Source organism: Myotis myotis, unplaced genomic scaffold (assembly GCF_014108235.1).
Source record: "Myotis myotis isolate mMyoMyo1 unplaced genomic scaffold, mMyoMyo1.p scaffold_m19_p_28, whole genome shotgun sequence".
Taxonomy (NCBI): domain Eukaryota; kingdom Metazoa; phylum Chordata; class Mammalia; order Chiroptera; family Vespertilionidae; genus Myotis; species Myotis myotis.
In genome coordinates, this window is record NW_023416333.1 from 2628340 (window position 1) to 2742767 (window position 114428).

At 50.7% G+C, this 114428-nt stretch overlaps 7 protein-coding genes and 2 long non-coding RNA genes across 13 annotated transcripts; 7 read left to right on the forward strand and 2 right to left on the reverse strand.

Moving 5' to 3' along the window:
* The first annotated feature begins 5241 nt into the window (after positions 1-5241).
* Positions 5242-51167, forward strand: LOC118649276 (sialic acid-binding Ig-like lectin 5). 5 transcript variants are annotated; one of them, XM_036296172.1, is made up of 10 exons: positions 5242-5287; positions 5369-5746; positions 5958-6236; positions 6488-6535; positions 6753-7007; positions 7092-7376; positions 7810-7909; positions 8932-9013; positions 9719-9931; positions 10140-10254. In XM_036296172.1, exons 1-9 carry the CDS (start codon positions 5245-5247, stop codon positions 9911-9913), a joined length of 1665 nt encoding a protein of 554 aa, XP_036152065.1. In that variant the 5' UTR covers positions 5242-5244; the 3' UTR covers positions 9914-9931; positions 10140-10254. The 5 variants fall into 5 exon arrangements, with proteins under 5 accessions (XP_036152065.1, XP_036152070.1, XP_036152068.1 ...); XM_036296177.1 differs by having other exon boundaries at positions 7810-7882; XM_036296175.1 differs by lacking the exons at positions 9719-9931; positions 10140-10254 and adding an exon at positions 50779-51167.
* LOC118649290 (sialic acid-binding Ig-like lectin 5) lies at positions 18755-24409 on the reverse strand. Its single transcript, XM_036296194.1, has 9 exons — positions 23636-24409; positions 23179-23556; positions 22688-22966; positions 22329-22436; positions 21668-21922; positions 21298-21582; positions 20982-21081; positions 19906-19972; positions 18755-19350 (listed from the first exon to the last, which is right to left on the reverse strand). The coding sequence occupies exons 1-9, from the start codon at positions 23814-23816 to the stop codon at positions 19168-19170; spliced, it is 1836 nt and encodes a 611-aa protein (XP_036152087.1). The 5' UTR covers positions 23817-24409; the 3' UTR covers positions 18755-19167.
* On the forward strand, positions 22758-23704 carry LOC118649293. Its single transcript, XR_004965588.1, has 3 exons — positions 22758-22857; positions 23086-23209; positions 23412-23704. It is a non-coding gene; the product is annotated as an uncharacterized LOC118649293 (long non-coding RNA).
* Positions 37307-41319, forward strand: LOC118649137 (sialic acid-binding Ig-like lectin 14). The gene is made up of 7 exons (XM_036295938.1): positions 37307-37343; positions 37421-37840; positions 38067-38336; positions 38595-38642; positions 38870-39124; positions 39996-40131; positions 40268-41319. The coding sequence occupies exons 1-7, from the start codon at positions 37307-37309 to the stop codon at positions 40302-40304; spliced, it is 1203 nt and encodes a 400-aa protein (XP_036151831.1). The 3' UTR covers positions 40305-41319.
* A 264-nt stretch (positions 51168-51431) lies between the features above and the next one.
* Positions 51432-56562, forward strand: LOC118649292. The gene is made up of 2 exons (XR_004965587.1): positions 51432-52960; positions 56370-56562. It is a non-coding gene; the product is annotated as an uncharacterized LOC118649292 (long non-coding RNA).
* A 356-nt stretch (positions 56563-56918) lies between these two features.
* On the reverse strand, positions 56919-62705 carry LOC118649281 (cytoplasmic tRNA 2-thiolation protein 1). The gene is made up of 3 exons (XM_036296182.1): positions 62571-62705; positions 60412-60960; positions 56919-58784 (listed from the first exon to the last, which is right to left on the reverse strand). The coding sequence occupies exons 2-3, from the start codon at positions 60917-60919 to the stop codon at positions 58228-58230; spliced, it is 1065 nt and encodes a 354-aa protein (XP_036152075.1). The 5' UTR covers positions 60920-60960; positions 62571-62705; the 3' UTR covers positions 56919-58227.
* A 2376-nt stretch (positions 62706-65081) lies between these two features.
* On the forward strand, positions 65082-71056 carry LOC118649278 (beta-1,4-galactosyltransferase 3-like). Its single transcript, XM_036296180.1, has 6 exons — positions 65082-65829; positions 66767-67002; positions 68349-68536; positions 69039-69161; positions 69342-69446; positions 69526-71056. Exons 1-6 carry the CDS (start codon positions 65517-65519, stop codon positions 69677-69679), a joined length of 1119 nt encoding a protein of 372 aa, XP_036152073.1. The 5' UTR covers positions 65082-65516; the 3' UTR covers positions 69680-71056.
* A 10465-nt stretch (positions 71057-81521) lies between these two features.
* LOC118649148 (sialic acid-binding Ig-like lectin 5) lies at positions 81522-89031 on the forward strand. Its single transcript, XM_036295945.1, has 10 exons — positions 81522-81564; positions 81643-81933; positions 82053-82460; positions 82549-82683; positions 83133-83387; positions 83473-83757; positions 85540-85824; positions 87603-87702; positions 88018-88110; positions 88869-89031. The coding sequence occupies exons 1-10, from the start codon at positions 81522-81524 to the stop codon at positions 89029-89031; spliced, it is 2058 nt and encodes a 685-aa protein (XP_036151838.1).
* A 10402-nt stretch (positions 89032-99433) lies between these two features.
* On the forward strand, positions 99434-107233 carry SIGLEC10 (sialic acid binding Ig like lectin 10). The gene is made up of 10 exons (XM_036296171.1): positions 99434-100019; positions 100139-100423; positions 100696-100743; positions 101321-101584; positions 103516-103563; positions 103683-103940; positions 104028-104327; positions 104593-104698; positions 104782-104938; positions 106730-107233. Exons 1-10 carry the CDS (start codon positions 99569-99571, stop codon positions 106943-106945), a joined length of 2133 nt encoding a protein of 710 aa, XP_036152064.1. The 5' UTR covers positions 99434-99568; the 3' UTR covers positions 106946-107233.
* The last annotated feature ends 7195 nt before the right edge of the window (positions 107234-114428 follow it).

Consider the following 114428-nt stretch of genomic DNA (forward strand, 5'->3'; position numbering starts at 1 on the left):
TAGCATAAATGCTTCTTTTTTTATTATTTTTTTAAAATGAAATCTTTATTGTTCAGATTACTACATTGGTTCCTCTTTTTTCCCACCATAACTCCCCTCCACCCAGTTCCCACCCCACCCTCTGCCCTCACTCCCCACTCACTGTCCTCATCCATAGGTGCAGGATTATTGTCCAATCTCTTCCCCCCCACCCCCCAAGAATAGTCAGTCCATTCCCTTTCTATGTCCCTGATTCTATTACAGTCACCAGTTCATACTGTTCATCAGATTATTTATTCACTTGATTTTTAGATTCACTTGTTGATAGATGTGTATTTGTTGTTCATAATTTGTATCTTTACCTTTTTCTTCTTCCTCTTCTTAAAGGATACCTTTCAGCATTTCATATAATACTGGTTTGGTGGTGATGAACTCCTTTAGCTTTTTCTTATCTGTGAAGCTCTTTATCTGACCTTCACTTCTGAATGATAGCTTTGCTGGATAAAGTATCCTTGGTTGTAGGTTCTTGGTATTCATCACTTTGAATATTTCTTGCCACTCCCTTCTGGCCTGGAATGTTTCTGTTGAGAAATCAGCTGACATTCGTATGGGTACTCCCTTGTAGGTAACTGATTTTCTTTCTCTTGCTTCTTTTAGGATTCTCTCTTTGTCTTTTGCTCTTGGCATTTTAATTATGATGTGTCTTGGTGTGGTCCTCTTTGGATTCCTTTTGTTTTGGGTTCTATGCGTTTCCTGGACTTGTAAGTCTATTTCTTTCACCAGGTAGGGGAAGTTTTCTGTCATTATTTCTTCAAATAGGTTTTCAATATCTTGCTCTCTCTCTTCTTCTGGCACTCCTATAATTTGGATGTTGGTACACTTGAAGCTGTTGCAGAGGCTCCTTACGCTATCTTCTTATTTTTGGATTCTTTTTTCATTTTGTTTTTCCAGTTGGGTGTTTTTTGCTTCTTCGTATTTAAAATCTTTGACTTGATTCTTGCGATCCTCTGGTCTGCTGTTGGGAGTTGTATAATATTCTTTATTTCAGTCAGTGTATGCTTAATTTCTAGTTGGTTCTTTATCACAACATCGAGGGTCTCACTAGATTTCTTGAAGATCTCACTACATTTATCGGCGGTCTCACCAGTCTTTTCGAGGGCCTTACTAAATTTATCGGCAGCTTCTAGACAGTTCTTTAAAGACCTCAAAAGTGTGGTTTTGAACTCTATATCCAGCAGTTTGCTTTCCTCCATTTCTGTCATTTATGTCCTGTTTCTTTGTCTCGGCATTCCTTATGCTTTGCTGTGTCGATAGAGTGCCTTTCTGTGCTAAGTGTCCCAATTACCTGAGGTAGACACTCTTGGTGCACCCCCTTGTGGGCTTTGTGCACAGTCTTGTTGTAATTAAGCCTTGATTGTTGTAGTTATCACTGGGAGGAATTGACCTCCAGGCCAATTGGCTGTGAGAGTCAGCTGTGCCTGCAGTGGGAGAACTTCTGTGCTGGAGACACCCCTCTGGGGCAAGACTTGCTTCAATGGGGTTTTGGTGCTCACTGAGTCTCCCCCCTGAGTGTGTCTTTTATGGTTCCACAGAGCTGCAAACTGGATGGTCCCACTCTGACGTCTGGGCTTCCTGGCTCCTGGATCTCTAGGGAGGTGCTAATCTAGCCTTTGCCTGCGGCTATCTAGCAAAAGCCTCCCTGCAGGGCTTGGGTGGGGCAGGTCCCACAGGATCAACAGGGTGGGCCTAGCAGTTATGGCTGCTCTCAGACTTGCCCTCGGAGGCTTTGCTTCTCAGTGTCCGGGTAATCGCTGCAAGCCCCTCAGAGAGAAAGCTGCCCTCGGGTTCTGACCGATGCCAGACAGTCCCGCTTCTCCCGTATGAGTCTGGGTCCCTAGAGACTCACCTGGAACTGGAGCTCAGAGCCTGAGACTCCCTCCCGATTGAAAACGACAACCTCGCCCTCAGCCGCCAGCCCACTCCGCATGCACTCCGCACCTTAGTATTTTACTTCAGCACTGCGCCTCCTCTGAGTCTCGGTATGCTTTTCTCTTTCCTTCTAGTTGTAGAATTTCCACTCAGCCAGCCTTCCTGTGGTTCTGGATGATGTCCTTTCCATCTTTTAGTTGTATCTTTGAAGTGATTGTTCGAGGCAGCAAACTCCGGTGTTTACCTATGCCACCATCTTGGTTCTCCCAGCATAATGCTTCTGAGATTCATCCATGCTGTTGAATTTATCAGGAATTCACCCCTTCTTACCGATGAACAGATGTTATTTCTGAATGTACCACAATTTTATAGTCCACTTATTACTTGATGAGTATTTGAGTTGTTGTTGTTTTTTTTTTTTTTAGTATAAACAACAAATGGACATCCACATTCACATAGAGGGTTTTTTTTTTTTTTGTATGAAAATGTATTACTCTTGAGCAAATGCCATAGCAGTAATATTGTTGGGTCACATGATAAGTACATGTTTAACTTTTAAGAACCTGCCAGAAACTTGTCCAAAGCACGCCCTTCACTTTGCATTCTCACTGGCAATGCATGAGATCTACAAGGGCTCTTCTCTGCATCCTTTCCAGTACTTGATATCTTACTTTGTCTTGGAATCCTCTGCAGGCACTCGAATTTTGGCTTCGTCTATTAACCTAAGTCAATTACCATTCTTCCATACACTTTTAATCTTTCAAAAATGTATTCAGACTTCTTCTAGAAAGATGGAGAGTATGTATTTTTCCTTATCACATACACTAAGTACAGCTAAAACCTACCAACATTATATATAAAACAAACATAAGAAGACCCCAAAACATAGAGCAAGAAGGCAGACTGTCGAGGCCCAAGTTGCAGCACAGTATGATTTTTGTCTCCTGCACAGTGGAGCTGAAGAAGACATATAGCTGGAAACCCCCACAGGCACAGACAAAAAAAAAAAAAAAAAAAAAAAAAAAAAAAAAAAGAGAAAGAAAAGAGAAGAGAGAGACATTACAAACTCATACAAGACAACATAAGAAACCCAAATAACACAATTGAAGAATGGGCTAAACCTCGACTAGACATTTCTCCTAAGATGATGTACAAATGGCCAAGAAAGTCATTAAAAGAGACTCAGCATCAGTAATCCTAAAGAGACATGAAAGAACTCCTTAGGCCTGTAGGAGTTTTGCTTGGTGCATCAGGGCATTAATATTCAAAACCCCAAATCAGATTCCACACGGACAAGGAAGGTATGGGGAAGGAGCATAGTAGGCCCGCAGTACAGAGAGTGATGGGGGAAGTGTAGTGATAGGCAGCTCCAAAGGTCACACACTCAAAGCTAGCATTAGAAATTTTATGTCATGTGAGTCTCACCTCCACAAAAGTTTCTCATTAGTTTATTTGTAAATCTCTCTCTCTCTCTCTCTCTCTCTCTCTCTCTCTCTCTCTCTCACTCTCTCTCTCTCTCTCACACACACACACACACACACACACACACACACACGCAGAGTCCTTGCTCTGCGATGAATTCTGTGGCCCTTCTTGAATGTGAAAATGGTTGCTTCCTTCCCCCAGTTCTTTCCTGTGCGTTGCTTTAGGATGGGAGTTGTACTCTGAGGTGAGTCAGCTTGGCCTCTTCACTGTCCCTGAGGCCCATCTTGCCTGGCAAAGGTTATGGGGAAATTTCCTCTTCTGCATTTCAGTCTATACCTTGTGGCTTGGAGGGTGAGAGAGAAAGAGAGGCAGAGAGAGGGAGGGAGAGAGAGAGAGAGAGAAACCTAAATAGGTTGCCTCCCATACTTGCCCTGAGCTGGTATGGAAACCTAGGGATGTGCCCTGACCTGGAATTGAACTTGCCACCAATTTGCTGTAGGGACGATGCTTCCACCAACAGAGTCATCGGGCCAGGGCTATCTATTTACACCTGTAATGTCCTCCCAAAAAGGTGTATCATTTCCTCCCCTGAGGAAGTGCATAGTATATATTTGTGATGTGCATCTCTGAATATTCCAGGAACATTGTAAGTTTTGATGTGTCCATGACATCTATTATACCATCCTGTGTTTCATTGGTCACTGTACTATCTGGATGCATTTGACTTTTGCAATTTGATTTTGTCTCTAGAAACCTTGCTGACTCTCTTCTCAAGCCTGTACATGTATCTGTATGTACGTGTGGATTTTCCTATGAAGACACAATCCTTGATGGAGAAAGTCAGCTTCATTTTCTTTTGAATTTCCATAGCTTTTACTTATTGTTCTTGGCTTGCTAGACTCCGACCTGGTGCTGCTGTGTTAGGTGTGGAGCTTGCTGAGCTCACCCCCTATCCCGCCAGGGAGCCTCCTGCATCCCTGCTGACTGTGATGTTATCCTGAAGGCCTTTGACATCACCCGCGCTCACTGGTGCCTCTCTTGAGATTCCATCAGTCAAGGGCCAGCGAGGCACACAGAAGCCCCACTATGTGCTCCAGCAGCGGGAATGTACTGTCAGGGTTTGTGATGCCCGGGTTGGGACACAGATGGAGCAGAAAGGGAACACTTCCCCTCAGCCTGGGTGGGGCTCTGAAAAGGGACCCATCAGTGAAGGGCCAGGAAGGTGGATTTTCATGAGCTTTCAGGTGGCAACGTTGCTGGTGTGCTGGGGCCTCGCCAAATGGGGCGTTCGTTTCTGATTGGCCCTGTGCACCCTCCTTGTTCCTTAGACACTCAGACCCTTGAGCCAGCACAGGGGCATCCCACGTCCCCAAGAAGCCCTCAGAGCAAAGGCCTTTACCACTCAGCATTGCCCCTGGGTTCCACCCTCCACTGGACTTGGGTCTAAATTCCTCTCTCTTTTGCTCCCACTTGGTCTAAAAAAATATTAAAATTTTCCTTTCCAGAATGTTCAACAGTTCCAGCTGGAGGGCGGGTCCCCCCTGAGTCCCCAGGACCAGCTCTGAGTGTGCTGGCTCCTGGGCGACCTCCTCCTCCACTTACACATCCTCTGCAAGCTGGTTACTTTCAGATTCACATCTGGACAAGCCACTCAACCTCCCCAGGGCCTCAGTACATTTACTTGCAGGGCTGGGGGTGTAAAGGGGTGTAGGGGGTGGGGGAGGGGAGACAGAAAGATTTCTCAGCCACCACACCCCCCTAACTCCAGTGGAGGCCAAGTTCCCCTTCCAGCCTGGCCACAGTCTCTCCCCCAGGATTTCCTGTTGGGGTGTCTTAGGCCCCACCCCAGAGCTGGGCACTTCCCTCCCTGACACAGGGACCTGGAACCACTCTGCCCTGCCAGAGGCAGACATGGTGCCCCTGCTGCTGCTGCTGCTGCCCCTGCTGTGGGGGGGTGAGTGGCTGAGGGAGGGGGGCAGGGCAGGTGGGGGAGGGGCGAGAGCTGCATCTGAGCTTCTGTGTCCCCCTCCCCCAGGGTCCCTGCAGCAGCATCCAGGCTATGAGCTCCGAGTGCAGGAATCGGTGACGGTGCAGGAGGGTCTGTGTGTCCACGTGCCCTGCTCCTTCTACCCGTGGAATTCGTGGTATTCCTCTAGTGAACTCTACACCTACTGGTACCGGAACGGGGACAAAACAAACCATGATGATCCTGTGGCCTCGAGCAACCCAGATAAAGAAGTGAAGACAGAGACCCAAGGCCGCTTCCTCCTCGCAGACCCCACGACCAACAACTGTTCCCTGGACATCAGAGACGCCAAGAGGAGTGACTCAGGACGTTACTTCTTCCGAGTGGAGAGAGGAAAGTCTGTGAGATTTAATTACCAAAAGAAGATGCTGGATTTGCAGGTGACAGGTAAGGTATTGGCCCCGGAGAGTATCAGGGATATGGGACCCTGTCTTAGAGCAGGAACAGGACACTGGACACTCCCTTCCAGGCCTTGGGGCCTGGGTGGTGAGAAGAGACACAGGGCCTGGGTGAGCTCAGCCCGAGGCAGGGCCTCTCTCAGGGTCCCACTCTGAGTCCCCACCCCTGGAGCCCAGGCACCTGCCTTTCTCCCCTGCAGCCCTGACAGAGAAACCCCACATCCAGATAAGGGAGCCTCTGGAGTCTGGCCACCCCACAGAGCTGGCCTGCAGCCTGCCAGGGGCATGTGAAGGGGGACTACCTCTCACCTTCTCCTGGGAGGGAGCTACTGTGGACTTGCTGGACCCCCAGACCCTCAGCTCCTCGGTGCTCACCTTCACCCCGAGTCCCCGGGACCATGGCACCAATGTCACCTGTCAGGTGAAATGGGAAGGGTCTTGGTGGACCACACAGAGAACCATCCAGCTCAATGTGTCCTGTGAGTGTTGGAGGGGGAGCTTGGTCCATGGGGGCATTGGTGTGGCCTGTGTGTGTGTGTGTGTGTGTGTGTGTGTGTGTGTGTGTGTGTGTGCTGGAGGCTGAGCTAACCTAAGAACACTTAGGCATGGATCTGCATGTAGGTGGGGAGGGGGCCAGAAGAACAGCTCTCCCCCCTTCCTGGTTCCCACTGCCCCTCTGTGGGGTTGGGGTGACTTCCTTCTGAAGGGGGGCCCTGTCTTTCTCTCCCAGATGCCCCAGGGAACCTCACCATAGGTGTCTCCTTCAGAAACGACACAGGTAGGAAAGAACCCCTCCTCTCTGGGCTGGGACCTGCCATGGGCCCCTGGTGGGGCAGAGGGGGGAGCAGGAGTTTGAATGGGATGAGACATGGGAAGGGCAGGGATGAAAGGCATCACCCGAGTCCCTCACCTCTGGTGGGTGGGTGCCTGACCTGTGTTCCACACACATCCCTCTCTCTCTCTCTTTCTCTTTCTCAAAACCGTTCTCCCCGAAGCCTTTAAGAATCTGCAAAACACATCCCTTTCCATCCTGGAGGGAGAGGCCCTGAGGCTGCTCTGTGAGGCTGACAGCAACCCCCCTGCAAAGCTGAGCTGGTTCCGGAGGTCCCCAGGCCTGAACGCCACCCTCCTCTCCAGCACCGCGATCCTGGAGCTGCCTCGCGTGGGGCCTGCACAGGAAGGAGAGTTCACCTGCCAAGCTCGGCACCCGCTGGGCTTCCAAAGGGTCTCTCTCAGCCTCTCCGTGGTCTGTGAGTGGGGAGACCCCGGGGGCAGGACAGCTGGGTTCTGGGGAGATTAGAGGCACCGCTGACCCTTCTCCTCGCTCCCTACAGACCCCCCGCAACTGCTGGGACCCTCCTGCTCCTGGGAGGACCAGGGTCTGCACTGCAGCTGCTCCTCCAGGGCCCAACCGGCCCCCTCCCTGCGCTGGCGGCTGGGGGCGGGGCTGCTGGAGGGGAACCATAGCAACGCCTCCCAGGTGGTCACCTCCATCTCAGAGGGGCCCTGGACCAACAGCTCCCTGAGCCTCCATGAGGGGCTCAGCCGTGACCTCAGACTCAGCTGCGAGGCCCGGAATGTGCACGGGGCCCAGAGCGCCTCTGTCCTGCTGCTGCCAGGTCAGGGCCTGCTGGGGGCAGAGGCCACGGAGAAAGGAGTGGGCCAGAGAGAGGGTGGGGCTGGGGGTGGGGGCCTGTGGCTTGGACAGGAGTGATTGCTAGGACAGGGCTCTCCTTCTCTTGTTCCCCCCCTCCCCAAATATTTTTATTGATTTCAAAAAGGGAGAGGGAGAGAGAGATAGAAACATCAATGATGAGATAGAATCATTGATCGGCTGCCTCCTGCATGCCCCCTACAGGGGATCGAGCCCGCAACCTGGGCATGTGCCCTTGATCAGGGATCGAACCGGGATCTCCTGGTTCATAGGTGGATGCTCATCCACTGAGCCAAGTTGGGTTCTGGTTGAACAGAACCGACAGCGGGTTCTGGGAGGAGGGGCAAGAGGAGAGCCCGAGCCCTGGGGTTGTGTGTCTCACCCCCTGTCCTCTGCAGGGAAGGCCATGCCCCAGGCGGGAGCGGTTCCTGCGGCTCTCGGAGGTGCTGGTGCCATGGCCCTGCTGTCCCTGTGTTTCTGTCTCATCTTCTTTTGCATGTAAGCTTCCGTGGCAGGGAGCCATGTCCTAAGGGTTTGGAAGAGGTCACTGAATTTCACCAACACAAAGCTTAGTACATCCACATCCAGGGGGGAGGCAGGGACGGCGGGGGTAATAGCTTTATTGAGGTAAAACTCCGCTGTATTTATTTTTATTTTTAAATATATTTTATTGATTTTTTACAGAGAGGAAGGGAGAGGGATAGAGAATTAGAAACATCGATGAGAGAGAAACATCGATCAGCTGCCTCCTGCACACCCCTACTGGGGATGTGCCCGTAACCAAGGTACATGCCCTTGACCGGAATCGAACCTGGAACCCTTGAGTCCACTGGCGGATGCTCTATCCACTGAGCCAAACCGGTTAGGGCAAAACTCCGATGCATTTAAACGGTACAATTCAATGGCTTTTACTTCAGTCATACAGCTGTGCACCCATCACCACAGTCAAGTTTGAAAACTTTTTATTAGTCTGAAAAAAAAAAGAGAGAGAGAGAAACTCCACTTCCCTGTATTGTCATCCCGCCTCCATCCTCCCCCAGCCCCAGGCAACCAGTATGTCCTGTTTCTCTAGATTTGCCCATTTTGACATTTCATAGAAATGCCATGATATAATATATGTTTACTGTGACTGACTTCTTTCATGTAGCCTGAGATTTTCAAGGTTCATGTGTCAGCACTGCATTTCTTTTTATTTACCAATATATTCCATGGTTTGGATGAGGCACATTTGATTTGTCCGTTCCTTCATTGACGGACATTGGGTTGCTTGGACGTTTTGGCTGCCATGAATCACACTGATGATGGCTCGTGCACACGTCTCTGCGTGTGAGAGGGGCCTCGGTGATGAACATTCAGTCCTGGCCAAACCCCTGGGCATCCAGGGGGACGGGACCCTCACCTGCATGTCAGGAGGGTCTGAGTCTGGCCTCAGGGCCTGGAAGCCTCCGTTGTCCATCAGGGAGTGGGGGCAGCTGCCCACCTGTGCCTGAGCCATTCTGGCTGCTGACTTCTCCCCTTAGAGTGAAAGCCCGCAGGAGGCAAGCAGCCGGGAGACCAAAGGTCACGAATGATGAAGAGCCTGTGATGGGCACAGTCACCTGGGTGAGTGACGGGGTGTCTTCTCATGCCGTGTGGGGGGCTGGGCATGTCCATTAAGGAGTCCACACTGAGCTCCCCTGTGGTCAGCTGGACAGGCAGCTGGGAGTTGAATTCCCTTTCAATTCCTGGAACCCATGGCCAGCCTCCTGCCCCAGCCACACGGACCTCTCTGATAGGCACAGGCCTCACCTCTCTGATAGGCTCAGGCCGCCAGAACCAGCTCCCCAAAACTATTACTTCCTTCCCACTGTGGGCCTGTGACTTCACCTCCCTTCACCGCAGCTTCTCTGTCTGTAAATGGGGATAATGAGAGCATCATGCTCACTGGGCTTCTGAGGGAATGGAATGTGATCAGTAGGCCCTTGATATGTCTAGTCAACATCTGCAATAGTCTCAAAAAATAAAAAAAATTAAAAAGAAAAGAACAGCAGGCTTGAGCAGGAAGGAGGATGGTCTTCGAGATGAAAGTCCACCATTCTCCTAGGCCCCAGCACCTGAACAAATCTCCTTCATTTTGCACCAAAATAACAAAACCCCAAAAAACAAACAAAAATTTTTAAAATGCACAAGCGAATAGTCGAGTCTGTGAGAAGTGTCTGTGCAATCAGAAGATGAAGGAAAAAGCTGTCCCATCCCCTCAGCCCCACTTTTCTCTGGGACCATGTCTGCCTCATGCCTCTCCGTCGCCCCTCTCTCCCCTTCACTCAGGGCTCCCAGAAAAACCTCCCGCCGGACGCGCCCCCAGACCAAGCGCCACCTGCGGAGAAGGGCCCTCTGTCGGGGGAGCCGCAGGAGGTCTACTACGCCAACCTCACCTTTGAGGGGCTGAAGCCACGGGAGCCTCGGGACCAGGAGGCCACCAGCACCCACGAGTACTCGGAGATCAAACATGCAGGCCAATGAGGCCTCGCTCAGAGCTCGGTACTGGCCAAGGCTTCACAGCCCCTGTCGGGTAGGAGGGGGGTGGGGAGAGAAGTCCGGGACTCATTGCTGAAGCGTGAGGAGACCTTGCGGCCGATTAACATTAAGGCTGGATGAGCAGCCCCAGGCAGAGCAGGAAGAAGACAGGCGATGGGGTTTGAGAGACGGGATGGGCCGGCTCTCACGTCCACCTGCACCTGTGCTTCAGGTGAGCTGCTCCGCGACGCCGTCTCTCACCCTCCCGCGCCCTCCAGAACAGCACTTCCTGGCTCCTGGCACATGGTCTAAGGTCTGGGTTTTCTAATAAATCCCGTCTTCTCATAGTTCTCTGGGTGGCTGTCTCCCGGATCGCACCCCGTCTGAAGCGCAATGACAAATTATTCAGACTACAGTGTAGACCCTGGGTGGGACTCTCCTCCTCCAGGCATCGTTACTGTGGCCTGTAGCAGGTGGGTCACTACCATCCCATCAAGGACTGAGGGAATTCACAACCCAGTTTCTGGCCCTATTGCATCTCATCTATTTTCAGTCCTAACCACAAGATGGCGATGTTTACGGGGCCTCTCCTCCTTGGCAAGACCTCGTTTCTGGCCCCATGAGATTCTTCCTCTTCTTCTTCTTCCACATTTTTATTGATTTCAGAGAGGAAGGGAGAGGGAGAGAGAGAGATAGAAACATCAATCATGAGAGCGAATCATTGATCAGCTGCCTCCTGCACGCCCCCTACCGGGGACTGAAACCGCAACCCGGGCATATGCCCTTGATGGGAATCAAACCCAGGACCCTTCAGTCTGCAATCCGACGCTCTATCCACTGAGCCAAACTGGCTAGATCCCCATGAGATTCTTGAATGTTCTACTTAGCTTCTCTGTAACTGCTCAGAGTCAGCAGTCTATTTGGATAAAAAAGTGGCTCCAAATACTTGTCTCATCGCTGTTGACTTCCTGCTTCTTCCCTCTTCACTGTGCAAATTTTCTTTTTGTTGACTCCAAACATTAAAAAAAATTTTTTTTTATCCAGCTTTCCTAGTTTTCTCTTTTTTTTTCTCCTTGGCCTGGCTTGCTCTGCTCTTAAGGACAATTGTCTCCATGCTGTGGTCCACTAAGAGCACAGGATCCTTCCCCCAACCTCAATAGTTAACCTTTATGTAGAATAAATTAAAACTTAGAATTTATTTGTGTGACCTACCAGCTCCAAATACAGTATCTCAACCCAACTTCTGATACTTCATTTGAGCTGAAGAAGTGGACTCGGCACAGTGCCAGGCACAGAAAAGGCTCACCGATTCTGTTTGAGTTGTCCAGAGCTCCGTGACAGTACAAGGAAGGGTTTAAAAGCAAAATGATGGGGAGGAAGTAGGGGAAGGGCAGGAGTCGGACAGGTTTTCTGGAGGGGGTGAGGGTAGAGTCAGCCTGAGGGGCAAGGGGCCCAGTGACCTCTCAGAAATGCACTGTGTCTCTGAGGCCGTCTCCTCTTCCCCAGGATGAGGGCGGTTCCAGGGGGAGGCTGAGAAGGAGTTTGGCTGGAGCTCTGTCCTGTGGAAGAGAATGTCACCAGCCTCATTCCCCAGCCTTACCTCCACATGAGACAGGGCAAGGCTCGGCCTCCAGGGGGCGATCCATCCAGCTGGGGAGCTCCTGGCCAGAGGGTTGGTGCTGTCCGTGGTTCTGGAGCACACCTGGGCTCAGCTCTGCCAAGGAATCCAACTCACCAGCCCCAGGTCCCCAGCCTTAGGCCAGCAGGACACCTAAGTCTAAAGGGCTTTGGAAAGACTGGGTTCCTCTTGGGAAGGAAAAGTCAGGAGAAGGGGTGGGAGTGGGCTGGGCTCATCTCTGTGCTTTTCCTCTCACCCCTCTGGTTGTCTTATTCTTTTGAACTTGTGCCAGCAAAATGCTGAGATCCCACTTAGCATTTCCCACTGAAATGTCCCCAAAAGAGGAAGTTCTCCAGTGAATTGCTACATGTCTTAGGGGATCTACCAAGCTTGTCAGGCCACCACTAGGAATTAAAATCTCAGGGTGACCTACAGAGAGGGTAGTTTTGGGGGAAGGTTAGGCCAGTTAAGGAGAAGCAGGGGCCTGGGGAGGAAGCCGGGCATGAAGAGGAAGAATTGGCCCTAGCTGGGTTGGCTCAGTGGATAGAGAATTGGCCTGCGGACCGAAGGGTCCCAGGTTCCATTCCAGTCAAGAGCATGTGCCCGGGGTGCAGGCTCGATCCCCAGTGGGGGGCGTGCAGGAGGCAGCCAATCGATGCTCCTCTCTCATCATTGATGTTTCTATCTCTCTCCCTCTCCCTTCCTCTCTGAAATCAATAAAATAATAATATTTTTTTAAAAGAGGAAGAATGTGCAGTCACCGGTAATCACAAGAAGAAATATTGATCATATGCATTTATTGCTCAGAGGCTGGAAAGACTGTTAGCTGTTTGAATGTTTTCTCACGGGCACCAGCAATATAGGAATTCATCTTTCATAATAAACTCTATTTGTGGGGAGGCAAAGCTTTTGAAACATTCATAAATACATTTGAGCATTTGCCTGCGCTGTGCTAGGAGCAGGAGATTAAAAATGAACTGAGCAGCCCTGGTCCGGCTAAGTTGGTTGGAACATCATCCCCTGTACCAAGAGGTTGTGGGTTCAATCCCCAATTAGTGGACATATCTAGGTTTGGGTTTTATAACCCAGTTGGGTCATGTACGGGAGGTAACCAATTGATGTTTCTCAGATCAATGTTTCTCTATCTCCCTCTCTCCCTCCTTTCTCTCTAAAAATCAATGTAGAATCTAAAGAACAAAATAACTGATGAACAAAATAGGACCAGAGGAATGGATAAATGGAACAAAAGGACGGATCTCAGAGGGTAGGAGGGGAGAGAGGATGTGAAGAGATCAGCCAAAGAATATATATGTACATATATGCCCAGCCCATGGACACAGAAAATAATGTGGTGAAGGCCTAGGGGGATGGGTGGAGGGTGGAGGGAGGCAAAGCGGGGCGATGGGGCACATCTGGAACAGAGTCAACAATAAAAAAATAAAAAGCATATCCTCGGGTGAAGATTTAAAAAAATGAATGAAGCAGATTTGACTTGAAACTTCCTTCAGGGTTAACCAGGACATGCATTTAACATAATGTAATGTTACAAATGACTAGACCATATTGAGGGCTTACTAATCACCCAGCAGGAGGGACACTCATTATCCCCATTTACAGATGGGGAAACGGAGGTGAAGAGAGGTGAAGTAATATGTTCACAATGGGTAGATAGTAATAGTTTGGGGAGATGGTTCTGGAAGCCAGTGTCTATCACCACAACCAGTTTGGACTTAGGTGTTATTATTGTCATGAATTTAAAAATTGTAGTTTTACTCTATAGGCAATGACTTTCCCCATTTATTTGTTTTAAAGATCTGTGTTACTTCCTCATCTTTGAATGCTCTCTACTAAGTATAGATTATAAAGTAATACTTAAAGGTAGTATTTGCTTTCTTCTGCTTTCCCTCATTGCTATGGATAATTCAATTAAATTGAGCTTCTTTTGAATGTAATCTGTCTTTTCCTCTCTGGCTGCTGTCCAGATTTTTCCCTTGTCTTTGGTTTTCTTTGACTCACCCTTACCCTTATTCAACCTCAATGTGGGAGTGGCCTCCTTTGAAACTGCCCGCCTTCGACAGGGCCTGTCTTGGCTCTCATTTCCAGGCCACAGAGGCCACAAACCAAAGCTCACATGATCTGTATGGGCAAATGCCTGTGGGTAGTTATTTTTGACTTAGATATTCTACCTAATTTTCTGCATCCAAGCTTGTTCAAAATTCCATCCTAATAAGGTCCCATTTACTTTTCCATTCAGTTATTCTATGCTTTTAAAATGAGGGATTTCATTTTTTTCTATTCACTTTTTTTTTTACCCCCAAAGGATTTTGTTATTTTTCAACACAAGTCTTAAGCAGAATGGTTTAACTTGGTGTTAAACAAGAGTCACAAGTCAACTTATTACCACACTGGCAGTGGGGTTTGTGTAGTGGGTGTGGGGGGCCAATGCCCTCCTAGTTCCACCGTGTAAATGTCCACTTCTTTCCTTGGGGCCACTCTCTAAAGTTTAGGGCATAACTTACCTGGGTTTGGTGCTTGTTTTGTTCACTGGGGCAGTCACCTGGGCCCATACGACTGTGGTCACCAGAGCCAGTGTTGTGGCTGGACCAGCCCTGGTGGTTCTTACTATGATTTTAAGCCACACTTAAGCCACACTATAAGGGAACGTTGAAAACACAAGTTTGTTACAGTGGTTCTCTTCCTACTTTCCCCCAGTTGTGCTTTTCATGGTTTCTGCTACCTGTGGTCAACCATGGTCTGAAAATACTAAATAACAAATTGCAGAAATAAACAATTCATAAGTTTTGAAATGTTCTGAATTATATGATGACTCTCATACTTACGGTCTGTCCTGCCAAGAGGTGAACCGTGCCTCTGTCCAGTGTCTCCACACTGTGTACACCAGTGATGGCGAACCTTTTGAGCTCGGCGTGTCAGCATTTTGAAAAACCCTAACTTAACTCTGGTGCCGTGTCACATATAGAAATTTTTTGATATTTGCAACCACAGTAAAACCAAGATTTATATTTTTGATATTTATCTTATATATTTAAATGCTATTTAACAAAGAAAAATCAACCAAAAAAATGAGTTCGCGTGTCAGAGGTGTCATAGGTTCACCATCACTGGTCTACACTATCCACTTGTTAGTCACTTAGTAATCGTCTAGGACCTAGACTCTAGGTCATCAGATCAACTGTCCTGGTGTCACGGTGCTTGTGTTGAAGTCACCCTTATAGTAGCCTAAGGCCTACGTCATTCACCGCTCTTCAGTCCATCAGGGAGGCATTGTGTGTCATCTCCCGTCAGCGCAGGCAGGAGGGTGAGTATGGTACCAGGAGATATTTTGAGAGAGGGAGAGACCACATTCACATAACCTTCAGTACAGTATATATGTTATAATTCTTCTATTATAATATTCATTATTATTGTTATCTCTAATTTACACATCAAAATTTATCCTTGATGTGTATAGGGGAAAAAAATCATACTATATATAAGGTTTGGTACTATCTGCGGTTTAAAGCATCCATTGGGGGGCTTGAGGCATAGCTCCCAGGGAGAAGGGGGACAATTGTACTTACAAGTCCTGGAGGACACACAACACGCCAAGGGCCACTCAGCAGGTAGAGAGACAGAGAGGACCTAGTGTCCAGCCTCTATTGGGGTGGAGGTGGTGGTGCCTAGGGTTTTGCAGATTCTCTGTTGGTGAACTTCAAACATAGGAGCAGGAATTAAAGTTCAGGAAGGGAAAAGCAGGGTCACTCAAGTGATCAGTTATCTAGGCCACCCAGAGCTTACTAAAAGGTAACTTCATGCCTTAGTCACTTCGGCCCGAGGACTGAAGAATCTTGGGCTCACTTCTGGTCAAGGGCATGTACCTTGGTTGCAGTTCCCTGTCCCCAGTAGAGGTGTGTGCGGGAGGCAATCAATCGGTGTGTCTCTCACATCGATGTTTCTCTCTGTCTTTCCTTCCCCCTTCCACTCTCTCTAAAAATCAATGGAAAATATCTTCAGGTGAGGATTAACAACAAAAAAAAGGGAACTTCATTAGAGGGGCAACCTGGCTGTTTATCTAGTTGGCAACATGGTTGCCTTTGAAATGGATGCCTTGTAAATCAATAGCTTAATGTCAGGCACTTACAATCAAAATAATTTATTGTGCCTTGGCCAGTGTGGCTCAGTTGGTTGGGGCATTGTCTCTAGTACACCGGAAGGTTGGGGGTTCAATTCCCGGTCAAGGCACATACCTACGTTTCAGCTTAGATTCTCAGTCGGGACACATATGGGAGACAACCAACTGATGTTTCTCTCTCACATCAATGTTTCTCTCTCTCTCTCTCTCTCTCTCTCTCTCTCTCTCTCTCTCTCTCCCCTTCTTTCTAAAAAATCAGGAACAATCTCCTCGGATGAGGATTAAAAAAAAGTTTATTGTTAGGCACTTACACTAGCCACAGTACTGCTGGTGAATTTTTGGCTGCATTCATTCTAGAACTTTCTTTAAAAAAAATTAGTTCAACTTTAGAGGAGAAAGGATATGCACTATTTCTTCAGTCCACCCCCTCTCAATTCAAGCCTGTCCAAGCACTCAGGTTTGAAGACATGAACGTGTGCACCAGATGAAAGCAAGCAAGGAGGTGTGGCCTCCAGGAGAGGGGTCTCAAATAGCAATGATTTTTGTACGAACCCGGCATGGAGGATTTAAGGAAAAAGGCCATGGGGAGAGGGTGAGTGAGTAGATCAATGGCGGGGGGAAAGTGCCTGTGACGTATTGTCTACAGCCCGGGAATCAGGAAGCGGGGTGTGTGTCGGAGAGAGTCAGGATCATCCCTCTTGTTTGTCCAAATGTGCCACCGAGACAGGAATCGGGAGGGCCTGTGGGAGGCGCTCTCGTACCCCCTGCAGTGCTGAGAGCCCTGCAGGAAACACTCTATGGTTACAGCAGAGCTCTATGGTCCTTTCAGCCCCGCCCTTAACTTCCGCTTCCCCTTCGGTAAACCGGGCTTCCTTCCTGCTTCTTCCCTGCTCTGTGGGTGCACATGGCTCACTGTAACTGTGTGGGCGGTGTCGCAACCTTTTCTTCTTCCCCGAATAAGTCCTTTTTGGTGATGAAATACCTGGTCAGCTTTGGTTATGACCCACGGGCTGTTGGGAAGATTCCCGTGGGGCCCTTCAGTGGGACAGAGAAGGGCTGGCGGGCAGGTTTGAAGACAGGAAGGTGTGCACCAGATGAAAGCAAGCGAGGAGGAGTGGCCTCCAGCAGAGGGGGTCTCAAATGGCCACGATTTTTGTACAAACCGTCGTGGAGGATTTAAGGAAAAAGGCCCCGGGGAGAGGGTGGGTGAGCCGATAAATGCCGGGGAAGGTGCCTGTGGTGTACTGTCTAAAGCCCGGGAGTCAGGAAGGGGCGTGTGTAGGAGAGAGTCAGGGTCAGCTCTCTGGCTTCTCCAAATGTGCCACCCAGACAGGAATCGGGATGGCCTGTGGGAGGCGCTGTCTTGCGCCCCCTGCAGTGCTGAGAGCCCTACAGCATACACTCTATGGTTACAGCAGAGCTCTATGGTCCTTTCAGCCCCGCCCCTTAACTTCCGCTTCCCCTCTAAAAAGGGCTTCCTTCCGGTTTCTCCCCCTTGCTCAATGTGTGCACGTGGCTCGCCATAACAAGGCAACGCTTTCTTTTTGCGTGAATACGTCCTTTTTGCCAGAGGCACCAACACCAGAGAGATGTGACTGGGCAACCCCCCGAGTCAGTGGGAGAGGGCTGCTCCTGACCTCCATCCTTGTCTCCTCCTGTAAATGAATTTGTACCAAAGACCTTGGCTGCGCTGTGAAAAGTCAATTTATTAAAGCAATGAAAGCATGCACCTTCATTGAAAAAGCAAAGCATGCAAACCTGTCGTAATTCATCCGGCTCGGAGCACAGATGGGCTTTTCTGGCCAATTTAGAAAAGTGAGCTGGTCTGAGGCTTTGTATACCTTCCTATCTATAGGTTTCAAAATTCCTTTGCTGAATATCTTGGTACAGATTCATTCTCAAGGTCCCTTTTAACGTTGGAGTGGCCTTCCCAGAATTCATGAGAAGCACCTGGCAGCTTTATCTTGCCAGGCCTTGAGACTGCTGGTGAAACACAGTAATCTCTCTTTTGTCAAACTGCTGTTTGAAATTCTCTGCTATTTTAGATGGTCCCTTGTTCTGTGAGTCAACTCTGCTATTCTTAGACATTCCCTTGTTCTGTGAATTAACTCTGCTCATTAGCTTCTGTAAACATATGCTTTTTAGCTTACTTGAATAATAGGGAAGATCAACTTAGCTGTCTGACCTTGTAGGCTAGGGACTGATACTCCCATACTCTCATGCCAGGTGTGTTAGTTATCTGAATAGAACTGTGTCGTACTCAAGGTTACAGGCTTCCTGCAAGATAGCTACTAAGCATACATGGGGCTCTTTGAAAACTTGCAAAGGTCCAGAAACTCTATATTTGGGAGACAAAGGGGCTAGGGGGGATATAAAGGGAGAACTTCCTCCATGTTGCTTTGCTCAGACTTCGGAAGCAGTCTGGGCCTGCTAGCGTAATAAAAGACTCCAAATTAATTGGCTCACTAAGGTGTCTTCTGTTAAGCTCGCTGATTTACAATATAACACTGTCTTCTCTGCTTAGGGAGCAAAACTGTCCTTTTCTTCCTTTCACCCCTTCCCCTCCCTTCCTGCATGCTCTCTTTAGGAAGGTTTTTAACCAATTTCTCTCAAGTGTCTTTGGCTGGAGAAGATATGGCTTGTTAGTTACAAGCTGGCTGCAAATTGCCCACACTGTCTAGCCTCCTTTAACTTTCCCATCTCAGTTTCCCTATTCATCCTGCCCTGGAACCCTGTACCATGTGTGGTGATGCAATACCTGGTCAGCTTTGGGTATAGTCCCCAAACTGTTGGCAAGATCCCCGTGGGGCCCTTAAATGAGACAAGAGAGGGACTGGTGGTCAGGAGGTGCTGGGAGAATGAACAGGTAAAAGTGAGGCCAGATGACCCCAGAGAAGTGGTAAGAAACTATTTCATGAACCAAATTCCAAGTCAGGAGGGTGGCCTATCCTTGGGGAGGCTTTGAAGCATTCTGGGAAGGAAAATGACACCAACAAGCTGTTACCCTGTCCACTGTGCCTGCTCACCCCTGGCTTCAGGAGCACTCGCCAGCAGGACCTTCCTGTTCGAAAAGAGACCAGCCAGTGCTGGGCGCATGTTTGTGACGGAACCAATGTTGGTTGATGTCCATGTGCTGATTTATTTAATCCAACAACCAGCTTTCAGCACAATGCATGCCCTCTGCACAGAATGGGACACTGAGCAATAGAGACATGAAGTCAATCACCACGTGATGACACTGCCTTGACGGCGGTCGCCAACCTTTCGGACCTCATGGACCACCAGTTGGCGACTGCTGCCTTGGGATGTGCTGAAGCCTGCGTTTGAGACCACATCTCTGTAATCCCGTCACCTGTCTTCTTTCTGCGCTGCTCATACAATTGTTAACGTTAATTGTGCCACAAGGCCGCCTCATGCTTCTGCGATGAGTCCCTGATTTCTTCCCCCCTGAGGGGCTGGGATGCCTCTGGCCAGGACCGAGCTCTGAGCGAGTCCTCATGTGCTTGTCTCCTAGATCTCCGAGTACTCGTTGATGCTGCTGGTGGCCTCCGGGTCCTCAGGTTCCTGTGGCTTCATCCCATGGAAGCTGAGATTGCCGTAGTAGACCTCCCAGTGTTCCTCTGACAGAGGGGGATCCTCTGTGGACAACCCTTGGTTTGGGGGCTTGTCTAGCCCAAGTTTTCGCTTGGAACCCTGAGTGAAGGAGAGTAGGGAGTCAGAGAAGAATAAGACAGCATGGTCCCGAGGGGAAGTTGGGCTGATGGAACAGTTTTCCAGTCATCCTCTTATTCCACACGCCTGTCTTATAAACTCAACTATTTGCCCCTTCAGTTAAAATTCTGTAATACTACAACTGATTAGACCATATGGAGGGCCTACTAATCACATTTCATCCTCACAGACACGCAGTAAGGATGATACTCTTATCCCCATTTACAGATGGGGAAACCGAGGTGAGGAGAGGTGAAGTAACATGCCCACAATGGGTAGAAAGTAACAGTTTTGGGGAGATGATTCTGGCAGCCTGGGCCTATCAGAGTGGTGAGGTGGGCTCAGTGATCAGCAGGCCTGAGGCAGGAAGCTGACCATGGGCTTTGGGAGGTGAAGGGGAGAAGTCGACTCCCAGCTGCCTGTCTAGCTGACCACAGAGGAGCGGGTGTGGGGAACTGCTCAGGAGCTCAGTGTGGCCTCCTTGAATGGACATGTCCCGCCCCCCTGACCCGCATGAGGAGACACCCTATCACTCACCCAGGTGACTGTGCCCATGACAGGCTCTTCATCATTTGTGACCTTTGGTCTCCTGGTTGCTTTCCTCCTGTGGGGACAACAAAGGCATCCAGGCCCTGAGGCCAGACTCGGAGACCCTCCTGACATGCAGGTGAGGGTCCCGTCCCCCTGGATGCCCAGGGGTTTGGCCAAGACTGAATGTGCATCACCGAGGCCCCTCTCACACGCAGAGACTTGTGCACGAGCCATCATCAGAGTGATTCATGGCAGCCAAAACATCCAAGCAACCCAAATGTTCAATGAATGAACAGACAAATAAAATGTGCCCCATCCATATCATGGAATATATTTGTAAATAAAAGCAATGCAGTGCTGACACATGAACCTTGGAAATCTCAGGCTACATGAAAGAAGTCAGTCATAAAAAACATGTATTTTATAATTGCATTTATATGGAAGATCAGAATGGGCAAATCTGGAGAAACAAGAAATAGTGGTTGCGTGGGGCTGGGGGAGGATGGAGGCGGATGACAATGAATGGATGTGGAGTTTCTATTTTATTTTATTTTGTTAATCCTCACATGAGTATATTTTTTCCATTGATTTTTTGAGAAAATAGAAGTGAGGGAGGGATGGGAGGGGGTGGAAAAGAGAAATAGAAAGAAACATTGATGTGAGAGAGACATATGAATTGGTTGCCTCCTGCACGTGCCCCAACCACGGCCAGGGACCAAACCTGCAACCCAGGTTCTGCCCTTGATCAGAAATCAACCCAGGATCCTTCGGTCACAGTTTGACTCTTAACCACTGAGCAATGCCTGCCGGGGCTGGCGTTTCTACGTTTTCATTTTGGGCCAATGAAAAAAAATTCTTTAAATTGATTGTGGTGTTGGGTGTACAGCTCTGTGACTGAACTAGGGTCACTGAACTGTGCACTTTAAATACATGGAAATGTCACCGTGAAAAAGCGGCCGCTCCCTCTCCCCACAGAAATGTCCCCTCTGGATGTACTAAGCTCTGTTTTTGTGAAATTCAGCGACATCTCAGGGCGCTCCCTACCACACAGTTCCCTGCGCCTCCCTGCTCCAGAGGCTCACCTGCAAAAGGAGAGGAGACACAAACACAGGGACAGCAGGGCCAGGGCTCCAGCACCTCCGAGAGCCGCAGGGACCACTCCCGCCTGGACCGCCGCCTTCCCTGCAGAGAACAGGGGCGTGAGACACCCACTCGCGGGACTCGGTCTCTCCTCTTTCCCACCTCCTCCCAGAACCCGCTGTCGGTTCAGTTCAGGCAGGAGATGCAGGGCCCTGTCCTAGCAATCCCCCCTGTCCAGGCCACAGCCCCCTCCCCCAGCCCCACCCTCTCTCTGACCCACTCCTTTCTCAGTGGCCTCTGCCCCCAGCATGCCCTGACCTGGCAGCAGCAGGACAGAGGCGCTCTGGGCCCCGTGCACATTCCGGGCCTCGCAGCTGAGTCTGAGGTCACGGCTGAGCCCCTCATGGAGGACCAGGGAGCTGTTGGTCCAGGGCCCCTCTGAGCTGGAGGTGACCACGTGGGAGGCGTTGCCATGGTTCCCCTCCAGCAGCCCCGCCCCCAGCCGCCAGCGCAGGGAGGGGGCCGGCTGGGCCCTGGAGGAGCAGCTGCAGTGCAGACCCTGGTCCTCCCAGGAGCAGGAGGGTCCCAGCAGCTGCGGGGGGTCTGTGGGGAGCGAGGAGAAGGGTCAGCGGTGCCTCCAATCTCCCCAGAACCCAGCTGTCCTGCCCCCTGGGGTCTCCCCACTCACAGGCCACGGAGAGGCTGAGGGAGACACTGTGGGAGCCCAGCGGGTGCCGAGCTTGGCAGGTGAACTCTCCTTCCTGTGCAGGCCCCACGCGAGGCAGCTCCAGGATCGCGGTGCTGGAGAGGGGGGTGGCGTTCAGGCCTGGGGACCCCCGGAACCAGCTCAGCTCGGCAGGGGGGTTGCTGTCAGCCACACAGCGCAGCCTCAGGGCCTCTTCCTCCAGGATGGAAAGGGAAGTGGCCTGCAGAATCTTGAGGTCTTTGGGTAGAGAAATGAAGACAAGGGGAGGGAGAGGAGGAGGGGGAGGGGGAGGGGGAACTCAGGTACAGGCACCCGCCAACAGGATGTAAGCGAGGAAGCATGATAATTTTAGTCCTTGCCCTTCCCCAGTCTGATCCCATTCACACTCAGATTCCCCCCTCTGCTCCACTATGGTCCGGAGGGGCAGGTCCCAGTCCAGAGAGGCGAGGTTCTTTCCTATCTGTGACATTTCTTTTAAAAAATATGTTTTTATTGATTTTTAGAGAGAGAGAAAGAGAGGAAGGGAGAGGGGTAGAGGGATGGAAAGATGGATGAGAAACGTTATCAATAGGCTGCCTCCTGCACACCCCTGACTGGGGATAGAGCCCGCCACCCAGGCATGTGCCCTGACTGAGATTCTAACCTGTGACCTCTTGGTTCCTGGGTTGAAGCTCAACTTCTGAGCCACACTGGCCAGGCCTAGCTGTGGCATTTCTGAAGGTGATGCCTACGGTGAGATTCTGTGGGGCATCTGGGATAGAAAAATATGGCCCCAGTTCAGAGGGGAGGAGTGGGATGGAGGACACCCCTAACGCCAAGGAGGGAACTGGGAAGGGGGGAGGGCTGTCCTTCTGACCCCCTCCCCACCTACAGGCAGATCCATGTCTGGGTGTTCTCAGGTTAGCTCAGCCTCCTGCACACACACACACACACACACACACACACACACACACTCGCCAGTGCCATTACCAACACAGACCCAGCCTCCCTTCCAACACTCACAGGAGACATTGAGCCAGATGGTTCTCTGTGTGGTCCACTGGGACCCTTCCCGTTTCACCTGACAGGTGAGGTTGGTGCCATGGTCCCCGGGCCTCGGGGTGAAGGTGAGCACTGTGGAGCTGAGGTTCTGGGGGTCCAGTGAGTCCACAGCGACTCCCTCCCAGGAGAAGGTGAGAGATCGTCCCCCTTTGCAGGCCCCTGACAGGCTGCAGGCCAGCTGTGTGGGGCGGCCGGACTCTAGGGGCTCCCGTACACGGATGTGGGGTCTCTCTGTCAGGGCTGCGGGGGAGAAAGGCAGGTGCCTGGGCTCCAGGGGTGGGGACTCAGAGTGGGACCCTGAGAGAGGCCCTGCCTTGGGCTGAGCTCACCCAGGCCCTGTGTCCCTTCCGACCATCCAGGGCCCAAGGCCTGGACAGGGAGTGACCCAGTGTCCTGTCTTGTTCCAAGAACAAGTTCCACATCTCAGACTTCTCTCCGGGGCCCTGCCTTACCTGTCACCTGCAAATTCAGCATCTTCTCTTTGTAAGTATATTTCATACTTTCTCTCTCCATTCGGAAGATGTATATTTTTGCGTCACTCCTCCTGGCATCTCTGATGTGCAGGGAACAGTTGTTGTTCCTGGTGTCTGGGAGGAGGAAACGGCCTTTTGTCTCTTCCTTTGCTGGTTTATTTGGGTCGTTTGATGCCACAGGCTTACTGTACTGCATGTTGTCTTCTTTCCAGTACCAATAGGTGTAGAATTTGCTAGAGGAAGACCATGAACTCCAGGGGTAGGAGAAGGAGCAGGGCACGTGGATGCACAGACCCTCCTGCACCGTCATGGATTCCTGCACTTGGAGCTCAAAGCCTGACTGCTGCTGCAGCGACCCTGAGAGAGGGAGACAGAGGCTCAGATGCAGCCCCATCCCTCTCCCACTTCCTCATCCCCCGTCCCTTGGCCCACTCACCCCCCCACAGCAGGGGCAGCAGCAACAGGGGCACCATGTCTGCCTCTCTCATCATAGAGTAGGTCCAGGTCCCTGTGTCAGGGAGGGAAATGTCAGCTCTGGGGTGGAGCTGAGGATTCCCCAACAGGAAGCCCAGGGGGAGAGACTGTGGATAGTCCTGGAAGGGGAACTTGGCCTCCATAGTAGTTGGGGGGTGTGGTGGCTGAGAAATTTTCCTACCTCCCCTCCCCGCTCCTGAGCCTGCAGGTAAATATACTGAGGCCCCAGAGGTTCAGAGGCATGTCCAGATGTGAATCTGAAAGTGACCCCCTTACAGATGAGGTGTAAGTCGAGAAGGTGGTCCCCCAGGGGGCCACCGTGGTCATCACTGGTCCTGGAGACTCAGGGGATCCACCCTCCAGCTGAAACCATTGTGTAAAAGGGTAATTTTAAAATTTCTTCACATCACTCAAATGCCGGAAAGAAGGAATTTAGACTCAACTCTCATGGAGGGTGGAACCCAGGGGAAAAGCTGACGCCTTTCGGGGCACATGGGAAGCACAAATGTGGGTCTCCCAGGGTCTGAGGGACAGCGACAGCGCACAGGCCCCGTCAGAACGGGATGTGTGAAGGCAGATCGCACCCCTTCAGGGGGAGCCTCAGAGGTTGGACCTCCACACGACAGCAAATTTGCCACCTTACAGCTCAGGAAGCTCCACCTTCAGGGCCCCTCACCTGCTCAGTCCCTTTTCAAAGCCCAGCAGGGGCTCGAGTGATGTGTGGACATAACCTGCAATCCTACTGCTCTTTTATGAAAAAAAGAAACTTGACCAATGTTTCCCCAAATATGACAATGATGTGAAACACTTCAGACATTCCCAGTGACAAGTTGTGCAATTGAAATAAGTTCCTCAAACTGTACAGAAGAAAAAAAATTTCTCTCAACCACGCTGAGGACACACAGAAATCTCTTTCTATTCTCTATGCTATATACATATACTATTATAACAATTAATAATGTTTCTTAGTGTGATATTAACACATATTAGTATATGACAGGATTATTGTCCTATAAAGAGTCCATCAAATGTATGTCAAAAAATGTGGGGAGAGTGTTATGCAGGTGTTGTAGAAAGGTATGCCATAATACTAATAAAAAAGGTCTGTAATTTTTCAGAATTGTCTTATTTTTGGTTCTCAGAATTGTAGCTTTTATGACATGATGTGTGTTCTCATTTCAGAAAAATTCATGTGTGCCGCCACATTGTGTATTAGTTTTGAAATAGTGATCTCAACATTTGTACAAATATCAAGCCCCACAAAACCAGGTCTTTCCCTGCCTCAGGTGCAGACAAAAAAGAGGTAACCAGCTCCACCCACCCGTGTATTACAATGACCACCCACCGAGACTCCTCACGGATTACAATGAAGATTGTCCAGTGCAAACAGCGGACTAAAGAAAGCACGATTTCCATGGCTGTGCCCACAATTCCTATCACTGAACCATGTAGCAAATCTCAAGCTGGGATACAAAAAAGACAAGAAGTAAGTGTTGGCAAGAATGTTCAGAAAGAGAACCCCCTTGCACTGTGGGAATGTAAATTGGGGCAGCCACTGTGTACTAGTACATCAGTATGGCAGTTCCTCAAAAATTATAAATAGAGCTGCCACAGGACCCAGCAACACCCCTTCTGGGTAATTGTTTGGGAGAAATGAATACACGAACTTGAAGAGATGCATGTCCGCCCATGTTCACTTTGGCATCTTCTGCAATAGCCAAGATGCGGAAGCATCTTCAGTGCCCATCTATAAATGAGTGGGTGAAGAAATGGTACATGTACAATGGAATATTATTCTGTCATAAAAAAGGAAAACCTGTCATTTGCAACAACATGGATGACCATGAAGGCATTATAAGTGAAGTAAATCAGACAGAGAAAGACAAATACCGTATGATCTCACTTAGGTGTGGAAAGTTTGAAAAAATCAAACTCATAGATACAGAGAATACTCTGATGGCTGCCAGAGGCAGAGGGGGTTGGGGTAGGAAAAGGTCAACATTTTTAGTTATAAGATAATTAATTCATGAGGACATAGTATGTGGGGAGCTGAAATAGGGTTAAGCCTCGGACTGACCTGTTGGCAAAGTCACAAACAGGTCTTCCGAGTCTTAAACAACCCAATCTGAGAGGTGGCTGCTGATTTACATGCACTGTCATTTAAAAAATAAAAAAGGGGGAATTTGATGGAAGCCGGTACATCCTTGCTGCTTGACACAGTCGCTGCAGGGAAGAAACATCTGCACAGCATATGTTTCAAGGGACCTGGGTATATGGCATACTGTTCTTAATATGTTTGCTCCCCTTCTTAGTGCTATGTGTTTTAACCAAGGTCACCTCTCCGAGAAAGGTGGTTTCCCCAGGTGGGTATTTTTCCCTATTGTTAGGGATTAACAGGACTAAGGAAGGGAATCAGTTAAACCCCTTAACTAAGTGCCAGGCGGGTAATTAATCACTTTAACTATGAACAATCACACTTAAGCTACATAATCTTTACTTAGGATAATCTCCTTCAGTTACTTCCTTGTAGCTTAACAGAACAATAGAGTAGTGACCTTGGAATGGAGATAACAAATGCCCTAACCTTTGGAATAGAATGGATAGGATTAAAATCAACTGGTATAAATACAGATGTAACAGGAAAATAAAGGCTGAACCTGGCTAGAACCTGGTTAGAGAACCTGGCTAGGCTGCTGATCAACTGAACGCTTTCTCCATGTCATTCCTTCTTCACCGACTCCGTCCACACCTTTGGGAATCCCTGGACCTGCTGGGGCTGGACCCCAACAATATTATGCAGCATGGTGACTGTAGCTAATAATAGTATGTGTTGATATTATGAACTATAGTAATATAGTTAATAATACTGTGTTGAATATCTGAAAATTGCTAAGAGAAAAATTGTTACAAGTTCTCATCATAAGTTTTCCCATAAGGGGAAAAAAATGTGTAACACTATGTGGTGGTGGAAATTAACAAGAATTTTAACAGCTTGTGGTGGGCCATTCACAATTTGGAACTAGCAAAAAGTTATAGGTCAATTATATCTCAATTATCTTATATAATAAATGTCCAGCGACTGAACAGTGGAATGACCAGAATGACTGTGGATCCTTGCCCTGGCTGACCCAGCCCCTCAGTGGTTCCCCCAGAACTGATCTGGGGGTGGAGCCAGCTGGAAAATGGCCTGCAGCTCCTCACCTTGGCTGGCCCCACCACCAGTCGGCCCCCATCAGGGCTGGCCAGATGGCCCCCACCAGTGCACGAATTCGTGCACCGGACCTCTAGTATACCTATAAACTCAGGCTGGGTACTTTGATTAGAGTTAGGACATCCAAACTGTGTTCCCTTTCTGCTCCATTTGTGTTCCAACACGGGCACAACAAATTCCTTACATTAAATTCCCGCTGCTGAAATACATAGTGGTGCTTCTGTAGTTTCTCGCTGGCCCTTGACTGATTAAATCTCAACAAGTAAAACAATGAGGACTGGGTGATTTCAAATGCCTTCATGATAAAACTCACAGTCCACTACACAGAATTTCTCTAACGAGACAGAGGGTGTCTCCAGCAAATACCACACCTAATGCAGTAGTAGCATTGGGTCATAGAAAGGCAATAAGAATAAAGCTTTGAAAATTGAAAACAAAGTGTTTTTTTTCATAAATGATTTCATATATAGAAAAATCCCCAAGTATATAATGGATATATTTGGGAAGTTAATAAGAGAGTTAGCAAGGTTGCTAGAGACAAAATCAAATTAGAAAAAAATCAAATGCATGCCTATGTCACAGCAGTAAACAAAAATTAGGATGTTGTAAAAGATGCCATTGACAATAGTATGGACAATTATTAGATACCTGGAATATATCTATTCAGGCATGGACTCTGTCATCAACGTATTTAAGAAAATAGATGCTAAAATAGGGACTGTCATGTGTCAAAATGTAACACAAAAAAAGAACCAGGCAGAATGGAATGACTAACCCTCCTGCTGTGAACAGCTATCAAACCAGATACAACATGGTTGACAATTGTCTCCGCCTTGCTCCAGGTGTAGCTCTTCCTCCCAATCGCCTTCCGTGATGACCAACACCAAGCCCCCCACCAGCCACCGGCTGTGTGCCCACCGAGGCAACAGCTTCCCCCAGGACTTTCTGTGAGCTTCCCCTTTCGACTCCCACGTTGGGGGCTGGACATCTTGGCTTTTCACATTTTCACAAATAAAATGCTGGCTTCAGCACATCCGAAGGCACTGTCATCAAGTGACTCATGCGTTTCTCTGTTCCTCAATTTCCCATTGTGTACAGCAGAGACCATGCATCCTACTCAGAGCTGGTCGTGAGCGTTGAAGAAGTTTTACACACGCAAATGAACCAAGAGACATCACGTGGCGAGTGCCCAGGGCTGGCTGGTCTCCCTTTTTATTTTTAAACAGGAAGGTCCTGCTGGCAAGTTCTCCTGAAGCCGGAAGTGAGCCGGCCCAGTGGAGAGGGGGACGCTTGTTGGTGTCATTTTCCATCCCAGACTCTTCAAAGCCTCCGCAGGGAAAGACCAGCATCCCGACCTGGCATTCGGCTCATGATGAGGCATCTTGTCGTCTCTCCGCGGTCATCTCGCCTCACTTTACCTGTTCATTCTCCCAGCACCTCCTGCCCGTCAGCCCTTCTCTGTCCCACTGAAGGGCCCCACAGGAATCTTTCCAACAGCCCGTGCGCCGTAACCAGAGCTGACCAGGTATTTCATCACCAAAAAGGACTTATTCGGGTCAGAAGAAAAGGTTGCAACGCCCTCCACACAGTTATGGGGAGCCATGTGCACGCATTGCTGGGAAGCAGCAGGAAGGAATCCCGTTTTACCGAAGGGGAAGCGGAAGTTAAGGGGCGGGGCTGAAAGGACCATAGAGCTCTGCTGTAACCATAGAGTGTTTCCTGTAGGGCTCTCAGCGCTGCAGGGGGTGCGAGAGCGCCTCCCACAGGTCCTCCCGATTCCTGTCTGGGTGGCCCATTAGGACAAGCCAGAGAGCTGACCCTGACTGTCTCCTACACACACCCCTTCCCGACTCCCGGGCTTTAGACAATACATCACAGGCACCTTTCCCTGGCATTGATCTACTCACTCACCCTTTCCTCGTGGCTTTTGTTCCTTCAATCTTCCATGAAAGTCTTTGCAATAGCAGATCACTCTCCTAGAGTGCATGCGTCCTTGCTTGCATCTGGCAAACACCATTCTGTCCTCCAAACGTGAGTTCTTGGAGGGACGTGGGTTGAGAGGGTGGACTGAAGAAAGAGCGCATACAACACAGCAGCCAAAAACTCAGTGCTACGGCACAGGCGCCTAAGAATAAGCTCTTTATCATAAGTGGGTGACACTAAGCTATGGGTCGCTCCCATGTCAAAGGCATCCATCTGGATGAAGACCAGGCTGTCCCACCCATGAAGTTCCCTTTTAGAAAGTCGTGGGTGACCTACATAACTGACTGCTTGCACTAGCCCGCTTTTCCTTCCTTGAACTTTAATTCCTGCTCTTCTGCTTTAAATTCACCAAGAAAGAACCTGCAAAATCCTGGGCACCCCACTCTCCTCCCCAATAGAGGCTGAACACTAGGTCCTCTCTGTTTCTCTACCTGTGACCCTGCTGAGTGGCCCTTGGTGTGTTGTGTGTCCTCCAGGACTTGTAAGTACAATTGTCCCCCTTCTTCACAGGAGATATGTCCCAAGACCCCCTGTGGATGTTTTAAACCACAGATAGTACCAAACCTTATATATAGTACTAGAGGCCTCCACGATGCACTAAAATTTGTGCAAGAGTAGGCCTTCCTTCTCCCAGCTGCAAGCACCGGCTTCCCTCTGGCACCTGGGACCCAGGCTGGCTTCCCTCAGGCCACCTGCAGGCACACGGGACCTGGGCTGGCTTCCCCCGGGTCACCCGCAGGCACCTGGGACCTGGTTGGCTTTCCTCCAGCCCTGGCTTCATCAGGAAGGACATCCAGAAGGACGTCCGAATGATGTCTGGTCTAATTAGTATATTACCCTTTTATTATTATAGATGATTCCCCCCCACACACACACCAAGGATAAATTTTGATGTATAAATTAGAGATGAACAATAATAACGAATATTATAATGGAAGAATTATAACATATATACTGTACTGAAGGTTATGTGAATGTGGTCTCTCCCTCTCTCAAAATATCCCCTGATACTCTACTCACCTCCTCCTGCTCTGATGTGAGATGACACCCAGTGCCTCCATGATGGGCTGAAGGGCAATGAATGGCATAGGCATTGTGATGCAGCCTTAGGCTCCTATAGTTGTGACTTCAACACAAGCACCATGGCACCAGGACAGTTGATTTGACCTAGACGGCTTCTAAGTGACTAACAAGTGGGTAGTGTATACAGCATGGAGACACTGGGCAAAGTAGGCACGGTTCACCTTTCGGCAGGACAGACTGGCACAGTGTGAGATTCATCATACTATTCAGAACACTGAGAAATTTAAAACTTATGAATTGTTTATTTCTGAAATTTTTCATTTTCAGACCTGACCATGGGTAACAGAAACTGTGGAAATCACACCTGCAGAAAAGGGCTGTGGGAGCCACTGTGAGAAACCTGTTTTTTCCAAGTTCCCATGTGGTTGTTGATGACACGTGTCCTATAATCACAGCAAAAACCACCAGGGCTGGTCCAGCCACAACACTGGCTATGGTGGCCACAAGCAGTATGGGCCCAGGTTACTGCCCCAGTGAACAAAACAAACACCAAACCCAGATAAGTTATTTCCTAAATGTTAGAAAGTGGCCCTGAGGAAAGAAGTGGGCATTCACAGTGTGGGACTAGAAGGGCATTGCCCCCCCATGCACTACACAAACCCCATTCTCAGTGTGGTAGAAGTTGATTTGTGACTCTGCTTTTGGTGGTAACAGGTTACATCATTCTATTCCAGACTTTTGCTGGAAATAGCAAAACCCTTGGGAGGGGATGTGAATATAAAAAATAAAATCCCTTATTATAAATGTATAAAATAAGGGAAAATAAAATTAAATGGAACCTTATTAGGTTAGAATTTTAGAAAAAGCTTGAATCCAGAAATTAGGCAGAATATCTAAACCAAAAAAACACACACCAAAATTCCCACTGGCATTTGCCCAGACTAATCATGAGAGCTTTGGGTCTGTGGCATTTCTGGCCTGGAAATGAAACCAAAACTGGTTTGTTCAAGGTGGGGAGTTTCAAAGGAGACCACTCCCACAGTGAGGTTGTATGAGGAACAGAGTAATTCAAAGAAAACCAAAGACAAGGAGGACATCTGAACATCACCAGAGAGAAAAAGACTGATTACATTAAAAAGAAGAGCAGTGTAATTTAATGATCAGTAGTGATGATGAAAAGCAGAAGAAAGCAAATACTATATTTAAATATCACTTTATAATTTTTGTGCAGTAGAGATAATGCAAAAATAAGAAAGTAATAGAGATATTTTGGAACAAGTAACTGGGGCAGTCTGGTGATAGCCAGAGGGAAAGGGGAATGGGGGCTAGGTGGAGGTGGGCAAGTAAGAGGGAAATGGCGATTGAAAGAGATTTTTACTTGGGGTGATGGTCACGCGATGCAGTGTGCAGATGATGTTTTGTTGAGCTGCAACACTTGAAACTTGTATGGTTTTACGAACTAATGTCACCCCAATAAATTCAATAAAAATGTGTTAAATAACAAAAATGCAACTGAGTAAATTTGAAGATCTGATTGGCTTTTCTTTTTTTTTTTTAATATATTTTATTGATTTTTTACAGAGAGGAAGGGAGAGAGATAGAGAGTTAGAAACATCGATGAGAGAGAAACATCGATCAGCTGCCTCCTGCACATCTCCCACTGGGGATGTGCCCGCAACCCAGGTACATGCCCTTGACCGGAATCGAACCTGGGACCTTTCAGTCCGCAGGCCGACGCTCTATCCACAGAGCCAAACCGGTTTCGGCAGATCTGATTGGCTTTTCAAAAAGGAAAAACAACAACACAACAACCAACATTTCCTCTAGAAAAAAAAAGTTTTTAAATTCTTGACCATAATAACAGCTAAGCCCAAGTGGTTGTATGGGGGAAATGGATTTAACATTTCCTAATATTTACATATTCCCTGTGAGCTGTTCTGGAAAATTAATAAACCCAAAGGGGAGGAGATCTTGGAAACCTCTGACTTATAGCCTGTTGGTCAGAAGCACAGGTGATAACCTGCACTTGAGATTAGCACCTGACATGGGATTAAGGAGGAGAGCAGGTTAAGAATTTAGCCTTAAACATGTGGCATCTGATGCTACATTCGGGTAGGTAGTGTCAAAATTGAGTAGTTGAATTGGGGGAGAAATTCCTCATGCCACCCGCAATGGAATTAGTCTCAGAATACCAAAATAGATATTTTACATTCATTTTCTTGTGGTAAGTCCTCAAAGTTCAGTGTGTGTTTTACCTTTATGACTCATCATCTAGCCCCTTACAGCCACCCTTCAAGGGGTCACCTGCCCCAAGTGGCCATTGGCTCCCATGTAGCGTGGCTTTGATCCAGGATGGAAGTGTAGGAGCGGAATTGCTGGGTATGGTGTGACTGTCCTCAGTGTAGTAGAAGATGCTAGTTTTCTCTGAAGCACTGGTACCAACTTACATTTCAACAACCGTCGGCCCACACTGTCACTGGCACTGGGTGCTTTCAGATACTATAATGTTCGTCCACGTGGAGCCAGTGTAATACTATCTTATTGTGGTTTTAACGAGCGCTTTCCTGTTGCTAATGAGCTGGAGCTGCTTTTCATTTGTTTACCGGCTGGTTGTTTTCTCTTTAATGAGGTGCAGCTCAAGTGAGCCCATTTTTCTGTATTTTGTTTTCTCATGTATTTGTAGAAATTCTTCTTGGAATTCTGGAGACCGACACTCTGATGCTTGCACGTGTTGTAAAATTCTTCTCTCACCTGATGGCTGATGATTTAGCACTACCTATGGTGTCTTTTATGAAGAGTCCTGAATTGTAACATAGTCCAGATTGTCCGTGCTTCTCTTTATAAATAGTGCTATTTATGTCTTCTTCAGGAATCCCTCCCTACGTTTAGTTCTTGGAGATATTCTGTGATGTTACCTTCTAGGAACTCTAATGTCTTGTCTTTGGTAAAACAGTAGCTCTTCTCCATCTGCCCTGGGTTTCAGTGCCTTGTAGGAGCTGGGGGTGCAATCTCATCCCACTGCATTCAGATCCCTCGCTGCCCACACACATTATTGAAGTTTATCTTCTTGTCACTTCTGTGCATCAGCCCCTCTATCATGCATGATGTTTCCTGTGGTTTAGGTCTATGGTATTGCTAGGTGCTCTGTTCTGTTCCCGTGGTCTAGTGGTCTAACCCTGTGTTAGTACAGCACCGTCTTGTTTTCTATAACATTTTAATGTCTTGACGTCTTATGGAGCCAGTTCTCATACATTGTTCTTCATGATTGCCTTGGCTGAACTTGGAAAAATTTACTTCAATATAAATTTACAATAGCGATACCAAGTTCCACAAAAGTCACTTGGAGACTGGTGACATGTTGCTTTAACTCAGAAGATTAATTTGGGTAGGCTAGACTTTTATACAATACTAGAGGCCCGGTGCACAAATTCGTGCATGGTGGGGTCCACCTGCCCGCCCCGATGGGGGCCAATCAGGGCTGGGCTGGTGTGGGGGAGGGGATGTGGGAGGTTGGCCGCCAGCCCCATCCCCAATCAGGGTGGGGGGACAATTGGGGACAGGGCTGGCCAGGGGGAGGGGCTATGGGGGGTTTGGGGGGCCAATTGGGGCCCCCATTGGGCCGGTTGGCCCCTTTAGTGAGCCTCATAGCGACCGATTGTTCCAATTGTTCTGGTCGTTCTACTGTTCTGGTCACTTGGCTTTTATAAATATAGATTGTTGTCATACCCATTAACATGCATATTGTCTATTTATTTGCATCTTTAATGTCCTCCTAAACAGATTTATAATTTCCTTCATTGAGAAAGGGCATATTATATTTTTATGTCCATCTCTCTTAGCAATATACTCTCTTAGCAATTTTCAAATATACAACACAGTACTATTAACTGCATTATTATAGCTAATAGTATTAATACCCACTATTATTATAAAAATATGTTTATTTATTTCAAAGAGGAAGTGAGAGGGAGAGATAGAAACATCAGTGATGAGAATCATTGATCGGCTGCCTCCTGCAAGCCCCCTACTGGGGATCGAGCCTACAACCTGGGCATGTACCCTAACTGGGAATGGAACTATGACCTCCTAGTTCATAGGTTGATGCTTAACCAATGAACCACACCAGCGGGGCAGTACCCACTATTATTAACTACAGTCACCATGCTGTACATCACATACTTATGATTTAATCATTTTATAACTGGAAGTTTGTACCATTGACCACACTCATTCATATTGCCCAACCCACAGGCTCTGCCTCCAGTAACGATCAATCAGTTCCCTGTATCTCTGAGTTTGATTTTTTTCAATGTTTCTACATATAAGTGAGATCATACTGTATTTGTCTTTCTCTTTCTGATTTACTTCACTTAGTACAATGCCCTCGTGGTCCATCCATGTTGACCCAAATGGCATGAAGTCCTTTTTATAGCACAATAACATCCCACTGTATATAGAGCACACTTTCTTTGTCCATTCATGGATTGATGGGCACTTAGGTTGCTTCCACATATTGTAGATGCTGCTGCAATGAACATAGAGATGCATGTGTCTTTTCAAGTTAGTGTTTTTATTTCCTCTAAATAAATACCCAGAAGTGGTGTTGCTGGGTCATGTGGCAGCTTTATTTATAATTTTTGAGGAACTGCCATATTGATTTACATAGTGGCTGCCCCAATTTACATTCCCAGCAACAGTGCAAGAGGGTTCCCCTTTCTGAACATTCTTGCTAACACTTATCATTTCTTTTCTTTTTTTTTTTACATTTTATTTTATTGATTTTTTTACAGAGAGGAAGGGAGAAGGATAGAGAGTTAGAAACATCGATGAGAGAGAAACATTGATCAGCTGCCTCCTGCACACCCCCTACTGGGTATGTGCCTGCAACCAAGGTACATGCCCTTGACCGGAGTCGAACCTAGGACCCTTCAGTCCACAGGCTGACGCTCTATCCACTGAGCCAAACCGGTTAAGGCTATTATTTCTTGTCTGTTTTATTTCTCAGCTTGAGATTTGCTAGACCTCTCAGTGATAGGAATTGTGGGGGTACAACCATGGAAATCGTGCTTTTCTTTAGGTCTCTGCTTTGCACTAGACCAGTGGTCAACAAACCACGGCTTGGGAGCCACATGCGGATCTTTGACCCCTTGAGTGTGGCTCTTCCACAAAATACCATGTGTGGGCGCACATGTACAGTGCGATTGAAACTTTGTGGCCCATGCGCAGAAGTCGGTTTTCGACCTGGGAGAGTCTATTTTGAAGAAGTGGCATTAGAAGAAGTGGGGGGTGTCGGTCGGTTGAGCGAAGGGAGACGCAGCGCCTGGGGAAAACCAGCCCCTTGGGGGAGGCGCGTGCGATTCAAGCACGAGTTGAGGATGGGAGAGTCGGAAGGGGTCGACCTCAGCGAACTTACCTCAATCAGATTGAGGACGTTTTTAGCAAAGGCCAGCTTAGGAGTCCCTAATGAAGTTAATAACAATGTACCTATCTATGTAGTTTAAGTTTAAAAAATTTGGCTCTCAAAAGAAATCTCAATCATTGTACTGTGGATATTTGGCTCTGTTGACTAATGAGTTTGCCGACCACTGCACTAGACAATCTTCATTGTAATATGCGAGGAGTCCAGATAGGTGGTGGGGGGAGCTGGTTCCTTCCTTTCCACCTGCACCCAAGGCAGGGGCAAACTCAGGTTTGTGGACCCTGATATTGACATAGATGTCAAGATTATTGCTTCAAAAAAAATACAAAATCTGCTACACATGGATTTTTCTAACACGAGAAAGCATATTACATCAAGTCACAAAGGCAAAAATGTTTAAGCCCAAAATATAAGACAAATGAAAAAAAGCACAGACTATTTTTCTTAGCCGTGCGACCTACCTGCCCGGCACACCGGCATAAGGCGTGTTCTCTAATTTTCTAAATCCTCAATTGAGGACATGTTTATTGATTTTAGAGAGTAAAGAAGAAACATCAATCGGTTGCCTCCTACATGCCCATACAGGGGATGGGACCTACAACCTAGGTATGTGCTGTGACTGGGAATTAAATCCACAACTTTCTGGTGTAAGGGATGACACTCCATCCTGAGCCACCTGGCCAGGCTCCACAGTTTTTAACTGATACTTTTTGATTGACTCTTTATAGGAGATTAATTCTGTCACATAGTAATAAATGTTAATATTATATTAAGTATTAATTACTAGAAAATTATATTTATACTAGAGGCTCAGCACACAAAATTCATTCATGGGTAGGGTCCCTAGGCCTGCTGGGGCTCAGGGCTAATTAGGGTCTTCCAGCTGCCAGCTGGGGCCTTCCTTCATTCCACATTACCCCTGGTGGTCAGCACACATCATTGCGGGCAATCAAACTCCCAGTCTCCCCATCAAACTCCTGAGGGGACACTTTGCATATTAGCCTTTTATATATATAGATAACATAGAGAATAGAGAGAGAATTCAGTGTTCCCTTCAGCATGGCTGTTAGACATTTTCTTTTTCTCCTGTACAATTAAAGAAACGTTTCTTTCAATCACACAATTTGCTACTGGAATGTCTGAAGTTTCACATCACTGCCATATTTGGGAAAACATTGATCAAGTTTCTTTCTTTCATAAAAGAGTAGTAGGATTGCAGGTTGTGTCCACACAGCACTCGAGCCCCTTCTGGGCTTTGAAAAGGGATGGAGCATGTGAGGGGACTGAAGGTGGAGCTTCCTGAGCTGTAAGGTGGTGAATTTGCTGATGTGCTGAGGCTCCGCCTCTGGGTCCCTCTGAATAGGGTGAGATCTCCCTTCACACATCGCCTTCTGATGGGGCCTGTGTGCTGTCACTGTACAGGTCTCTCCGGCTCTGAAAGACCCACACGTGTGCCTCCCATGTCCCCACAAAGCTCTCAGGGCAAAGGGCTTCAATGCTCAAGTTTACGCAGGGGATCCACCCCCCAACTGGAGTTGAGTCTAAATTCCTTTTCCTCTTGCCATCACTTGAGTTGTCTAAAGAAAATTTAAAGTTATCCTTTTCCAGACCCATCAGTGGTTACAGCTCAAGGTTGTATCTCCCCCAAGTCCAGCTCTGACCCCAGTGGCCCCCTGGGTGACCTCCCTCTCCACTTACACATCATCTGCAGGGTGATTACTTTCAGATTCAAATCTGGACACGCCTCTCAACCTCTAGGGGCCTCAGCATATCTACCGGCAGGGTTGAGTGGGAGGGGGGAGGAAGACAGGATGAGTTCTCAGACAACACCCACCCCCCACCGGCCACGTCCTGTGGAGGCCAAGTTCCCCTCCAGCCTGGCCACAGTCTCTCCCCCAGGGCTTCCTGTTGAGGCATCATAAGCCCCCACCACAGAGCTGGGCACTTACCTCCCTGACACAGGGACCCGGACCCGCTCTGCCCTGCCAGAGGCAGACATGGTGCCCCTGCTGCTGCTGCCCCTGCTGTGGGGGGGTGAGTGGACTGAGGGAGGGGGGCTGGGCAGGTTGGGGATCAGCAGGGGCTGCCACTGAGCCTCTGCCCCCTCCCAGGGTCCCTGCAGCAGCTGCCAGGCTATGAGCTCCAAGTGCAGGAATCGGTGACAGTGTTTGAGGGTCTGTGTGTCCACGTGCCCTGCTCCTTCTCCTACCCGAGGAGTTCGTGGTCTTCCTCTAGCAAATTCTACACCTACTGGTACCGGGACGGGGACAACACAGCCTATGATGCTCCTGTGGCCTCGAGCAACTATAATAAACCAGTGAAGATAGAGACCAAAGTCCGATTTCTCCTCCCGGACCCCAGGACCAACGACTGTTCCTTGCACATCAGAGACGCCAGGAGGAGTGACACAGGACGCTACTTCTTCCGAGTGGAGATAGAATATCCTGAATATAATTACCAAGGACATTTCCAAGGATATAAGTCCCAAGGATATAGTTACCAAGATAAAATGCTGGATTTGCAGGTGACAGGTATGGCAGGGGCCCAGGAAAGGACCCAGGGACATGGGACCCCATCTTAGAGCAGGAACAGGACACTGGACACTCCCTGTCCAGGCCTTGGGCCCTGGGTGGTTGGAAGATCACAGGGCCTGGGGAGCTCAGGGGCCCTGAGGCATGAGTCCCACTCAGGATCACACTTTGGGTCCCCACACCCTGGAGCCCAGGCACCTGCCTTTCTCCCCTGCATCCCTGACAGAGAAACCGCACATCCGTATTCGGGAGCCGTTGGAGGCCGGCCACAGCACACAGCTTTCCTGCAGCCTGCCCGGGGACTGCAAAGGGGGACGACCTCTCAGCTTCTCCTGGGCGGGAGCCGCTGTGGACTCGCTGGACCCCCAGACCCTCCGCTCCTCAGTGCTCACCTTCACCCCGAGGCCCTGGGACCATGGCACCAACCTCACCTGTCAGGTGAAACGGGAATGGCCTCAGTTGACCACACAGAGAACTATCCGGCTCAGTGTCTCCTGTGAGTGTTGGAGGGGTGGCTATGTCCATGGGGACAGTGGGAGCAATGTGTGTGTGTGTGTGTGTGTGTGTGTGTGTGTGTGTGTTTATGTGTGTGTGTGTGCTGGAGGCTGAGCTAACCTGAGAACACCCGGGCATAGATCTGCGTGTAGGTGGGGAGGGGGCCAGAAGGAGAGAACCCATCCTTCCAGGTTCCCACCACCGACCTTGGGACTGGGGCGACTTCCATCTGAAGGGGGGCCCTGTCTTTCTATCCCAGATGCCCCTCAGAACCTCACCATAGGCGTCTCCTTCAGAAACGACCCAGGTAGGAAAGAACCCCTCCTCTCGGGGCTGTGAACTCCCATGGGGCCTGGGTGGGGCAGAGGAGGGAGCAGGAGTTTGAATGGGATCAGACATGGGAAGGGCAAGGATGAAAGTCATCACCCCAGTCCCTCATCTCTGGTGGGTAGGTGCCTGCACACATCTCTCTTCTCTCCCTTCTCTCTCTCTCTCCCTCTCTCTCTCCCTCTCTCTGCATTTCTCTACCCAAAGCCTTCAAGAATCTACAAACCACATCCCTTCTCATTCTGGAGGAAGAGGCCCTGAGGCTGCTCTGTGAGGCTGACAGCAACCCCACTGCCGAGCTAAGCTGGTTCCGGGGGTCCCCAGGCCTGAACGCGACCCCCCTCTCCAGCACCGCGATCCTGGAGCTGCCTCGCGTGGGGCCTGCACAGGAAGGAGAGTTCACCTGCCAAGCTCGGCACCCGCTGGGCTCCCAAAGTGTCTCTCTCAACCTCTCCGTGTTTTGTGAGTGGGGAGTGGACTGAGACGGGTGGGGATGGGGCAGGGGGGCGGGCACACTTGAGAGTAGGTCGCCTCAGTGCCTGCAGATGTTAGAGGCAGCGCTGACCCTTCTCCTTGCTCCGCACAGACCCCCCGCAGCTTTTGGGACCCTCCTGCTCCTGGCAGGACCAGGCTCTGTTCTGCAGCTGCTCTTCCAGGGCCCAAGGGGTCCCCTCCCTGCACTGGCGGCTGGGGGCGGGGCCCTGGAGGGGAACCATGGCAACACCTCCCACCCGCAGTTACCTCCTGCTCAGAGGGGCCCTGGACTGACAGCTCCCTGAGCCAGGGTGTGGGGCTCAGTGAGGGACTCAGATCCAGCTGTAAGGTCAGGATTGTCCATGGAGCCCAGGGCGCCTCTGTCCTGTTGCTGCCAGGTCAGGGCCTGCTGGGCAGAGGCCACGGAGAAAGGAGTCGGTCAGAGAGAGGGTGGAGCTGGGGGAGATGAGGGCTGAGAGGGGACAGGGAGGATTGCTAGGACAGGGCTCTCCATCTCCTGCCTGAGCAGAACCCACCGCGGGTTCAGCAAGGAGGAGGGAAGAGGAGAGACTGAGTCCTGGGAGTGGGTGGTGTCACCTGAGCTGATGCTGGAGGAACAAGCCCTGAGCCCTTCCAGCCCTCAGCACCAGGGCTCCTGGAGCTGCCCCATGTGGGGCTGGAGGCGGAGGGGAGTTCACCTGCCGGGCTCAGCACCCGCTGGGCTCCCAGCACGTCTCCTTCAGCCTCTCTGTGCAGAGTGAGGTGCAGGACAGGTGTGGGGCCGGCTGCCTGGTCAGGTGTTGGGGCTGTGGGTGGACTGAGACCTGGACAGCACGTCACCCGTCTCCCGCATCCCCAGGCAGCCCGCACTCCTGCAGATGTGTGACCGAGGAGCAGCAGGGCTCCTGGCCCCTGGTCTTCACCCTGATCAGAGGGGCCCTCATGGGGGCTGGCTTCCTCCTCACCTACGTCCTCACCTGGCTCTACTACACCAGGTGAGCAGGCCTGTCCCTCCCAGGGAAGATCAGGATTTGGCCCTGAGGTCCAGGTGGGGCCGAGCTGTCCGGCTCTGCCTGGAGTTAGAGCCAAAGTGGCCGAGTCTCTGAGCTGACATCTGTGTGGGCCCCGCAGGTGTGGAGGCCCCCGGAGCAGGAGGCAGAGCTCCTGATGGATTCTCCCTTCCTCTCAGGATGGGACTGAGGTGCGGACACCAGGCGAGAGGGACCGTCCTGGGACGTCAATGTCACCTTCTCCCTGGAAGCTCTTGACTCACCTGCCTCCAATGTGCCCCTGGGGTTTCAGTGTGTGGAAGTGACTGAGTGACGCCAAGGGGAGTCAGTGCCATGGAGAGAAGACTTTTCCTCCTCTCACCTCCAGAGAGGAGGGGCCGCTGTGCCCGGGAAGCCCGGATTTCCTCAGGAAGCAGATGCAGGTGCAGGGCCGCCTAGCGAGGGCCTTGATTGGGTTCCATGGGAAACGCAGGCAGGGCAGGGTGAGCCGTTCAGGACCAGCTGGTGTGTGTCAGTCGGGGGATGGGCCTGTGGGTGTGGTCTCTATGTGTTTGGTCCCAGGTCTTGGTCATTTGGGTTAGGCTGGGGTGGCTGGAAATATGGGCTCAGGATGGGTTTGTTTGCATCTGAAATTCTTTGCTGTCTCTGAGAATGGGCGAGCCCTGGGAGGCCCTGTCTCTCTTTGTCCTCCTAGCTGTTTAATGGCTCAAAATATCATAAGATACAGAAATAAACAAGTAATACACACCCACTGACGGCCCCTTGTTTCTGCCTGTTCCCTCTCTCTCCCTGTCTTGTTTCTGCCCACTCATCCCCCAACCCCAGGCTCCTCTCTCTTCATTCTCAAGCCCTGAAATGGACTGAAGTTTGCACCTTATCCTCCCTTTGTCCAGAAGTTACCTGGTTACCACCTGAGTTTCTGGTCTCCCAAACTGTCCTTCAATGTACACATCCATACATAGTAGAATTAGGAGCAGCTCTTCTTTCCCTATTCATAGATACTTACCTCGTAATTATTATTATAAAACATCCCAACATTTAATCATAAATGAAGACATTTGTGTGATATCACATAAAAATTGATTTTATTGTTTAGTGTCTGTCGGAGTTTCTTGAGTCAAATTATATCTAGATCTCCTCTTTCTGTTGTTGCTGTTATTGGACCTGTTTCAAGTAAGGGGTTTTGTTTATTTCTTGCAATTATTTTTCAATTGGTATTTATATTTTTTCTTATTTTTAAAAATATTTTTATTGATTTCTTAGAGGAAGGGAGAAGGAGAGATAGAAACATCAATGATGAGAGAGAGTCATTGATCGGCTGTCTCCCGAACGTCCCTTACTGAGGATCAAGCCCATAACCTGGGCTTGTAGCTTGACGGGGAATCAAACCCTGACCTCCTGTTTCATAGATTGATGCTCAACCCCTGAGCCACACTAGTCAGGCTATATCTATTCATGAATACTAAAAAAATTCAACATTCAAGACACATCCACTTATACTCTCACCATTTTGTATTGTTATGTTCATGTATCTTCCATCTGTAAATTTGATAAACTTCAGAGAACATTAATAATTTCTTGGATGTGAGCAATTATTTTCTCTCCAGATTTATTGAGAAATGTTTGACACAGAATGCATGCAAGTTTAAGGTATGTACTGGTGCATATTTAATATACCTATATGGTAAAGTGATTGCCACAACAAAGTTCATTAACACTTCTATGCTCTCATCTAATTACTACTGTTATGATTATAACATTAATGACATACTCCCTTAACAACTTTCAGGTATATAACAAAATACTGTTAATTGTAGTCATCATGCTGTCCAGTACATCCCCAGGAATTATTCATCTTGTAGCTGAAAGTTACCCTTGACCAACATCTCCCCATTTCCCCACCCCCAGCCCCTGCATCACCGTTCTCCTCTCTTTCTGTGAGTTCAGCTTCTTTAGACCCCACTGTGAGAACACACTGCAGGTAAACAATGACTATTTTGAAAAATACCCCTCACAGTTGTTCCTCTCATGCAGTTCTAGGCTTCCATCACAAAATCACTTCCCTCCATACAGAAATTAACTCAAAATGTATTAAAGACCTAAAACTAATAACCAAAAGTATAAAACTCTTAGAGAAAAACATAGGGGGAGAGTCCATGACATTGGATTTTGGAATGATTTCCTCGATATTTACATCAAAAGCACAGACAAGGAAAGCAAACATAGACAAGTGGGACTGTACCAACTTCAAAACCTGAACACAAAAGGACACTCTCACCAGACCCCAGAGGCCACCTACAGCATGGCAGAGAAGATGTATCTGATGAGGGCTTAATCTTCAGAATATATTACAAACTCATACGAGGCAACATAAAAAACCCAAATAACACATCTGAAGAATTGGGCAAAAAACTTGAGTCGATATTTCTCCAAAGATGATATTCAAATAGCTAACAAACTTATGAAAAGATATTCAACATCAGGAATCCTAAAGAACTGCAAATCAAAGTCCTTGCTGGGTAGCTCGGTTGGTTAGAGTGTCTTCCAGTTGGCTGGTTTGATCCTTTCGAGGGCACATACATCAATCAACCAATGAATGCATAAGTCAAAACTATAATGAGGAATCACCTCATAATCTTTAGGACGGCTACCATAAAGTAAAACCAAAAGCCCAGCTGGTGGCTCAATGTTTAAGCATGGACCTATGAAGTGGAGATCATGCTTGGATTCTCAGTCAGGGCACATGCCCAGGTAGCAGGATTGATCCCAGTAGGGGGCATGAGGAAGGAAGCCAAATAATGATTCTCTCTCATCACTGATGTTTCTATCTCTCTCTACCTCTCCCTTCTCCTCTGAAATCAATAAAAATATATATTTTTTAGAAAACAGCAGGAGATAATAACAAGTGCAGGTGAGGATGTGCAATAATTGAAACCATTTTGCACATTTGGTAGGATTGTAAAAGGATATACCAGCTATGGAAAACAATATGGCAGTCCCTCAAAAAATAAAAATAAAAATAGAACTTCCATGATATGTAACAACTCCTCTTGAGGTTATACATCCAAAAGAACTGAAAGCAGGACCTCAAAAAGATATCTGCATACCCATACTTATAGTGGCATTATTGAATACACAATAGTCAAGAGGATTCAGGAACCCAAATGTCCATTGATGGATAAATGCATTTAAAAGGGTCATATGTCTTAGGCCAGGGGTGGGCAACCCTTGGCACGCGCGCCAAACACCGCACGACAGTAACTTTTGCTGGCACATGAAACCCTCTCTTATAATCTTCCATTTACAATTGTGAATCTTTGTTCTCAGTGATGAATTTTGTTAAATCTCATAATAGGAGTAGCCTGACGAATGAAAGTAGTAGCTCGTGCATATCTCTGAAGGTCACGAAATATAAACCTGATGTAAAATCTCTGTCATCAGTGATGCAGCAGCAAAAGTCCCACTGATAATATCAAACGGAGTCATAAAGTTTTCTGTCGGACTAGCAGTGTACATGTATACATTAAAAAACAAATGTATTGTTCATCATCATATACTGTGTTTTTGTCGCTCGAATGAATTTTATTATTTCTTCAAGGTTCTTCACATACGTACACCTTAAGAGATATCAAGTAGGTGTAACATGTTCTCAAAAAATGAGGGTTGGCACGCAGAAGAATTTTGAGTCAGAGATTTTGCTGGTTTTGGCACGCACTCACAAAAAGGTTGCTCACCCCTGTCTTAGGCTGTTCTGGATGTTTTCACAAAAGACCATAGACTGGTGGTTTATAAGTAGCAGGAATTTATTGCTCAAAGACCTGGAGACTGGAAATCCAAGATCAGGGTGCTAGCACGGTTGGGTTCTGGCGAGTGCCCTCTTGCACAGTACTGGTGACCTACTTTTAGTTGAAACATCACATGGTGGAAGGGGAGAAGGAGCTCTCTCAGGCCCCACCTGCTAACATCATCCCCTTGGGTGTAGGGAGCGGCCATAGGGTTTAAGCCTCAGACTGACCTGTGGCAGGGCCACAGACAAGTCCCAGCTTAGGGGGCAGAGCCCTCCAGCATAATTAAGCTTGACCTTATAGCCCTCCCTAGTTCCTTCCTAGGCAGCTAATGGGCTGTGGGAGGTGCAGCAAGTGCTGCCAAAACAAAGTGCAACTCGCAAGAACCTTGTAAACATGTTGACCACTACCCTTGTTTTGATCTGACTATAAAATAAAACCTCAGCTTGCAGACTGGGTCTATCTGTGTCCTCATCCAGGTGGAGGAGATCCACAAAGGCCCAGCTGTATTCTCTTGTCTGCCTCAGGTTCACCCTTGGCCGTGCTGGCATGGCACACTTGGGCGTAAAGATTTCAAAATTTTTATTTCAGGAGGGACGTCAACATGCAGTCTATAGCATTCCACCATTGATCCCACAAAGTTCAATCTATTGCACATACAATTATTGTATTATTCAGTCCTTAAAAGAAAGGAAACCCTGTTAGTTGCTGTGACGTCGGTGAACCTTGAGAGCACTGTACTTAGTGAAATAGGGTGGTCACAGAAATACAGCTACTGGATGACTCCCTTTCTGTGAGGTATCTACAGCTGTGAAATTCTTAGGAACAGAAAGTAGAATGGTGGGTACCAGGGATTCGGGGGAGGGACAGATGAAGAGTCATTGTTAAATGGCTAAAGTGTATCAGTTTTGAGGATGATAATGTCCTGGAGAATGTTTGCACAACAATGTCAATATTCTTAACACTACTGAACTGTAAACTCAAGAATAGTTAAGATGGCAAATTAAAAAAAAATATCTTTATTGATTTCAGAGAGTAAGGGAGAGTGAAAGAGAGAGAGAAACATCAACAATGAGAGAGAATTATATATTGGCTGCCTCCTGCACATCCCCCAATGGGGATCAAGCCCACAACCCAGGCATGTGCCCCTGACCGGAATCAAACCTGGGACCCCTCAATCCGCAGGCCAACACTCTATCCACTGAGCCAAATCAGCTAGGGCAAGATGGCAAACTTTATGATATATATATATATATATATATATATATATATATATATATATCTCCAATATTATAAACCTAATCAACAAACAAAAAGCCTCACCCTTTTTCTTTACCTGAAGAACTTACTTTAGTATTTGTATAGGAAAAGTCTACTGGAATCAAGTCTGTTTGCTTATTTGATACTCAAATATGATTTATTTGATTTAAATAATCATCTGAGAGTTTCAGTCAAGATGGTGGCATAGGTAAACTCAGCACTCGCCTCCTCCCACAACAACATAGAAATTACAAGTAAAATATGGAACAATCATCATCCAGAACCACCTGAAATCTAGCTGAAAGGAATTCCTACAACTAGGGGATTGAAGAAGATGCACATTGAGACTGGTAGGAGGGGAAGAGATGCAGGGCAGACTCTCAGGACCAGCTGGTCTCACACCCACAAGTGTTGGTTTAAAATCAGGAGGGATATCTTGACTGTGGAGGTTTCCCTGAGGAGCAAGGGTATAAAGTCTGCACAACTTCTGGCTCAAAAAACCAGCTGGGATTGTGGCTGAGTCACACAGAGGCTGCTAGAGCCCCAGGCAGCTCCTCATAAAGGGCCTGAGCATGGTCTTACTCAGACTCACTCCCTCTGAGCCCTAGCACTTGGGTCACTGCTTATAGGGAAACTGGGACATTTAGGGAGGAACTAACTTATGTGGAATCTAGGAGAGAGCTGGAGGGGCAGCTTTCTCCCAGACAGAAGTGCTGATAGAGGCCATTGTTCCATAGCCGAGCCTTGAGAGAGAGAGATATGTGAGAGAGGAACATCAATTGGTTGCCTCCTACATGCCCATACAGGGGATGGGACCTGCAACCTAGGTATGTGCCATGACCGGGAATTTAACCTACAACTTTCTGGTGTAAGGCATGATGCTCCAGCCAACTGTGCCACCTGGCCAGGCTCCAGAGTTTAGCTGATACCCTTTGATTGCCTCTTTATAGGAGATTAATTCTGTCACATAGCAATAAATGTTAATATTACATTAGGTATTATTTACTAGAATATTATATTTATACTAGAGACACCGTACACGAAATTTGGCCACATGTAGGGTCCCAAGGCCTGGCGGTGATCAGGGCCAATTGGGGCCTTCCAGCTGCCAGCCAGGGCCTTCCTTTGTTCCACACTTCCCCCTGGTGGTCAGTGCACGTCCCAGTGAGCAATCAAACTCCCAATCTCCTGGTCAACTTCCAAGGGAACACCTTGCATATTAGCCTTTTATATCTATAGATAATACAGAGAATAGAGAGAGAACTCAGTGTTCCCTTTAGCATGGATGATTGACATTTCTTTGTCTCCTGTACAATTAAAGGAACGTTTCTTTCAATCTCCCAGTTTGTTACTGGGAATGTCTGACGTTTCACATCACTGCCATATTTGGGAAAACATTGATCAAGTCTCTTTCTTTCATAAAAGAGCAGTAGAATTGCAGGTTATGTCCACACATCACTCGAGCCCCTGCTGGGCTTCAAAAAGGGACGGAGCACGTGAGGGGCCTGAAGGTGGAGCTTCCTGAGATGTAGGTGGTGAATTTGCTGTTCTGCTGAGGCTCCGCCTCTTGTCCCCTCCAAAGGGGGTGAGATCTCCCTTCACACATCGCCTTCTGCTGGGGCCTGTGTGCTGTCACTGTCCCAGGTCCCTCAGACCCTGGAAGACCCACACGTGTGCTTCCCATGTCCCCACAAAGCTCTCAGAGCAAAGGGCTTGAATGCTCAAGTTTTTGCTGGGGTTCCACTCCTCCAACTGGAGTTGAGTCTAAATTGCTTTTTCTCTGGCCAGCACTGGAGTTGTCTAAAGAGAATGTAATGTTATCCTTTTCTAGACCCGTCAGTGGTTTCAGCTCAAGGGTGGGTCTCCCCAGAGTCCAGCTCTGACCCCAGTGGCCCCCTGGGAGACCTCCCCCTCCACTTACACATCATCTGCAGGGTGATTACTTTCAGATTCACATCTGGACATGCCTCTCAACCTCTGGGGGCCTCAGCATATGCACCGGCAGGGTTGGGTGGGGTGGGGGAGGGAGGCAGGATGATTTCTCAGCCACCATCAACCACCCCCACGTCCTGTGGAGGCCAAGTTCCCCTTCCAGCCTGCCCGCATTCTCTCCCTCAAGGCTTCCTGTTGGGGTGTCCTAGGCCCCACCCCAGGGCTGGGCACTTCCCTCCCTGACACAGGGACCAGGACCCGCTCTGCCCTGCTAGAGGCAGACATGGTGCCCCTGCTGCTGCTGCTGCCCCTACTGTGGGGGGGTGAGTGGGTGAGGGAGGGGGGCTGGGCAGGTGGGGGATCAGCAGGGGCTGCCACTGAGCCTCTGTCCCCCTCCTAGGGTCCCTGCAGCAGCAACCAGGCTATGAGCTCCAAGTGCAGGAATTGGTGACAGTGTTTGAGGGTCTGTGTGTCCATGTGCCCTGCTCCTTCTCCTACCCTTGGAGTTCGCGGTATTCCCCTAGCAAATTCTACACTTACTGGTACCGGGACGGGGAAAACCCAGCCTATGCTGATCCTGTGGCCTCGAACAACCCACTTAAACCAGTGAAGAGAGAGACCCAAGGTCGCTTCCTCCTCGGGGACCCCAGGACCAACGACTGTTCCCTGAGCATCACAGACGCCAAGAGGAGTGACACAGGACGCTACTTCTTCCAAATGGACATAGGAACACAAGTGAGACATATTTACAAAGATAAGATGCTGGATTTGCTGGTGACAGGTACGGCAGGGACCCATGAGAGGACCCAGGGACATGGGACCCCGTCTTAGAGCAGGAACAGGACACTGGACACTCCCTGTCCAGGCCTTGGGCCTTGGGTGGTGGGAAGATCACAGGGCCTGGGGAGCTCAGGGGCCCTGAGGCGCGAGTCCCACTCAGGATCACACTTTGGGTCCCCAGCCCCTGAGTCTCAGACACCTCCCTCTCTCCTCTTCCTCCCTGACAGACAAACCCCACATCCAGATTCTGGAGCCGTTGGAGTCCGGCCGCCCCTCACAGCTGGCATGCAGTCTGCCAGGGTCCTGTGAAAGGGGACAGCGTTTCAGCTTCTCCTGGGCGGGAGCAGCTGTGGACTCACTGAACCCCCAGACCCTCTGCTCCTTCATGCTCACCTTTACGCCAAGGCGCCAGGATCACGGCACCAACCTCACCTGTCATGTCAAAGTCCAACAGCCTCGGTTGACCACACAGAGAACCATCCGGCTCGATGTTTCCTGTGAGTGTTGGTGGGGTGGCTGGGTCCATGGGGGCAGTGGGAGCAACGTCTGTGTGTGCGTGAGTGTGTGTGTGTGTGTGTGTGTGTGTGTGTGTGTGTGCTGGAGGCTGAGCTAACCTGAGACATTTGTGCATGGATCTACGAGTAGGTGGGGAATGGGCCAGAAAGAGAGAACTCCACCTTACTGGTTCCCACTGCCCCTCCTTGGGATTGGGGTGACTTCCATCTGAAGTGGGGCCCTGTCTTTCTATCCCAGATGCCCCTCAGAATCTCACCATAGGCGTCTCCTTCAGAAATGCCACAGGTAGGAAAGAACCCCTCCTCTCTGGGCTGGGACCTGTCCCGGGCGCTGGTGGGGCAGAGGGGGGAGCGGGATGGGAAAGGCAAAGATGAAAGGCATCACCTGAGTCCCGCACCACTGGGTGCCTGACCTGTGTTCCACCTCTCTCTCTCTCTCTCTCTCTCTCTCTCTCTCTCTCTCTCTCTCTCTCTCTCTCCCTCCTTCCTTCCACCCTCCCTCCCTCTCTACTTCCATCCCTTCCTCTCTGCCTCTCCCCAACTTCTTTCTCCAAAGCCCTCAAGATTCTGCAAACCACATCCCTTCCCATCCTGGAGGGAGAGGTCCTGAGGCTTCGCTGTGTGGCTGACAGCAACCCCCCTGCCGCGCTGAGCTGGTTCCGGGGGTCCCCAGGCCTGAACGCCACCCCCCTCTCCAGCACCGCGATCCTGGAGCTGCCTCGCGTGGGGCCTGCACAGGAAGGAGAGTTCACCTGCCAAGCTCGGCACCCGCTGGGCTCCCACAGCGTCTCTCTCAGCCTCTCCGTGGTCTGTGAGTGGGGAGAACCCAAGGGGCAGGACAGCTGGGTTCTGGGGAGATTAGAGGCAGCGCTGACCCTTCTCCTCGCTCCCCACAGACCCCCCGCAGCTGCTGGGACCCTCCTGCTCCTGGGAGGACCAGGGTCTGCACTGCAGCTGCTCCTCCAGGGCCCAGCCGGCCCCCTCCCTGCGCTGGCGGCTGGGGGCGGGGCTGCTGGAGGGGAGCCATGGCAACGCCTCCTACGGGGTCACCTCCAGCTCAGAGGGGCCCTGGACCAACAGCTCCCTGGTCCTCCATGAGGGGCTCAGCCCTGACCTCAGACTCAGCTGCGAGGCCTGGAATGTGCACGGGGCCCAGAGCGCCTCTGTCCTGCTGCTGCCAGGTCAGGGCCTGCTGGGGGCAGAGGCCACGGAGAAAGGAGTGGGTCAGAGAGAAGGTGGGGCTGGGGAAGGGAGGGGGTTGTGGCCTGGACAGGGGGGATTGCTAGGACAGGGCCTGCATCTCCTGGCTGAACAGACAGACAGCGGGTTCTGGGAGGAGGGGGAAGAGGAGAGACCAAATCCCACGAGTGGGTGTCTCACTCCCCTCTTCTCTGCAGGGAAGGCGGTGCCCCAGGCAGGAGTGGTTCCTGCGGCTCTCGGAGGTGCTGGAGCCCTGGCCCTGCTGTCCCTGTGTTTGTGTCTCATCTCCTTTTGCATGTGAGCCTCTGGGGCAGGGAGGGCAGGGCTGAGTACATCCAGAGGGGGCTGTTTTGGGAGGGCCGGAGTGGGTAGCAGCTTTATTGAGGTAAAATTCCCACATATTTAAAGTGTACAATTCAATGGCTTTTCGTTCAGTCACACAGGTGTGCACTCATCACCACAGTCAACTTAAAAATGTCTCATTTGCTTGAAATAATAATAAAAATAAAAAACAAGCAAAAGAAAACCATATCCCTTTTTCGTTCATTCTGGCTGCTGACTTCTTCCCTTAGAGTGAAAGCCCGCAGGAGGCAAGTAGCCGGGAGACCAAAGGTCACGAATGATGAAGACCCTGTCATGGGCACAGTCACCTGGGTGAGTGACGGGGTGTCTTCTCATGCTGTACAGGGGGGGCTGGGCATGTCCATTAAGGAGTCCACACTGAGCTCCCCTGTGGTCAGCTGGACAGACAGCTGGGAGTTGACTTCTCCCCTTCATTTCCTGGAACCTCCTGCCCCAGCCACACTGACCACTGAGCCCACCTCACCACTCTGATAGGCCCAGGCTGCTAGAACCATCTCCCCAAAATGACTACTTTCTACCCATTGTGGGCATGTTGCTTCACCTCTCCTCACCTCAGTTTCCCCATCTGTAAATGGGGATAATGAGTGTCATTCATGCTGGGTGTCTGTGAGGATGAAACGTGATTAGTAGGCCTTTAGTATAATATTACAGAATGTTAAATGTATGCAGGAACAATTGAGTTCATAAGACATGTGTGTGGAATGAGGAAGAATGAAAACTCTTCCATCAGCCCAATTTCCCCTTGGGACCATGTCTGCCTTATTCCTCTCTGACTCCCTTCTCGCCCCTCCACTCAGGGTTCCCAGGAAAGGCTAGGGACAGACAGGCCTCCAGACCAAGCGCCCCCCGCCAAGGATGCCCCTCCCTCCAGGGAGCAACAAGAGCTCTACGCCAACCTCAGCTTTTATGAGATGAAGACACAGGAGCCTCAGAACCTGGAGGCCACCGGCAGCCCTGAGTACTCAGAGATCAAGCGTGCAGGCAAATGAGGACTCGCTCAGAGCAGTTTAATTGACTTTTCAGGAGCAACCATGGAAAGCAGAAGAAAGCAGATACGATTTTTAAATGTCACTTTATAATTTATACTCAGCAGAGAGAATTCAAAAATGAGGAAGTAATACAGATGTTTTGGAACAAATAAATGGGGAAATTATTGCCTGTAGAATAAAAATATAGATTTAAATTCCTGACACTAGTAACGGCTAAGCCCAAAGTAGCTGTGGTGGGGTAAATGGATTTTACATTTCCTAATATGTACATACTAGAGGCCTGTTGCATGAAGTGATTCATGCAATAGGCCTCCCCTCCCCTGGCTGCTGGCACTGGTTTTCCTCTGGTACCCAGGACCCAGGCCTTCGCTCTGGCCACAGCTGAGAAGCCAAGCCTCTTCATTCTTCAGTCGTCTTCAGTTTTTGCTCCGTTAGAGCCTTCAGTCTTTGCTCTGTGCCTGCATAGGCAAATTAACCGCCATCTTTGTTGGGTTAATTTGCATACCCATCCTGATTGGCTGGTGGGCATAGTGGAGTGACACCAATTTGCATGTTTCTCTTTTATTAGTGTAGATTACCTAGGAGGAGAGAGAAGTGTTCATTTACTAAAACTTGGGTTAGTTAATTATGATGCCGTAATTTTTATGGTAGTGACTGTACATAATAAAATAAGAATGTATAAGTTACAAACTAGAAGTAGGTTTAAATATATATAATTTAGTTCAGAGAGGAAGGGAGAGGAAGGGAGAAATATCAATGATGAGAGAGAATCATCATGGCACAACCTGTCTTGCCCTGAAATAGTGAGGGGAGGTGTGGCTAGGGTTGAGTAAATGATAAAGAGACATTAGTCCTGGCAGAAATGGGGCTGTGCAGGTCCCCAAAGCTCCTCCCTATCCTCACAACAGCCCTGAGGTCACCTCAGAGTAATGGTGTCTGTCCCATTATACAGATGAAGAAACTGAGGCTCCCAGAATGTCCTGGTTCACTCTGAAGGCAGTGTCAAATCTGCTTTGCTCCCTTTTTAAAGTTGATTTTTAGAGAGAGGGGGGGAGTGGGAGAGAAAGAGAAACATCAATGTGAGAGAGAAACATCGATTGGCTGCCTCCTGCATCCACCCTGACTGGGAGGTCCGCAATGTAGGTAAGTGCCCTGACAGGGAATAGAACCCACAACCTTTTGTGTATGGGACGACGCTCCAATGAACTGAGCCACCCGGCCAGGGTTGCTCTGTTCACTTTTGAATCTCTAGCACGTAGCACAGTGCATAGCCAAGGCAAATGTTCAGCTTTATTTATGAACGTATCGAGTAGCTCACTGTCCCCACAATATTTATGGTGTGAGGTGAATTCCTATATTTCTAGTGCCAGTAAGAAAATATGCAAACAGCTAACAGTCTTTCCAGTCGGTGGGCAGTAAACACACTTGATCAATATTTCTTCTTGTCATTAGCAGTGTCTGCACATTCTTCCTCCTCAGGCCCAGCTTCCTCCCCAGACCCCTGCTGGACCAACGTCCTCCTAAAACTACCCTCTGTGAAGACCAAACTGACATCTTAATTCTTAATGGTGGCCGTAGTAGATTGGTAGGTCCCCTAAGACATGTAGCAATTCATTGGGGGAACTTCCTCTTTTTTGTGACATTTTGGTGGCAAATGCTAAGTGGAATCTTAGCATTTTGCTGGCATAAGCTCAAAAGAATAAGGCAACCAGAGGGGTGAGAGGAAAAGCACAGAGATGAGCCCAGCCCACTCCCACCGCTTCTCCTGATTTTTCCTTCCCAATAGGAACCCAGCCTTTCCAAAGCCCCTCGGGGTTAGGTGCCCTGCTCGCTTAAGGCTGGGGACCTTGGCCTTGTGAGTTGGGGTCCCTTGCAGAGCTGAGCCCAGGTGTGCTCCAGAACCACGGACAGCGCCAACCCTCTGGCCAGGAGCTCCCCAGCTGGATGGATGGTCCCCTGGAGGCTGAACCTTGACCTGTCTCATGTGGAGGTAAGGCTGGGGAGTGAGGCTGGTGACATTCTGTCCTACAGGACAGAGGTGCAGCCAAACTCCTCCTCAATCTCCCCCTGGGACCGCCCTCATCCTGGGGAAGAGGAGATGGCCTCAGAGACACAGTGCGTTTCTGAGAGGTCACTGGGCCCCTTGCCCCTCAGGCTGACTCTACCCTCACCCCCTCCAGAAAACCTGTCAGACTCCTGCCCTGCCCTTACTTCTGCCCCATCATTTTGCTTTTGCTTTAAACCCATTTCTTGTACTGCCAGGGAGCTCTGAGCAACAGAAAACATGATCTGAGAGTTTTCTTTGCCTGGCACTGTGCCAAGGCCACTTCTTCAGCTCAGATGAGTGGGGTAAGCAGAGGGTGATTCAATGGAGACAATAAAAAAGGAGAGGCCTAAATGTACTACTTGATGTAATATTTTAAACAATAAAAAAGAAGTTAAAAAAAAGGACAGGCCTTTTGTGGCTGAAAGAACTGTTTAGACGTTAGAAGGTGTGAGTGCAGGGCTCATGGTGTGCTGGGCTGCATATCTGGCGCTTCGGCCAGACGGGTGCTCTGTGCTTTCTGTTCCTAAAACACATAGATAGGGATGTGCTGACATCAGGCCGGGCCTTGAGATATGGTCTCATGGCCCCTTTCCAGCATGCTGTACTCTCTGTTCCTAGAACACATAGATAGGAAGGTAGTCACTGTAATGATGCTGTACTGTGTCAGGAAGTAAGGTTTTGTAACTTTGTGGTTTTTGCAAATAAAAAAGCTGTAACTCCTGCAGTTAGCACTGCAGTTCAGCCTCTGCTTCGGCAGGGTGTTGTAACTGTAGTCCCTGGCCAGCTTAATAAAGGCTCCTAAATTTTGATCTGAGTCCTGGTGGTCGTCTCTGCGGGTCACCCCATTACAATGGGAACCATGAGAGTGGACTGACAACCACACCCAAGTTCAGTAGCTTTTTAAAGTGAAATTGACACCAGGAACCCACAAACCAGCACACTTGCATCTGCAGCTGGAGCATTCGCAGCTGGACCAGGGCCACTGTTCTGTTCTAGCCTTTGCCCATCAGGGCCCCCTTGGGATGAGTATGAGTTCAGCCATCGCTTCATGAGGCTTCTTGTGTGACAGGAACTGGACTCTGGGCTTGAACAGAGAGAGGATTCAGTGTCAGGTAGGTCCTGGCTTCCAGGCCCTCCTGCTCCCAGAGAGATGTCCCAAGAATTCTGGGAAAGCAGAAAGAGACCACATTCCATCCATTCTCTGAGGGTGCATGAGGATGAACAGTTGGGACAGGTGACAGCAGGGGGGAGTGGGATGGAAAGGGGCCATCATGACAGGTTGCCACCATACCTGGGGTGAGAAGCTCAGCCTTTACTTCCTGGTTGTCACTGGGGAGAAGAAAGCTCCTGAGAGGGGGAGGTGTTGGGGGGAAGCCCAACCCAGAAAGAGCCATTGATGTCTGCTGCTCTGCCATCTCCCCTGGTCGTCAGAGAGAAAGGACTGATCCGTGATGTCAGCGGTCCTTCCAAGCCCAAGCTGTTGCTGTTGCCTCTGCTGTGTGTGTGTGTGTGCGTGTGTGTGTGTGTGTGTGTGCGTGTGTGTAGGATAACAGGGCTGTGGGACTTGGTCCTTGGTCTTCATTGGGGTACAACTTAGAGAAGGACGTAGGGTTGAAGCTGCAAGTATGAGGACTGGGGACATGGTATAGGACATAGTACTTGTGTATCCGCATGCTCTGACCTTCTTTCATCCTGAAATTTACGGGTTTACTGTAGAATCATCTACATCTTCTCATTTATGGAAGAGGCCAACACATTCCATAGTCCTCCTATGCCCTGAAGACCAGGCCAAACCTTCAGGAGATGACCGAGGACCTTGGGCTGGAAATAGATGAGACCCCCATAGGGACCGCAGCCGGGTTTTGAATTCCCTCAGTCCTTGATCGGATCGCAGTGACCCACCTGCTACAGGCCACAGTAACTATGCCTGGAGGAGGAGAATCCTACCCAGGGTCTATATTGTAGTCTGTATAATTTGTCATTGTGCATCAGATGCGGTGCGATCCCGGAGACAGCCACCCACAGAACTATGAGAAGACGGGATTTGTTAGAAAACCCAGACCTTAGACCATGTGCCAGGAGCCAGGAAGTGCTGTTCTGGAGGGAGCAGGAGGGTGAGAGACAGCATCACCGAGCAGCTCACCTGAAGCACAGGAGTGGTGGACGTGAGAGAACCGGCCGAGAATATGAAAAGCCAAGGTGCCCAGCTGCCAATGTGGAAGTCGAAAGGGGAAGCTCACAGGAAGTTCTTGAGGAAGCCGTTGCCTCTGTGGGCACACAGCTGGGTGGCTGGTGGGTGTTGGTGTTGGTCATCACGGTAGGCGATTGGGAGGAAGAGCTATATCTGGAGCAAGGCGGGGTGAGTTGCCAAGCATGTTATCTCGGGTTTGATAGGTGTTCACAGCAGGAGGGTAAGTCTGGTGCCAGTCATTCCATTCTGCCTGGTTCTTCTTTTAAGTGTTCCAGTTTGACAGCGAAAGCCCCATTTTAGCATCTATTTTTTTTTTTTTTAGCATCTATTTTCTTGAACACTTTGATGATCAAGTCCATGCCTGAAACTCCTACATCTGGTTCATCTGTGACCATGTCGATGCTTTGTTTTCCTCCTGGTGTGCAGCCCTTTCGTCCCGATAGGCTTGTAAAGTTTTTATTGAATTGTAGAGATTTTCTGAGGCTCTGGAAAATGTTCCCTCTGGATTCTAGAACAGTGCTGCACAATGGCATTTTGTGATGGAAATGGTCTGTACCTGTGCTCTTCAATGCGGTAGCCACTGGCCGAATGTGGCTACGGAGCACTTGAAATGTGTTTAGTAAGACCGGTGAATGGTGCTTTAAACTTAATTTTAACCAATTTAAATGGAAATAGGACTGTGGCTCGGGTTCCCCTACTTTTACTTCCTAGCAAGCAGATAGAGTAGGGATCTTATTAATCCCTGTGGACCCTGGCCGGTGTGATTGATCATCATCCTGTCTACTGAAAGGTCAATGGTTTAATTTCTGATCAGGACACATGGCTAGGTTGTGGGTTCAATCTCTGGTCATGGTGAGTGTGGGAGGCAGCCGATAGATGTTTCTCTCTCACATCAATGTTTCTCTCTCTCTTTCAAATCAATAAGAACATTTTTTTTTTAATCCAGTGTGGGATTGAGTTTGAAACTGAGTGCTGGTCTTCTTGTGGATGAATCTACTTGCCCGTGACCGTAACTCTAACTTGTAGATCTATTTGGGTCCTAAGTGAGGTAGTTATGGGACCCATCCTTCTGAGGAGACCCTGAACGTTGTTTTGTTTTCCCAGAGGAAAAGAGGAGCACAGTGCTGGCTCACCTCAATGTTCTTCTTCCCTCGTCCCCAGGATGTTGGCCTCTCGAGTCCTCACTGCCTCAGTAGCCCCAGACTCCATTTCTGTCTCCCGCCCCACGATGCTGCTGAACTCAGCTCCGACTCCCAACCTCAGCCTTCCGGACCCTCCTGCAGAATATCATCTGCCCTTTGCTCTGCGATTCTGGCTGCTCTTTGATGTATTCAAATAGACTGTTTTATATCTCTGTGTTGGGTGTGCATTGTTTCCAGTTGGTCTCAGCATAAGATTGTTCTGACATGAGATAGTCCATCATGGCTGGAAACCTCCCTTGCTTTGTCTCTACCTAAGTCACCTCCTCAAAGAAGCCCTGATCTCCCAAACTAAAATAGGTCCCCTCACAGCCTTTCCCCCCATGTTCTTCCATTTCCTTCTTTAAAAAAAAAAAAATCCTCACCTGAGGATATTCTTTCCATTTATTTTATTTAGTTTTTTAGAGAGAGTGGAGGGAAGGGAAAAGGGAGAGGGAGGGGAAGAGAGAGAGACATCAATGTGAGAGAGACCCATGGATTGGTTGGTTGCCTCCCCCAACCAGGGCCGGGGATAGAGCAATCGACCCACGACCCTTCAGTCCATGGGCCGATGCCCTCACCACTCACCCAAACTGGCCAGGGCCCTTCATTTCCTATTCACAGTACTCATCATCAGACCTCAGAGTATGCATTTACTCCTCTGTTGTCTCTCTCCCATAGACTGTAAGCTCCACAAGTGAGAGGTTTGTCTTTTATTTTATTTACTTATATTTTTACTGCCCCTGTATACATTAGGGGCTCAGTAAATGTTGGATGAATGATGCTGTGCTACCTAGAGGGGAGGGATTTTTGGTCTCTGTCCTCAAAGCTCAGTCCATTAGGAAAAATGAGACCCAGGGCATGAATGGCCACAGGTGAGGGGCAGCCCACGGGGTTGGGTGTGGGAGGGGTGGATGACTCTGAGGCTCCCAGGTGGACCCTGGAGGATTTGCACAGGAAGATGGGAAAGGGAGGGCATTCCTGACCAGGGACCAGCCCAGCAAAGCTTGGAGGTGGGACTAAATTACCAAGCCCCACCCCCTACCCCACCTCCATGCCCCCCTAAGGCAGGAAGCCTCTGGGCCTCACATCTGTGTGGACCTTGGGCCAGCAACCCTGAACACCAGAGCTCCCTGGTGGCCAAACCTTAATATAAATGTCGACACCATTCATGAAGCCCTTTATCCAATCTTCACAGCATTGCTCTGAGTCCATTTTCAGAGGAGGCAACCAAAGCCCAGAGACATTATGTCACGGACCCAGGCGCACTCAGCTTTGCCTCCGGAAGCTGAGGTCTGGGGAGACCACCCAGCTGCTCCCCACCCATCACCGACACCAGGAGGGATTCAGGTGTGAGGGGGTGGGGAGCAATTCCACCGTCTTGAAGCCCAGTTCCTTCGCTCTCCAGCCTGGGGACCTCAGGCCACAGCTAATGAGATTATGCAAACGAATGAGAGGGGCAGGGCTCAGAGAAGCACCGTGATTACTGAGCCGTGTGCCTGTCAAGTCAGGCGGCTTTATTTACCCCTCTACAGATAAACAGGAAACGCCTGCGCACAGTAGGTGCTCAGGAAGGGCTGGGGCTGTCTGAGAACGTGTCAGAGGTAGGAAAAGCCCCACCCCACCCCCACACCCACACCCAATTCCCACTTGCTCAAGAGTGGAAAGTTGTTCAGCCCCTCCTCCCTCAGACCCTGGAGCCCAGGCCACCAGCTCCTGCAGGGTCAGAGGTAACCGGTCGTGTCCCCCTCCCAGAAGCCCTGGGCAAAGGTCACTCGGATTTATTCACAGTGTCATTTACAGGCGCTCCTTGGTCGGGTCCCAGTGGAGAACTGGGGTCCCTAGAAGGTGGGGACAGCGGGAACGGCGTCGCGGGCTGGGGGCTGGACCTGCTCCCTCTCCTGCGAAGTCCCCGCCGCCGGCCCCACCTCGTCCCGCCCCCGACGGCCCTGGCCGATGGCCAGGCGGGGCCGGCCGCGGTCCAGGCCGTCCAGGAGGGCGCAGGCCTGGCAGAGCGCGCGGCTGGCCAGCGCCCCGCAGCGGGAGCAGGCGCCGGCGGGCGGGGGCCGGGCGGCCGGGGCCAGCGCCAGGCGCTCGGCCGAGTGCACCAGGTCCAGCACCGCCGACGGCCGCGCCGCCTCCAGCAGCTTGAGCAGGTGGCGCGCGTGGCCGCGGAAGGCCTCGGGCGCGTACACGCACTCCTCGGAGAAGTAGTCCAGGCGGCGGAAGTGCGCGTACAGCACCACCTCCTTCTGCGAGGCCAGCTGCAGCGGGCGGCAGCGCGGCAGGGCGCCCCCCTCGCCCGGGGAGCCCAGGCCCCCGCCCCGGGCCAGCCGGCCCGCGTCGCCCCGCAGGAAGTTCATGAGCACCGTCTCCGCCATGTCGTCCGCGTTGTGGCCTGCGGGAGAGACGGGGAGCCGGTCAGGGAGGGCGCAGGGACGCTGCTGGTCATGGGGACCGGGGGCGCAGGGGGTGGGGAGCAGAAGGTGGACACAGTGAGATACAGAGGACAGGCCCCCGTGGAGCCACCTGGGGCGCCCTCAGTGTCACCCACCTACCGGGCCGGGCAGGCCCTGTGCTGGACGCGCCCTGACGGAGGGAGTAACAGTGCTTTCAGCTGCAGATGTCATTCCAGCCTCAGTGTCAAGTGCACTCAGGCCGCACAGCGAAAGCCTAAGGGCACTTTATGGAGACTCTCAACAGGCTGCTGACACAGTGCCCCTGGGGCTGCAGGTCGCGGAGAAAGTGACGGCACAGACAGTCACCAGAAACTTTAAGCTAAACGCCTACTGACTCTGCATTTTGTCATCATAGACTTTTCTATACAGTGAAACCCGGGTCTTCTTAGGGCGTCTCCATCGGCCCACATCCTCTCCGCAGGGCGTTTGGATGGGCTGTTTCCTCTGCTCAGAACACCTCTCCCAACCTCTATTCGCCCTTCACCTGTTACCCACGCAGCCTTCAGGCCTCCGCTCACTCCCAAACGCTCCCTTAACCCCCGCCTTTCTCCCTCCTCTAGGTCCCCCTGTTGCAAACTCGCAAAGCGTACTTTTCCTTAGCAGCGCCTCTCAGGTTGTAATTATGTTATGTGAGGGCCGGGCAGGAGCCGGCTGACTTGTGCACCATAACCGCAAACGTTTGTATCAGGGTCACTGCTTCTCGGCCTGTGGTCTAAGTGCTTCACACATAACGCACCTAACTCTCAGCATCCCCGGGACCCAGGCGTTATTAATATCCCCAACTTACAAGAGGGAACCGAGGCTAGGCGCTCAGCTAGAGGCTACATGGCCTGCATCTGGCGCCCAGGAAGTGGTCAATAATTACTTGTTGAGGGGATGACTGGGAGGGGATTAGAGAGAATGAGAGAGGCAAACCGAGAGAGAAAAGAAGTTAAAAGACACAGTTACGTGTCAGACTACAGATGGGAGACACCCCTGCACACTCCTTTTTGAGGGGAAACCTATAGAATGTCATTTTTATTATTATTTTAAAATATGTTTTTGTTGATCTCAGAGAGGAAGGGAGAGGGAGAGATAAGATAGAAACATCAATGATGAGAGAGAATCATTGATCGGCTGCCTCCTGCACGCCCCCTACTGGGGACTGAGCCCACAACTCAGGCATATGCCCTTGACCTGAATCAAACTCAGGACACTTTAGTCCGAAGGCCAACATTCTATCTACTGCGCCAAACCAGCCAGGGCTAGAATGTCATTTTTAAAATGCAGAGAACCACTGCCCTAGGTCTAAGGGGACCCCTCCAGCCCTCTAACTGCCACTGTGTGTGCACCAAGGTGATGGCAGTGGCTCAAAAGCTCGCCACGCCTGCCCTGCCCCCTTGCAGGGGCGCGCACATACCAGGCCCCTGAGCCTTTGGGGGGCACGCACAGCCCTTTTACTGAGATCCTCCCGGGTCTCCTTTTCATTTCCCGGGCATGCGCCTCATCCCCTCGTCAGTCCCGCCCTCGCCCGCGCATGCGCCCCTTCCTCCCACAGAGTCCCTCCTGCCGCGCGCATGCGCTCACCCGTCACGACATGAGTGGCTCCCACGAGGCGCGCCCCTTCCTCCAGCGCCCGCCGCCGCAGCACCCCGCAGAAGGTGCAGCAGGAGCGGCTGCGGCCCGAGCCGGCCGTGCTGCGGGCCACGGCGTCCATCGTCCAGCCCCCGAACAGGTCGGCGTAGGCCACGACGGTGAGCGGCAGCTCCCAGCGCGCCGCCTGGCGCCGCACGGCCGCCAGCGCCGCGTCCCGGTAGCCGCCGATGCCCTCGTCCACGGCCACCAGCCGCAGCGAGATGCCCAGGCGCGGCGCCAGCTCGCGCAGCACGTGCGCCAGCACCGTGGAGTCCTTGCCGCCCGAGGCCCCCACGGCCACCACGGCGCCGGGCGGCAGCAGGCGGCCCGCGACCACCGTGTGCAGCACCTCGGCCTCGAAGGCGGCGCAGAAGCAGGTGCCGCACAGCGCTTGGCCGGAGCGCGGGCGGCGGAGGGCGGCGCGGGCCTTGTGGCAGGAGGCGCACTGCGGGGCGGGCATCGCGGGGTCCGGGCGGGTGCGAAGGGTCCTCTTCTCCTGGACTAGAAGAGAAGGGAGGCGGGTTACAGGTGGAGGCGGGTTACAGGTGGATCCGGATTGCAGGGTTGTTGCCTCCAGGGAGGCTGCCTGGGTAGCGCCCAGAGTAAACCCAGTGCCTGGAACACTTCCCTCAGCGCTGTGCAGGCCAAGCACCTTCAAATCTCAGATGAAGCTTTCACTCATTCATCCATCCATCCCTCCATCCATTCATCCATCCATCCATCCATCCATCCATCCATTCATTCATTCATCCATCCATTCAACAAATACCAACTCAGTGGATCCTGGGCACTGGGGTCACTGCAGAGAACAAACAGGAAAGGTTGCAGGAACTCAGTTCTAGTGGAGGAACCAACAGACGGATAAGCAGAAATAACCTCCATACTTTAAAAATAATGAGGAGTGACATGAAGGGATTGTCATCTGAGAGGAAGCCAGGAGGACAAAGAGAAGTCAGGCATTTGGTCAGGATGGAAGAATGTTCCAGAGTTAACAAATGCAAAGGACCTGAAGGGTCCGGCCTGTCTGTGTGCAGCTGGTTGGAGGGTGTATTGTGGCTGAACAGGAGAGGGTCAGGGCCTTGGAGATTGTCACGATGAGAAGCTTGGATTTTCTCTGAATGAGATAGGGATCATTGCATAGTTTTAAGCTGTAGAGTGATTATATATTTATATATAATATTTTAAAATAGATTTCAGAGAGGGAGGGGGAGAGTTAGAAACATCAATGGTGAGAGAGAATAGTTGATTGGCTGCCTCCTGCATGCCCCCTGCTGGGGATGGAGCCCACACATGGGCACAGGTCCTGCCGGGAATCTAACTGACCTTCTGGTTCATAGGTCAACGCTCAACCACCGAGCCGAGGCCGACTGGAGTGATTTATATTTTAACAAGATCCCTCAGGCTGCTGTGTGTGAAGACAGGGTGGAGGGGGCCAGCCCGGATCAGAGAGGAGCCTCCTGCAATGATCCAGGTGGGCAACAATGGTGACTCAGAGCAGAGAGGAGACAGTGCAAGTAGAGAGAAGTGGTCGGCTTCTGGATCTCTTCTGGAAATAGAGCAGATGGGACTCACAAGACATGGTTGGGGGAGAGGAGTGGATGAGAGACACACAGGACTCGGGGCAAGTCCAAGGGTTTTGGCTTGAACAATTGGAAGGACCATTTAGTAGGTAAGAGGTGAGGGATGGAGAAGAATGGGGGAAAACTGTGAGAGGGTTAGGTTTAAGGCAGAGAATCTGGAATCTCATTTGACCATAGGAGAGTTGAGGTCCTTTGCTCTGCAGTCTTTCTTGAACCCTGGGCTGGGTCTGGCGCCTCCTCTAGGCTCAAACAGCCGCCTTGATCGCCCCCTAGGCCATCCCTGACCCCGCTAGGCGGTAAGGGGACAGAGGAGCGTGCGCTTGCACCGCACCCAGCTTGGGTGGTGGGAACGAGGAGTCAGACCCAGCTGCTGAGTCTAAAGCGGGTCGCCGGGAGACAGGCATTGGGGGATCACGGAGAGGAGAGCGATCTCTGCAGGTATGGCTACCGGAATGCGTGGGAGACAAACATGGAGAACACCAGCTTCTACGTGGCAGAGAAACAAAGGGCCGAGTCCAGCCCGCCACTCACCTGAGCAGAACCCGCGCTGGTAGGTCCAGGCTCCCAGGAAAAGCGGAAGTGGGTAAACAGACTACGACTCCCAGAAGGCTTTCAGGTCTACCCGCCTACGACTCCCAGGTGCCCGCGGTAGGAAACGCGGGCTTTTCTCGGACAGACTACAACTCCCTGTGAGCGTTGCGCACTGACGTCACGCGCCCCGCCCACCGGCCTCAGAAGGCTGGGGGCCGCTCAGATCCACTTTGCGCCTGCGCCGGGAGCTGGATCGGCGCCTGGTTTCTGTGTTCTGTTGCGCGCGGTGTACTGTGCAGTTTATTCCAAAGATGGAGAGGATATTTTTCAGATTTCGTGCTTTCTTGGGAGTATGATAGAGTTTTCAATGGGGAGGCTGCGGGGTGGGGGAGAAATGGGTGGGTTGCGAAAGGCAGAGGTAGCGCTGGCGCTGGACAGGTTCCGAGGGGACACTGGGTGCGCACCCCGAGGGGTGGCGGTTGGGTGCGTGCGGGGAGCGGATAGGGTCGGGTTTACGGTTCTCTACACGAGCTGCGGGCTCGGGGCGTGGATCCCGTTAGCGGTGATGCGCAGGTGTGGTCCGTAACCAATGCGCCCGCCTTCTGCCTGGTGGCGCTGAAGGCAGAGCTCGGGATGGAGGACAGGTGAGACCCGTGAAACGGAGGGTTCCCGGAGGCACAAGCCCCCCAAACAATAACAAAACAACGGAGGGCCTCCCCAGATCCAAGCCCCCTCTCCTGTTATTGTCTGAGTCCCTCTTGTGTCTAACCCAGTGAGGTCCTTGATGGGGAAGATTGAGAGTGACGGATGATGGGGGGCTCCTGTTGTAAGGGTTAAACCCTGGTCATTAGACTCATTCATTTGTTCATCATTTCCTGAGGCTTCCTTCGTGCCAGGCCCGTCTTGTGAGACACGGCTGCATCCGGACTGGTTGGGGAGATAGGGAGGATAAAGCCCAGAGGTTGTAAGTGCTGCTGACAGGACTTGGGGGGCGGGGGTGGGGGACGGTGGAAGTGGGGGAGCAGCACTGACTGAGCAGTCCGCCTGTGCCAGACACCGCTCGGCACTTCCCACGCACCATCTCAGATTCCTCCGCTGTAAAGTGGGGATGACGATAATAGTACCCACTCAGTGAGTTAACCGGGAAAGTTACTGTGTATTGACCGAACAGTAAGCTTTCATTATCTTCATCTCATTTAATTCTCATAATCCGGGAAGGCTTCCTTTTCTGGGCCTGGCGTTGCTATTCAGTGTGTTGCCCACTGGCCACACATGGCTAATGGCTATTTGGACGGCAGCTAGTCTGAATTGGGCTGTAATGTAAGTGCAAAATACGTACCAGGTTAGAAGGTTTTATGTGAGAAAAGGATGTAAAATCCCTCACTAGTTTTATCTTGATTGCATGTTGAAACAATATTTTTTATGTGTTGGGTTAGTGTCACATTAAAATGAATTGTGCCCGTTTCTTTTTACTTTATAAATGAGGCCAATAGAAACTTTAAAATTAACATCCATGATCTATTCGGCCCTGCTCCAGACCACAGTAGCAAATAGTAGCAAATAGTAGCATCACCCGGCCACCCTCCCATTTTCATTTATAGGTTTTTATCACTCTCTGAAGTTATCTATTTTCTTGCTTGTCTTTTCCACCAGAAAGTAGGTTTCATGGAGGCAGAGGTTTTTGTTGATTTTGTTTCTGGTTGTTTCCTTGGTTCACACCATAATGCCTGGATGCTTAGTAACTAGAGATATGTAAATACGTGGGTGCTCAACTTTTTTTTATGGGTGATGATGGGGGCCCACAGATGGGTCATGCCCAAGGTCTACCCTCTCATGGCTCCCAGGCTGGTGAGGGAGAGAAACTAGATACATATCATTCCAGTTCTGGTGACCAGAGCTGTGACAGCAGAGATACCAGGGACCAGGAGAGCCCAGAGTGTAGATGAGAATAAAGGACTTAGACAAGACAAGGAGCATTTGTGCTGGCTCTTGAAGGATGAGTAGGAGTCTGTCAGGTGGAGAAGAGATCTATCTGCATTCATTCATTCATTCCTCCATCCATCCAATCATCCTCCATTTCCTGGGGCCTCCTGTGCTGAGAAATGCTGAGGACCCAGAGATGAGTCCGTCCTGAACCAGCTCTCCTCAAGCCCCTAGTCTGATGGGGAGGTTGACATGGACAGTCACAATCCACAATGATCAGAGTGGGTGAAGGGAATACTGAGGCTGTGGAAGCCCCTAGTGGCAACTTGGTGCTTGTGGCATGAAAGGGAAGGGCACCCAGGATGAGCAGGAGCAGGGCTGGTCCCTTCTATGCAAAATGCTGGAGATAGCTCTAGCAGGTTTGGCTCAGTGGATAGAGCGTCGGACTGTGGACTGAAGGGTCCCAGGTTCGATTCCCGTCAAGGACACATGCCTGGGTTGCAGGCTGGATCCCCGGTAGGGGGCATGCAGGAGGCAGCCAATCAATGATTCTCTCTCATCATTGATGTTTCTATCTCTCCCTCTCCCTTCCTCTCTGAAATCAATAAAAACATATTTTAAAAATGTTGGAGATAAGAGAGAACCTGGACCATTCCTGGAATAATGTTGAGTTCTGCCGCACCCTAACAGAAGCACATTGCCTGTCTTGGCAGGATGAGCCTGATCCAGCAATAAGCCTCATTTTACAGACAAGGACGTCAAGTGTCAGGGAGGTTGAGCTGCCCGGCCAAGGGAGCAGTCCGGCTGGTACCCAGTGTGACCAAAGTGTTGAACCGGGCTGACGAGACGAGGCTGCAGACGTTCACAAGACAGGTTTTCCGCACAGATGATGTGGCCTTGAGTGGCCTTGGGAAGTGTCTCACTCTGGTCTCCCCTCTGGGGAGTGTGCAAAGCCCGTCAGGGAGGAATGGCTGCAGGAGCCTGGGCCTGAGACCCATGGTGCAAAAGTGAGGGGTTTGCCAAATGGGAGGAATGACCTTCTGCTTTTTTCCCAGAATGGAACAGCAGAGGGGGCTCCTGTTATTCCTTCTGGGCTTACAGCTGCTGCTGATGGGGGCATTACTCTGCCCAGACCACCACCGCCATGGCTTCACCTCCTCCCTGCGCTTCCTCACACAAGACAAGCCGGAGGGGGGAGAAGAGCTGCCCTTTGTGGTCCGGGAATCCTCTCCAGGAATCCCTCGCCAGGATGTGTACTCAAACATCAGCCAGATCCACCGTGTGGACATCAGAAGGGAGGATTTGCCCAGCTGCCCCATTGTCTCACCCTACATCAGTAAGCTTGTGGGAGGCCTCCTATGCCCCCACCCCCACTTCGGGCGTTGGGGAGCTGGCTTAAGGGGGTGGGGTCAGAACCTGGAAGCAGAAGCTGTGGGCCTGGTAGCTGGGGGTGATGGGGAGAGAGTTGGTTCTCTATTAGTGAATCATAAGGAATCACCCCAAGACTTAGTGTCTTTAAACATTCATTGACTCTCCAAGTTTATGAGGGTCAGGAGTATTGGGAAGGGCTCAGCTGAGTAGTGGTCCATGTTTTTTTTTCCTTCTTAATATTTTTTCCATTGCTTTTTAGAGAGAGTGGAATGGAGGGAGGGAGACAGAGAGAGAGAGAGAGAGAGAGAGAGAGAGAGAGAGAGAGAGAGAGAGATCCCCTCTGCCTAGGATGGTGGGGGACGGGGATCCAAGAAAAGTTTCCCAGGGGAGGTAACCTTTACATTGTACCTTTCTGGACAAGTGTGGGTTTTCCAGCTCCACAGTGGGAATAAGAAGGGGTTCTAGGCAGGAGAACAGGACTTGAAAAAGTGAGAAGGATGGGCCTGGCAGGAGAGAGAGAGACTTTGATTGATTGTCCCCTGCACATGCCCTGACTGGGACTAAGAATCAAACCTATGATCCATGTACATGCCCTTGACCTGGAATTGAACCCGTGACCCTTCGGTGTGTGGGCCAGTGCTCTAACCATTGAGAAGCTCTGGCCAGGGCCACAAGGCCTTCTTGTAAGGACACCAGCCATTGGCTTCAGGGCCAAACCTAATCCAGTAGAACCACGTTTTAACCAATTGTGTCTGTGAGGACCCTATTTCCAAATAAGGTCACATTCTGAAGTTCTGGGTGGATAGGAAATTTGGGGGTGGGGAATGATTTAACCCAGTAAAACTGGGGTGTGGGGTTTCTGGGGTAGGTTCCTGATCATCTCTAGCTTCTCCCTCTCTTAGGTGGCCCCTTGAAGGTGATGATCCCAGAGAACTTGACAATGGAGCAGGTGGTGGAAAAGAACCCACTGGTGGAGCTGGGAGGCCAATACCAGCCACCCAACTGCTGGACACGGCACCACACAGCAATAGTGGTACCTTACTATGGGCAAGCCCAGCACCTGCAGCACCTGCTCTTCCACCTGCACCCCTTCCTGCAGCGCCAGCAACTGCATTATGCCATCTATGTGGTGAATCAGGTGTGGCAGGAATGGGGAGGGTCAAGGGCAAGAGGGCAGAGGGCTTTTAGCATGAGTTTGAACAATCAGAGCTGAAGTTGTTGCTGTGAGCTGAGAGTGTCTGGGTCACAGAATATCTGTGGGGCTGGATTTATGAGTACAGATCTTGAATTGGGGGCAATCAGAGCCAAGGACTATAGGTTTGGTCTTAACTAGTTGAGTTTGGGATCAGTTTGAATGGCTGCCTGTGGGAAAGGCTCAGTCCGATTCATGAAGTCGAGGCCTCTCTGAGACCAGGGCTGACCAGATTGGGCAATAAAGATAAGGGGTGAATTAAAGGGGTTTGGGATCAGTTAGATGCTTGTTTGAATCCTGGTCTTGTCCATTACTACATGTGTTATCTGAGTGTGGGACCATGTGTCCATCCATCCATCCATCCATCCATCCCACTGTTACCGGAATAACTATGTATAATAAACTTGGGGAACTTACCTCTTTGCCATGGTTTTCTCCCCATGAGACAAAAATGATAATAACACCTGCATTATTAGGTCGTGGGAAAAACTAATCGACTTAGTGAATGTAAAACAGTGAGGCCAATGCCTGGCATAGTAGGCTCTCAATAAATGATATGATGATAATGGTGGTGATTTTGATGATGGTAATGATTGTTTTGATGGTGATGATTCTGGTAATTATGGTGACAATTAAGATGCTGTTGCTAACAGTGGTGATGATGATGGTGACAGTGGTGACAGTGATAATTGTGTTCATGGTGATGATGATGGTGATGCTAATAGTGATAATGGAGTTAATGTGATTATGTTGAGGTAATGAAGATTGTGGTGATGGTAATGATGATGGACATGATGATAATAAGTGATGATGTAACAATTAAGGTGGTGGTGATAAAGAAGATGATGATGATGATGGAGGAAGAAGAGGAGGAGGAGAGGCAAATCCTGTCATGGTTCCTGGGCATCAGACCCAGTCATTGTCTGGTCAGAACAGAAACAGACCCAGTGGTCCCTGATTACTCCTAAACTCCGCCTCCCTCAGATGACCTCTTGAAGGTGATGATCCTTGAGAACCTTGAAGATGGCTGAGGAAGGAGAGCTGAGAGGCTGAAGTTACTGACTCTGCCTAGGATGGTGGGGGGTGGGGATCCAAGAAAAGTTTCCCAGGGGAAGTAACCTTTACATTGTACCTTTCTGGACAAGTGTGGGTTTTCCAGCTCCACAGTGGGAATAAGAAGGGGTTCCAGGCAGGAGAACAGGACTTGAAAAGGTGAGAAGGATGGGCCTGGCAGGTGAGAGAACACTACTGCCTGCTGGTGAGGACTGCACTGAGCATCTCTGTCCACCCAGGTTAACAACACCGCCTTCAACCGGGGCAAGCTTCGCAATGTGGGGTTCTGGGAGGCCATGCAAGAAGATGGCTGGGACTGCGTCTTCTTCCACGATGTGAACCTACTGCCAGAGGACAACCGCAACCTCTACATCTGTGACATCTTCCCTGCCCACGTGTCCGTGGCCATCGACAAGTTCAACTACAAGTAGGTGGAGGGAGGGGGCCTGTTGGCCAGGCCCTGCTCTTCCCTGAATCGTGCCCTGTTCATATGTATGATCCAGACCCTGATCCCTGGGGTTGAGGCAGGGAGGAGACGATGGGGCTTGAGCAAAGACCTCATAGACAGTGAAGAACCTTCCTCGTGGATGTGGATGCCAAGTAGGGATGGAATTGGTTATTAATAAGGGAGTCAGGATGCACCTAATAAAGTGGTAGGCAAACAGGTTTTTAACTGAGGTCAGAGGATGGGAATGAGTGATAGGAGGGGCCAATTAAGGGTCAGGAAGGGGGCCATCATTGGGGTCACAAGATGGGCTTGTCAGATGATTCAGGGAGTGGGTATGGGTCATGGGTCAGAGGAGAGGTGATCACAGGGGTGAGTGGAGAAGGGCTAACCCAGAAATTAACCTTGGAGATCCTGGCCAGGAAAGGATCAGGGCCTATTACCTGAACTTCTTTGTGTTTCCAACTCTCTCTGCCATCTCTAGGCTGCCCTACCAAGGCTACCTTGGAGGGGTGTTTGCCCTGCGTCCAGTTCACTACCGCAAGATAAATGGCTTTCCCAACACGTACTGGGACTGGGATCGTGAGGACAATGACATCGCTGCCAGGTGGGGAGGCCTTGCTCTAGGGAGCCTGGCACACGGCTGCAGATTCCCCCGTGGTGTGGGAACTACAGGCTGCCCTAGACTGAGGGGGGCATGGGCCACCCTGGCCCGAGAGGCTGCGCTGTGGCCTGGGGATCCTATCAGAGGAGACAGGCATTTAGCCTCTGCCCTCTTCCCTCTAAGGCTGGAACTAAACGGGATGCTCCTCTCACGACCCCATCTGCTCTATGGCCGCTACCACATGCTGGAGGAGGGGCTGGACCCCAGCCATGAGCAGAGTCCCAAGAGGTGAGTCAGGGTTGGAATGGGGTGGCTGGTTCTGGGTCATCCCTCAGCCCTGGGCTCACATGGCTATTGCTCCCCCCAGCCCTGGCTTCCTGGCCGAGATCCAAAGCAGGTGGCAACAAGATGGCGCGAACTCACTGGGCTACACGCTGCTCTCCAAGGAGCTGCAGCCTCTTTACACCAACCTCACTGTGGACATCACCGTCCCAGCTCCAGGAGCCCCAGTGCCAAGCTGAGGGTTATCTGGAGGCTGGAACAGAATCCCTAAGATGGGCTGCAGGGAAGCCCTCTGACCTGCCTCACCTGGTTTCTTATTAAAGGAGAGGTTATTTTACTTGATTCTTCTCTCTGACATCCCTAATCCTCCATCCATCCATCCATCCATGCATTGTCCCACTCTGATTCACCAAGCGCTGGTTCTCCCCACACAGTTCCAAGTGCTTCACACACACACACACACACACACACACACACTTCTCATGCAAACTCATGGGGTAAGCACTATTATAATCTTCCTCTTGAAAACCAGGACAGATGAATTAAATGACTTGCCCAGTTGATGTAGAATTAAATACAGGAACCTGGATCCTGGGCCTGTCCACTTAAAGATGATGCTATTCTGCTTTTTGTAGTGAACTGAAAAAAATGGGGGGGGGGGAGAATGAATAAAAAATGTGAGGATGGTTGGATAAATTATAGCATGTCCACATGATAGACTACCATGCAGATATTGGATAGCTGTGTTGTGTGAAAAGAACAAGTACACATGTGTATGGTATGATTTGGTATTTATAAAACAGGAAAGAGTTCCTACGTAGATGTGTGATTATGAGCATACTAATGAGTGTATGTGGATAACAAATGTTGGCAAACTTCTGTAAAGGGCCAGAGAGTATATGTTTTTGGCTTGTAGATAACATGGTCATTAACACAATTAACTCTGCCACTGGAGCACAAAAGCAGCCCCAGACAATAAACAAGTGAATATGAATGTGTTCCAATAAAACTTTATTTTAAAAAACAGATGGCAAAGCAGATTTAGCTGATGGCCAGTTTGCTGACTCCTGGTGTGTATGTTTAGGAGCCTGTATAAACATATGAAAGAGTCCATAACCAGTCCATACACTGGTTATCTATGAGAGGCTCATCACTTCTTTCTGAACCTGGTGATATTTAAATCACTGTTCAAGATATTCAATATAAAATATCAGAATTGTGTGGAAAAACTTATCTGTAACTCTCCAATGCAGCTTAACAATGTTGCTTTAAAAAAAAGTCCAATTGATTTCCAAATCTAAGCATATATTTATGTCTACTATCCCCATTTTTTCCTGCTCCTTTGTTTAATTTAAAGTTGCTTCATGGACCAGTTACAACTGCTAAGCCCATAAAATTGCCTTCTAACGTCACTGTACTTCTAAGGTGACACCACTTTTTCTGACCTTCAAAAGCAGTCATTCCCTATGCCCCCTATTTTGATACTTATATTTTGAATAGCTTTCCATTAAATAGACATGAGGACTTCTGTGAGGATCAAATGAGATGAGGCACGTGAAAACGCTTCACAAACGTTTGGTTAAATTGTAAAATGTGTGTACCTGGCTATAAAGCAAGTCGTCTTCCTGGGCTGAAGAAATTCCAAGGAGGCTAGTTGCTAGGGAGAGGAAGCCAGGTGTTGCTCTGTGATGTCATTACCCGGCGCCCACAGCAAACGTTTCTGGGCTGGGCTAGGCTGTGGGCCACATTTTGTGCCATGGGGTCTTGGCAGCATTGGCTGTGATTTGGTGGGGTGTCGCTCTGGGGTGGTGGCAGGGCCTGTGTCCCACTTGGGGGAAGCCGAGTGTTGGTTTGTTGGCGCCAGGTCTGTGGTGCCGTTTATTTTTAAATGGCCAATGTGCATCATGGCAGCTCCTGCATTCAGCATCTGCCCCCTGGTGGTCAGTGCACGTCATAGCTACTGGTCGGATGGACACTTAGCCTTTTATATATATAGATAGATTATACATATCTATCTATCTATCTATCTATCTATCTATATATCTAACTATATGTCTATATAGTAGGTATTAAAGAATAGATGAAAACAATGAAATAGAGGATGAATAATAAAACTATTCAGTACATTTTAAAATTGATAGTATGTGGCCATGATGATAATGTCACTGAAATAGCTATATTTTTGCATAACTGTATTTTGTACCAAAATATTTTTCATTTAAAAAGTAACAAAATCTCAATATTTGTGGTAATAAAATCTTCAATAACCTAATATGCGAATTGTCCCCTTGACCAGGAGTTCGACCAGGGGGTTGTACCTGCCAACCGCCCAGGGCCCCTCGCCCTGGCTGGCCCCACCTCCAATCAGCCTGTGGCCCCTCCCCCCAGCTGACCTCGCCCCGATGGTCCCCTCCCACTCCAATCTGGGGTGGGGCTGGACGGCCAACCTCCCACATCCCCTCCTGGAAGCCAGCCTGGCCTGATCAGCCCTGACTGGGCAGCTGGCCAGATCCCAACCGTGCATGAATTCGGTATTGTGTATTCAGCGCCCCAAGTCTTCCATCACCATTTATCTCCCCACATACCCTCTTCTGCCTCCCCTCCACCCTATAATCATTATTGTACCCATTGTGTGGCTAAGGAACCTGAGACCGAATTGTGTTTCATAATTTGCCTTAAGGTCACTCAGTCTGCAAAGGGACGCAATCCTGTTACTGCCTCATTCTAAACTACACAAAGTTTCCACTATCCAGTGTGGTCCCCTACAAGGACAGGGTCCCCTAAAACATCCTTTTTGACCTCCAGAAACCCCCAATGACCAGACCACAGGACTACCAGAAGGTCACGAAATGGCTCCCAGCCACTGACATAGTCAGGCTCCTGAAATCACTACTACCTTCATCGCCAATAAATGTGTCTCAGAGAGTGTGGTTTCCACAGGGCCTGAAATAACTCCCAACAGGGGATTCCAAATAACGCCCCCAATGGGAACCATCACCTATCTGCTCAGCTGCCAATCACTGACTCTTACCCTGTCCACAGACACAGCAAGGAGAAACCAACACTGACCCTACCATCCATCCCCGAAGGACCCCAACACTCAGTGCCAGAGAGCAATGCAGTCAACTGGTTCCCATGTGCTACCCTTAGCACCCCGCTCTGCCCATTTCTTTAGGTCCCCAATCACTGCCCCCCAGCGGAGTGTGTCACAGTGTGACCCTCAGAATCCTCCAATCCCAGAGGCTCCCGCTTCCCATCAATCACTGCCTCCTTCAGCGCCTCACTTCCCCATATGTCCTCAAGTAACACCGACTTAAGGCCCCTTAAGTTGCGCCTCAAATGATCAAGTTTTATGGGACAATATAAAATCTGATCATTAAAGTACACTAGGAATTTGTTACAAAAAAAATACTTATATCCATACAGAAAATACACAAGGAATGAAAATTAACGAGCCAATCTTCCAACTTCAATTCGAAACCTCCTCTGACGGCACAGAATCCCCACTGCTAACCTTCCACAGCACCTCCGCGACCCTCAAGCAACCGATGGTTAGATGCAGTTGGTGACGTAAGCAAAAATGTTCTAGTGAGCATGCGCACAGTTCACCCCAAACCGGAAGTGGGTGAACTGTGAACCGGAAGTGGGTGAACTGTGCACACGCTCACTAGACCGTTTGAAGCCACAGCCTGCCAATGGTCATCATGGAGAATTACGGTGTCTCTCCATCCGGTGGTTCATTTTCTTTCTGGGACTGTCTGGGCGAACGATATGGCTGCGCCCATTGGGATTATGACACTGGAGGCCGCCATTTTCAAAGAACTTTCATTCCATACAGCCAAAGTCTTGGGGTAGTCCTCCCAAGTTGGCAGGAGACCTATTAAAAACCGGGATATATTCATTTCTAAGAGAAACTGGCATTGTATATTATGAAAAAATACCTTTTCTCTGTATTGTCACACTGACGTAAGGCTCCGCTCTCAGAATCCAGGAATCCTGCCCCTTCTTCTCTCCCACCACTCTTTGCACAGAGAAGCTACTAGAGACGTGTTGGGAGCCCAATGGGTGTTGAGCTTGGCAGAACTCCCCTCCATCGCCAGCTTCCATTGCGGGGCAGCTGCAGGACCGAGGCTCTGAGCTTGGCTCTCCAGGGCCCAACTCGCTCTAGCAAGGAGGTTGCTGTCAATCTCACACACCAAACACAGGGATTGGCCCTCATCCAGTGCCCTGCAGGTGGGAGAAGAACATGGTAGAGACAGGGAAAAGGAGAGACAAGGAAGCACAGAGATTCTGCAGCTGACTGCCAGGGTTTGAAGCCAGATGTTCACGTTTCGGCAAGTTAGTTAACCAATCTGTACTTCAATTTTCTGTTTCATAAGGTTGTGAGGATGGAATAATTAAACAAATGATCTCGTGTGAAATGTTTAAACAGCCCTCATTGGTTTGGCTCAGTGGTTAGAGCGTCACCCTTGGACTGAAGGGTTTCTGCTTGGATTCCCATCTAGGTCACAAACCTCGGTTGCAGACTTGATCCTGCACCCCCACTTGGGGCGCCTGCGGGAAGCAACCAATCAATGTGTCTCTCTCAGATCAATGTTTCTCTCTGTGTGTCTCTTCCCTCTCCCTTCCATTCTCAAACTCAATGGAAAAAATATCCTCCGTGAGGATTAACCAAAAAAATAAATATTTAAGCAATGCTATTACATAATTAGAATGAGCTGTTACATGAGAAAAATAAGATTTATTCTATTTCACCTATTCAACAAGTATTTGTTAGGATTCTATGATGTGCTCAGGGAAAAAAATTACTTAAGGTCAATGTTTGCAAAAATGTGAAGATTTCAACATTTCCCCTCTAAAACCATTAGTAAATGCTTTGACATTCAGTTTTTTCTTTTTTGAATAATCATGTCATCATTCTTGTTGATTTTGTTACAGTAATAGGTCTAACTCTTCTGGATCCTTCCAAATACATGGCGTTGGCAAATTTTCCAAACATCACTTTTCATCCTTGTTCTCATGAAATCTTGCATCTCTTGAGAAAGGTGCAACGTTACCTGTTATTCTTTGCACTGTATTCACATTGCATTGTAGGAGGTTTTCATCATTGGACAGAGAGACTGAGATAGATATTTTTAATATTATGATTTATCATAAGAAATACAGTACAAAATATTTAGTCTTCATCCCTGTTCCTGGCAGAGCTCCCCAAATCCTTGGAATTTCCCAAGCGATGTAAGCTATAAATGTGTCTTCTTAAAAAGTTGATGGAGTGACTTTGGGAAAGCACCTAAGGATGGGGGCTGGTTGCCTGGGCAGCAAACTATATAATTAGAGGGCTGGAACTTTCAGTCCCACACCACCTCTCCCCCAACTCTGAGAGGTGAGCAGCTGGAGGTAGAATCAGTTGACAGTGGCAGTGATGCAATCAATCATGTCTATGTTATGAAGCCTCCGTAAAAACCCAAAAGGACAGGGTTTGGATAGTTTCCAGGCTGGTGAACATGGGGAGATTGGGGAGCGTGGTGCACCGGATTGGAAAGAGCATGGAAGTCCTGCGCCCTTTCCCCATACCTTGCCCTATGCATCTCTTTCATCTGGCTGTTTCTGAGTCTTACCACATTCCCTGGCTCAGGAAGCTCATATAATCAGAAGGGAATTTGTGGCTTCATGTAACACAAGCCAGATGGTTTTCAGTGAGGCAGCTTAGCAGGCCCGGAGTCTACTGTGTCAAGAGGATGAGGAAGGGGGCTGTCATGGTCTCAATGGATGGAGTCTCGGAGGGTGAGGAGCTGGGTGACCTAAGAAAAGGCTGAATCTTCAGGACCTGATACAAGAGCCCATGAGACTATAAAATCTGAGAAAGAAGAGGTGTGAGGAGGAGGCAGAGGAGGGGTTTGGGGTAGTGAGAGCAGCAGATGGTAAGGCTATCTTGGTCCTCTCTGGGAGAGGAAAACCACATCACAAAGGCAGAGCTTGTGGGGAAACCCAAGGAGGGTGTGTGTGTGTGTGTGTGTGTGTGTGTGTGTGTGTGTGTGAGGCAGGCTCTTCACTGAACCTATGGATGAAAAAGGGGCCACATATTAAACCTGACAAGCTCAGGGGTGGCGTGTGTAGTGGCCTTACAAACTCAGACACCTGAAGTAACCACATAGGATGGTCTGAAATGAAAACTTCTTAACTAAAAAGGAGTCATGGTGGGTAGTCATGTCCTAGCAGATATCTTCCTTGACAAAGGTTCATCTTTACCTTAAGTAAGTGTGTCTATTGCCTTTTTGCATCTGCAATAGCAGACCTTTGGAATGTCAGAGTAATCCCCCCTTTTCGAGACCCCTCAGAGCACAATCTCTCACCAGAGCAGGAGACCATGAAACCCTCATTGTTACCTTGTTGCCCCAATACCATCTCCATGTGCTGTAAATGTTAATCGTTAACTACCTATACCCACCAATGCAAAGGAAGTATTTGTCTCTTCATTTTATTCATCATCCAATCTCAGAGAATTCCCCACTTTGCTTTCTCCCGCCTCCCTAATTTACCACCAATGACTTTCGTGTAACCCTTTTTCATACCTCCTTCTTTGATGGTAACGTATAAACTACAAAACTGCCATTCTCTGGAGCATTTTCTCAATCCGTTGAGCTTTTGCTCCTTGACAATTATCATCAATTTGGCTCAAATAAACTCATAAACATTCTAACAGGTTTGGACATTTCCTACACGACCCTCCAAACTCTGATCTGTTGTATATTGACCTTTGTTTTGAAGCATTGGGCACACGAACCTTCGGCCCATGACAAGAGGAGTTTGTGAGCTTTGGCCAGCGCTTCACAAGGCTTCCTACCTTGGCTGAGGATGAGCATGAACAGGAGGATTTGGTCCCAGGAGAGTCCCCTGCATGGAGAAGGGTCTCCAGGAGGTGGTGTCTGTGTGGGGAAGTGAAAGCAACAGCGCTCCCTTGTGAAGTGTCCTTGGGGTGAAGTGGCTTAACCTTCACTTCCCCTGCAGTGGTTTTGGGTGTTCCTGTCGGAGAGGAGCATTTGAGGCAAAACCCACAAATAGATGCAAGATGTCTAGCAGGATGGGCTAATCAGATTGTGTTAAGGAATTGTGAATAGGCCCTCCAGTCTCAGAGATATCATGCCTGCTACTACTGCTGTCCTTGTGATGGGAAGGTGAGTGGGCTGGGGCAGAGGAGGGTGGGGAGTGTCTGAAGCTAAATGTCCGAGAGATAAATGTGGGGCTCTCCACAGTGTCCCTGGAGGACCATACAGGGTATGAGCTGCAGACACCAGGGTCCATCACCGTGCAGGAGGGCTTGCATGTCCTGGTGCCCTGTCCCTTCTCTTACCTTCAGATGGAACCACTCGGACCCACTTTCCATCTTCTGTTTCCTGGAAGGGGCCAATGACCCTAGGACTCTCAACCAAACCAACCAGGTCAGCAGCTGCAACAGAGGACCCTGGGCTGCTTCCATAACCTCAGGGACTCCCCAGACCAACAACTGCTCCCTGAACATCAGAGACCCCAGGAGGGAAGATGGCAAGGTGTACTCATTTTGGTTGGAGAGGGTGATGCTGGTTGGCTCCCGGGGAGGCCAAGGGAGGCCTCAACCTGATACTGGGGTCCAGGTTCTTGTCACAGCCCAAGGAAGGGTTTGAGAGCATGACAGAAGGATTTAGCAAAGCACAGTAAATTTATGAAAGCCATAGTATGCTTTACACTCGAGAAGTGAGAGATGGCGACCTCTGAGAATGGAACACATCGACGGGGTCTGCGTGGAAGGTTTTTATTAAATGTGGCCAAGGGGGGTGGATAGGGTCATGACCGGCTTCTGATGCTGGTATGGTGACTGCTGTGCTGAAGGCAGCTTGTCCTTGTCCCTCCTTTTCAGATAGCAATTACTTTTCTCTTTCTTTCTCTCTTTCTTTCTTTCTTTCTTTCTTTCTTTCTTTCTTTCTTTCTTTCTTTCTTTCTTTCTCCCTCCCTCCCTTTCTCTCTCTCTCTCTCTCTCTCTCTCTCTCTCTCTCTCTCTCTCTCTCTCTCTCCTCAATTACAGGAAATTTGGGAAGGGGAAGTGGGGAACAGGTCAGTGAAGATCACGTCTTTGATGTCTGGCCAAGACGGAAAAGGGGAGGGGTAGAGCTTGAGGCCTTTGTTCCCTGTTCTAAATTTCCTGCCTCAAGGGCACCTGTTGTGAAGTTTAGTTTCAAGTATAAGACTCGGTATCTGAATGTGATGGGTAGGACAGGGCCCCTGCATATAATGTAGGGGCAGGGATCAAAGTGAGAGTAGGTGTGCCCAGAAGCCGAGGCTCAGAGGGGAGGAATTTTGGGGGCTGGTGCGGAGCCCACTTCCAGAGTCACACCTTGGAGTCCCCTCTCCATGTCTTGGGTTTCTTCCTCTGTCCTTCCCAGCCCTCACCCAGACACCTGACATTCAACCACGGCACCTCTAGAATCTGGCCAACCTGGGACCCTTATCTGCTCGGTGCCAGCAGCCTGTAACTGGAGGAAGCCCCTGATCTTCTTCTGGATACGGGACACCCTTATCTCCTTGGGTCCTGGAACAGCTCACATGTCAGAAGTCACTATCATCCTGTAGTAGGCAGTCAGATAGGCACGAGCAGAGTGGGGACGATAGGCCAGGTGCAGAGGGTCACCGGGGCGGAGAGCCTCAGGTGCCTAGCAATGGGCAGAACTACAAGCCCTCACATGACCGCTCCCTTGAGTACTAGCCCCATAGATGACATCTAGGCTTCATCTGTGTTTCAACTTCAGGCCCAGAAAGGCAGAAAAACCAGGGAGAGCAACGCCATGGCTGACCTCAGGACCAGCTGCATTGAGGTCTTCCCCTGAGTCCTCCAGATAAAAGCCATCAGAATGGAAAACAAAACCCCCAGCACACTCTTTCTCTACCAGCACACCCGTGCCTTCCTCCTGCCCCTCTTTCCCCAGGGTTCTCACTCTCTCCTGAGCACAAGGTGCATTTTCCTTGCCCCTCTCTTTCTCTGAAGCTCCCAGGGCCACTCTTTTGCCTCTGTAACTTGTTTCCTGAGCCCACTTCTTCTGTGGCTCACTTCTTCTACCTCTATGTCTCTCTAAATACATTCCTTCTTATCATTTGAGTCTTGGCTCTGAATTCTTCTCTTAGCCAGAACCCATGAACTGAGTTTGCTGAACTGAGGTCTAACATCTGGGGCCATTTTTGCTGACAACAATCCCATAGCCCCTGGCACCATGGCACCAATGTCACCTACCAATTGACCTTACTGAGGTCCCATGTGACCACAGAAATAACCATTCAGCTCATTGCCTCCTATGAGTTTGGGCCATAACTTCTGGGTTATTGTGAGTAATAACAAGAGAGTCAGAACCTGAGGCAAATAGAGTTGAGGACTGGATTCTGACAGGGATAGGGGGCCAAGAGGATGCTAAAATGGAAACTAACTTCAAAACTGAAGAGGATGCTTCTGAATTGAGATGCTCCACAGAACCTGACCATCGGTGTCTTCCGTGGAAATAATACAGGCAGGAGAGACCTTCTCCTTTGCAATGCTGTGATGGACATGGACAACAGGGGGATGGGAGCATGAGTGTGTGGGGGGGGTGGGGAGGTTGAGGGTTAATGGGGGGGGGATGAGGACACATTTGTAATACGTTAACTAATAAAAAAACAAAAACAAAAAAAATAAAATTAGTCTGAACATTCAAACAGTGCTTAATAAAAAAAAAAAATCTTATGGAGACTTTGCATCCTCACTTCTATGGACCACTTGGAGGGATCTTTTGTTTTGGCAGCTGACTTCTTCTTAAACTTCTCAGCTCCCTCCCCAAGGGCCACATTCAAAGATCAGATGTTGCCTTTGAAGACCCCTCTTGATCCTATCTCTTCACCCAGCCTCACCTCTTTAGTTGACAATCCTTTCACTTTATTTTCCCCTGGCATTTTATTTGCATGATCTCATATATTCAAAGGGTTCAAAAGAGCATGTAGTAGAATGTACCTCTGCTCCTCACCCCAGTTGCAGGCTCAATCCCCCGTGTGGGGCATGTAGGAGACAGCCATCAATGATTCTCTCTCATCATTGATGTTTCTATCTCTCTCTCCCTTCCTCTCTGAAATCAATTAAAAAATATTTTTTAAAAAAAGTGTTCACCCAATGCTTCCTGGGGCATCTGGGGTACTCCAGCCCCGGGAAGGGTTCTGCACAGAGAGGATTTGGTCCCAGAAGAGTCTTGGAATCCCACTCTTCTGTCCCCACGAGTAGGGCTCCAAGAAAGTTGTCTGGAGGAAATTGACCCTCAAATTCCACATCTGTCTTGAGGGAAGTGGGTGTTGGTCTTCAGGAGGTGAGAGGCAGGGTTACAGGGTACAAGAAGAGGGAAGGGTCCACCCTGCTGTGGTCCAGGGGGGAGAAGAGCTCAGCTTTCGCTTCCCCTGCAAAGGCCCAAGGGAGAGAGGGGGAATTTCTGTTGAAGGGAGAAGTTTGGGGCAGAAACCATACATTTCCATCCAGAAAGAGTCTCCAGGTCTTTTACCACCAGCAGTGGCCCCAACCCCAGGCTGAGAGTCAGATGGTGTCAAGGGAATGTGGACTATTTCTCTGCAGCCCAGAGATGCCGATGCTGCAGTGGCCACAGCTGTGAGGGCTCCTGAGGTCTGAGCAAGAGGTTTCTGGGCGGGGCTGCAGTTAGATACCGGTCCTGGGAGGATATTGCAGGAACTGTGTGTGACCTTCAGTCAGTGACACAGCAAAGGGGAGCCTGCCTCTGCCTCCTGTCCCACTCTCCAGTCCCACCCATGGGTTTCCTGGGCTAACGTTAGCCCACTCCACAACCACCTTCATATCCTGGAGGTGACCAACAGACACCATCATCCCCTCTCTGGCCACAGGCCCTATCAAAACCTGGATGAGAGAACCTGGGCCAATTCCACCAACTGGGGGACCGAAGGGCCCACAGTTGGTCTCTGAGCATCAGATTTTCTAAGATGCGGGGAAGTGGGAATACTTCAGGATAGAAAGAGATTACATGAACCATGGCTCCCAATATATGACATTGTCTCTGAATGTGGCAAGTAGCCAAGGGTCCCCAGGAAAGAGCCCCATGGGCCAACTCTACTGTTTTCCTACAACTTTCTTCCCAGCTCAGCTCTGCCCATTTACTCTTGGAGATGGTACCACCATGCCCCCTGTTACTTTTGTCAGGGCTCTGGGAGTCACTCTAGGTGCCTCCCTCCCCCACCCATCACACCTCCCCTCAAATTTCACTTCCTCAAAGTGTCTTCCACCTCAAATCTTTCCTCCACAACATGCAGATTTGGTTCTCACCTTCTTAAACAACCACAATAGTGCTGATCTCTGGCCTCTTGACCTCCCGCCTTTCCCTTCCACCTCTTTCCCTGTCCTGGCCTCAGAGAGACCATGTTGATACCTATATGACCCTGATCCTTTCTTGCTTAAGAATCTTCCACGGTTTCCCCATTGCCTTCAGATAAAGCTCTAGCCCATCAGCTGGTCTGTCTTCCCTCACTGCTTGAACTAGTTGAAGGTCAGGACTGACTTAATCATTTTTGTGAGTTTGCAAAGGCGTGAATGAAGGAAATGAGTGGTGGTGTGTGGTGTTTTTGTTGCCTCCTCTAGACCCTGTTCTGCCACTGGTGCCCATATAGGCTATCCCGAGACCCATCCCTAGCGGGCCACCTCCATGAGAGTCCCAAGGCCATGACGGTCAGAGAGCTGGCCAGGTGAGACCAGCTTCTCCAGTACAGTTGATGGCCCATGGACCCAGGACACGGGGGCTCTTGTCCACCCTTGCTATCTTACTTAGACAAGCCTCTCGCTTCCTCTGAGCCTCAGGGTTCATTTGCCACAGGCAGAAATGGGGCTGGGCGATCTCAAAGAGTCAATCATAGCAGACTCTCTGAATCTGAGGTTCCCTCTTCTGGGCTTGTGACCTTTGGTTCTCACCACAGCTTTCCTGTCGAAGCTTTCTCTGCCCTCCCTCATCTGCATCTTTCCACCCTCTCGCCGAGGGACCCGGACCGAGCAGACAGACTGTGTCAGGGCGTGAGGAAGAGATGTTGCTGAGGCTGCTGCTGCTGCTGCCCGCGCTGTGGGGAGGTGAGTGGGCCGAGGGGAGAGGGCAGCCCACTCGGGGGAGGCCCTGGAGCTCCAGGCTGAGTTTTTCTCTCTCCCTAGGAGCCCTGGCTAAGGGTTCAAGCTACCGGCTGGTACTACAGGAGTCTGTGACAGTGCAGGAGAGTCTGTGTGTCTCTGTGCCATGCAAGTTTTACTACTCCAGGATGTTCCATAAATACCTGCACAAGCATTGGTTCAAGCAAGTAGGAAATGAAAAGCTTGGTATTCTGGTGGCCACAGACAATCCAGAAGAGAAGCTACAAGAGAGGACTCAGGGCCGGTTCTTGATTCCCATGGACTCCAAGTCCGAAGACTGCTCCCTGACCATCAGAGATGTCAACATGAGGGATAGTGGGACGTACTTCTTTCATGTAAAATATGGACTCTATGAACATACATATGAAGACCAAATGCTCTCTCTGAAAGTGACAGGTATCGTAGGGGCCCAAAGAAAGGCCCCCTGGTGTCAGGTACCAGAAATGGAAAAATGAAGGACCCTGGGGTTGGGGTGGGGACAGCCATGACAAAACCCTGGGGCAGGCTGACATGCCGAGGGGTCCTCATCACCTCTCTCTTCACTCCAGCCCTGACCGACAAACCTGACATCCAGATCCCAGGGCCCCTGGAGTCCGGCCGCCCCAAGAAACTGAACTGCTATGTGCCCTGGGCCTGTGAGGAGGGCACGCCCCCCATCTTCTCCTGGACATCAGCTGCTTACACCTCCCTGGGCCCCAGGTCTCATCATTTCTCCTCTGTGCTCACTCTCACCCCACGGCCCCAGGACCATGGCACCAACCTCACCTGTCAGGTGCATTTTCCTGCCACTGGTGTGAGTGTGGAGAAGACCATCCGGCTCAATGTGGTCTGTGAGTTCTGGGGCAGGATCCCGGGCCCCTAAGGGGGTGTGGCCAGGGCAGAGCTGGGCCAGGGCAGAGCTGGGCCAGGGCTTGAAATCAGGGTCCTGATAGTCCACCAGGAAGGGAACCCCCTCTCCTGGTTCCATGGCTGCTGGGGAAAGGCCCAGTGCCCACCATGGGTGTCCTTCTGTCCCAGATGCTCCACAGAACATGGCCATCAGCGTCCTTCAAGGAAACAGCACAGGTAGGAAGGGGCCTCTGTCCTCAGGGCTGGGAGGGACACAGGGTCTAGGTGAGTTCCGAGCTACGTGGGATAGATAGGGGAGGCCAGCTACTGAGGACAGGTGGAAGGCTCCCCCCAACACCTCAACTCTCTAAACCTTTTGCTCACCCACAGCTTTCTGTGGCCAAATAAAAAGGAAGCTTGCGTCCCTCTTGCTTCGCCCTCCTCTCTGAAGTTTGGCCTCCTCCTGCTTCGTTACCTCCTCTTTGGCCCATGCCTGCATTTGTTTTTCATATTCCAAGTCCTCTGTCCTCCATCTGCGAGGCAGCCTGGGCGACTTTGGGCCCCTTCGGGAGGCCTGAGGCCAGGGGGTGTTGGTCCTCTCCTCAGAGCTAGTGTGGACATAGCAAGGAGGAGAGACCCCAGCTTTGTTCAACCCCTCTCTCTCTCTCTCCCTCTCTCTCTCTCAGCCCTCAAGATTCTGCAAACCACATCCCTTTCCATCCTGGAGGGAGAGGCCCTGAGGCTGCGCTGTGAGGCTGACAGCAACCCCCCTGCTGAGCTGAGTTGGTTCCGGGGGTCCCCAGGCCTGAAAGCCACCCCCCTCTCCAGCACCGCGATCCTGGAGCTGCCTCGCGTGGGGCCTGCACAGGAAGGACAGTTCACCTGCCTAGCTCAGCACCGGCTGCGCTCCCACAGCGTCTCTCTCAGCCTCTCCGTGGTCTGTGAGTGGGGAGACCCCAGGGGGAAGGACAACTGGGTTCTGGGGAGATTAGAGGCAGCGCTGACCCTTCTCCTCGCTCCCCACAGACCCCCCGCAGCTGCTGGGACCCTCCTGCTCCTGGGAGGACCAGGGCCTGCACTGCAGCTGCTCCTCCAGGGCCCAGCCGGCCCCCTCCCTGCGCTGGCGGCTGGGGGCGGGGCTGCTGGAGGGGAACCATGGCAACGCCTCCCATGTGGTCACCTCCACCTCAGAGGGGCCCTGGACCAACAGCTCCCTGAGCCTCCGAGCAGGGCTCAGTGAGGGACTCAGACTCAGCTGCGAGGCCCGGAATGTGCACGGGACCCGGAGCACCGCTGTCCTGCTGCTGCCAGGTCAGGGCCTGCTCGGGGCAGAGGCCACGTAGAAAGGAGTGGGTCAGAGAGAAGGTGGGGCTGGGGGAGGGGAGCTGCGCGGGCACAGGAGTGATTGCTAGGACAGGGCCCACCATCTCCTGGCCAAGCGGAACCTACAGAGGGTTCTGCAAGGAGGTGGGAAGAGGAGAGTCTGAGGTCTGGGAGTGGGAGGTGTCATGCAGGGAGGGAAAAGCCCTCAGACCCTGGGGTCCTGGGGCCACCTGGGATGCAAATGGAACAGGAAAGTGAATTCATCTGCCGAGCTAAGAACCTGCTGGGCTCCCTCCTTGTCTTGCCAAGCCTCTCTGTGCACTGTGAATGCGGAGGTCCTGGCTTACCCAGGGGCAGCTCACCTGGGTCTTGGTGTTGGCAGCACTGAGAATGGCAGCAGGTGTTAGGCTGGTGGGGTCGGACCGAACCTTGGTTCAGCAACCTCAGTTCTTGAGTTCTGGCTAAGAAAGAATTCAGAGCCAAGACTCAAAGGATAAATGGAAGTTTGTTTAGAAAGCCAGAGAGTTAGAAGAAGTGATCCGTAGAAGTAGGGGACTTAGAAAACAAGCTACAGCAGCAAAAGAATGGGCCCATGGCGCTTAGGATAGAGAGGAATAAAAGGTAATGTCCCTGTGTGTGTGGGGGGGGGGGGGGGGAGGAAGGGGGAGGAGAAACCCTGGGTATGCCCCCCAGCACACTGAGTCCCCGTCTTTATAAAAAATATATATTTCTTTATTGATTTCAGAGAGGAAGGGAGAAGGAAAGAGAAACATCAATGAGAGAGAGTCATTGATCGGCTGCCTCCTGCACGCCCCCCACTGGGGATCAAGCCTGAAACCCAGGCATGTGCCCTTGGCCGGAATCGAACCTGGGACCCTTCAGTCCGCAGACTGACGCTCTATCCACTGAGCCAAGCCGGCTAGGGCTGGTTCTCTGCCTTGAGAGTGCTTATCTGCAGGTCTGGCATGGAGGGAGGATCCCAATAGAATGTTCATCAGGTTCATCAGCGTATGTCCTTTCGGGGTCATGGTGTCCACTGATTGGTGGGTCCCGGGCAGGGGGTCACTGGTCGCCGCAGCTGGTCCTGAGGTCAGCCGTGGTGCCACTTCCTCTGGCTTTGCTGCTGGTTCTGGGCCTGCAGCTGAAACACAACCGAGGCCTCGATGAGTTTGACGGGGTTTAGAACCTCTTTGTCCTGAAGGCTTAACGCTTAAGGGCTAGTCTCTGTTGACCCCATGACCACCAGCCACAGGCCCGGGGAGGAAAGGTCAGGGAGTGTTAGGGCCCCGAAGGAGGAACGCACGCAGCCAGGGTGGTGAGGGATCACGAATTTATTCCATCATCCGCCCACCAGGCGGCTGAGCCTGGATGGCTCCAGCACCCAGTGACAGGAGTCGGTAGCTTTTAAAGGACGTTTGGCGCCTTTTTCTGGGCGGAGACTTCTCTGTGCAGACCCGGAGGGGAGATCATGGAATGTGGTCACCACAAGTGAAATGTGGTTTCAGCAAAGGGAATGTCCACAGTGAAATGGCCTGAAAAGCCAGTTCCCGGGGGAGGGGCATCGATTCCATTATTTGATTGGACCCAACAGAAAGGTCACCGGGGGCTGAGGTCCTTGGCTTCCCAGTTTTGCCCTTTGCTGGGCATCTGGGGTTTTCCTGCCCGGGTGGTTTTCTATACCCGGCCCATCATCCTCGCTCTGCTCAGGTCTAACTGCCAACCAACTAGGAGGGCAGAGGCACCGCTGACCCTTCCCCTCGCTCCTCACAGACCCCCCGCTGCTGCTGGGACCCTCCTGCTCCTGGGAGGACCAAGATCTGTTCTGCAGCTGCTCCTCCAGGGCCCAGCCGGCCCCCTCCCTGCGCTGGCGGCTGGGGGCGGGGCTGCTGGAGGGGAACCACAGCAATGCCTCCCACGCGGTCACCTCCAGCTCAGAGGGGCCCTGGACCAACAGCTCCCTGAGCCTCCGCCAGGGGCTCAGCTCTGACCTCAGACTCAGCTGCGAGGCCAGGAATGTCCTAGGGGCCCAGAGCGCCTCTGTCCTGCGGCTGCCAGGTAAGGGGTTCTTTTGAAGTCACAGGCTTAGGGAGAGAGGAGTGGATCAGAGAGAAGGTGGGGCTGGGGGTGGGGGCTGCGTGGGGACAGGGGGAATTGCCTGGACAGGTCCCTCCATCTCCTGCCTGAACAGAACCAACAGCGGGTTCTGGGAGGAGGTGGGAAGGGGAGAGACTGAGTCCCGGCAGTGGGTGGTGTCACCTGAGCTGGTGCTGGAGGAACAAGCTCTGAGCCCCTCCAGCCCTCAGCACCAGGGCTCCTGGAGCTGCCTGAGATGCAAATGGAGCATGAATTTGCGGAGCTCAGTATCTGCTGGGCTCCCTCCCTGTCTTGTTAAGCCTCCCTGTGCACTGTGAGGGGCTCCTGGGGGCAGGTCACCTGGGTCCTGGGAGGGCAGGGGCACCACTGACCCTTCTCCTCGCTCCCCACAGACACCCCTTCCCCCCCCCCCCCCGCCTTCCCCCCCCCCTTGCAGCTGCTGGGACCCTCCTGCTCCTGGGAGGACCAGGGTCTGCACTGCAGCTGCTCCTCCCCGGCCCAGCCGGCCCCCTCCCTGCACTGGCAGCTAGGGGTGGGGCTGCTGGAGGGGAACCATGGCAACACCTCCTACACTGACCTACAGGGTCACCTCCAGCTCTGCAGGGACCCTGGGCCAACAGCTCCCTGAGCCTCCTGGTGGAGGGTGGGGGCTCCACGCTGGACTCAGACTCAGTTGCCACTTCCTTCCCTGTTCATTAGGCCCAGAGAGCCAGTGTCCTGCTGCTGCCTGGGGCCTGTTGAGGGGGTGACGCCGGGGGGAGGAGGAGCCCCGACACTGTAGTAGGTTCCCAGCTGCCGTCACCAAATACCTCCAACAGGGAGGCTTAGTCAGAGAGACTTGTGGTCTCACCGTTCTGGAGGCGGGAAGTCGGAGGTCAGGGTGTCAGCAGGGTGGAGTCCTTCTGAGGCTGGGGTGTGTTGCAGGTCTTCCCTAACTTCGGGGGGGGGGGGGGGCGGTTGCTGGCAATCTTTGGCGTTCCTCAGCTTGTGTAAGCATCACTCCAGTCTCTGCCTTCATGCTCTCCTGGCGCTCTCCCTGTGCGTGTCTGTGTGCCAATTCCCCCATTTTATGAGGACACCGGTCCTATTGGATTTAGGGTCCACCCTAGTGACCTACATTGTAACTGTCACTTCTGTAAAGACCCTATCTCCAAATCAGATCACATTCTTTTTTTATTATTGTTAAATATATTTTATTGATTTTTTTATGAGAGGAAGGGAGAGGGATGGAAAGTTAGAAACATCAGAAACATCGATCAGCTGCCTCCTGCACGCCCCCTGCTGGGGATGTGCCTGCAACCAAGGTACATGCCCTTGACCAGGATCGAATCTGGGTCCCTTCAGTCCGCAGGCTCTATCCACTGAGCCAAACTGGTTAGGGCTCAAGTCACATTCTGAGACACGGTGGGGGTGGGGGTACGGAGGGCTAGGACTGCAACATACAAATCTTGGGGCGCACAATTCAAGCCCTAACAGCCCCAGAGAGAGGGAGCTGGGAAAAGAGGCATTTTAAGGCTTGGACGGGAGTGGCTGGTGTGTAAGCTCCTCAGTCCTGAGGTCGGGGAAGGGGGTGTGGAGGGGAAGGGTCTGGTTCAGGGTCTATAGGGAGACAGAGTGTCGAGTGACCGAGTCCTGGACGGAGAGTGTCCACTCACGGGCCAGGCAGAGACAGAAATGGCCAGTTTGGAGGATGCTATGGATTGGGGTTGGAATTTACACAAATCTCAAACTACCTACAGGTAAACCGGAATCCAGGGCCGGTGGAATCCTGGCAGTGGTTGGGGGAGCTGGCATCATGGCCCTGGCCCTGCTTTCTCTCTGCTTTTGTCTCACCTTCAGGTGGGAGTGAGCTCCAGGGACAGAGGGTGGGGCCTGGGGTGGGAAGGACTTAAGGTCTGGGAATCGCAGAAAACCTGAGCTGGAGGACCCCGGGCTGGTGGGAAAGCCAGGAGCCAGGGAAGGGAGGTCGGGCGCTGGCATGAAACAACCTGTAATCTACTGGGCCAAGTAGATTGGGGTCTCTTCCCAGCTACTCTATGTCTGGCGCTTGGGTTCGGGGAGCACCTGTCACATGCTCTTCATATAGACTAGGGGCGGTCTGCCCATTCCATGCCCCAAGTAACAAGGCTGAAATGCCTGGGGTTGTTTCCATAGAGTGAAGACCTGCAGGGAAAAAGCAGCCCAGCTGATGCAGAGCATGGACAAGGATGTGCACCCAGGCGCCGGCTCCGGGGTGAGTAATGGGACGTAGCCCCCATTCAACATTATACCTTTTGGATGCTGCCCACCAGCGGGGCTTCTAGACATTTCAATGTTAGATGCCCCACACTTCCTGGAATTGCACAAGTGGTTATTTAATTTAACTTATTTTTTTAAAATAGATTTTTATTGATTTCAGAGAAGAAAGGAAAGGGAGAGAGAGGTAGAAACATCAATGATGAGAGAGAATCTTTGATCGGCTGCCTCCTGCACGCCCCACACTGGGGATCGAGCCTGCAAGCTGGGCCTATGCCTTGAATGGGAATCGAACCGTGATCTCCTGGTTCATAGGTTGACGCTCAACCACTGAGCCACGCCAGCTGGGAATTGACGAAACATTTTTGTTGTCAATCCTCACCTGAGGATATTTTTCCATTGATTTTTAGGGAGAGTAGAAGAGAGAGGGAGACAGAGAGAAACATCGATGTGAGAGAAACACATCCATTGGTTGCCTCCTGCACGAGCCCTGACCAGGGCACTGGGCTAAGGGGGCGGGGGAGTGGGGAGTCTGCAACCGAGGTAGGTGCCCTTGACCGGAATCGAACCGGGGACCCTACCCACTGAGCAAAACTGGCCAGGGCCATGACTACACCTTTTAAAATAAATGGACTGGTAAACGATAAAACTCCCACCATTCCCAATCTCAGCCTGGCCCTTGGCCGCTCCCTTCCAGACCCTTCTGAGCTGCTTGGAACCCTTCCTCTTCTCTCCACTCAGGCACATCAGCACCCGTTCTGGACGGATAGCCCTGCAGCTCCCCCAACGGCTCCCTCAGCCCCTGATGGTGCTGGCTCCCCCGCCAAAGGGGAGCCGGAGCTCCACTATGCTTTCGTCAGGTTTCACAACCGGAAGCCTCAGGGAAATGAAGATGCCAACACCGTGTACTCAGAGATCAAGACACACAAGTGAGGAACTACTTGCTCCGGGTCCTGAAGGCGGAAAACCTGAGATCAACGTGCCAGCAGGCCGGGTGCCTTGGGAGGCCTCTCCGCTAGGCTTGCAGATGGCCGTCTTCTCTCTGTGTCCTCCCATGGCCCTCCCTCTGAGTGTCTGTGTCCTAACCTCCTCTTCTTATAAGGACACCAGATATACTGGACTAAGGCCCACCCTAATGACCTCACTTGAACCGCAGTATCTCTTTAAAGACTCTATGAGGAAACATAACCGAACTGTAAGGAGAAATGATGAGGTACTGGGTTTAGGACTTCAACCGGTTAAGTTCATGATTTTTTTTCAGCCCATAACCTCAGTGTCTGATTATTTTAAAATTAACGATTTTCTTGGCAATGGTCTGAATCCTCTGGTATATATGAAGGACCGAAGGACTTGTGTCCGAAAGAACTGAGTTCAAATCCATCTATACCGCATATCGAGTGAGTCAGTTTATTTCTCTGCTGTTCTGCAAAGCAGGGAAATCACCCCTATCTAACCAGGCTATTGTGAAAGACCAATAAACAGTAGCTATGAAACAGTTAACAAAAGCACTAACACACCCATGGCTGGTGTTCTCAGTGGTTAGAGCATTGGCCCATGCACTGAAGTGTGGTGGATTCAATTCTCAGTCAAGGGCACGTATGGGTTGCAGGTTTGATGCCCGGCCCCAGTCGGGGCTTGTGCAGGAGGCAACCCATCGATGTGTCTCTCTCACACTGATGTTTCTCTCTCACACACTCTCTTTCTCCTTCTCTCCTCCCTCCCTGCCTTCCACTCTCTCTAAAAGTCAATGGGAAAAATATCCTCAGGTGAGGATGAACAAATCTATATATATAAAGCCTAAGCTACTGGCCAATCAGCTGGTAGCTATGATGCACAATACCACCAGGGGGCAGATGGTCAAAGCAGGAGCTGCCAAGTGATAACAACTTTGCAGAGTGACCTCTAGCACTCCGGGACACCTCAGGAGATGCCAGACTGCCAGTTTTGGCTTGAACCCCACGGACCAGGATAAGGGACCCCACCTGCCGGAGGGACCCCACTCCCCAGACACCCTTCGAGCCCTGGCACCACCCCAGGTGTGGCTGGCTGGGGTGGGACTGTGGGAGGTGGGCTCCAGGGCATGTCTGGCCCATCTCGCCCACTTCCACCCCACCAGCCACCTTCTAATTAATTTCAATGTGCATAAATCTGTGCACCGGACCTCTAGTAAATAAATAAGTAAATAAATAAAGTGCTGACAAAGCTTTTTGTGACCTCTGAACACATGTGGGTCAGGTCTTTTGTTAGCTGTTACAACAAACTTCCTGCTAACAATTCTCCCCTCTAGCCTGGAGTGCCAGAGGCCACAGCATCTGATGTTTGTGTCACAACCGGCTCAGACGTCTTCATGAGTGCCCCAGTAAAGTTTAATTACTTCATCTTTCTGTCCAAGGCTCGACACATGCCGGGGTCCCACCCCAGCAGGTCCAGGGGTCACCAAAGCTGTGGATGGAGTCGGCGAAGAAGGAATGACACGGAGACAGCGTTCAGTTGATCAGCAGCCTAGCCAGGATCTCTAGCCAAGTTCTGGTCTGGATCTCCAGCCAGGTTCTGTGTCCATGTTTTCTTGCTAGGTTCTCCAGCCAGGTTCTCCAGGTTCTCCAGACAGGTTCTGTAGCCACGTTCCCTCGCTAGGTTCTCCAGCCAGGTTCTGTCCAGGTTCTCCAGCCAGGTTCAGTCACCAGGTTCTAGTCAGGTTCTCTTGCCATGTTCTATTCAGGTTCTGTAGCCAGGTTCTGTCTCTAGGTTCTTCAGCCAGGTTCTCTCGCTAGGTTCTGTCTCTAGGTTCTGTGGCCAGTTTCTGTCCAGGATCTTTTGCCATGTTCTCTCCAGAGAAGTTCTTCTGTCTCTAGGTTCTGTGTAGGTTCTGTCTTCTGGTTCCTGTGTAGGTTCTGTCTTCTAAGTTCTGTCTTGTTACATCTGTATTTATACCAGTTGATTCCAATCCTATCAATCTCTATTCCAAAGGTTAGGGCTTTTCTTATCTCCATTCCAGGGAGTAAAGATTATGTAGCTTAAGCATGATTGTTCCTAGTTAAAGTGATTAATTACCCGCCTGGCATTTAGTTAAGAGGTTTTATTCCCTCCCTAACTTCAGGGGAAAATCCCTACCTGGGGAAACAACCTTTCTCAGAGACCTTGGTTAAAACACATAGTGCCAAGAAGGTGAGCAAACATATTAAGAACAGTATGCCATATATGCCAGGTCCCTTGAAACAGCAAGCATGGACCGGCTCCCGGCAGACACACCCTTGTCTGAGCTGATCTCACCCACCTCATTTCTAACCAGCCTCCCGTTCATTTCCCACGCCAATCCCAGCAGCTACCTCTTAGAGATTCAAGCCTCCACACCTTCTGTGCAACTGAAGAAAACCAATGAACTCCAAGGAGTAGGGGGAATTCTTAAGAGTAGTCAGAAAAATGCCCTGGCCTGTGTTTCTCAATGGTTAGAGCGTCGACCCAAGAACTAAAGGGTCTCGGGTTCGATTCCGGATCGAGGGCACGTCGTATCTGGGTTGCAGGTTCAAACCCCGGCCCAACCAATCGATGTGTCTCTCTCACATTGATGTTTCTCTTTTTCTCTCTCTCCTCCCCTCTTCCCTCTCTCCCTTTCGCTTTCTCTAAAAATGAATGGAAAAAATATCTTTGGGTGAGAATTAACAAACAAAGAAAAAAAGAGTAGAAATAAAAGAGAATACATTTAAAAAGACCAGAGTTAGACACACAGCTGATTTTTTTCAGGGACGCTATGAGAAGACCAAATACAGTGGAAGGATATCTTATGTCCTGAGAGATACAGATGTTAATTCAAAAGTCCTACTTAGTTAACATTATGTTTTAAGCTTGAAGGTGGAATAAAGATATTTAATACAAACAGAAATGAGACCATTCATAAACAAAAACTTCTCCAAGTAATTCTAAAAGATATAATTTGGGTATTTGTGATCCCAGATTGAAGCTGAAATATACAAAAAGGAATGAAACCATTATAAAGTGGCCAATATGTGAGCAGAAAGAAACAAATACTTATAAAATATAATGATGTGTAGAGGAGTCAAACACAAAATATAGTATTTAAATACCATACTATAGTAACATAATTCATAAATGTGTAAATAGAATTTACATTTGATAAAGTCTTTATATTATTCAGGAGAAAATGAAATATGATAAGCTTTAGATTTTGATATTTTGTTATAATCTCAAGGATATTTTTAAAAGAATCTACCCCAAGTTTATCACCTCCAAACTAGGAGAAGTATAAAAGGTTTGGAAACATTATTCAATCAAACCAGAGAAAAAAAAGAAATGGAAGATTAAGAGAGAGGGAAAAAAAGAGAAGAACATATATATAGTACAAATATAAGATTCTGTATTTAGATCCCAATACATTTTAAAAATTGCATTAAGCACAAATGGACTTAGTGCTCTCAATAAAACACAAATATAGTCAGGCTGGGGGGAAATGTGCATATATGTTGTTTACAAGAGATCTATGTGAAACCTAGATTGTTCTTTGATTGACTTTTTTTGAGAAATACCGACCATCGCAAGTATATTAGTATCAGAAAATATATACTTTACAGTATAGGTATTAATGGAGATAAATGGGACCACTTCATAATGATTAAAGGTTCAATTTACCAGGAAGGCATAACACTTGAAATGTACATGATATGACAACAGACAGCAAAAACTGACAATTAAAAAAACACACACACACACAAAAAAACTAATCCACATTCCTAGAGGGAATTTTAATATATATTTTACAATCACTGATGAAACACACAGACAAGAAAATCACTAAAGGATTTGTTATTATACTACACATAAACAACATCATCAATGAACTCGATCTACAGCCATAGATAGAAAACTTGTCCCAAATGATGAGAAGATATATATTCTATTTGAGCCCACACAGTAAACATTCCAAAACATTTTATCATATACTGGGCCACATAAAGCAAAATTTCAACATATGTCAATGGATTGAAATACAGAATATGTTCACTGATTCCAAGGCTATTAAGCTAGAAATCAATAACAAGAGCATATTCTATTTATAATATACTACTAATATATATATATTATATATATATAATATATATACTAATAAACATAACTACGTATATGTATATTAGTGAAATTTAGAAAATTCCTTATAAATAAGTCAAGGATAAAATAATCATTAACGCAAATTTAAAATTATTTAAAACGAAGTGATAATAAAAATACTAAGGCCCTAGCTGGTTTGGCTCAGTGGATGGAGCGTTGGCCTGCGGACTGAAGGGTCCTGGGTTCAATTCTGGTCAGGGGCACATGCCCGGGTTGTGGGCTCGATCCCCAGTGGGGGGGCATGCAGGAGGCAGCCGATCAATGATTCTCATCATTGGTGTTTCTCTCTCTCCCTATCTCTTCCTCTCTGAAATCAATAAAAATATATATTTTAAAAAAATAGTATGTATAAAATGTTTAGTGGAAAACTAAAGTGGTTATTAGAAGAAATATATATAACTTCAGATGTCTATATCAGAGATGAGTTTATTTTTCAAACCTTAGGAAAATAACAGTAAAATAAACCAAAAGGAACTTGAAGGGAGGAAATCCCAAATGCTAAGAGCACATAGAAAAAATATTCAGTAGAAATGAACAACATCAGGAACTTTTATTTGATTCGGACACTAAAGCTGACAAAGCTCAGTTAAATCCAGAAATATATATATATATAGAAGGCAAGAGCAACCAGCATCCGGGAACATAAAGAGGACATCACTCTACGTAGCAGCAATTAGAAAGTAATGAAAATCCTTAAACCCATAAAGTTAAAGTCTGTAGAGTCAATGGGCAAATGCCCAGACAAATATTCAAACCTTCAGCCATCGGTCAGTGAGTATTGGTTCTCATGGCCATCTCTCAGCCCAGATGAAATGCAAACCCAATGTACCGACGAAATTCGGCCACTAGGTGGCGGCACCTCAGCGTTCTTTCAGGTTCCCCGCCACTGGGTAACTGTCCACTTCTTGCTGTGCCCACCTATTACCAGAACTATTTGTAAACCAAGATAAAAATCTTTCCTCCTCGTAGAATGGGCATAAAGGGACACAGGGCCATACTTCTTCGGAGCAGAGCGAGGGCGCGATGAGGCATATAGTTACAAACAGAACCAGCTCTCTGTACGTGTGACGGGCAAGGAATGGGTTCAAGGACAGGGCACGTGGATGGGTCCTGAGGCCTCCTGGGCCGGGAAGGAACCCATTTCTTCTCATCGTGGGAAAGCCCTAGGGAATCATGGGGGCAGGACACTGGGCTGGATAGAGGTAGAGGTAGAGGCTGCTATTAGGGGCACCCTTGGGGACCCCGCCTCCAGGACCTGGGTCTGTCTCTCTTTTCTTCAGCTCTGTCAAGGACACCCGACATCCACTTGCACGGGTTCCTAGAATCTGGGCACCCCAAGAACGTTACCTGCATGGAGCCCTGGGCCTGTGAGAGAGGGGCGCCCCTTCCATTCTATTGGATTGGGGTCACCGTCACTTCCCTGGGTTCCAGGATGTTCAATTCCTCAGTGGTCACCCTCACACCAGGGCCCCAGGACCACGGCGCCAACCTCACCTGTACTGTGGCCTTCCCTGGAGCTGAGGTGGGCACGGGGAGGACCATCCGGCTCAACGTGTGTGAGTGCTCAGCCAGGACCACGGTCCCTGGGGCTCCGTGTCAGGGTGGGGCAGCACCCTGGTGGAGGAGACTTGGGGACTGTTCTTGGATGCATGGCTGGAGTGAAGGTGAGAGAACACACAGGCCCACCCCCTTGCTCATGACCAGCCCATCCTAGTGCAGGGGGTCAATTACTTATTTCTCTTCCAGGTGGTCCACAGAACCTGACCGATCGCGTCTTCGGGGGAAACGGCACAGATGGGAGAGGACCTGGAGTCTCCCCACCCACCCCCCTCCAGCCTGCTACAATTCAGGCCCCAAAATGATCTCTCCTTACCCCGGAAGCGACCCTGTCCCTTCCCAGCTCAGAACTCACCATGGCACCCTCATCCCTCAGTGCATCCCCTGTGCATGAGCCGGCAATGACCAGGCCTACTGTGTCAGCACCTCTGCACAATGCCACACACAAAGTGCTTGGACTTGTGCATATTTCCTCCAGCTAGAATGAAGATACATCCTTTAGTGTATATATTCAATCAGATCTTCAAAAGGCATAGCATTCAAGTGAAAGAAAATCAGCGTTAAAATAAAGGCTATCCTAGACCTGTCTTTAAAAAAGAGGCTGATAATAAAAGAGCTGTTAAAAATATTGGGCACCATATACAAGTAACTTGACTGCCTTCCAGAAAAAGAACCAGTGTTCTTTAAAGAAATACAACAAAACCAAGCAGTCAACCACCTAAAACTGACAATGTCCACCATCCAGTGAAAAATTACTAGACATATGAAGAAATATGAACCTGCCACACTTCATAAGAGAAAAACTTTTACTAGATGATGCTCAGACATGACAGAAATGGACTTAACAGACAAAGACATTAAAATACTTCTTACAAATATGTTCTGTATATTCAAGGATATAAAGAAAAACATTACCATAATAAGAAAAAAAATAAAAAGATTAAAAACTAAAAAACTGTAACTTCTAGAGAAGAAAATACATTAATCAGAAACGCAAATGGTAATTTTTTTTTCTTTTTAGAAATTGTTCTTGCTTGGCTTCGTGGGGCTTGCATATGTCGCTAGTTATTTTGCAAACAACTCAACCTTGAACCCTTTCTCTGCCAGGCTGTTTCCTGCCTAAAATTCTGATGTACACATTTTAGCCATCACAGTCTTCTTACTGTCCAATTTTTGACTCTTCAATCAGTGAAATTTCAGTCTTCATGTGTGTGAGAACAATGGGGTAATTATAAACCTCATCTCGTGTTTTTTATTCTCTCAAGGATCACGGATATGCCCTGTTTGTGTTTCATGTGTAAAATTATATGTTTCCTGCCCAGCCAGTGTGGCTCAGTGGTTGAGTGTTGAGCCATGAACCAAGAGGTGACTGGGTTCGATTCCCAGTCAGGGCACATGCCTACTTTGTGGGCTGGATCCCCAGTTGGGGGCGTGCAGGAGGCAGCCAATCAGTGATGGATAATGTTTCTTTCTTTTTCACTCCCAGTTCTGAAGCTGAAAAGTTCAAGATCAAGGCACAGGCAGATGAGGTGTCTGAGAAGGGCCCAATGTGTGGTTCGTAGGCAACGTGTTCTCAACGGGTCCTTCCATGGAGAAGGAGTAAAGATGCTTTCTGAGGTCCCTTCGATAAGGGCACTAAATTCATTCATGTGAGCTCCACCCCGCGACTTAATTAGCTCTGAAGGCCCCACCCCCAAAGGCCCTCACGTTAGGGTTAGAGCTACAACATCTGGATGTGTGTGTGTGTGTGTGTGTGTGTGTGTGTGTGTGTGTGTGTGGTGGGGTGGGCACAACGTTCAGTCCATAGCAGTGACTGCCGCTGTAGTTGGTCCATAATCAGCAGTCATTCCTGTAACCCTAGAAAGAGGGGTGTTTGCCCCTTTTGCGGCTTTGACAAGTTCTTGCTTGTGTCTGAGACGTGACTGGAGTAGTCTTGTTCCACCACAGTCTGGTGTGACATCCTGTGATACGGTTCACGTTCAATAGGAGAACATCGGGGCTGGCTGTGGGTGTCGGCAGGGGCTGCGTTAGTCTTCCTGAAGGGGTAATTTTGTAAAGTAATGGAGTAAAATGTTAGGAGGTTGGAGAAGTCAAACAGGGATCAGGTCCCAGACATCCTTAGGTTGCAACAAAAAAATTGGTATTGCCCTAACCCTTTGGGGGTCGAACGACCCTTTCACAGGGGTCGCCTAAGACCATCGGAAAACACATATATCATTACATATTGTTTTTGTGATGAATCACTATGCTTTCATTATGTTCGATTTGTAACAATGAAAAGACATCCTGCATATCAGATATTTACATTATGATTCATAACAGTAGCACCATTGCAGTTATGAAGTAGCAACGGAAATAATTTTATGGTTGGGGGTCACCACAACATGAGGAACTGTATTAAAGGGTCGCGGCGTTAGGAAGGTTGAGAACCACTGCCCTAACCGGTTTGGCTCAGTGGATAGAGCGTCAGCCTGGGGATTGAAGGGTCCCGGGTTCGATTCCGGTCAAGGGCACATGCCCGGGTGGTGGGTTCGATCCCCAGTAGGGAGCGTGCAAGAGGTGACCGATCAATGATTCTCATCATTGATGTTTCTCTCCTTCTCTCTTCCTCTCTGAAATCAATAAAAAAATATATATTTTAAAAAGAATGGTGGCCCTGTTTAAGAGACCCCGCAGAGATCTCCTGCCCCCTCCACCAGGTGAGGACGGAATCTATGACGCAGGAGGTGGGCTCTCACAGACACAAACCTGCCCACGCTTTGATCTCGGGACTTCCAACCTCCGGGACTGAGAGAAACCAATGTTTGCTGGTTGAGCCACCCAGTCCGTGGTGTTCTGTGAGAGCAGCCCCGAGGTCCTCAGACACCGCAGGGACACGTGGTGGCTGTTTTTTTAAGTAGACATCACATGGTGAGCGCATCGGGGTGGCTGTGGTTTTAATTTAGAACGATGCTTTGAGAGTGGGATGATACGGAAATGTTCTACATTTGGAGGCGGGTGGGCCTGCAGGGGCCAAGTCAGGTGGTGGTGGTGGTGACAGTGTCTGATCTCAGAGGCTCCCCCTGTCAGAGACCCCGTCCCATCGAGGTGCAATGAAAGGGGCCCAGTCATCATTTGTAGGTGCAACGAGAATGAATGCAGCATTTTTGGAAGAGCAAAATTTGCAAACGTGTCCAGGCCTGGGAACGTACTCCCTGCGGAGCTGCAGCTCTCCAGCGCTGTGATCCCCGGATCCTGGGGCCTGGGGTTCCTGGGGCGGGGAGGGTGGGGGGTCAATGTGTGCGGGTGGCCTGCAGCGCCCCCTGGGGGCAGCACAGGACACCTGTCCTGACTTCACTGGGAAGAAGGGATCCCTCTGTCCCCAGGCCCTTCCCGGACATTCGTCCCAGCGTGGGAGTCTAGAGGGACACTTATGAACAGGTTAGTACTTGCCTGTTTCTAAGCATTGTCATTTACCAAACGTGGTCCCCTCGAGGCCAGACAGGGTGTCTGATTTGCCTGCATGTCGCCCATATGCCGCGTGGCACCCGCCACACCTGAGGGCCCAGGATGTGAGGTTGAGCGGACACACACAGTGTCTCTACACAACCCAAACAGACTCATTTGAAGAAGAAGAGCTGGGACAGGAAGACAACAGGTCGGGGAGTCTATCCCACTCCCTTCACACCTCCCATGCCCTTTCCACGGCCTGCACCTCCCTCCCACCCCCAGCCTCACCTCTGGGTGCAGGTGTCCTTGTCACAACAGGTGTTACAAGTACGTGTCACCCGATGGCGTGACAGAAGAAGAGGAGGAGATGGGAAGTGGACTCAGGTCTTGTGGGTGGGTGCTCCTGGGGGACCAGGGTGAGTGAGCCACGCCCCCCCCCCCATGAAAGATGATGGGGTGCCCCTGAGACCAGCCTGCACTTGCCAGATTTAGCAAATACAAACATGCCTGGCTGCTGTGGCTCAGTGGTTGAGCGTTGATCTATAAACCAGGAGGTCATGGTTCAATTCCAGCCAAGGGCACATGCCCAGGTTGCGGGCTGGATCCCCAGTAAGGGGCGTGCAGGAGGCAGCCGATCAGCGATTCTCCCTCATCATTGATGTTTCTGTCTCTCCCTCTCCCTTCCTCTCTGAGATCAATGAAAATATATTTAAAAAACAGAAGGCACCCGCTTCCATTCGAATTTCAGATATAAACAACGTGTCATTTTAGTGTAAGTATGTCCCGGGCAATATTTGGGACATACTTATACTCAACAAAGAGATTCCATGTTTATCTGAAAGTAAAATTCACTGAGCACCTTGCATGTTAGCTGCCAAGGGCCCTGCTCCCCACCCCCATGAACCTACCTTCCCCTGCATGCTGCCCCATCACCAGCCCCCACCCCCCACTAAGGAGGGCCCACTGTGAGCTTTCACTTCTGCTTTGGCAATGACCCTAGGCCAGCGGGGGAGCCCCATCTTCCACCCACAGCCAGGCCCCAGGGCTGGACACATGCCCCCCACGTCCTCCCACAGAGGCGACCCCGGGAAGGACCAGCTGAGCCAGCCCAACGCCAGGCAGCCGCCCGCCCACCAGGAAACACAGGCAGAGCGTCCAGTGGGCCAGATGGGGTGGGGAGTGGGGAGAAGGGGAGATCCCCGTGGTTTCAGAAGAGAAGCTCATTTCATGCATCAGTCTCCAAGGCCCCACTTCCGCCTGCCTGCCCTGGGGGCTTCCTCTTCTGTCCCTGCCCGTCTCCGTCAGAGTGTCTCGGTGGGGATGAGCCTGTCTCAGGGCAGGGCCCAGTGTCTCCGGGGCAGACATGCTCTTGCCGCTGCTCTTCGGGGTGCTGTGGGGCGGTGAGTGGGCCGAGGGCTGGAGCCCCAAAAAGGCGCAGGATCCAGATAAAGGATACCGGCTGACGGTGGAGAAGGTGGTGATGGTACCACAGGGCCTGTGTGTGCGGGTGCCCTGCTCCTTCTCCTACCCTCGGGAGGGCAACACCAAGGGTGCCCCGGTTCAAGGCTACTGGTTCAGAGACGGGACCGAAGCCCTCAGTGGTTCTCCCGTGGCCACAAATGACCAGTCCCGGATGGTGCATCAGGGGGCCAGGGGCCGATTCCAGCTCCTGGGCAGCCCCCAGGATGGCAGCTGCTCCTTGCTGCTCACCAAGGCCCGGATGGAAGACAGAGGGTTTTATTTCTTTCGGGTCGAGGGAGGCACTGCCGTGCGATACAGCTTTGTGAACAATAAGTTCTTTCTGAATGTGGCAGGTATGGAGCTGGCTGGGATGGGGTGGGAACTCCCCCTGAACCCTCCCCCTGCCTCGTGCTGGGAGGGCCCTGGGGCATGGGCCAGGGGGCACTCCCTGAAGTGCCCGCTCTCCTCCCAGCACCCACACAGGAGCCAGCCGTCTACGTCCCCGAGACCCTGGAGCCTGGACGTCAGGCGACAGCCGTCTGTGTGTTTCAGTTTCACTCGGAACACTGTCCAGCCCCTACTCTCTCCTGGAGGGGGGCTGCCCTCGCCCCCCAAGAAATCGGCGAGACAACGGCCTACGTCTCAGTTCTCACCCTCACGCCCAGACGGCAGGACCACGACACCGACCTCACCTGTCGGGCGAGCTTCTCCAGAGAGGGCCCGAGCTTCGAACGCAGTGTCCGGCTGAATGTGGCCTGTGAGTCTGGTGGGGGGCATCGGGGTGGCCAGCAGGCCTGGTGGGTGGGGAGATGGGGACGTGGTGGCCTTGGGTGGTTCTGGGGGTGGGGTCCACAGAGAGGAAGGGGTAGGGTCCTGAGCTGGGAGGGTAGGAGGGGAAGCGAGGCCATCTGATTCTCTACCCACAGGTGAGCCTGTTACTCCTCTGTCACTTGGTCTCACCGGGACGGTCACACTGTCTGTCCCATATGTTGGGCCCCTCCCCAATGCTAGCTCACGATCTCGTTGCAGATGCCCCCGAAACCCCAGTCATCAGCATTTCCTGGGACAACAGACCAGGTACTGAGGCTTGGCAGGGTGGGCCGGGGCTGGGCCGGCCCTCTTTGGAGGGTGGGGGAATGGGGCTCCTCCCTCTCGCTCTCTCTCTTTTTAATATATTCCTATTGATTTCAGAGAGGAAGGGAGAGGAAGAGAGAGTTAGAAACATCAGTGAGGAGTCCAGCCGCAGTGGCTCTGCGGTTGAGTGTTGACCTATGAACCAGGAGGCCACAGTTCGACTCCCGCTCGGGGCACATGCCTGGGTTGCAGGCTGGATCCCCAGTGCGGGGCGTGCAGGAGGCAGCTGATCAATGGTTATCTCTCATCTTTGATATTTCTCTCTCTCTTCCCCTTCCTCTATGAAATCAATAAGAACATATATTTTTTAAAAAGGAAACATCCACGATGAGAGAGAATAAGACAATCATTGATCGGCTGCCTCCTGCACCCCCGCCACACACTGGGGATCGAGCCCGCAACCTGGGCCTGTGCCCTGACCGGGGATCAAACCGTGACCTCCTGGTTCATAGGTCAAAGCTCAACCCCTGAGCCCCAGCTGGGTCTCCCTCTCTCTCCTTCCCTCTCTCCCTCTCCGCAGCCCTGGAGCTCCACGGGGACAGCCCACATCAGGAAGCCCAGAAGGGCCAGCTCCTGCGGCTGCTCTGTGCTGCGGACAGCCGGCCCCCCGCCGCCCTGAGCTGGGCCCTGGGAGACAGAGTCCTCTCCTGGTCCGATCTCCCGGGCCCCGGGGGCCTGGAGCTGGAGCTGCCCGGAGTGCAGCCGGGGGACGCGGGGCGCTACTCCTGCCGAGCCGAGAACAGGCTGGGCCTCCGGAGCCGCAGCCTGAGCCTCTCTGTGCGCTGTGAGTGTGACCGCGGCCTGGCGTCCGGTGGGGGGGGGGGGGGGGGGGAGGGAGGTGAGGGGTGAGGGCAGGGGCTGGGACGGGGTCCCAGGGCTCCAAGGAGCTGGAACCCGGGCCTGCGGGACCCACGATTCTGGTTCCAATTCTGAGGCAGGTGTTTCTTCTCCCACCACCAAGCAATTCTCTGACACCAGCTGGGTGTCCGGCAGTTTGACTCAGTTCCGACCCTCTGCACCCAGAGGTGCAGGTGCCGCGGGTTAAGGGCTCGGTCCCACAGGACTGCCCCACCTCGGACTCCATAGCAAGCCCGGTTGCCGCCTGCGCTGCTGACTATAGAGCAGAGGCTATAGGTGGGAGCTTTCCACGACCCCCTCCGCAGGGGCCACTAACTTGCTAGATCAGCGGTTCTCAACCTTCCCAACGCCGCGGCCCTTTCATGCAGTTCCTCATGTGGTGGTGACCCCAACCATAAAATTATTTTCGTTGCTACTTCATCACTGCAATTTTGCTGCTGTTATGAATCGTCATGTAAATATCTGATCTGCAGGGTGTCTTTTCATTGTTGCAAATTGAACATAATGAAAGCATAGTGATTCCTCACAAAAACAATATGTAATGATATATGTGTTTTCCGATGGTCTTAGGCGACCCCTGTGAAAGGGTCGTTCGACCCCCAAAGGGGTCGTGACCCACAGGTTGAGAACCGCTGTGCTAGATGGAGCAGCTCCCAGAATTCAAGAGAAACATACTCACCACTTACTAGATGACCCGTCTGAAATGAAAGGATATGAGGCGGGAGCAGCCAGGTGGGAGGGCCAGGCACAGGGAAAGGGCTCAGGGCTTCACGCCCTCTCCTGTCGCCACTCTCCCCAAATCTCCACGTGCTCACCAATCCCGAAGAAGCTCTCCCTCCCCCCCACACTCCCCACACACACGTTCGGGTGATTATGGAGCCTTCATTACATAGGCCTGATTGACTAAAGCCTTGGCCACTGGCGACTGAACTTCCCCCTTTTGGGAAGTCAGGGTCTGGGCCTGCAAATCCCAGCCTGACTGGTTTCCCTGGCAACCAGCCCCCATCCTGAAGTGCTTTCATTAACCTAAACTCAGGTGCAGGGGCAAAGGGCTCCTTGTGAATATCAAGACGCCTTTCTCACTCTCATCGCTTAGAAACTTTCAGGAGCTCTGTGCCAGGAATGGGGACCAAGACCAAATATCTATACCAGTGGTCGGCAAACTGCGGCTCTCGAGCCACACGCGGCTCTTTGGCCCCTTGAGTGTGGCTCTTCCACAAAATACCACGTGCGGGCGTGCACGTACAGTATGATTGAAACTTTGTGGCCCATGCGCAGAAGTCGGTATTTTGTGGAAGAGTCACACTCAAGGGGCCAAAGAGCCGCGTGTGGCTCGAGAGCCGCAGTTTGCCGACCACTGAATTCTATACAATGTACAATATACATTATAAATCACAATAGCACAGGGACCCACCCTTCTTTTTAAAAAAAATATTTTTATTGATTTCAGAGAGGAAGGGAGAGAGGGAAAGGGATGGGAACATCAATGATGAGGGAGAATAGTTGATCAGTTGCCTCCTGCACGCCCCCTAGTGGGGATCCAGCCCACAACCCAGGCATGTGATGTGCCCTTGACCAGAATCGAACCTGGGACCTTTCAGTCTGCAGGCAAACGCTCTATCCACTGAGCCAAACCAGCAAGGGCAGATCAGGCTGGTTGATGGGGTCAATGCTCAACCACTGAGCCACCCCGGACTGGCAGGGACCCACCCTTCTTACCCACCCATTTCCTTGGGTGCCTTGTGTCGGTGGGTGATTCAACCCTCCTCCCCTGCCTGCCACAGTCATCGGTCCGCAGGGACCCTTGGCCCAGAGCGAGGCCCCCGCCCGCCTGGAGCTGGTGCTGTGTCTTTTCAGATGCCCCAGAGAACCTGACCGTGACCGTCTCCCGAGCAAACGGGACAGGTAGGAAAGGAGGACAGAAGCCTCTCAGCGCCCAGGGGGCCCGGGCGTCTGGAGGGTGCGCCTGCGAAGGGTCCGGATGCCCTCAGCTGTGTGTCTGTCCTGCCCCTTCTCTCCCCTAGTCCTGGAGACACTCGGGAACGGCGCGTCCCTCCCGGTCCTGGAGGGCCAGAGCCTGCGCCTGCTCTGTGTCACCCACAGCAACCCCCCAGCCTCGCTGAGCTGGGCCCGCGGGCCACACACCCTGAGCCCCTCCCAGCCCTCAGACCCCGGGGTCCTGGAGCTGCCTGGGGTACGAACCGAGCACGAAGGCGAATTCATTTGCCGCGCTCAGAACCCGCTGGGCGCCCTCAGCGTCTCGCTGCGCCTCTCTGTGCACTGTGAGTGGCGGATGGGGCGCCTGGGGCAGGACACCTGGGTCCTGGGAGGACAGAGGCACCTCTGACCCGTCCCCTCGCCCCCCACAGACCCCCCGCAGCTGCTGGGACCCTCCTGCTCCTGGGAGGACCAGGGTCTGCACTGCAGCTGCTCCTCCAGGGCCCAGCCGGCCCCCTCCCTGCGCTGGCGGCTGGGGGCGGGGCTGCTGGAGGGGAACCATGGCAACGCGTCCCACGCGGTCAGCTCCAGCTCAGAGGGGCCCTGGACCAACAGCTCCCTGAGCCTCAGCCAGGGGCTCAGTGAGGGACTCAGACTCAGCTGCGAGGCCTGGAATGTGCACGGGGCCCAGAGCGCCTCTGTCCTGCTGCTGCCAGGTCAGGGCCCTGGAGGTGGGGCCTGGGGGGCGGGGGGAGGGGGGGTGGGAAGGGGGGCAGGGGCCGGGGTCCTGTGGTTGGAGCCCGAGCTGGGGAGGGGAAGGGGGTTCCGAGGGGGAAGGTGCAAAGCCTGGGCCTGGGGTTTGAAAGAAAAGGAGCGGAAGGGGTTGCAGGTAAGGAATGGGAGCTGGAGGCCGGAGATCCGGGGGTGGATGGGGGGCGGGAGGACCCGCGTGGGGGTGGGAGAGGCTCAGGATCGCCTGACGGTTTCCACGCGCAGAAGAGAAGGACCTCATCGCGAAGGGCTTCTCTAAAGGAGTAGCTCTGGGCACCGGCGTCACCATCCTCCTCGCCCTCGGCCTCTGCCTCTGCCTCATCCTGGCCGTGTGAGTTAGGAGCGGGAGAGGGGTGCGGGGACGGGGCGGGAGGTGCCGGGGCGCACACCGAGGCGGGCCGGGCGTTTCCTCAGCGTGAAGACTCTGAGGAAGACCCAGACCCAGACCCCAGCGGAGGAGGCAGCTCCGGAGGCGGAGACTCCGGCGAGGACAGAGCCGTGGAGGCCCAGGCTGACCCGGAGGAGCACCATCCTGGATTACATCAACGTGGTCCCCAACGCCCGCGGCCTGGTGAGTGGCCGGGCCCGGTGCCCCTTCCCCGCCCTGCCCCCGCCCTGCGCCCCCAGCTGGGACATCGAGGTGGAAAGAGAATGGCTGTTGGATTCAAAGCCTGACTCCGGCACTTACTGCCTATGAGGCTCCCTCTGAGCCTCCAGGTCTCCCTCTGTTTCCTTTGAGAGCTGGTCTGAAGGGTCAAAACGCGCCCTTGCTCGGTTCGTAGCAGCTATGCCGTTATCACCACCACCAAGGACATTGCTGATTATAATTAACTAGAGGCCCGGTGCACGAACTTTGTGCACTGTAGGGTACCTAGGCCTGGCGGGTGATCAGGGCCATTGGGGCCTTCCGGCTGCTGGCCAGGGCCTTCCTTCGTTCTGCACTGCCCCCTGGTGGTCAGTGCACATCATAGTGAGCGATGGAACTCCCGGTGGAAATCCCAAAGGGACTCTTTGCATATTTGCCTCTTATGCATATAGGTGATGTAATATTATTAGCATTGCTGAGAGGCATTGTGTCCTGGTGACTAACGGCTGGGCTGCCGGGGTTCAGACCCGCGTTCATCGCTGTGTGTTCTTGGGCAAGTCACTTAACTTCTCTGAGCCTTTTCTTGAACTTTAAAGTGGGGGGAATAGTAGACTCACCCCTGAGCCCTAGACTCACCCCTGAACTGTAGACTCACCCCTGAACCCTAGACTCACCCCTGAACCCTACACTTGCCCTTGAACTCTAAACTCATCCCTGAACCCTACACTTACCCTTGAACCCTAGACTCACCCCTGAACCCTACACTTACCCTTGAACTCTAAATTCACCCCTGAACCCTACACTTGCCCTTGAACCCTATACTCACCCCTGAACCCTACACTTACCCTTGAACTCTAAATTCACCCCTGAACCCTACACTTACCCTTGAACCCTAGACTCACCCCTGAACCCTACACTTACCCTTGAACTCTAGACTCACCCCTGAACCCTAGACTCTTGGGCACCTCTCCAGGCAGCATCTCCCTGGGATGTCTAACAGGCACCTCCAACGTAGCCTGTCCAAAGGCAAACTTATGAGTAACTACTCCATCCTCCCCTTCACAGCAAATAGCACATCTTCCCAGCTGCTCAGGCCTAAAGCCTCAGTCACCTTTCATACCTCTCTTCTCCATCAACCCCCCCCCACCACCACCACCACCACTAATCAATCCATTGCAAAATCCCTTCAAACCACTTCTCCTGCCTCCCTCATCCACGTGGACACCACCACCCCCCTCTTCTGTGGGTCCTCTCTGCTCCCACACCCCCAATCTATTTCTCTGCACATCATACCCATTTAAAGCCCCAATAGGTCCACCAACCCCCTTGAATGCAATCAGAAGGAAGGAACACATGAGTGATACTTGCTACCGACCAGTTAAGCAGAGCTTCTTAGGGCCAAAACATTTTTTTCAATGCTGACCTCTAAGGGTCACATGCACATGATTCCACGTTCATAACACTCTTGAGAGGATGAACTTGCAGGGCTGGAGAACAGATCCGTGCTGCCTGGGGTTAGGGCCAGGCCTCTGTGGGGTTAGAGCCGTCTGCCTCCTCATGGTGGTTACAGGAGCCGACCTGTGTGAGTCTGTGTGGCCACAGCAAAGAGCCACAGACCGAGTGGCTTAGACCACAGGCACTTACTTATTCACTGTTTCTGTCCCGAGATGGAATGTAACCCCAGTGCCTCCATCAGTGCCTCCCACCTGGTACCCACAAGTATTTGCTGGATGAATGAATGAATGAATGAATGAATGATGGTCGTTTTCCCTTTAGGCTCGGAATCCAAAGGCCAAGCCCAGCAGCCCTTCCAGGGCCCCTCCTGCAGCTGCTAACTCCCCAGGACGGAACATGCCCCCTCCAGCCCCAGAATCAAGGAGCAGCCAACAGGAGATCCATTATGCTGCCCTCAGCTTCCCAGGCCTCCGGCCGCAGGAGGCCCAGCAGGCCAAGGACACCAACTCGGAATATGCAGAAATCAGGTTCCACTGACAGCCCGCCCCCTGGGCGGCGGGACGGGGACCAGGCTGGGGAGAAACGCAATCACCGAGAGGATGGACGACAGAGGACACGGCCTCGCTCTCTTTCTTCTGTCGACTCCTCCAAGGATGGGCCATCCCGTCCCAGGCCGGGCATCTGCAACAGCCTGACCACTCTCTCCAGAGTGACCTTCTCTGAATACACTATCCCAGGGGTGGGCAACCTTTTGGTGAGTGTGTGCCAAACCCAGCAAAATCTCTGACTCAAAATTCTCCTGCGTGCCAGCCCTAATTTTTTGAGAACATGTTACACCTACTTGATATCTCTTAAGGCGTACGTATGTGAAGAACCGTGAAGAAATAATAAAATTCATTCGAGCGACAAAAACACAGTATATGATGATGAACAATACATTTGTTTTTTAATGTATACATGTACACTGCTAGTCCGACAGAAAGCTTTATGACTCCGTTTGATATAATCAGTGAGACTTTTGCTGCTGCATCACTGATGACAGAGATTTTACATCAGGCTTGTATTTCGTGACCTTCAGAGATATGCACGGGCTACTACTTTCATCCCTCAGGCTACTCCTGTGACGAGACTTAACAAAATTCATCACTGAGCACAAAGATTCACAATTGTAAATGGAAGATTATAAGGGAGGGTTTCGCGTGCCAGCAAAAGTTACTGGCGTGCCGTGTTTGGCACGCGTGCCAGGGGCTGCCCACCCCTGCACTATTCTGAGGACAAGAATACGTTTTTTTGTCTCAGAAGCCCAGGCACCACCCTCACTGATTCCTCACAGTCTCACTTTTCTCCAAGGCGGGAGAACCTTTTGAAAATGGCTCGACTGTGGTCTCTACGAGGCAAGCGAGCTAACCTCCCAGGCCAGGAGGTCACGGTTCGATTCCTGGTTGGGGCACATGCCTGGGTTGTGGGCTTGGTCCCTGGTGGGGGGCGTGCAGGGGGCAGCCGATGACCGATGATTCTCTCTCATCATTGATGTTTCTCTCTCTCTCTCTTCCTCTCTGAAATCGATAAAAAAAAAAAACCAACCACATATTAAAAATAAATGGGAAGAGTCAAGAGAATTTTTTGTGATGCATGAACATATGAAATTCAAATGTCAGTGTCCACTAACAAAGTGTTCTTGGAGCCCAGCCGCGTCCACCCCCTGCTTTTCTGTCTCATCCTCTGTGGCTGATTTCAGGCGGCTGCAGAGCCGAAGATACTTGGCGTCTGGCCCTTGACAGGAAGAGTGTGCAGATCTCCATCTAAAATAAACGTGCCCACTCCGTTTTGCAGAAGAGGAACCAGAAGCCGAGTTGCAGAAAGGGGTCAAGAGGAGCCAAGGCCGGCGTGACCAGCCGCAGGGCTGGGGGGAAGGTTTCAGGCCAGGAGGCGACATGGAGGCTGGGGGTGAAGGCGTCGTCGGCCTGAAAATCAGGGGAAGAGCAAACATGTGGTTGCTTGGGAAGCGGGAACACCGGCAAAGGGGAACCAGGAGGGAACGGACAGCGTGCTCCCAACCGACCAGCTGGTGACGGGGACCACTCGGAGAGACCACTGTCGAGCCATTTTCAACCAATAATGGAAAGCCACTGACCCCTGGTCAAACCTGTTGCCTAGCAACACAGCCTTATAGAACCTTGCAATTCCCCAGGTCAGAACCCTGGCCCGCCACCCCCGCCCCCTTGGTCCCTTCCCCGAGGTCACGGTTGTGATGGCTTCATGGACAGTCCTCGTGGGGGATGGTTAATAGTCACCCAGAAAACTGGGGAGCCCAGAAAGGACACTGGCCTTTGCATTAGCCCTGGCTGGTTTGGCTCAGGGGATAGAGCGTCGGTCGTGAGCTGAAGGGTCCAGGGTTCGATTCCGGTCAAGGGCACGTACCTCGGTTGCAGGTTCCCTGGCCCTGGTCAGGGTGCATGCGGGAGGTAACCAATCGATGTGTGTCTCTCATATCGGTGTTTCTCTCTGTCTCTCCCTCTCCCGTCCACTCTCTCTAAAAATCAATGGAAAGAAATCCTCGAGTGAGGATTAACAACAACAAAAATTCCCTGGCCAGTGTCTCAGTGGTTAGCGTGTTGGCCCATGCACCGAAGGGTTGTGGGTTCCATTCCCCGTCAAGGGCAGGTATCTAGTTTGTAGGTTTGATCCCGGCTCCAGTCAGGGCATGTACAGGAGCCAACCAATCCATGTCTCTCTTTCACGTTGACGTTCCTCTCTCTCTCCCCCTCCCACTCTCTCTAAAAACAACAACAACAACAACAACAAAACCAACAATGGAAAAAAAATATCCTCATTGAGGATTAACAACAGCAAAAAAGTGATGCTACACATTGGAAGAGCAGAAAAAAAAGTAGGAGTAAAGCAGAAGAGGTTGTAAGGAAAGCTGAGAAAAATATGGGTAAAAATATGGGTAAAAAGCAGCGTCATAGCAGGAGGAAGGGAGGATAGGAAATTCGTGGGTTTTTGTTGTTAATCCTCACACAGGAGGTCTTTCCGTCGATTTTTAGAGAGAGTGGGGAGGAGGAGGAGAGACAGAAATACCAACACACCTATTGGTGGCCCAGACCAGGGCCAGGGATCAAGCCTGCAGCCTGGGCATGTGCCCTTGACCGGAATTGAACCCATGACCCTTTAGTCCACAGGCCAACTCTCTATGCACTGAGCCAAACCGGCCAGGGCAGGAAGCTCATATCTGTAAGCACTTCCTATGTATCACATTGTGAGTCAATGACTTATAATGATCTCCTCTGACAACAGCTGTGGTGTGTGATTAACCGGATCTCCACTGTGGAGATATCTGAGGCTCAGAGAGGTGAATTCATTTATCTGAAGCCACACATGCTGACTGGAAACCACAGCTTCCCCCTCCCCTCCCCAGGCTTTGCATTCCTTCCTGAAGGGGGCGCTCCTGGGTGAAAGGGGCACAGAACCCAGGCAGGACCCCTGGTGTGGCTCTGGGGAGAGCCTGATCTGGCTTGTAGGCAACAGGATCAAGATGGGAGGGGGGTTTAGGGGGGTGGAGGTGGAAGAGATTTAGAAGTACCAATTGCCCGCCATTAAGCCAGTCTTGGGGATGTGAAGAATGCAGGAAATCTATATATATAAAAGCCTAAGTGACCAGTCGACCGGTTGACTGGTAACTGTGACGCACACTGACCATCAGGGGGCAGATGCTCAACGCAGGAGCTGCCCCCTGGTGGTCAGTGCGCTCAGCTGGCTGATGGGCTCCAGACGCAGGGCTCACAGCGGGCTGCCGCAGCCCAGAAATCACAGCGGAGCAGCAGCGAACCTACCAGCCCAGAAACCACAGCGGCCGGGATGAGCAGGAGCAGCAGGCAGGAGTGGCAGGCAGTGTTGGACTGCCAGTGTCAGCCGATCCCCGCAGGCCATGCTGAGGGACCCCACTGGTGCACGAATCCGTGCACCAGGCCTCTAGTACAGTCAATGAGATTGTAATGAGTCCTATCTGGTTTGGCTGAGTGGATAGAGCATTGGCCTGGGGACTGAAGGGTCCCTGGTTCGATCTCAGCCAAGGGCACATGCCCCGGTTGTGGGCTCGATCTCCAGTAGGAGGCAGCGGATCAATGATTCTCTCTCATCGTTCATGTTTCTATCTCTCTCTCCCTCTCCCTTCCTCTCTGAAATCAATAAAAATATATTTTGAAAATATATTGTCATGACTGTGCATGGTGCCAGGTGGGTACTAGACTTATGGGGGATCACTTCATAAGGCATACGCATGTCTAATCAGGATGTTGTAAGGTTTGAAACGAATGCAATATTGAATGTCAACTGTAATGGAAAAATAAGTTTTTAAAAGGAGGCCATTTAATTGGAACAATGGACATCTTTATAAAATCCAGTCAATATTTTACATGGTCTTTCCTCTCACTTATTGTGTCCTTTGAGATGTTCGCTCTATATAATGCTTTATAACCTTTTGCATCGAAGACATACATATTTTTGTTAGATTTCTCTTGAGGTACTTAATAGGTTTCGGTTCTATTAAAACAGCATATTTCGGGGGTGGGGGTTGGGTGGAGGGGCCAAAGGTGGGTAAATGGGGGCATCTGTAATGTGTCAACAATAAAAATAAAGGAAAAAATGAGATATTTTGGTCGATACTGGTATATAGAAATACACTGGAATTTTTTAAAAATATATTTTTATTGACTTCAAAGAGGAAGGGAGAGAGAGAGAGAAACATCAACAATAAGAAAGAATCATTGATTGGCTGCCTCCTCCACGTCCCCCACTGGGGATCGAGCCGGCAACCCAGCATATGCCCTTGATTGGAATCGAACCTGGGACAGCTTCAGACCGCAGGCTGACGCTCTATCCACTGAGCCAAACCGACTAGGGCTACAGTTGAATTTTGCACATTAACCTTGAATCTACCAACTTTGAGAGGCTTGCCTATTTTAAATAATCCATCTGTAAATTATTTTGGATTGTCTATGCAAAAAAAAATTATATCGTCTGATAATAAACATTTCTCTTTTTTTTTTCTCCAAAGGGGAAAATAAAGACATAAATAAATAAATACTTAAAGGATGCTGAAGAGCAGGGCGAGATTTAGAAGGGAAGGCATGTAATGTCAAAAGGTGACAGGCAACCTAGACCAGTGATGGCGAACCTATGACACGCATGTCAGAGGTGACGCGCGAACTCATTTTTTTGGTTGATTTTTCTTTGTTAAATGGCATTTAAATATATAAAATAAATATCAAAAATATAAATCTTTGTTTTACGATGGTTGCAAATATCAAAAAATTTCTCTATGTGACACGGCACCAGAGTTAAGTTAGGGTTTTTCAAAATGCTGACACGCCGAGCTCAAAAGGTTCGCCATCACTGCCCTAGACGGAGAGGACGAAGCCGTGAGTGGACAGGTCAGCGTTTCCGAGGACATGCAGGGGGGAGTGGCGGACGGGTGTCCTGAGCGAGGGCACGAGAGAGGACTCCAGAGATAAGACTCACTTGAGACAGACCCCCTCCAGTCCCAGAGCTGTTTACCTGTGAAAGTGTTCACAGCACTGACTGACATACAGCCAGCACTCACTACCCCAGGCTCTGCTGTTTCACGCTTGTATCACCCCCACCGAATACAGAAAGTGAAGGACGCTTTTGGCCAAAGACCCGCTTGCCAAACCCTAGTTCATCAGGAGCCTTGAGTTGGTAGTTACCGGGGAGGAGGCCCCCTCTGACATGTGTCAATGTGCCAGTGCCTCTGGGTACTGAATAAAATGAAAAAACTGGTCCTGACTATGTGGCTCAGTTGTTGGAACATCATCCCATACACCATAAGGTTGCAGGTTCGATTCCCCGTCAGGGCACATACCCAGATTACGGGTTCAATTCCCGGTTGGGGTCCAAACTTGAGGCAATTAATCAATGTTTCTCTCTCTCTCTCAAAATAAAGAAAAAAGGGCATATACTTGGCCCTAGCCGGTTTGGCTCAGTGAATAGACCGTCGGCCTGTGGACCGACCAGGCACATACCTCGGTTGCAGGCTCCTCCCTGGCCAGGACCCTGGTCGGGGCTCATGCAGGAGGCAACCAATCAATGTGCTTCTCTCACGTCGATATTTCTGTCTGTCTTTCTCTCTCTCTTTTCCATTCTCTCTAAAAATCAGTGGAAAAATATCCTTGGGTGAAGGTTTAAATAAGCCTAAACATGGAATGAGCTTCAAGGGCTGAAGTGGCCCCAGAAGCCGGGACACACACAGTAATGGCATTACAGACTCACGGATGGGGTCGCCCAGCGCACCCACCTCCTTTCAGAGATATGGGCCTTAGAGAGGGGCCAGGTCTTGCTTAAGGTCACACCGCAAAATAGCAGAAGTGAGATCCAATCTCAGGCCCTAAAATAGATAGCACTGCATCAACTTAGAGTGGGGAGGGCGCCAGAGGAGCTTCTGTTTCCCTCCCTTGACCCAAGCCCGCGGCCCCCGACCCCCGACCCCCGATCCCCAACCCCTGAGTCCTTCCAGGAGAGCAAGCCTTCCGCGTGTGTCTGACCTGGGGAATTGCAAGGTTATATAAGGCTGTGTTGCCAGGCAACAGGTTTGACCAGGGGTCAGTGACTTTGAAATGTGTGTGTGAAGGTCCTGGCTTGTGCAATAATGGCTTGGGGCTTGGAGGGAAGGAGGAGAGCTGTTGTCCGATTCATTCCGGGAAAGGCAATGCTGTGTTGACGAAAAGGACAAAATAATAATAATAATAATAATATGAACAAACACACACCACCAGGCCCAGAGTCCGAAGACCCCGCTTGGACCTTCTGCATTGCCATATACGCTCCATCACCCACCCCTTATCAGAGACTATCAACTCCAGGGAATATAACTATAACACAGCTCTGTATTTCATTTCTTAGAATTTTTTTTAAAATTGATTTCAGAGAAGAAGGGAGAGGGAGAGGGAGATAGAAACATCCATGATGAGAGAGAATCATGGATTGGCTGCCTCCTGCATGCCCCCCACTGGGGACTGAGCCCGAAAGCCCGGCATGTGCCCTGACCTGGAATCAAACCAGTGGCCTCCTGGTTCATATAGGTCGATGCTCAACCACTGAGCCATGCTGGCCGGACCACAGTTCCATATTTCTGATCACTGACTCTGTTGTGTTCTGTTGAAACTTTTTTTTTTTTAGCCCCTAACATTGTCTTGGACATTCTGTAACTTCTCAGTCAGTTCTGATGGCAAAAATCAGCCTGATCTGCCCTAGCTGGTTTGGCTCAGTGGATAGAGCGTCAAGCCTGTGGACTGAAGGGTCCCGGGTTCGATTCCAGTCAAGGGCACATGCCTGGGTTGCGGGCTCAATCCCCAGTAGGGGGCGGGCAGGAGGCAGCCAATCCATGATTCTCTCTCATCATGATGTTTCTATCTCTCTCTCCCTCTCCCTTCCTCTCTGAAATCAATAAAAATATGTTTTAAAAAAAATCAGCCCGATCTTACACCTTCAGCTCAGACTTGGTTTAAATCCGGTCATCCCCCCTCTCCATCCAGTAGAGGTCCAGGCTGGGACCTGACTCCCTGGAGGAGACACGGAGACCAGTTGTCCCTGACACGCCTTCCCTTCATTCCCACTGCGAGCCCTTAGTTTCCCAACGTCTTGGGGCGCGGAGGAAGGACAGGTAGGTATGGGGACAGGTGACGCTTGACCTAACTGGCCACAGCTCTGGCCTCCTGTTGGCTGAAACGGCCTCTCTGGCTAACCCTCTGCATGGCAGGTGTCCAAAGACTGGGCTCTCTCGTGGAGCAAAAGTGTGAGGACTTGGCCGGCTGAGACTTTCCCGGACAGGAACGCTGTGTCCTCCTCCCACAGTGCAACGGACAAAACCCCTCCTGTGTGTTCCTCTTTCCCTCCCACGCTTGTGACCCCAGACCTGGGGGTTTTCCACACATCAGGGAGTCTTTGACACCAGCTGGGTGCCCTACAATTGACCTCAATGCTGACACCTTCTACCTCAAGGCAG

Excerpts from the sequence above, each read along its gene's own strand:
- LOC118649276 (XM_036296172.1), top strand. The coding sequence starts at position 5,245 with ATGGTGCCCCTGCTGCTGCTGCTGCTGCCCCTGCTGTGGGGGG. Across the intron at positions 5,747-5,957 it reads GCTGGATTTGCAGGTGACAG|CCCTGACAGAGAAACCCCAC; the intron begins GTAAGGTATTGG and ends TCTCCCCTGCAG. Across the intron at positions 6,536-6,752 it reads CTCCTTCAGAAACGACACAG|CCTTTAAGAATCTGCAAAAC; the intron begins GTAGGAAAGAAC and ends TTCTCCCCGAAG.
- LOC118649290 (XM_036296194.1), bottom strand. The coding sequence starts at position 23,816 with ATGGAGGCCAAGTTCCCCTTCCAGGACTATCCACAGTCTCTCCCCCTG. Across the intron at positions 21,082-21,297 it reads CTCTGTCCTGCTGCTGCCAG|GGAAGGCGGCGGTCCAGGCG; the intron begins GTCAGGGCATGC and ends TGTTCTCTGCAG. Across the intron at positions 19,973-20,981 it reads TGTCTCCTCTCCTTTTGCAG|GAGGAAAGCAACCAGGAGAC; the intron begins GTGAGCCTCTGG and ends TTGTCCCCACAG.
- LOC118649148 (XM_036295945.1), top strand. The coding sequence starts at position 81,522 with ATGTTGCTGAGGCTGCTGCTGCTGCTGCCCGCGCTGTGGGGAG. Across the intron at positions 81,934-82,052 it reads AGATGTCAACATGAGGGATA|GTACCAGAAATGGAAAAATG; the intron begins GTGGGACGTACT and ends CCCTGGTGTCAG. Across the intron at positions 88,111-88,868 it reads TCCGGGGTGAGTAATGGGAC|CCCTGCAGCTCCCCCAACGG; the intron begins GTAGCCCCCATT and ends CTGGACGGATAG.
- LOC118649278 (XM_036296180.1), top strand. The coding sequence starts at position 65,517 with ATGGGAGGAATGACCTTCTGCTTTTTTCCCAGAATGGAACAGCAGAGG. Across the intron at positions 65,830-66,766 it reads CATTGTCTCACCCTACATCA|GTGGCCCCTTGAAGGTGATG; the intron begins GTAAGCTTGTGG and ends TCCCTCTCTTAG. Across the intron at positions 67,003-68,348 it reads CCATCTATGTGGTGAATCAG|GTTAACAACACCGCCTTCAA; the intron begins GTGTGGCAGGAA and ends CTGTCCACCCAG.
- LOC118649281 (XM_036296182.1), bottom strand. The coding sequence starts at position 60,919 with ATGCCCGCCCCGCAGTGCGCCTCCTGCCACAAGGCCCGCGCCGCCCTC. Across the intron at positions 58,785-60,411 it reads AGCCACTCATGTCGTGACGG|GCCACAACGCGGACGACATG; the intron begins GTGAGCGCATGC and ends TCTCTCCCGCAG.
- LOC118649137 (XM_036295938.1), top strand. The coding sequence starts at position 37,307 with ATGGTGCCCCTGCTGCTGCTGCCCCTGCTGTGGGGGG. Across the intron at positions 39,125-39,995 it reads TCTCAACCTCTCCGTGTTTT|GCAGCCCGCACTCCTGCAGA; the intron begins GTGAGTGGGGAG and ends CCGCATCCCCAG. Across the intron at positions 40,132-40,267 it reads ACCTGGCTCTACTACACCAG|GTGTGGAGGCCCCCGGAGCA; the intron begins GTGAGCAGGCCT and ends TGGGCCCCGCAG.
- SIGLEC10 (XM_036296171.1), top strand. The coding sequence starts at position 99,569 with ATGCTCTTGCCGCTGCTCTTCGGGGTGCTGTGGGGCGGTGAGTGGGCC. Across the intron at positions 101,585-103,515 it reads CCTGAGCCTCTCTGTGCGCT|ATGCCCCAGAGAACCTGACC; the intron begins GTGAGTGTGACC and ends GTGTCTTTTCAG. Across the intron at positions 104,939-106,729 it reads TCCCCAACGCCCGCGGCCTG|GCTCGGAATCCAAAGGCCAA; the intron begins GTGAGTGGCCGG and ends TTTTCCCTTTAG.